At 38.1% G+C, this 130,740-nt stretch overlaps 1 protein-coding gene across 3 annotated transcripts; it reads right to left on the reverse strand.

The window, feature by feature from the left end:
- Nucleotides 1-35,154: 35,154 nt before the first annotated feature.
- On the reverse strand, nt 35,155-116,139 carry SHPRH (SNF2 histone linker PHD RING helicase). Of its 3 annotated transcripts, none has more exons than XM_061130380.1 (30): nt 115,930-116,139; nt 108,717-109,383; nt 106,296-106,425; nt 104,234-104,452; nt 101,440-101,518; nt 100,638-100,788; nt 97,548-97,656; nt 96,816-97,072; nt 94,429-95,088; nt 92,959-93,210; nt 92,105-92,183; nt 87,549-87,712; nt 87,178-87,434; nt 85,565-85,686; nt 81,621-81,709; nt 79,857-79,949; nt 73,858-73,965; nt 71,070-71,212; nt 64,092-64,265; nt 63,717-63,779; nt 62,533-62,758; nt 60,216-60,359; nt 59,032-59,133; nt 55,959-56,030; nt 54,363-54,551; nt 41,785-41,877; nt 41,027-41,113; nt 40,077-40,255; nt 36,696-36,776; nt 35,155-35,329 (listed from the first exon to the last, which is right to left on the reverse strand). In XM_061130380.1, exons 2-30 carry the CDS (start codon nt 109,353-109,355, stop codon nt 35,233-35,235), a joined length of 5,058 nt encoding a protein of 1,685 aa, XP_060986363.1. In that variant the 5' UTR covers nt 109,356-109,383; nt 115,930-116,139; the 3' UTR covers nt 35,155-35,232. The 3 variants fall into 3 exon arrangements, with proteins under 3 accessions (XP_060986363.1, XP_060986364.1, XP_060986365.1); XM_061130381.1 differs by lacking the exon at nt 115,930-116,139 and adding an exon at nt 115,523-115,885; XM_061130382.1 differs by lacking the exons at nt 108,717-109,383; nt 115,930-116,139 and having other exon boundaries at nt 104,234-104,369; nt 106,296-106,423.
- Between the last annotated feature and the right edge of the window lie 14,601 nt (nt 116,140-130,740).

Raw genomic sequence — 130,740 nt, forward strand, 5'->3', positions numbered from 1 at the left:
TGTTCTTTGATACCATTTTCCCATAGTGGAATTTCTTTCATAATTACTCAATCGCCTCCAAGAACCTGCCTGCTAGTGCAGGAGACATAAGAGATGCAGCTTGGATCCCTTGGTTGGGAAGCTCCCCTGGAGAAGGGAATGGCTACCCTCTCTAGTATTGTTGCCTGGAGAATCCCGTGGACAGAGGAGCCTGGTAGGGCTACAGTCCATAGGGTCACAAAGAATCAGACACAACTGAAGCAACTTAGCACACACACACTCAAACCCCATGCTTCTTTATCAACTGATTTCATGTAATATTTTAAGTCCTTGTTGTCATTTCAACAATCTTCTCAGCATCTTCACCAGGAGTAGTTTCCTCCTCGAGTCCACTTTGCCCGCAGAGCAGCACCCTCATTATTTCTTTGGAATGCATCACCACAAAGTTTCAGTTTATAAAAAAAATGCAGTATCTATAAAAGGACAATAAAGTGAATGCCTGTGATATGTTTTCAGACTTCTAATTATTGCAATTACCCTAATCACTTATTGTCAAGGAGCTCTTGTATGTGTCACAGTATATATCCATGTCCACAGACTGCAAGGGTATCTTTAAAAGTATGTTGTTTGCAGAGTGATCTTACAATTTTTCATCCACACTGGAACTTTTTCGAGAGTTAAAGGAGGCACTATTAATAACTATTTGAAACAAACCAGCTTGTGGTTTGTAACAGCTGGTTACATCTGGTTACCAGGCACTAAGTTTTCTTGCTTTCTCCACCACTGGGCAAATTTCTCTTAATAAAGCCATAATCTGCTCCACAAGAAGGAGGTGTGTATGTGTGTATGTTAGTCCCTCAGTCATGTCTGACTCTTTGAGACCCCATGGACTGTAGCCTGCCAGGCTCCTCTGTCCATGGAATTCTCCAGGCAAGAATACTGGAGTGGGTAGCCATTCCCTTCTCCAGGGGATCTTCCTGACCCAGGGATTGAACCCAAATCCCCTGCATTGCAGGTGGACTCTTTACTATTTGAGCTACCAGGGAAGCCGGACAAGAAGGTACTGTGGTTCTTTTATATCTAAGCATCTACCTATCTTTTGCTCAGAACTGTTCAAATAAAAGATAAATTGTGATTATCAAAGCCTGTATGTGCAAAACATCCTGCACGGACCTTAGGAGTATTCACAGAGCAGGGTTTTGGCCCAGAAAAGCAGTCTTTACCTAGAAAAAGCTCAGGCAGGGTGAAATTATACTTAAATATAGTTAGGTGCCTGGTGGAGAAAGGAAGGGTGGATGGAAAAGCCCATCATGCACCACGCCTGTAAAGGTCAGCTCCTTCCCAGGCAGCTCTCATCTGCTAACTGTTCGGCCCCACTTTCCATTTGGGAAGAGCTCACAGTGCAGCCCAAGCAAATTAAAAGGTGGAATAAAATGTGTTTAAAATAAAATTAGCTTTAATTTCATGAGGAATAGATAGTATCTCACTTCTAGAAGAAATGAGGGATTGGAGAGCATGTCAGGGAATCAAACTCAAGATGAGATTGAGATTCAGCCTCAAAGACACTGGGAATTTCCATCTTAACCAATAGAGAGAGAGGAGAGACTGCTTCCTTTTTTAGTTTCTGGTCTCTTTCACAACCTTGATGGTTAGGGGATTGTTTAACTTGTGAAATGCCTTTTGTATAATCTGCTCTGGAAGGCGTTTTGTTTATGGTCTGATACTGTACCAGCTTTTTCACAAGTCAGTCTTTCTTCTTTTATTTTTTTCTGGTTTTGTTTTTTCTTCTCTTCTTCTTTCTCTCTCTGTCTGTCTTTCTTTCGGTCTGTCTAACATAAAATACTGGCTGTTTTCTCTCTGTAGCCTTTTGTCTCTCCCTACTCCACCCCTCCGTCTCCCCTGTCTCCACTCTCAAAATTGGCTTCAATAGCAATAGATTAAGAGTAGGCATCTATTTTGGGCTTCTTGGGTGGCACTAGTGGTAAAGAACCTGTCTGCCAACCCAGGAGAGGTAAGAGACACAGGTTCGATCCCAGGGTTGAGAAGATCTCCGGGAGAAGGAAATGGCAACCCACTCCAGGGCTTCTCTCATAGCTCAGTTGATAAAGATTCTGCCTGCAATGTAGGAGACCCCGGTTCAGTTCCTGGGTTGGGAAGATCCCCTGGAGAAGGGAAAGGCTATCCATTCCAGTATTCTTACCTAGAGAATCCCATGGACAGAGGAACTTGGTAGGCTACAGTCCATAGGGTCACAGAGTCAGTTACAAATGAAGCAACTTAGCATGTACGCAAGCATCTATTTAGGGCTTCCCTGGTGGCTCAGTGGTGAAGAATAATCTGCCTGCCATTGTGGAAGGCACAGGTTCAATCCCTGGGTCAGGAAGATGGCAATGGCAACCCACTCCAGTGGCTCAGTGGTGAAGAATAATCCTCCTGCCCATGTGGGAGGCACAGGTTCAATCCCCAGGTCAGGAAGATGGCAATGGCAACCCACTCCAGTGTACTTGCTGGGAGAATCCCATGGGCAGAGGAGCCTGGTGAGCTACAGTCCATGGGGTCGCAAAAATGTCAGACATGACTTAGTGACTAAACAGCAACAAAGCATCCTTTTATTTAACAGTAATGGAATAAAGATCAACCCCTCTAAGTCATGTATAAAGATATGTTTGTCAATATTTTATTTAAAGTATCTTATCCAAAGAAAGTTTTGAAGGACCCTAAGAAGTTTCATCAATAAGCTAATGGGTTTTGGTTGTATAGCACAATGAATAAGTTTTAGAAGTAGACCAACCTTTTAGTCAGTTCCCAAAATGTCATTCTGATTCTTTTTCTTTGCCTGATATGTGAGCCAATTAACTTCCATTAAGACATATTCTGAGCAAAGTGTTTTTGTTTCCACTGCAAATAATATGTCTATTGATAGTCATTTGAATTTAAATACACTATTTTAAAATATGTTTTAATATAGTGTCCTGGGAAATTTTTTGTGATCTTAAACAATCCTTTTTGGTAGAAGAGAAAAATAATTTTTCCTTCTAAACAGTATTATAACATAATCTTGTGAAGTATGGACAGAACTGTGGAAAATTATTTTCTAAAGATGCTTATATATTTTAGCTATTGATAAAGAAGCTTTTTCTTTATTTGATTGCCTGTCTAGAAGGTGATGGACAGGGAAGCCTGGCGTACTGTCCATGGACTGGTGTCCATGGGGTGGCAAAGAGTCAGACATGACTAAGCGACTGAACTGAACTGAACTAGAAGATATCTGCAACCTATTTTTTGTATTTGTTTTCTTTTTGTTGTTCACTCTGTACTTTTTATTTCTGGAGGCCCAACCCATTATCCACTCCTCATTCATCCAAGGTCAAGGTAGCAGCTACCTAGGCCAGATCAGTCAAGACTCCTTCACTCCCTTGTACATAGCAAACAGTTCAAGGGTGGGCAAGGAATTCTAATTGTCAAGAGGAGAGGTGCTCTCTGTCACTGGGACCTATAGCCATAAAGATAATGGAGTCTAGAGTGGCTAGGTGCCATCTTTGCCAGCTCTTGGAAAGAGGCTGAGAATGAGGACAACAGGCTGGGGTGGAGAAAAAAGCCTGATGACAGTGTATGTTTTCCTGAAGCTGTTCACAGCCAACCCATAATGGCCTGTCTGCTTACTTAGGGCAATAAATTCTGCCCCCTCCCCCACAAAGCTTAAAGTGGTTTACGATAGATTTCTCTAATTTTGAGAGAGTTCCAATATACCCATTAATTTTTAATTGGAATGCAAAGTCACACAGTCATATTTGTTTTAAGAGAGAACATACTTTTTATTTCTTTTTGCATCCCTAACCCCAGTGGAAAGCTTGCCAGTTTGCTAGGAGCAGAACTGTGATATAGATGAACTGTGATATGGAGCACAGATAACTATAACAAACCTCAACAGACCTAAATATCTGGATTTATTTCCTAGATAATTTTATTTATTATTTTTAAGTTTTATTCTTCCCACCTTGAGGGCATTGAGAAGACCTAAAGTCAAAGATTATACTTGCTCAAAGAACAGGAATCCAGCTGTTTCCGCATATTAATTTACTACATGTTATGTATTAACACATATTACATATTAACTTAGTAATACAATGTTTTAGGCATTGTTTTACAAGGCTGAGGCAAGGACCCTTGAAAAATGAGCAATAAGTGCAATGTAAAATAATACTAACTTTATATTACATAAAACTCTCTTTTATCTGGATTTAGCTTGCAACCTGGTGACCAGTCACTTTTATGGAGAGGACAGTCAGGTCACCACATTACTCAACTATTGTACAAGCTTTGTTCTTAACCTTGCCAAGTATGTGTGACTATGCAATTTACACTCCAGGGAAGTTTTGGTTTGTCATTCTTACTCAGTTAAATTACCCATGAAGTTTGTCATTATAACTTGGATTCTCTGGATCTAATACCTTTAAAAATAGAAGCAAGAATCTCAGGGTCCTAATTTTGTCGAATGAGTCACTTTTTATTTCTGCCAACGACCCCCCTTGGGAATCAGTCTAGGGTCTAAATCCTACAAGAGTCATGGATGAATTTCCTAATGGATTGTGCAGAAGGGTGTGGAAATCTGTGGCTTGGGAACAACTTGTGGGCTGCAGAAAGAAAGGCAACATTCCTTCTGGCTCTCAACATTCCTTCCTCAACCACCTGTCACTTTCATATCAAGGGGATTGTCTCATGCCCAGAATACAGAGTACCTTTATGAAATAAATCTAGCAAATCACCTTCTGCTGAGTCAATTTAATTTTTCTTTTATAAAAAAATGACAATACACTTTCTAAGTGTGTTTATCATGGGGAATAAATGAGGAGTCAGCATACATGTGATTTAGAAATTAAGTTTAAAAGGTGAAGCCTCCATGAATTCGTCCTTTCTTCCCGATCTGGTCCCATTTGCATTTCCAGTCTTACCTTTCAGCATCACCTGCCCTCATCCTTCCAAACACTATGAAAAGCGTAAGTGTTAGGCACTTAGTCGTGTCCAACCCTGTGATTCCATGGACTGTAGCCCACCTCTGTCCATGGGATTCTCTAGGCAAGAATACTGGGGTGGGTGCAATTCCCTTCTCCAGGGGATCTTCCTGACCAAGGGATCAAACAAAGGTCTCCTGCATTGCAGGCAGATTCTTTACCATCTAAGCAACCAGGGAAGCCCTCCAAAATCTATGCTTAACCTTAAACACTATCCAGTCTCTTTTGCTTCAGGGAATTTTGCAAATACTATTCTTTCTAACTCAGCATTTTCCCTTTTCCCTACTCTTGCTGAAATCTTGCCAATCCTTGCTCATTTTTCAGGTTCCAGTTTGTGTCTTACTTTCTTACTCTCCCCAATCTGGATTTAGCTATTTCTTCTCTTACAGAGCTTCCTATAGGATGTGGTACGTATCTGTTTTCTTATTTGTTCTCATTACTAGTAGGGTTTTGCCTATCAAACCTGGCATTATGTGAAGGTTAACTCAGCAGTTTTCAAAATGGATCATTACAGACCTAAAATGTGACTAAAAGAAGTAAATGAATATGATATGAAAAGTTTGATGTTGAATTCTTCATAAATAATAATCCACATCCTCAACTTTTTCTTATATAACACGCTGAACCCAGCTGAACAATTGAACTTGAAAATAAGGAACATAACTGAATAGAGGTCACAACTACCACATTAGCAATGTTCCTTCCTGATTAGAAAGGGAATCACCTCTCAGCCTTTTGGCTAAGATCTAGTTTCTGATTAAAAGGAAATATTATTGCATACGGCCTTGAAAACTCAAAAATTTCCACCTTATCTTTTCGAAACAATGTCTGAGAAGATAACAGTTGTTTCTAGTCAAATAAACTAAATTTATTTGATTAACATGTGCATGAAAGTGTGCTTGGGTGGGGGAAGCCAAGATGATTTCTTTTGTAATCTGTAAGGGCTTTAATGACCCCTGTTGGGGAGGCTGTGTACCCAGCATGTTAAAGAATAGATCAAAAATTGACAAAAACCCAAAGAATTTTTTTTTTTTTTTTGGCTTTTGCTTCCACAGGATCCAACAGTTAACTGCACATTCAGATTTTATGCCTTTTTGGTTGCAACTCGACTGTTAATTTTCTCTAAATCAACCTTCTGTGTGGTTATGAAAAAAAAACTGATGAGGTTTGTTTTTCAGGTGTACCACGTGGTGATTTGACATTTGCATACATTATGAAATGATCACCACAGTAATTCTAGTAACCATCTGTCCTCATCCGAAGTTATTCAAATATTATTGACCATATTCCTTATGCTATATATTCCATCCTGGTGGCTTATTCATTTTCTAACTGAAGGTTTGTGCCTCTTAATCCCTTGCATCTATTTTGCCCTCTCCCCCCTTCCCCTCCCCTTTGTTTTTTTTTCCTCATCTATGAGTCTGTTTTCATTTTATTTTGGGCCAACCCAAAAGGGAGCTGTGGTGGAAAGATTGACTAAAGAGGAGCGCTGCATTGGAGAGAGATGGCGGGGCTCCTGTGAGCCGAGCCGAAGCAGAGCCTGGGAGCTGTCTAGGCTCCTGAAGGTACCGAAGCTGGAGGGTGTCAGCTCACTGCATCCACTTGACGGGCAGGTTCTTTACCACTCAGATGAGTGGCACATCTCCGCTGTCCTTTAGTAATCAGAAGTATCTTAAATTTTATGTTTAGATTCTTTCCAGAGTGCCCTGAAAGATTTCTTTTGTAGTCTGCACTATTCTTACCAACTCTAGGGACACCGTGAGCATATTGAATAGTAACGGAGTAAAGACTCCTGAGCTCTACCCTTCATGAGCGTCATATCCAAGTGTCCTGGGGGGCCATCGCTTTCTACTGGAAAGCCCCAAACTGGCAATTCTCTGCTCCATATGAGATGACAGGGTACATGTATGACACAAACTCGTATTTCTCAACTGAAGGAACTATAGCGACCCTGTTCAAAATGGCAATATGCACTAAACCATCTTACAGATAACTGAGGCAGAGCTGAGGTTTATCACAAAGAGATGCTTGACGTGGTACCAGGGGCCCCTCTGCAGTTCTGGGATATTGATTTGGATTTGCGTATTCTTGCCTCCTGTCTCTTTTCCTGCTACTCCATCCATCCGTTCTCTGTGTATGACGTGATAGATTCTCCATTTTATATCATCTTTACCTATCTACACTGGAACAAGGGACCCTGTCCACGGGAACCCAGGGAGCAAGAAAGAGAAGATGACTTTTCGAGAAGGAAAGAGACATTTGCAAGGTAAAGGGGGAGGGGCATGCCAAGCAGGTAAAGCCACAGCTGTAAAGTCTGGGCAACATGGAAGTCCAAGATATATTCAGGAAATAGCTATCCATCTAGTGTGATAGCGAGAGAGAAAGAGACAGAGAGTGTGTGTGTGTGTATGTACTGTCGGGAGGGGAAGGGGAAAAGGAAGAGTGACTAAAATGAAATCCTAGAGAGATGCTGGAGCCTTCATTTGGTTGTCATAGATTTGAATTAATATCTTACAAATGCTTTTTTATGCTACCCCATGGGTGAGAAATGGAAACTTCTTTGTGATAGATCTGCACTGCTCAATACAGTAACCTCTAGCCCATGTGGAGGTTTATTTTAAATTTAAATTAATCCATCCTAAAATAAATGAAAAATATTGTTCCCAAGTCACATTAGCCACACTTCAAGCATTCAGTAGTCACATGTGGCAGGTAGATAGTCCATTGGCTGGTGCAGATATAAAACATTTAGATCATCGCAGAACTTTCTGTTGCACAGCCCTGAGTGGACAACTTACAACTCGGCTTTCTGCAGTATTACTTCTGCCCTGAAAAAGACAAAGAACTTTGCCAAGGGAACTTAATGAGGAAGTAACAGGGCTATGCCCAGTAACTGGACTTGAGCACTGCTGCAAAAGACTGAAAGATTTGCTTTTCATCTTCTAAATAAAAGCAAATTTCTGCCATGCAGAAAGCTGTGATAATCCATGGCTTTAATTTTGAAAATAAAATCAAAGGATAATTGGGAGAAAGTATTACAAGAAAAAGACTCCAGAGTCTCATTGTTGGGCTCAAAGCTGATTTTGCCTCTTACTGCTATGGAGATCAGTGGAGAAATAACTTTGGAAAGAATGAAGAGACGGAACCAAAGCAAAAACAATACCCAGTTGTGGATGTGACTGGTGATGGAAGTAAAGTCTGATGCTGTAAAGAGCAATATTGCATAGGAACCTGGAATGTTAGGTCCACAAATTAAGGCAAATTGGAAGTGGTCAAACAGGAGATGACAAGAGTGAGTATTGACATTTTAGAAATCAGCTAACTAAAATGGACTGGAATGGGTGAATTTAACTCAGATAACCATTATATCTACTACTGTGGCCAAGAATCTTTAAGAAGAAATAGAGTAGACATCATAGTCAACAAGAGTGAAATGCAGTACTTGGATGCAATCTCAAAAACAACAGAATGATCTCTGTTTGTTTCCAAGGCAAATCATTCAATATCACAGTAATCCAAGTCTATGCCCTGACCAGTTATTCTGAAGAAGCTGAAGTTGAGCAGTTCTATGAAGACCTACAAGACCTTCTAAAACTAACACGCAAAAAAGATGTCCTTTTCAAGTTATAAGGGACTGGAATGCAAGTAGGAAGTCAAGAAATACTGAAGAAATAGGCAAATTTTACCTTGGTGTATAGAATGATGCAGGGCAAAGGTTAATAGAGCTTTGCCAAAAGAAGGCACTGGTCATAGCAAACACCCTCTTCTAACAACACAAGAGAAGACTCTACATATGGACATCACCAGATGGTCAATATCAAAATCAGATTTATTATATTCTTTGCAGCCAAAGATGGAGAAGCGCTATACAGTCAGCAAAAAAAAAAGACTGGGAGCTGACTGTGGCTCAGATCATGAACTCCTTATTGTCAAATTGAGACTTAAATTGAAGAAAGTAGGGGAAACCACTAGACCATTCAGGCATGACCTAAATCAAATTCCTTACGATTATACATTGGAAGTGACAAATATATTCAAGGGATTAGATCTGATAGACAGAATGCCTGAAAAACTGTGGACAGAGGTTCATGATATTGTACAGGAGGCAGTGATCAAGACCATCCCCAAGAAAAAGAAATGCAAAAAGGAAAAATGATTGTCTGAGGAGGCCTTACTAATAGCTATGAAAACAAGACAAGCAAAACGCAAAGGAGAAAAAGATATACCCATTTGATGCAGAGTTCCAAAGAATAACAGGGAGAGACAAGAAAGCCTTCCTCAGTGATCAATGCAAAGAAATAGAGGAAAACTTTAGAATGAGAAAGACTAGAGATCTCTTAATGAAAATTAGAGATACCGAGGGAAATTTTCATGCAAAGATGGGCACAATAAAGGACAGAAATGGTATGGACCTAATAAAAGCAGAAGATATTAAGAAGAGGTGGCAAGAATACACAGAAGAACTATACAAAAAAGACCATCATGACCCAGATAACCATGATGGTGTGATCACTCACCTAGAGCCAGACATCCTGGAATGCAAAGTCAAGTGGGCCTTAGGAAGCATCACTGTGAACAAAGCTAGTGGAGGTGATGGAATTCCAGTTAAGCTATTTTAAATCCTAAAAGATGATGCTGTGAAAGTGCTGCACTCAATATGCCAGCAAATTTTGAAAACTCAGCAGTGGTCACAGGTCTAGAAAAGGTCAGTTTTCATTCCAATCACAAAGAAAGGCAATGCCAAAGAATGCTCAAACTACTGCACAATTGCACTCATCTCATACACTAGCAAAGTAATGTTCAAAATTCTCCAAGTCAGGCTTGAACTGTGAACTTCCAGATGTTCAAGCTGGATTTGGAAAAGGCTGAGGAGCCAGAGATCAAATTGCCAACATCCGCTGGATCATTGAAAAAGAAAGAGTCCCAGAAAAACATCTACTTCTGCTTTATTGACTATGCCAAAGCCTTTGCCTGTGTGGATCACAACGAACTGTGGAACATTCTTCAAGAGATGGGAATACCAGACCACTGGACCTGCCTCTTGGGAAATCTGTATGCAGGTCAGGAAGCAACAGTTAGAACAGGACATGGAACAACAGACTGGTTCCAAATAGGGAAAGGAGTACGTCAAGGCTGTATATTGTCACCCTGCTTATTTAACTTCTATGCAGAGAACATCATGAGAAACGCTGGGCTGGATGAAGCACAAGCTGGAATCAAGATTGCCAGGAGAAATATCAATAACCTCAGATATGCAGATGACACCACCCTATGGCAGAAAGTGAAGGAAAACTAAAAAGCCTCTTGATGAAAGTGAAAGAGGAAAGTGAAAAAGTTGGATTAAAGCTCAACATTCAAAAAACAAAGATCATGGCATCCAGTCCCATCACTTCATGGCAAATAGATGGGGAAACAGTGGAAACAGTGGCTGACTTTATTTTGGGGGGCTCCAAAATCACTGCAGTTGGTGACTGCTGCCATGAAATTAAAAGATGCTTGCTCCTTGGAAGAAAAGTTATGACCAACCTAGACTGCATATTAAAAAGCAGAGGCATTACTTTGCCAACAAAGGTCCATCTAGTCAAGGCTATGGTTTTTCCAGTGGTCATGTATGGATGTGAGAGTTGGACTGTGAAGAAAGCTGAGCGCCAAAGAACTGATGCTTTTGAACTGTGGTGTTGGAGAAGAATCTTGAGAGTCCCTTGGACTGCAAGGAGATGCAACCAGTCCATCCTAGAGGAGATTAATCCTGGGTGTTCATTGGAAGGACTGATGTTGAAGCTGAAACTCCAATACTTTGGCCACCTGATTTAGAACTGACTCCTTAGAAAAGACCGTGATGCTGGGAAAGATTGAAGGCAGGAGCAAAAGGGGATGAAAGAGGATGGAATGGTTGGATGGCATCACCGACTCAATGGACATGAGTTTGAGTAAACTCCGGGAGTTGCCAATGGACAGGGAGGCCTGCGTGCTGCAGTCCACAAGGTCACAGAGAGTTGGACACAACTGAATGACTGAACTGGACTAATGTTTCGTCAAGGAGATACTCTTTGTCAGTATAACAACAATACCTTCCCATAGGACTGTTATGAAAGTGATATAATTCCTGGTCCTGAGAAATGCTGAAGGCAAAATAAGAGGGTGGCTGAGGATGAGATTGTTAGATAGCCTCACCGACTCAATGGGACACGAATTTGAGCAAACTCAGGGAGCTGGTGAAGGACAGGGAAGCCTGGCGTGCTGTAGTCCACGTGTTGCAAAGAATTGGATATAGCTTAGTGAATGAACAAGAAAAAAAATTGCAATATTGCTTTGTGGATAATAGAAGTTTTTAGTGCTAATTAATATTATTAATCAGCTTGTCTTTTTGTCAAATTAACATGAGACTGTACTGGCTTTGAAAGGAGACCCTAGACAGAGCTGGCTTTATATGTGTGAACATGTCCTATTAGATAATAAGCATTCAATATCCATTTATTACTGTTGTTGTTACCTTTCAAATGGCTTTCAGAGACAGTTGTGTTTGCAAAAGGTGGGAAAGTCAGTTTATGGAATGCAATTTTTTAAATACAGAAACTAACGGTACTGGAAACATATAATCCCATGAATTGCCTTATTCTTCAATATACACAGCACTGAACTGTATTGTGGCCTTTGATTTTTTCCCCCCCTCTTTTCAGGACTTCAAATGCTTACATTCTAGAAAGAAAGTCAACTCTATACTAGCATCCCTCTTAAGGACAAGTTTGGCGAAGCAGAGGTCATGTGTTGCTACTTTCTGGTGTCCCCTGAGAGTGGATTGAGGCTGTCTGATGTCATTCACTCTTTTGGTCACAGGAGAACATACGCTAAGTACAAGAATACTATGTTAGGTAGAAATGTTTTAAAACCTAAAAAGGGATAAACAAGCCTCAACAACAATCCTTTTTTCCTGCAAAACTCTATGACAGGGACTCCTGCTCTTTAGCAAGACGAAAGGACAAGGGCAGGATTTATGGTCGTGTATGAAACAAACAAATGATAAAATTGAATATATAAAACAATGGTTTTCTAGACCTCAGGCAATGCAGGAGAGAGATCCTTTTGAGACAAAAATGGATAGGGTGAGAACTATGATTGCCTCTGTCAGTGATACATGTAGTAATATGGATAAATCTTCAAAAAATTATGCTTAGGGGAAGAAGCCTGGCAAAAAAAATGTGCACTCTATTTGATTTCATTCATTCAGAAGTCTAGAAAATGTGATGAATCTCTAGTGACAGAAAGTAGATCTATTGAGGGGATTTGGTGGGGTGGGGGATAGATGACAAAGATAAATGAAGAAACTTTTTGTGATGACAGAGATGCTCATGGTTTTGACTGTAGTGATGGTTTCAGGAGGATATCTTGATGTTAAGATTTATAAAGCTGAAAATTTTAAAGGTGTGCTGTTTATAATGTGAATGTACAGCTCAATAAAAAACTGTTAAAGAACAGAGAAACTATCTTCTGTTCTTTCTTCCCTCGACAATACTCAACAAATGCATCACAGAAGTACAGAAAATCTAAAGGTTCGAAACACTAATGCTGGAAGACAGAGTGTCCTGCCCATCTGCTGCTGGCTTTGAGAACTGCAGTGGTTTGGATATCATGGCTCCTCATGATGGGGCTGACAGACATGACCTTATGTGTGGCCTGCGCTGACTTTGCTCTTCTCATTTGCCTATCAGTTCAGTTCAGTTCAGTTCAGTCGCTCAGTCGTGTCCGACTCTTTGCGACCCCATGGACTGCAGTACGCCAGGCCTCCCTGTCCATCAAGAACTCCCGGAGTGTCTCATGTCCATTGAGTCGGTGATGCCATCCAACCATCTCATCCTCTGTCACCCCCTTCTCCCTCCTTCAATCATTCCCAGCATCAGGGTCTTTTCAGATGAGTCATTTGCCTCTATGTCTATATAATTCACTGCTCTCTGGTGGCTCAGTGGTAAAGAATCTGCCTGTCAATGCAGGAGACTCGAGTTCAGTCCCTGATCCAGGAAATTCCTGGGGAGAAGGAAATGGCAACCTGCTTCAGTATTCTTGCCTGGGAAATCCCATGGACAGAAACCTGGGCGGTTTTTAGTCTATGGGGTCATAAGGAGTCGGACATCACTTAGTGACTCACTAACCAATTATAAATTCATAGCAGAATAGCAAGCAAATCTAATATTAACCATTGTGTTTGTGATTGTTATGGATCTTATATTTTGGTGGTATAAAATATACAGCATGGGCATCTTCAGAAACATGAAAAGCAAGCCACAACTTCTGTTTAGGCAGCTTTTGTATGTGTATGTACTTATAGATGGGCTTCCCAGGTGGCGCTAGTGGTAAAGAACCCATCTGCCAATGGAGGAGATGTAAGAGATGCGGGTTTGATCCCTGGGTCAGGAAGATCCCTGGAGAAGGGAATGACTACCCACTCCAGTATTCTTGCCTGGAGAATCCCATGGACAGAGGAGCCTGACAGGCTTCAGTCCTTGGGGTCTCAAAGAATCGGGCATAACTGAAGTCACTTAGCATGCACTCATGTCCTTATAGATAAGATCAGACATAAGCAAAATGTAGGTCCAATCGCTTTTGAAGAAGTGGATCCTAACTTGGAATTCACCAAAAGACCAACAAGTTCATCTCACCTTGCCTGTCATATGAAATGCAATTTTCTCTTGATGGTTCGTTTTTGCATTTTTCTAATTGATCTATATGGACTTCAGAAAAATGACACTCTTCAAATGATGTACTACTTATTTTTATTTAGTATGACATTTGACATAATTTATAGAATTTGGGCATGGGGCTTCTGGTTGGGAACTCTATTGTAACATTGTTTCTATGGGAAAATCAAAATAAATTTTTAACTTTTCAACTTAATGTACTCTTTTCAGGGCAGGTTCTTTTTATGGGTACAGTATTTACTTGTACTATAAAGTATACATCATTATTATTCAGAATAACTTACCCATCTGGTCAAATCAATGCCTGGAGATAATAATACCAATTTGGGTACAAAATTGTCTGTGTTGCAAAAGGCAATATGGGAGTGCCTTTTCAAATGACAAATGAAAGAAACTTGTAACACAAGTACGAAAACAAAGAAACAAAAAGTCAACATAGCAAGGGTCACCAACTAAGCACTAACAGGACATATTAGTGGACATTACAGAATTGGTTTGTAATTGATGTTTCTGATTCCAAACTAATATAAAAAACTGTGGAAGTTTTGCTGACAATGGCCAGTCAGCTTTGCAGGCTGTGAACACCATAATTAGAAGAACAGAAAAAAAGAAAGACAAGGCATGTGTTGGAATGGCAGGAAGAGAATAAACTGCTTCTGAATCTTAAGTTGAATTCTATCTCCATTCCTTCTGAATGCTAAAACATATTTTGCAGTCTCATTAATGTTGTTGAAAGTAGACTCTTGTTGAATCATTGTTAATCTCTAAACACAATTTAGCCTTTTGCAACCTAAATTTAAATTGTATGCTAATAGAAATCTCTACACTGCTAAAATTATTTTCAACACAGGTGTTTATCATTGATGAATGCAATGTATACTTAAGGACAGGTATTGTGTCTGATGTTCGTACTCACAGTATCTAAAATACAGTTTACCAGTCACATAGACAGTGTTAAACAACTAGTTTCATGTTTTGAGTGTCAAACTCTACCTTCAGAATGTATGAGATGTGGCATTTCTCTCTGAAACAGAGATTTTATGCCTGTATAAGAGTACTGAAGAAATACAAAAAATTTTGCCTTTGTTTTCTATCAAGCTATTTCCATGAGTGTCTTAGAAAACCCTCTCACATGCAACCAAAGTTTCCTGGATTATAGAGCTAGAAGGGACCAAGTCTTATTAGTCTCAATATTTTCAGCTTCTGGCACAAATAGGTACCTGGCATATATGGTAAGTGCTCAGTTAATTTTGGTTGGATGCATGAATGAGTGAATAAGATCAAACTCTGCCTAGTGTTAAATCTCATTAGACTGGAGCTTGGCTCTCAGGATGTCAGGCATTGAACAAAAACTGTGTCTGACTCTGTAATAATAAATAGGATATAAAGGTGCACATGGCAGCCACCCAGCCTGAAGGAGGCGGCTGGGTAAGCTGATCAAATACCACAGTGCATCACTAATACACTGTGCTATCGGTAATGTGCAAAAGAAAACTCAAGGGAGCACAGGTGAAGGGGTGAAGGATTTTTAGATGAAGCACTACTTATGTTGGGGCTTGAAAATAAGAAAAATGAATGCAGACATTTTGATTAAAGGTTAACCAAAGGATAAATCTTCAGAATAACATGTTTACATTAACTGAGACTGGTCATAAAAAGCAGACACATACAATACCAGGTTTCCAAAGAAATGAATGGATAAATGCTCATATGTTGTAATATATTGCTCAAGTTTAAGTGGTATAGCCCCTCCAGTAAGCAACAAATATTTTAAGTCATCTGGATGAAATGACATTGGTGAGCTTCCATTTTGCAATGTGCATGTATGGAAAGCTGCTTCAGTTGTGTCCGATTCTTTGCAACCCTATGGACCGTAGCCCATCACACTCCTCTGTCCATGGGATTCTCCAGGCAAGAATACTGGAGGGTATTGCCATGCCCTCCTCCAGGGGATCTTCCCTACCCAGGGATGGAAACTGAGTGTCCTGCATTGCTGGCAGTCTCCTGCATTGCAGGTAAAATCTTTACCAACTGAGCCACCAGGGAATACTCCATCACACAGGGGCTTCATCGCATGAACTTGGGGAGTAGGGGACAATACAGTTCATAGCAGTGGCTGAGATGGGAACAGACATGTAGTGCTGGGCCAGCTAATAAAGGACAGTCGTGCCCTATTCGGAGTTTAGGACATTTCCATTGTCAACAAGGAGCTGGAATAGGTATTAAGTAGGGAAATGACGTGATCTAAGTATTTTTAGAAAGGTAACTTTGACAAGCAGCATCTTCTGGCTGCTGCTTCCTGCTGCTTTTAGTGACTCATTAAGTGGCTAGTTGTCAGGCAGCAGGACCTATGCTCAGTAGGATCCAGGGGGTTGAAGACTTTCTCGTGATGTATTATTGAGTTTGTTGCTGTGTTGGGCTCAGTTGCTCAGTCGTGTCTGACTCTTTCTCATCCCATGGATTGTAGCCTGCCAGGCTCCTCTGTCCATGGAATTTTCCAGGCAAGAGTACTGGAGTGGGTTGCCATTTCCTCCTCCAGGGGATTATTGGGATATTGTTGCTAGGTAGATTGTGTTAAAATCTTACACAATAATCTTTTTTTTACTTATTATTTATCCACATGAGTAATTTGAATCATAAGGATGGCAGTGGTTTCATGAAGCCTCAAAGCATTTCTCAGTATGAGTGGTTTATTCTCATATCTTATTGACAAATGAGTTCACCTCTTCTCTTGTCTGTGACTCTAATTTAAGGCAAAACCCTCAGGGCTGTAGCCTGGAGCATCATCTCCTTGCTTCATTATTCTTAATCTTTTTACCTTTTCTTGCTTTGGACCTTTAATTCGGGGGTCTTCACATTTATTCCTTAAAGACATTTAGTACTGAATAACCCTCACTATTTTTATTTACCTCAAATATAGTTAATTGAGAAAGATGCTTGAAAAATAAATGGAATATTTTTTGAAAAGTAAAAATAGCAATTACAGTAAAACAAAACAAGAAACAGAAAAAATAATAAAGCCTCTTGTAACAAGGCAACACTTTGCTATCTGGTTCAAAGATAAAGTCATTTTAAAAGTCATTTAGCTTATGAATGAGTTTTTAAAAGGCTTGGAGCATAAAGACAACTTTAAGAAAAGGCACATCATTCTTTCCAAGTGAAAAGCCCAAAGGGACCAAGCCTTGATGTCCCAGATTTCTGAGACAGTTTACGCTGAAATGATTATTTGTTTCTTTTCCAGTTGCCACATATCTAGGTCTCTAGCAGTAGGCAAAATTGTTACTGGCACTATCTTTTTCTGTTAACGTCCTTTTTTTTTTTTCCTTTTTTTAAAGTCCAGTAAATCTAAAGCATGAAATAAATAAAATTCAAAACAGAAACAGATAATTTGAGATATGGTGCTTTTCTATTTATTTCTAGCATGGGATGTTCAGAACCACAAACTGCCACATTTTCATAAACTGCTGTAGTTTCATTATTCTGGACTATTTTCTTCCCTATAGTTGTGATCATCCCTGACTTCAGCCCCTTTTGGAATTCACATTTTGGCAGCTTTGACCCCTCTAATGCTCTCCCCATCTGTATTTGGAAGGAAATAAGTGGTTACTTTTCATTCCAGTTCAAGCTGCCACCCCAACCACAGTGAGAGGCAATGGGTGTCAGAGTAAATTCCAGAACTGGCTTCTCTCAGGGAGCTGCGTGCTGAAGGAGAAGAGTCTGGGCAGTATCTCCAGGAGTTGGGTTCAGCTGCATCTTGCTTTATCTGCTTCAGTGATCTTTTCAAGACAAAGTAGGAGTGATTGTATAAAGCAGCGGGGGGGTCTCTAAATTTGGTTCTAGGGAGTTTAAGACTCACATGCAGACCCCATTTGGGAAACCCTGTGTACTGTCTACACGTGCTCTGTCTGTGAGCCGTGTCCGACTCTTTGCAGCCCCATGGACTGTAGCCCGCTAGGCTCTTCTGTCCATGGGGTTCTCCAGGAAAGAATACTGGAGGTGGTTACCATTCCCTTCTCCGGGGATCTTCCTGACCCAGGGATTGAACCCTCATCTCCTGTGTCTTCTGCATTAGCAGGCGGATTCTTTACCACTGAGCCAACCAGGGAAGCCAGGAGGCATTATTATTATCATGTTATCGGCAGCCCCAGGAGTTAGCAACTTCTGACCTCATTTTGAAAGTGGCAGAGGCTTCATCTCAGGTAGCACTCAAGGAACCAAAGGTGCAGAGCTCATGTGCTGGGAAAATGGGGACACAGATGCACCTCATATTTTCCATGAAAGGAAGAGGCTGCCAGTGGCCTAAAAGGGTTAAAGGAGACTTTGAGTTGCCACTTCCTATCTGAGCCCTTGGCCACCAAGGATTCAGAGGTCAGAAGTGCTCTTCCCACACAAACATCAGCTGCTATAACACACAGTCACCTGTCATTTCTATGAGGCGGAAGGATGGACAGAGGGCAGAAAGCAGGATTCTGGTACATGAAGTTCTACAGTGAATGGCAAAATTGGGCACAACACTTAAAGACTGCCAACACTTATTGGCTTGGCTGGATCCATATCCTTCTTTCACATCCAAATTACTTATTTCAGCTCCAAAATATAAACCCTGAAACTTTAAAATAGGACGCTAAAGCTCAAAACGGGAGTCACTATAGAAATGTTCTGTGATGGATTTTCAGGCTCAATCTTGTCTTTTCCACTCCTCTTCTCTCCCTGATCTCAACATGAGCAGGTACACTGAACATCTTGTTCATTCAGCATTGCTAACACCAGCATCACAGGAAGGGAGCGCGTGTTCTCTCTGTGCGGATCTGAATGCGTCCCCCAATCAGGCTGAATCACGGCTCCCGACAAGGTCAGGTGCTAATCCCTGGAATCCGTAACTGGTAGCGTATATGGAAAAGGGTCTTTATAAAAGTGACTAAGGGAAGGGTCTCAACAAGGAAGATGATCTGGATTAACCTGGTGGGCCCTGGACGCAATCACAAATGTCAATCTAAATGAGAGGCAGAGGGAAGACATAGAAGAGAGAGGTAGAGGGACACATCATGGAGGCAGAGCTTGGAGAGACTCAGCCCTCAGCCAAGGAACATCAGAGCCCCAGACGCTGGAGGAGACAGGAAGGCACATCCCCCCAGAGCTTCCCGCGGGAGTGCAGCCCTACCACCGTCTTGGTTCTACTCCAGTGAGCCCGATTTCAAACTTCTGGCTTCCAGGCCTGTAAAGAACCTGTTTCTATCATTTTAAGCCACCGAATTTGTGGTCAGACTGGTAACTTAAACAATGCGATTTTATTTTCTCACTGTTTTGTAGGCTAGAAGTTCAAGATAAACATGTCAGCGAGGTTGACTTCTTCTGAGGCCTTTCTCCTTAGCTTAGAGATACATCTCCCCCATGTCTTCTCCTCGCCTTCCTTCTGGGCAAGCTTGTGTCTGTGTCCCAATCCCTCTTCTTTTAAGGATGCTGCATACTGAATTATGACCAACACATATGACCTCAGTTCAGTTTCAATTTCAGTTCAGTTGCTCAGTCGTGTCTATTTGCGACATTATACCTAAATTACCTCTCTAAGGACCCTGTCTGCAAATACAGTCACATTCTGAGATACTGGGGGTTAGGACTCTCAACATACGAATTATGATGTGGACACAATTCTGAGCATAAAATCAAGTAACGTCATTATCTTTATTTCTATTTATGAGGAAAGACTAAAGTCCAAAACTTTGTTTAATATCACACAGCTGAGGAATCCTGGAGCTTGGATTTCTTGCTCTGACTCCATTACTCAGTTCTAAACAATAACAACAAAAGTAAAGACTCAAAGGGAGATAATGTAGTTGTCTTAGAAGAGTCTTGTTTTTAACATCTCACTGCTCTAGTGTCTGGTTTAGTAAGTTCAGTTTGAAGCTGAAGAAGAACCTATAGCCTAGACATATATATAATATATATAACACATATTACTATAAATATATATAAGTATGTATAGTATATATAAAATTATATATATATACACACACACACACACAAACACACACATATATATATAGGGGAAAGGGAAAGGGAAGTCGTTCAGTCGTGTCCAACTCTTTGCAACCCATGGGCTGCAGCCTACCAGGGTCCTTTGTCCATGGGATTCCACAGGCAAGACTACTGGAGTAGATTGCCATTTCCCTCTCCAGGGGATCCTCCCAACCCAGAGATTGAACCCGGGTCTCCTGCATTGCGGGCAGACGCCTCACCATGAGCCACCAAACTGGACGAGAACAAATCAAATTAAATCATATATATATATTTAAGTCTACTCTAAAACAATTACCCTTACAGCTGATTTCTTGAAATATCACTTTGGAAACAAACAGGCCTCTACAATGAATTATCAAAGTTATCTTTAGGAGAAAGTTAGAAATCTTGCATCATAATAGTTTATTTTCACTCTTCTTCAGTAATAATCCCTCTCCTATGTGTTTCATGAGACACCATCCTTTTTCTTAACAAAAAATTTGATCAAGTACTAAAAATGTTGTTTGTTAACGGGGAAGAATTTCCAAACACAACATCATTCGTCGAACAAATATTGTTCGAAGATGTTCTGCCAAGTATTTTTCTAAATATTGGGAATAAAGTACAAAAAATGCCCCACAGAAAAATCCTGAATGAAACCTACAGTTTAGTAGGATAAAGCAGAGAGCAAACAATTACATGCCAGAGATTAAATCCAGGGTACATATCAGCCGTGCCTTAAAGCGACTGCGTCCACAGCCTGTAGAACACAAGCTCATGAGGGTGGCTTCCAAACTCATGATCCACAGAAATCATGAGAGCTATAAATTAATTATAATTTTTAAAGTCATTAAATCTTGAAGTGATTTGTTATTCACCATTAGACAGCTAATCAGTTGCTTGCAACACTAATTCAGTTCAAGCATCTGCTCAGTACCTACTTTGCAATGTGTGTGTTGTGCTCATTCATGTCCGACTCTGTGGCCTCATGGACTGTAACCCACCAGGCTCCTCTGTCCATGGGATTCTCCAGGCAAGAATACTGGAGTGGGTTGCCATTCCCTTCTCCAGGGGGGTCTTCCTGACCCAGGGATCGAACCCTCATCACCTATGTCTTCTGCATTGCAGACAGATACTTTTATCGCTGAGCCATCAGGTAATAGCTTTGTGTTTTAAATTGTTTGCATGATTATTTTATGCTAAGCATTATGGAGCAGCTCGAAATATATTTTTTTCCTCCAGGCTGTGTTTGGAAAGCAGTTGTTAATATCAGTTGTCATCTGATATTTTTGAGATGCTACTGAGATCACTAAATGGTTAGGCTCTTTCAAAAGAATGTGGATTCCTATCCAGAGAACCGAATTTTCTATGCTGCTTGTTGAAAAGAGGTCCTCTAGGTAACTATAACACCTGAAAGGTGCTTGAAATGTCCCAATAGATATTCAAAAAAGAGGATTTATCTGTTCCTCTCACTTTATTTTTCATAGGTTAATTCTAACTTTCAACCAATGAAACTAATGTGACTGTAGTATATTTTCATGTAGACAATAAATGTATCTGTTCCCTGTCTTCCAAGTCATTAACTGACTTGAAGGAAGTTTAAAAATGCATAGTATATGTACTTGGTTGACCATAAAATGATTGGACTTCTGCAGATGGCAGTGGTTCCACCTGTTAAAGTGGAAGCCTCCACCACCTGAGGAGAGAATGGGGCATATTGCCCTTTCAGTCCAGGATATCTATACAAGGAGGAACCCCCCTCCCCACTTTTATGAATTTCAAATAAATCCATAATAATAAAGCTGGAAATCCTTTGTAAAAACAACAACAGAAACATCTTGGAATTGCCACCTGAATCAAATCTTTGGAAGAGGTGATGATTTCATTGATTTCTGCATAAAACAATGTTGCAGGTCAAAACATAATCTACTGTAGTGTGTGTTACTTAGCTGCTGATCTTAAGAGAAATCTTTATACAAATTACTACAGCATAGCTAATTTGCAAGTATGTTCGAAGATTCAGTGCCATCCTTTCTCTTTTTACTGGGCTATGAAGGCATTTGTATTACGGCTTTTTGACACAACTAGATAACATTCACTCAGGGGTTCTCCAGGGAAACCCGCATTTAAATGGTAAATGTATTTGCCCTGAGGCTTATGACAGTTCCTTACTTCTTACACTGTATTTAAAGTTGGTTCCTCAGACACTTTGAAGTGGTACTTGTTTCATTCAGTGGCGATGTATTGATCCTTTTAAGTGGATGGCAGACAAATGCAGCTTTTCTTCTATTTCAATTTATCATGTAACATCATAGAACACTGGAAGGTTGCCACATCATAATTCTGACCAAACTAAGGTCTTTATAATTAAAAAGGAGACACAACATTGAGGAGTTTCTGTAGGCATTGAACACACGCAGTAGCCGTTTTCAGAGAGGGAGACCATGGCCCATGTGAGTACTATGCCGAGCTAAGTTGCTCAGTCTTGTCCAACTCTTTTGCTCCTTCATGGACCATAGCCCGCCAGGCTCCTCTGTCCATGGGATTCTCCTAGCAAGAATACTGGAGTGGGTTGCCATGCCCTCCTCCAAGTGGATCTTCTCAACCCAGAGATCGAACCCAGGTCTCCCACACTGTACGTGGATTCTTTACTGTCTGAGCCACCAGGGAAGCTAGGGCCATGTGAGTACCTGGAGGAAAAGCACTGCAGGCAGAGGGAACAGCCATGTCAAAGACCCTGAGCAAGAACACTTGGCATGTTCCAGGTACAGAAGGCACTCTGAGATGAAACAGACTGATAGAGAGGGTGTGTGGGAGATGAGGACAGGGAGGTGGCAGGGACTCAGATCGGACAGGGCCTGCCAGCCTTCATGAAGATTAGGCTTCTCTCTGAGTGAGTTGAATAACCAACAGAATTTTGCAAGAGCTGGGACATTATCTATCATTTATCTTCAAAGGATCACTTTGGTGGCAATGTGGGGAAAAGGTCCTCAGAACCTGTCAATAACTCAGTTAAGAGCAAGTATGGTGGGGCTGGTGGCAGCTTTGGAGGTGTTGAAAAGTGGTTGGAGTGCAGGTGTATGTTGAGGGTGGACTGATGGATTAGATGTGAAGGATGAGCAGAGAAAGGGATTAGGATGACTCTGAGATTTTTGGCTTGAGTAAGGGAAAGAACGTATGCCATTTACTGAGATACAGAAAATAGCCAGTAGCTTTATTTTACACCATAAGTTAACAAAACTTCCCATTGACTACTTCATTTAGTTTTTTGAAAGTTTGGGGAGAACACTTGCCTTCTATAAGTTTCTCTTCCTTCGCATGCTCAGTCACTCAGTTGAGTCTGACTTTCTAGGGATGCTGGGACTGTAGCCTGCCAGGCTCCTCTGTCCACGGGATTTTCCAGGGAAGGATACTGGAGCGGGTTGCCATTTCCTACTCTGGTGGATCTTCCCGGCCCAGGGGTCAAACCCTCATCTGCATCTCTTACCTTGGCAGGTGGAATTTTTTTTTTTTTTTTTTTAAATCACTGAGCCACCTGGAAACATCTGGAGCCAATAGTTTGGACTTGAACTCTGGGGAAGTTTCCTGGTAAAGCCTCTCATTCTACTTATAAGAGAGGCTAGCTTGTCCATGGTTTTCTGTAGAATAATTGCAAGAGTGGGTGAGGATGTTAGCTTTAGTGTTTCAGTGATGCTCATAAAAGGAAGAAGAGAGGGAGGAAGGAAGGAAAGAAGGAAGAATGGAAGGAGGGAAGGAAGGGAGAAGAAAAGGAGGAAGGAAAGAAAGGAATCATTTAACCCTAGCTTTTTAAATGATTAACCCTAGGGTTAACCATTTAACCCTAGAGACATCAGATATACTTACAGTCCTCTTGAGGTAGGTGAAGACTTTTTAGTGGGAAAACTAACATCACAAAGTGATATTACATTGATATGATATATTTAAATGTGTGGGCAGATGTCATCCACACTATAGTTTCAGAATGCAGTAAATTCACATTTAAATCTCTTGAAGTACAATGTATCAGAACTTACATGACTATATCCTTCTTTCTTAGATGATTTATTGACACGCTAGAAGGACAATGCAGGTGATTTCTGCCATGCCGAGTTGGTGCCTATAATGATAAAGACATCGAGTGCATTTTCAAATTCTCTGTCAGTGGACAGCAAATCTTTTACTACACAGCAAAGTAGATTATACAATTAAATGTCAATTGCTTTGAAATGTTTCCATTTATAAGTGTTCAAAGGTGTCCAAGGGCAGTCTTTTACTATAATACAAATATAATTTCTTTTCCCTGTGGCTCCATGCTGGCATTTCAGCATCAGATTCAGATTTTTAGAGCAAACTATGACAATCTTCCAAATAAACTTGGCAAAGAATATGGTCACTTACATACACAATATTCTGAATATTTCAAACCAACTGAGCTTATACTAGTGAAGTAAAAGTCCAATATATGGAATTTTCCTTTTAATATATGGTCTGTGTTATTACCATGGAAAATGATTAAGTCTTTCTTGACTTGCCAGCGGTTCTAAATTTTGCACCCCCAGGAGATACTTGGTTATGTCTGGAAACATTTTTGGTTGTCATCATTTTGGGGGTGGGGTGGGCTAATAGCATCTAGTGAGGAGAGACTAGGGATACGGCTAAACCGCTTATGGTGCACAGGACAGTCTGCCCAGGAGAGAATCATTCAGTCTGAAATGTCAGTAATGCTGAGGTGGAGAATCCCTGGCTTAGGCCGTTGCTCACAGCTCATTCCATAGCTCACAACACAATTGCAGTCCTTTAGCTGAGCCTTACATTTCTATTGTTCAGCTCAATATTTGAGTGCCAAAGGAAGATTGGCACTATGTTGCATTTCTCGGATGGGAAGAACACACTACTTTGTGGTTACATGGTTTACAGTCATCAGCTGAGTTGAAAGACCATTTGATTTTTCTTTAGAAACTGGCAAGTGTACCAGATTAGGGCTTTACCAAGAAATCATGGGGTTTCCCAGGTGGCTCAGTGGTAAAGAATCTGCCTGCAATGCAGGAGACGAGACGTGGGTTTGATTCTTGGGTTGGGAGGATTCCCTTGGAGAAGGACATGGCAACCCACTCCAGTAATCTTGCCTGGGAAATCCCATGGACAGAGGGGCCTGGTGGACTATAGTCCATGGGGTCACAAAAAGAGCAGGACATGACTTAGGGACTAAAACAAAGACAGAAGAATATCATGAGGGTTAAAGAGATTTTGAAAGATAATAGTCACCTTTATTTTACTTCTAAGAACTTTATCTATGCCTTCGTTAGCCATTCCAGTCCCAAGGCTATCTCTTCACTTGAGTGTCAGTTACAGCTAACAACTCGAGATGCTACACACACACACACACACACACACACACACACACACACACGATTTTAACTGTGGCTGCCAGATATCAATGAGATTCACAGGCCCCTGGTACAATATTCTTGACAATGTGTGCCTGATATTTTGAAGACCATCTGTCTCATTTTAATCTAGAATACACTCTGCCAAAGGTTTTGCATGCCAAATGACTTTTTAAAAAATCTTCTGCTGTGTTAAAAAATGTTTTAAAATATTTTTATTGAGGTAAAATTCACACACCATAAAACCCAGCCATTTAAAGTGTTCAGTTCAATTCAGTTCAGTCACTCAGTCGTGTCCGACTAAAGTGTACTATTCAATTTTTAAAGTACACTCACAGAATTGCGCAATTATTGCTACAATCTAAGTTTAAAACTTAGAATATTCATTATCCCATAAAGAAACCTCATAACTATTAGCAATCACTCCACATACCCCAGCACCCTCAGACCTAGGCAACCAGTCATGAATTTTTTAATTCTATATTTGGACTATTCTAGACATTTCATATAAATAGAAGCACATGGTATTTTACTACTGGTTTCTTTCACTCAGAATGTTTTCAAGATTCATCCTTTAATAGTATGTATCAGGGATTTTTTCCTTTTGTCTAAATACTATTCCGTCGTATATTTACAATATTTTGTTTATCCATTTGTCATTTGATGGCATGAATGAGGTTTAGGGTGGGACCCTGATTCAATATGACTTGTGTCCTTGTAAAAAGAGACACCAAGGGTATATGAGTGAGTTTCCCAGTTGGCTCAGTGGTAAAGAATCTGCCTACCAATTCAGGAGCTGTGGGAGACGCGGGTTCAATCCCTGGGTGGGGAAGAACCCCTGGAGAAGCTAATAACAACCCACTCCAGTATTCTTGGCTGGAGAATCCCATGGACAGAGAAGCCTGGTGGGCTACAATCCTTGGGGTTGCAAAGAGGCGGCCATGACTGAATGACATGTATGCACATGTATGCGCACATGTATGCACACACGTATGCACACAGAGGAGAGACCATGGGAAGGCACCTTGATCTTCAACTTCTAGCCTCCAGAACAGTGAGAAATAAATTTATGTGTTTTAAGGGACCCAGTCTGTGGTGTTTTGTTATGGAAGCCCTAGGTGACTAATATGCTTAGGAGTGGAATTGCTGGGTCATGTGGTAACTCTATGTTTAACAATGTGCAGAACTGCCAAATTATCCACAAGCAGGTCTTCGTATGAATATATGTTTTCTTTTTAGTAAACACATAGGAGTGGCAGAGCTGAAAGTACTATGTTTAACTTTTTAAGAGATGGACAAATGGTTTTCCAAAGAGACTGTGCCGTTTTACATTCCCACCAGCAGTGTCTGCAAGTTCCAACTTTCCATTTCCTTGTCTAAACTTGTCATTGTCTGTGTTGATTATAGTCATCCCAGTGGGTGTGAAATGGTACTTCATTATGTGTTTCTTTTTTTTCCCCTACAAGGTTTATTTATTTGTGTGTGTCTTCCCCCCCCCCACCACCGGGGTTTATTTATTTTTTTGAGCCCTTTTAGGTTCATAGCAAAATTGAGCAGAAAGTAGTGTTCCCAGAAAACTCACATCCATGTCTACCCCACCTCAACTCTCCCACTATCAATATCACATGTCAGAGTGGTGAACTTGTAATTTATTACAACTGATGAAACCTACTTTGTCACATCTTTATCACCCAGGGTCCATAGTTTATACTAGGTTTTCCCTCTTGGTGTTGTAGACAATGAAAAATAACACGGATCCACTGTTGTAGTTGTCTTGTGGAATTGTTTCACCACTCGGAAGTCCTCTGGGCTCTGCTTACTCATTCCTCTCCCCTCCTGCAACCTCTTCATTAGGGTTTTGATGGCTTTTGTATCTTCCTAGTGACTAATGCTGTTCATCATCTTTCCATGTGCTTATGGCCACTTGTCTTTCTCAGAGGGGAGACACAGGTCAAGTTGTACAAACTGTTAGTTATGGGTATGTACAGTACGATGGCCGTGGTTCGTGTCTCTTCCATTTGCCTGTGTTCACAGGTGGGTTCTTTACCCCTAGCATCAGCTGGGAAGCCCCATTAGTGATATAATATTGTGTCAATATGAAATATATGTAGTATTTTTTAAAGTAATTTTTTAGAACTTTTAGATTTATTAAGCTTTCGGCATCTTCATTTTTAAATAAAACATGTCTATTAAAAATTCCTTTGCCCATTTAAAAATCGGATTGTCTTATTACTGAATAGCAGTGCTTTTTAAAGGTCCAGTTTGCCTCTAGCATGAGAAAACACTATAGTGTATAATACTGAATGGTGGTCTTCTGAGCAGGTTTAACTGTTCCTTCATGTCTGGGATCCAGTGACTGTCAAAGTAGTTGACTTCTAATTTCAGGGCAGAGGCACCACTTTTCTTGGCAGCTGGACTCATAGGATCCAAAAGAAACAAACAGCTTTAGGCAATTTTCAATAAATCTTATGTAACAGTGTAACAGCTTCTGATATCACAATCAGAATAGAATCAAACAGTACATCTTACTATTTAATGTGAAACACACAGGAATAGCACAGCTAGAGGAAAAGTGTTAAATGATTTTAATGTTCGTTAGCTCCTTCTCTTTATCAGACAGGATGTCTGCCAATTTTAGTAACCCACTTAACTCTTCTCTAGGGTCAACAGTGTTTGTCAGTTATTCCAACCAATTAAATTCAGCAACTATTAACTGTACCATTGGAAAAGACCCTGATGCTGGGAAAGGTTGAGGGCAGGAAGAGAAGGGGGCAACAGAGGATGAGATGGTTGGATGGCATCATCGACTCAATGGACATGAGTGTGAGCAAACTCTGGGAGGCAGGGATGGACAGGGAGGCTTGTCGTGCTGCAGTCCATGGGGCTGCAAAGAGTTGGACATGGCTGAGCAACTAAAAAAACAATAGGGAAAGTTTATTGCACACCCAACAACAAACATTTAATGCCTTTTCTACTGAATTCATTGAGTTACTTGATGTTTTAGAAAGAAATAGATGCATTCTATGTTTACTCACTTTTTAGAAAAGGAAATAGCAGCCTCCCTTTTTTAGTATTTATTATTCATTTGGCTAAAGAGATTCTGGAACTTAGCACTGAATATTTTGGCAGAAAGAAAATCTAAAATGGAAAATGCCATGGTGATTTAACTACCAGATTTAAAAGAGCCTTAAAGTTCACTTGTACTTAAAAACTTTCAGAAATTTTTTCACTAACTCCTTTTGAGAACTCATGTTGTGTTCAAAATTTCTTTTCTCCATGGAGAATCAATGTCATAAGGGATGCTTCAGGCCTGTTCTCTGACTTTAGTAAACCAGCTCCTTCCTGCTGGTATCTTATAAGGATGAAATTCTTCACCACAACTATTTACCTGATAGTATGAGTAGCCCTCATGTTCACTTAAATAGGCGACATGTGACTGCCATATAAATGGATGGGAATAAAGGTGTTGGTCTGCATATTAAATATGCATATTAAAAAACAAGAGGAAGCTTGTTTTTTATAAATAACACTCCACTCTGAATGAGTTCCAATATCTTCTTTCCACATCTTAATGGACCTCCATGCCGATCCCTGGAATGTGTACATGGGAGTCCACTTACTGGGCCAATGATACTCATGAACTATCCTTCCTTTGGGGTGCAATCTTTATTCTTTAGATGTTTAAATCACAGTTAAACAGTTTTGAGTATATTTTTGAAGAAACATTACAATGCTATTTAAAAGTGGTAGCATAAACCGTATCACCCATTTGTTTCTCCAAGGATAGCCTGGATCAAGAGTTCAACCAGAGAAACAAAACCTGTTAGAGATACATATTCAAGGATTTATTGCAAGGCATTGGCTGATGTGATTATGGAGGCTGACTAGGCAAGTCTGCAGTCCAGGGGGCAGGCCATCAGGAAGAACAAGCTGGAACTCTAAGGCATGAGTTGAAGTTGCTGTCCACGGGTGGAATTTCTCCTGGGAAGTCTCACGTCTGCTTGGAAAGACTCTCAACTGATTAATCAAGCCTACCCAGCTCATCTAGAATAATCTCCTTTAAAGCCAGCCGATTATGGACACTAGTCGTATCTACAAAAACATTTCATAGCCACACAGTATCTGATCAGTTGAGACTACAGCCTGGACAAAATGACTCGTAAATCTGACCATCACAGGTGACAATAATTTCTGTGTTCCTGGGGCAGTCACAGAATATCACTTGTTTACATTCATGTGGACACAGCTTTTATTAGCTGCTACATGCAACCTCAACCATTTCAGTTTTTTTTTTTTTTTTTAATAAAGTATAAGGTGTAAAATTAAATGGAACTCTTTGTTTTATAGTCTACCAGACTTGCAAACACAGCTACCGCTGTGTGGACAGACTTTCTCCTACAATAGGCCTTTGCCCATGATCAACAAAATTGTGCATACAGCAACTTACAACGTGGCCAGAAAAATTTGCCCATTCCCTGCCTTGCTCCTGCTGAGGAGACACTGAAGTTAATTTAAAAATAGGCTATTATAGTTTTCAAATTTTTTGGTCTCAGGATCTTTAGGTGCATCAGAATTATTGAGGACTCTGAAGAGCTTTTGTTTACATGGGTTGTGCTTGCCAGTTTGCTTTGCTTTGCTTGCCTGCTCAGTCATGTCTGACTCTGCAACTCCACGGACTATAGGCCACCAGGCTTCTCTCTTCATGGGATTATGCTGGGAAGAATACTGGAGTGGGTTCCTCCTCCAGGGGATCTTCCTAACCCAGGCCTACGATCCTAATCTCCTATGGCTTCTGCATTGGCAGGTGGATTCTTTACCACCTGAGCCGCCTGGGAAGCCGGTTTGGGCTGCTACAAAACTCTCTCCTGGGACCTGCCGACTGTACACAGGGGTACTTCCCCTCTGAAGCTCATCTGGGGAACCTCTTCCTCTTTCTAAGGAAATCTGGGCACAAATGTCTGCTCCCCAAGGTACCAGAAGGATCAGTCATCAGAACCGCGAGGCATACAAATCACACATGTGAAAAGATCCCACATGCTGAAAATAGGTCCTTGCTCAAAATTGTTTTTTGAATAGGCTCTATTGAGGGCTTGGAACATAAGAGCAGGTTTGCTAGGAGACAAAGATACCACAGGGGTTTGGAGATTAAACTCTTGAAGAAAAGGCTGAAGGGATGGAATATCTGAATGGCAGAAAGAAAAATTTACTGAATAATTTAGTCATCCATACAAAGAATTGTTACACAGGTAATGGAGCTTAAATTTTATTTCTATTTTGCAAGGAAAAAGCATAAGCTGTAGCACGAAGGATTTGCTTCCAATATAACACAGTTTTAATAAACAAAATTGGTCTTGAGAGTCACTGGTATTAAATAATGAAATAGGTTCAAGGGATGGTACAGGACCTTCAAAGACAAAGTATGCAGGGCTCTGAAAGGCTGACTGAAGGCAAAGGAAAGTTGCGGATGTCAACTTTGGTCCCGGCCAAGTTCTCCTGCTATTTTCTGTATGTGGTAGTCTGTTAACTCAGAGGCAACACCACATACCCACTATGAGAACTGAGTTCCCTTTGCGGTTTATCCATTACTCCTTCCTTTAAAGGAAGGCTCACAAGTGGTTCATATTCAAGTCTTATGTGTGATAGCATTTATGTGAAATTCACAACACAATGAAGGTACACAGAAATTCTTGTACATTATATAAAATGTAGAGCTGACTGATCCCACTTTGAAGAAGCATTATGGAAGTTTAGATTTTCTTTACCAGAGTAGACAGGTTTAAAACATTGCTTGCACTGTTTCATTTTAGTAGCATGTCATTTTTATATTGCTATGCCAGTAAGAAATTAAGAAATAGCATATAATTGTGGGATTTTGTTTAAATTCTAGAAAAATTGAAAGATACTTTTTACTCAGCTTAACAAGGCCTGAGCTCTTTTAGCATAGGTGATTTTTGCATTTCTCAAAGATTATCCTATAGTTTAATATACATAAAAAAACTCAAGCACAACTAAATATTGGGAGAACTTGCAAAGGAGAGCACAAGATTTAAAAGACATCACTTGTTTCTTTGTCTACTTAACAGGGTAACTTGGGTTGATGATTAATCTTGCATTGTTAAATTCAAATCCTAAATATTTTGACAAATACTGTCAAGTTTGATAACTATTTGTAAAGAATTTGTGGTTGTTTGTTGAATTATCATGTCGAGAGTTTTAAGTTTGTTATTAATACAGTATAAAAGGGAACAATCCCTAACAAGCTATCTCTAAAACATGGGCCATTCTGAGATCACAAAGAGAAAAGCTGAAGCTGCAATAAATACAGTAAAGCTACCTGAGTTTGAAGCAAGAGACTAAGGAAGTAGGTGTGTGTATTTCACAGTATATATAAATAAATCTTTTCAGTCCTAGTAAGCTTACTTGGATTCTTTTAAGAGAGATGCAGGGCTTTCCTGGTGGCTCATTGGGTAAAGAATCCGCCTGCCAATGCAGGAGACTGGGGTTTGATCCCTGACCTGGGAAGATCCCACATGCTGTGACGCAACTAAGCCCATGTGCCACAACTACGGAGCCTCTGCTCTAGAGCAGAGAGTGAGCCCATGTGCCGCAGCCACTGAAGCTGGTGTGCCCTAGAGCCCATGCTCCACAATAAGAGAAGCCACTGCAATTAGCCCGTGCACCGCAACCAAAGAGTAGCTCCCAGCTCACTGCAACTAGAGAAAAAGCCCACGTAGCAACAAAGATCCAGCACAAGCAAAAATAATTAAATAAAAAATGGAAAAAAAAAAAAAGAGAGATACAGTCCCGGTTCCAAACACACTTCAGCTCACTAAGGACTTGAATTACATTATTATTTTCCCTCTGTGGTTCATTAATAAAGTACTCATTTAAGATTAACTATTTTTAAGTACTGTGATATTTCAGAAAATATAAAAAGACAGGGGGGTAAAAAAAAAAGCCCTTTGTTTGCAGCCAAGATGTGGAGACTAGATTGGAATTTATTTTGAACAATTATTTAGGAGAACAGTCACAACTATGAGAAGTGCTGGATTGGATGAAGCACAAGCTGGAATCAAGATTGCTGGGAGAACTATCAATAACCTCAGATATGCAGATGACACCACCCTTATAGCAGAAACTGAAGAACTAAAGAGCCTCTTGATGAAAGTGAAAGAGGAGAGTGAAAAAGTTAGCTTAAAGCTCAACATTCAGAAAACTAAGATCATGGCATTCAGTCCCATGAATCATGGGATCTACCTCCTATCTATCTAGATCATGGCATCTATTCCCTTATGGCAAATAGATGAGGAAACAGTGAGACTTCTTTTTTTGGGCTCCAAAATCACTGCAGATGGTGACTGCTGCCATGAAATTAAAAGATGCTTGCTCCTTGAAAGAAAAGCTATGACCAATCTAGACAGCTTATTAAAAAGCAGAGACATTACTTTGCCAACAAAGGTCTGTCTAGTCAAAGCTATGGTATTTCTAGTAGTCACATATGGATGTAAGAGTTGGACTATGAAGAAAGCTGAGTGCCGAAGAATTGATGCTGTTGAACTGTGGTGTTGGAGAAGACTCTTGAGAGTCCGTTGGACTGCAAGGAGATCCAACCAGTCCATCCTAAAGGAAATCAGTCCTGAATATTCATTGGAAGAACTGATGCTGAAGCTGAAACTCCAATACTTTGGCTACCTGATGCGAAGAACTGACTCATGTGAAAAGACCCCAATGCTGGGAAAGATCGAAGGCGGGAGGAGAAGGGGACGACAGAGGATGAGATGGTTGGATGGCATCACCGACTCAATGGACATGAGTTTGAGTAAACTCTGGGAGTTGGTTATAGACAGGGAGGCCTGGAGTGCTGCAGTCCATGGGGTTGCAAAGAGTCAGATACGACTGAGCGCATGAACTATCACAACTATTTTGAAGAAAGAATAAATGTCTATAAAATATAGGGTTCTGTGGTTTAAACAATTTTGACACCTTTTGTTTAAAGACCAAACCAAACAAAAAATGAAAACAATGCAGTATGTTCTATGGATCAGAAATTTAATAAATGCCCGAATTTCAATTTACACTAAAATATTTATTTAATTGATGACGTACAGAAATAAATAAGAGCAGTTTTTCTCTAATACAGATAGGTATATTTAACTATTTATATTTTTATATTTCTCTTTATACAAAATTGAAGCATTATCAAATTACTTTCCCTAAAACTGTAGCGCAAAAAGGAATACTAGGAAACAGAAAGAAATACTGAAACTTGTTCATCATTAAATTAGAACCAAGGGCCTTCTGAATTGCAGCAAGGTATGATTTAGAGAAAGAACATGAGATTTGGAGCCAAGGGACCTGGGCTCCGCTGTTTACTTGCTATGTGTCATAGGCATATTTCTCAGTATTTCTGAATCTCAGTTCTCCACTTTTAAAACAGGAATGTTATAAATTTCATCAACTTCACAGGACTGATGGGCAAATTAAACACATAAATGTATAGGAAAGCTCTTTATACACATAAAGAGCTACAAAAATAATAGTTTTGTCTAATTTCATATAAAAGAATCAATGCATATCTTCCTTCAACTGAAGAATAAGCACCAAAAATGTGTGTGTGTTTTCTTCAGTTGGATTATGTCATTCTATAAACCAGAATAAGAAAATGCACCTTAACTAAGCACCAAAGCCTCTTGGACAAATATGATCCAGGGTATATTTCTGTTAGTTTTCTGGACAACTAAGTAGGAGTTAATGAGTCCTGAGGGTCATTTGAAACTCTGAAGGCTCAAAGAAAATAAATCAAGAACATTTGTATTACATCAAATGGCTAGGATACAACAAGCTACTCCTTATTTAACAATTTCAAAGTCCATTAATTCTTCACAGAAGAAGAAACACTGGGTTATTATCACTTGCAATTATTTGCTTCTATGAATGTGACATTCTCTTGTTACAAAGATCAAATGCTAGTTCTTGAGGGAAGTACTAGTGGAATGAAATAACAAACACTATCATAAATTTAGATATTAGTGGTTAAAAAGTCTAGTTACACAAGAACATGGGAAAGAAAAAGAATCCAAGACATTAGTATGTAATAATGGTAAAAAAAAAAAACAAAACAAAACCCTGCCATATTGCTATAATCATAAGAACTGAAATTATAGACACTGCAATATTTATAGATCAATCTTAAAACGTAAACATTTAGTAACACAAATTAAAAGTAGAGAAAATAGACAATTTTAATTAAACATTAATACACTTAATAAAGCTACGTTAACTGCTTACACTGATAATATTTAACATATAATAGAAATACTTAAAGTGTTCAGTGTTTTGATTTATAGTAGCAAGATACAGAGAAAAGAAATAATTGTCTAATATTAACTTACTGTTGGAGCTGCATTACTCTGAAGTTACTATTTATGGAGTTACAGTCTATAACTACTCAAAGAACTGGGAGCTAATATAATTCACCATCTTTTAAAAATATTACTAATAATATATTGGTGAATCCTGTGCTAAAGATACTGAAGGCTCTTCCAAAAATGAGATCTATGTTGGTTGAGTATACTGAGTCATATAAAACTAGAATAGTTGAGTTACTCTCTTATTCTAACTTCTTTTTAAGACTGATCTTATCAAAAGAAAAGTACACATTACCTCTCTTAATTCCCTCAGATAGAGATATTCTTTGGAATAAAAATTAAGTATTTTTTGTGTGTGCGTGTGTGCAATCGCTCAGTGGTGTAGAACTCTTTTGTGACCACCGTGGACTATAGCCAGCCAGGCTTCTTTGTCCCTGGGATTCTCCAGGCAAGAATACTAGAGTGGGTTGCCATTTCCTCCTCCAGGTGATCTTCCTGACCCAGGGATCAAACCCATGTTTCCTGCATTGGCAGGTGGACTCTTCACCACTGTGCCACCCAGGAAGCCCAAACATTTTATTAGGAGTGTAAAATTAAAGATCTTTATAGCTATTATGGAAACAGTATATTGAAAAGGACTCGAAAACTACTGGACTGTACAACCAAAAAAGCGATAAATTCATTCAACTAAGAACAGTGTTTACTGACATCTACTGGATTGTTTTACTTATAACTTTATTCTATAAACTATGAAAAATTTAAAATACACTAAAGTCTGGACTGAATCACATGTACTTCATTCAAGGTCTTCGGTGTCTTTGGTAAATAGGTCTGCCAGGTCAGCCACGGTCAAGACGGAGGCTTCGGAATGCTTTGCGGAAGGGTTCGTGTGACTGCACGATTTTCCAAGTGAGCAGGATCAGAAAGAAACCCCAAGAAATAAATTATTATGTTTGTCTTTATATACTGTTCTGGTCTCATAATAATGTAAGACATAAAAATATATTAATATTATATTCTTAATATAAGAGTATGTTCCTAAGTTTTTATAACTGAGTTGTAAGAAACTCCTAGAAGATGATGGGATCATTATTACAACTTGTTAAAATTAGGAAAGATTTCTATATAGCATTTTCAAACTTTGACATAAAATGTTTTCCTCTGTAGACTTAATAAACAAAACTCCTTGCCAACTACTACTAAGGCTTTCACCTTACAACTTACCTTCTTAGTATCCAAAGTTAATTTATTTCAAGAAACATTCAAGCTGCTGCTTTTATTGAGGCAGCTTAAATATAACCACTGACTTCTGTTATATTCGTGTTTGAGGCAAACAGCTTCTGTGGCAGCCTCTCTCCTGCCCACAGACACCAGTGAGAGGAGCTCTGGTTCCCACTGGCTGCTCTACTGTGCCAAGCACTAACACCTCTGCAGAGACCATCCCTTCCAAGGCAATCATCTCTTTTGAGTGTATCTTCCAATCACACCTGTCTCACCAGAATTCAGTTAGGCATCAGTTTATGTTTCAAAATGACTTGAAAGAAAATATATTCGGAAGTAAATGTTAGCAAGTTTTATGATTCCAAACTTAAGTTTTTAAAATTAAGGCTGCTTTTAGTCTCCCTGCTTCCGCTCTGCCTGTTAAGAGTAATAATATAATTACCAGCCTAGTTTTAAGTTCACACCTTTTCACTTGCATATGACCAACAAGTGTGCTGTAAGTTTCATGTTACAGATTTCAGGCCAAGACTTTTAGGTTGGGTGTAAAGATAGATTTCATTTAAAAAGTAATCCAGCATGGCAAGGAAATGTAGGATAGTTCTCCCAAAGCCCTCTGCTGGCAAAATATATATGGGTGATTGAAAGTATAATAGCTCTGAAATAAAGTTTCTTTAACAGTAGAACCATTTAAATATTTTTTAATGTATTTGCTGTTGTTGTTCAGTCTCTAAGTCACGTCCAACTCTTTGGGACCCCAAGGACTGCAGCACTCCAGGCTTCCCTGTCCTTCACTATCGCCCGGAGTTTGCTCAAACTTGTAATCCCTATTAATAAATTAAGTCAAGTATAGAATGCCTGGAGTGTTACCTGGGAAGTTTTGGATAGGTAAAATGTCATACCTTGCTCTATAAAAAGTATTTGCACTTACATCTTTTGGTTGACTAAGTGATCATCTAGGTGAAGAAGTTCTACATCCTTACACAACCTTATATGAACAGGAAAACTTCTGTCATCCACTTGAAGTAAACTGTTACTTACCTCCTTTCAGCAGTTTTCAGCATTGCTTGCATTCTTTCTTCTATTGTCGCTTTTATTAAGAATCTGTGTACAATAGTTGGTCTAGAAGGTACATAACAATGATAAATTTAAAAACACCCGTAGAACAGTTTAGAACGAATAAACTTCACATATTACATGCTATATTTATCAGTCAGTATCTGCTGTGGCAGGCACTAAGCCAGGTGCTGGGGTGAGGGGTTTGGTCAACAGTGAATACAACAAACTAATCTCAATGAACCAATATCTACAGTATCTACTGAGGGCAGACGTAGTAAAAACACCACGTAAGACATTTTCAGGTATAGGCAAGGTCATGAGGAGGCTGACACATGACCTGAAACAGGACTGTTGAGAATAGGTGGCTATAAGCAGAGGAGGAGAGCGAGGAGCAATCTGCCAGAGGCAGCAGTAAATCAATGCCAAGTCCGAGCACAAGCTTCTAAAGTCTGAGGGGCAGAAGGAGGCTAGCAGGGAGGAAGCATCTGGTGAGGCGGAGGGAGGGTGGATTCCCTTCCTGCCCAGCCACCTGCAGGGTGGCTTAATCCTCCTTACCCTGCCCCTAACATAGTATATGTATTTACTTATTATGTTTATTGTTTACCATCTGTCTCTACCAACCCCCTACAACTAGTATTTAAGCTCGGTGAGAGCATCTCAAGTACTCAGAACAGTGCTTGGCACACAGAAGGAGCTCGATAAAAATTTACTGAATGGACTCTGTGGATACTGTTGGAGGCAGACAGTTCAAGTTGGTGATGGAAAGATGAGTTACTTCTACTCTGACTGTAGCTGTTTTCCCTTTTCTCCCTCAACAAGGAGGAGGAACAGAGAGACTGCAGATCCTCTCCTCAGAAAGCAGAAAAATCTATACACTAGGGAAGGAAAGTAGGATTGTTAAGCAGTGTTGAGTGGCCTTTATAGACTTGTGGTCTTACATCTGAGATAAGCCCACTGTATGCTTTAGAAAACAGTAATATAAGAAGCCAGCGTTTAAAAATATAAGATAAGGTGAAAACAAACAGGGACCTCTCTGGTGGTCTGCAATTCCATTTCTGGGGCTGTGGGTTTGCTCCTGGTCAGGGTACTAAGATAACTACATGCAGTGTGGTATGGCCCCAAACCAAACAAAACCGTCCCTATCCCCCACAAAAATCCAAACCAAACAAAGAAAAACCCCGGTAAGACATAACTACATTTTAAATGATACTTGGTAGTACTTTAGAACAGTATTGCATTTATTACAATGATATTACTTTGTCATATTTTGCTTGATGAATGTCTCTTTCCTGCTTAAAATTAAAGTCATCATTTGCTCTCCAGGCCACTGCTTACAGAGCAGGCCGTTTCTGAGTGTGGCATACAAGACCACCAGTCCTCTCCACTCACTTTATACTCCAGCAACTTCAAACCCCTGAAGGTCCTGAGAAACATCATGTTGATTTTCTCCTCTGTGTTTCTGCACAAGCAACTCTCTGCTGTGTGAGCACCCTTCTCTAGCCCAGCTCTGGAGTAACTCTTCCTTCAGGACTCCATCTAATGAAGCCTCTCCTGACTCTCTAGGGCACAAGAAATCATGCTCTTCTTTGTTACCACAGAATTTCTATTTTTGCACACTCTACTGTAATATGTTAAATCATCTGTTTCCTGTATTACATAGTGATCTCCTTGGGGAAACAAGATTATATCTTATTCAATTTGAATCTTCAGGGTATAGTATATTTGTCATCATTGTTTAGTCACTGAATCACAGTGAACTCTTGTGACTCCACAGACTGTAGTCTGCCAGGCTCTTCTGTCCATTGGATTTCCCAGGGAACAATACTGGAGTGGGTTGCCATTTCCTCCTCCACAGGATCTTCTGGGCCCAGGGATTGAACCCACATCTCCTGTACTGCAGGCAGATTCTTTACTGCTGAGCCTACCAGGGAAGCCTCCAGTGTCTAGAATAATACCTGATATACAGCAAGTGTTCAATCAATATTTATTTAACTAGTGCTTAGTATGGGTGCCACTACCCTTATGGCAGAAAGTTAAAGAGGAACTAAAGAGCCTCTTGATGAAAGTGCAAGAGGACAGTGAAAAAGCTGGCTTAAAATTCAACATTAAAAAAATGAAGATCATCGCATCCGGTTCCCTCACTTCAAATAGATGGGGAAACAATGGAAACAGTGACAGATTTTATTTTCTTGGGCTCCAAAATCACTGCAGATGGTGACTGCAGCCATGAAATTAAAAGATGTTTGCTCCTTGGAAGAAAAGCTATGACCAACATAGACAGCATATTAAAAAGCAGAGGCATTACTTTGCCAACAAAGGTCCATCTAGTCAAAGGTATGGTTTTTCCAGTAGTCATGTGTGGATGTGAGAGTTGAACCACTAAGAAAGCTGAGTGCTGAACTGATACTTTTAAACTGTGGTGCTGGAGAAGACACTTAAGAGTTCCTTGGACAGCAAGGAGATCCAACCAGTCCATCCTAAAGGAGATCAGTCCTGAATATTCATTGGAAGGACTGATGCTGAAGCTCCAATACTTTGGCCACCTGATGTGAAGAACTGAGTCACTGGAAAAGACCCTGATGTTGGGAAAGATTGAAGGCAGGAGGAGAAGGGGATGGCAGAGGATGAGATGGTTGGATGGCATCACCAACTTGATGGACATGAGTTTGAGCAAGCTCTGGGAGTTGGTGATGGACAGGGAAGCCTGGCATGCTGCAGTCCATGTGGCCACAAAGAGTTGGACATGACTAAAGGACTGATCTGAACTGAGTATGGATGCATTAGAACAAATTGAAGGTAGTACATCCAGGAGGTAGTACATCTGAGAGGCTGTATAAAGGATAATTATCCATTCTGATATTTGAATAAATGTAGTACATACTACATAATATTTACTATTAGGTTTACTTTAACTAATTATCTCTTATATTGGATGAGGAAGCTTTCCTAAGGGGAAGCATTTATAAAAGAGCTTTTTGTTTACAGTTATGCATGAGATATGGCTTCTTTTAAATATTGGCTACTTCAGCCAATCAAAAATCAGTTCTTCTCAAAGTTATGACTGATGCCTTCAGCTTAATAGTTGTCTTAGGTATTTTAAGAAACTATCTTGATGAAGTGACCAGGGTAGCTTCTGAAGAAGGAAAGACAAAAATATGAGAGCATTTGGGGATTTGCTGTTTGGAGGAGAGTCATTGGAAATCTCAAAATATCTTGTGGTCATATACTAAGAATTGAAAATTTAATATATAAGTAAGTCACTAAAAATGAATAGGTTAAGACGAACATAAATGAAGAGTTTAAATGCTGATCTGTATCTTAGACGCAGGAGCAAATGTGACTGAGGTTAACTTCAGTCCTTACTTTGTTTGTCCAATCCGGTGCACCCTTCCGATGGCCTGAAGCTCATGGGCAGGGTTCAATATGGGCTCCACCAAGAGAACATGCGTTGCTTCAATGATAGTTAATCCATTAGAACCTGTGTGCAGGGGCAGCAGCAAAATATTGATTTGGGGATCATACTTAAATGCTGACAGGTTCTCCTAAAAAAAGAAAGGTACATTTAAATTTTAGCTGGATAGTTAACAATAAAAGCAGGATACTATAGCTCATGCTAAAATGCTTAACGAGATCCAGGTCATTGTGAAAGGCAATAATTAAGATAATTAAATGTAAGATGACAAATTTTAGCAAACAAAATCATGTGGCTTGACTTTAAGGAAAAAAAAAAGTGTCACACAACCTCTTGTGTTCTTTATAATACATAGAAGAATCACAAGATACATGTATGTGATGTATGCAAATGAAACTATATGAGCTTAGAGGAAAGAAGGAGTGAGAGAAAGTGCTAGAGTGAGTATAAGAGACATGAATCTGCTAAATTTTCACTTGGTCTTTTTTGGGTGTTTTTCTCTTAGGTTTGTATCTGTCACTGTGCTGAGTGTGAGGTAAGCACAATTTGACCATACGCAGTTCTGCCTAATGCAGTGTTTTTAGAACTTAATTTTAGGGGCACGAGGCCTCTGTCCATTCAAAAGGTATACTATAGGCCATCTTTTCCTATGTTAAAGAAACAGACCTCAGTCATAAGATCTTTAAATATGGTTTGTTATGGGTATAACTGAATAGATGGAAAGCAAATGCAGTTTGTTTACTTTGCCTTTAAATGTTAATCTTATAGTCAATCAAGAACTCAAACTGTTTTTGTGGTTTATATGACACACGAAAATAAATGCAAGTAAGCTAGTTAAGAGCAGTTTCAGTTTGTAACTGAATTCACTCCAAAAAACACGAGTAAAATCTTCTTGACATACCTGAAATGTCTTAACACGACTGATCTGTGCAAATTCCATGTTGTTGTCAGTGAGAGCTTTTGAAATAATGTCTAATACATCTTGCCACTAAGAACACAGAAAACAGAAAACCAAATATTTACACATAGCTTTCATGTAAAAAGGATTTGAAAAGGGACTAAACCAAAATAAGCTTTAAACCTCAGAATTAAGTAAACAAAAACAAAAACTTCAAGTATAATACCATTAATATTATTTTCTATCCTGAAAGATATTTTAAATCAAATGCTGGTTAAAGATAGGGTAAAAAAATGAGCATCTTTAATAAATGAATTAAGATAAACATAAATAATAGAAAATAAATTATGCAATATATAAATAGATGTGGCTATTTATCTTTCAAAAATGAAAACTAGAAGTTCTACTCAATACCTTTTATTCAATAGGTTAATTTTCTTTTCCTTAACCAAGTACATTTGTGAAATGACTTTCAAGTTTATAGACTTCAATTTTAAAAAGTAATATAAGAAAACCCCTAAGTAAAATTAATATAAAATCATAAAATACAGCTATGGGAATTGCTTTATGAAGCATCATCAAATTTCTCTAAAAATACTTCTATTCAGTGGATATAGAAAAAAAAAATTTAACAAGGAAAAGTCAATCAGTAATTCTAAATCTCAATTATATCACAGCAAACATTAACAGTTAGTTCTCAGATATAAACTGATTAGAAACAGAAAGCCAGTTCGAGTTAACACTGAGGGTGTTGACTGTACCGTTGAGAAAACAAGTGCCTTAGCCCCTGGGTCTCTAAGCTGGATTCTCATCAGAGTTCTGACCACAGCTTCCACTTTTGTAGAATGGCTGCCCTTTGAACACAAAGAAGAACACCCATTATTATAAAAAAAAAATCCAGTTAACAATAGAATGGAAAGTCAATGTAAAACACTATCAAAACTGTATGATAGGTACATATGTGTTTATTCTTTTTCATTTCATATTTGCTGGAAATTTTCTTTAGCCTCAAACTGCAGAAGTTACAGATTTATACCCCAAGAAAATCAAATATAAAAAAGCACTCCAGAAATTCATAAGACCCTAAGATAAGCTTTTTTAGTTAAGTGGCTACATTTTGCAATTACAAAACTTTGTTATTTTAGACAAGAAGAATATATATTAAAAAACACTCATCACTTTAGATAGTATGGCACTGAAATTGTTCAGAATATAATGAGTCAAAACTCTAACGTAAGCAAATAGTAAAAGACCTAGCCCACAAAAAATCCTTTCTTATAAGGGCATTACAAAGGACAATGACAGAGGTACAAATGATGTCCACTTGGACAGAGGCAGATTTATACAAAGGTAGATAAACACTTAAAAACTGCTTTCTGTACTCTGTATAACCGTTTCTAAGATAAAGGAATAAGAAAATGAAGAAATAAAGCAAGTGTTTTTGAAGCCTTCATTGAAAAAGTTTTCCTCCTAGAATGCTGTGGGAGACTGTATGACATGGAGCTTAAGGGCATGAGATTTTGAGTGAGATAAACTGAAATTCAACTGCCAGTTCTGCAGCTCCTTAGTTATAAAGATTCTAACCTTTCTAAGTCTTACTTTGTCAAGCAGGGATGATAATTATATCTATTTCCAAAGGCTGCTATGATGGTTAAAGGAGAAAATGTGTACAAAGGGTTTAGCCCAATACTCCAAATAGTAGACACTTGGTAACCTTTCAGAGATATCGGATCACCCTACAAGTGTAACCAAAAAGTAAAAATATTTCCATACTACTATTACCCTCACATCACACCCCCTTACTACTTTTACACTGAGATACTTAAAGGTAAAAAGAGAAACAAATAAGGAAGAAAGCTTTACTAAGTTTAAAGTCACCAACAAAGAATTAAGGAATATTTTTAAATTCTCATATTAAAGTCCTATATCTACATTTATTTCTCTGGATGTGTAGACTTTCAATTATACTTGAAAGGTTAAAAAGTATAAGGGACCTATTTCAATCTAAAAATTATCTTAAATAAGAGCAAAACTATCTCAAATAAAAGAAAACAGGAAATTAGCATAAAGTGATCATTTTAGCAGTTAAGAAAGAAACTTCCATGTTCCCTGCAAGGTCTCATTTTCAAAGATATTTTCAAGTGAAACACCAGGATAACTATGAACCCTTCTAAAATTAAGCTGCTTCTTACAAAAATTTCAAAAGAAAACAGAATAACCTTTTATAAGCAAAATTCCAACCTGGAGTGCTAACTCTGTGAAGGAAAAGACTAGAGTTCAGTTCAGTTCAGCTGCTCAGTCGTGTCTGACTCTTTGCGACCCCATGGACTGCAGCACGCCAGGCCTCCCTGTCTATAACCAACTCCCAGAGTTTACTCAAACTCATGTCCATTGAGTCGGTGATGCTATCCAACCATCTCATCCTTTGTCCTCCCCTTCTCCTCCTGCCTTCAATCTTTCCCAGCATCAGGGTCTTTTCACATGAGTCAGTTCTTTGCATCAGGTGGCCAAAATATTGGAATTTCAGTCTCAGCATCAGTCCTTCCAATGAATATTCAGGAATGATTTCCTTTAGGATGAACTGATTGGATCTCCTTGCAGTCCAAAGGACTCTCAAGAGTCTTCTCCAACACCACAGTTCAAAAGCACCAATTCTTTGGTGCTCAGCTTTCTTTATAGTCCAACTCTCACATTTGCTTATTAATATACATTTACATTAATTTCATTCTTTTTTGTTCTTATAAACAATACTTCAGTGACTATACTTAGAGGATTGGGTATGTGTGCACAAATTTTTTGTTGGATAGGCACATCAAAGTGGAACTGTTGGTCAAAAGTTAAAAAAAAGTTTTTTAGATTATTTGGATTGTGGTAGATTCCCTATCACACTGACCCTAGAAATGCTAGAACTTTAAACTATTAGCAGTTAGATGTGCCTGCTTCTTAGTACACTTGTTAAAGTTCCATTTTTTTGCCAATATCATAGGTAAAATGAGGAACCAAACTTTCATTTATCTGCATTTTCCTGAGAATGAGTTTGAACATCACTTGCTGGCCATTCAGAATTTCTCTTCTGTGAGCTGTCTGTTCATATTCCTTACCAATAAAAATAAACCAGTTTGTAGGACCACTTAAATACTGCACATGTTAAATTCATGTTGTAAATATTTTCCTATCTTTCTATATGTAGTTCACATTTAATTGTATTAAATGCAATAATGTTAGCAAAAGTGCTATATTAATACATTATATTAGTTTCAGTAACTAATAAATGCTTGATGAATGGTATGTGGATTTATAAACTAGATGTTTTTTGACTTTATTAGGCTTTTCTGTGTTTGACATTTAAATCTGTCTTTCATAAGGGAAAGACGAGAGATTTTATTTGGAAAGGGACAGCTTTTTCCTTAATTAATTGCCCTGTGATGGTTCTATGTAGTATCATTTGATATGATTTCATACCTGAGTATAGAATACTTCTGTCATTTATCAGTTGATATACTGCTTGAAAACAAGGACTAAATGGCATTTACTTTTATATCTCTTAGAGCTTTGCATGGTCTTCCATAAATAGTATACACTTAACCAATTTACTTAATGTAAAAGAAAATTTAATATGTACTTTTAAAGTTCTCAATCCCAAACCCGAGTAAAACAATATAGATAAAATGAAAATAAAAGAGGTTAGAATATAATTTAAAACTCTCAACATATTTTTTTATTCATTCAGAATGATCAACAAAAGGCAAATCAAATCTTGCGATTGATCTCTATCGCTTTCCCAGACAGACTCAGATAAGAACATTCATGAAAGACAAGCAGATTTAATCTAACACAAAGCAAGCTTTGAGGAGGATTTTGGGTTAGTAATATGTAGTGAAATCTGGGGAACTGGTCTTAAAGAGAAGTCACTGATTGGAGGGTGGTACCATTTCATTCAGGTTTATCAACTCTCCTTTTTTTCACCTACCTACGAGCAGCGATAGGAGAGGTTAATAAAGTCAGCAAACCCTGTGGACTTTTAGTTCAAATCCTTAGGATCAGATATCCTTATTCTTAACTTTCTTTTCTCTTTTCTGCTTGTGCTTTTTTTCCCCTTCCAAGTGAAAAGCAAAAGTCTCAACATAATACTGAAAAGACCATGGTTGGTCTAAGAGCAGAGTCAATAAAAGTGATCAAAGAGATAGGGCAGACTTTCTTCTGTGTCATCCTTCTATCATTCAATCCCTCCAACAATTCATGTAAGTTCATGTTTGATTATTTAAATCATTCAACAAAAATTTTCTATGCACATAAGTGACAAGAACTACAGTAGGCACTGGATGTACAAAAATGAAGATACTCCCTTATTCCCAAGTGCATACAGTCTAACGTATGTTACAGAGTATGGAGAAAAGCAAAGTCTTATACTGCTGGGCTGGCTTGGAAGTGACTTAAGTGAACGCTTTATTATACCAGCTTTAATAAGCATTATCCTCATTCTACTGTTCTTCTTAATGTTTCTTTTTATCTCATATTCATAAACGAACTTTGGCTCAAATCTGCCAGTTTCTGAAGAGACTACACAATGTGGTCACTGCTACAGAAAAGAAACATTCAGTTTGTTGAATAGATTGAAACAGGAAGAAGGTGATAGACTATATACAGGTTATATCTGCATAGGAGGCGATCACAGAAAAGGCAAAAAAGATATGGGAGAGGAAAAAGGGATGTCAATCTATCCCTGTGCAAGCTGTTAAGAGAGTATGAATATTCTCAAGACATGTAAACTGGAAGCCTTAATTCAACCCAGCTGATGTTTTAGCTATGTCGGTCAACACACAGATGCAAAGTTAGGCTGGAATTAGGAGAGCGCATAGGAATAGAAACCTCCCCAAGCTGCTAGATTATTCCTTAATATCTGAGATTGATAAAGTTGCATTTAATTATAGCACCTCTGTCCTCTTCTATTGTTCTCGTCCCTTTCCTCATTCCTATCCTTTCTTGACAGTCTCCAGTTTTTCCAGATATACATCTGCCAACCCTGACTCTATGATTAATGCTCGGTTTTCCTTTGTTTCTGAAACATCAGTGACCAAGGCCGAGCTTTGGAATAAAGACCCTTCATTTGTCCTCTGCCTCTCTTCACTGTATCTTTGTGGCCATTCTCTCTGAGACACAAGTTCTCTCTAAGGTCAACTAGGAACTATAAAAGGAGACATATGAAGTGCAACCATGCAGACCAAGCCAGTGCCTCTCCTGGTTTTTCTCTCATGAGGTAAGCATCCAAGAGCATTATAATAGTTAATACCGAAGAAAAAGAATTTGGAATTTTCCTTCTTTACAACAGAAGGATCTTATAAAATATTCTTTATGAAGATTTTTGCTCACCTGCTTATAATTTAATGAGCAAAACTAGACTAGATCTCAAAGCTACATACACAGGTCTTTCACTTTTCGGACAATTAAATACAAAGTGAAAAGCTCCAGGTCACTGGGTCAAGGCAATGAGAAAACGTAGAGCTCCATTAGCAATAAAGGTTAACAAAAAATTTCTCATGAAATCTGGCCTAGAAATTGTCTACTAGCATAACTAAAATCAGAAAGGTCATGTAGCTTCTTATCTAAGTAGGTATAATTAATTTTTAAAATCAGAGTTAAATTTGATTGGAGTGTGCAGTTCTATACTCTCAGGCTCTTGTAAAATTCTGAAATCACAGACTCTATGTTAAAAGTTGTTAAATGTGTTAGAAGGATAGAAAACTCAGTTTTGTTTTATCATATATGTAGGAGACTAAAAGAATTCTAACAACAAAGCAATCAAGTAATATTTAATTTAGACCTTGATCAACCACTCTCCTCCAGAATGGGTCTAAATATTTTACCAATGCCACTTAAGAGAGAGGTACTGCTTTTTATTCCCTGAGGTCTTACTACTGGGGAAAGACGGTGCACCTTAGGGAAAATCCATGAGTATGGTAGAGAAGACAGCGTGCAGATGGCTTCACACTATCCCCTCCACATCTATGTCCTATCTGTTGAGACTCCTGACTTAGAGAAGGGAGAACAGACATGGTACCTCCCAACTGGAGCAGCAAAATGCCACTTATACTTGATTCATATAAACAAAAGAAAAATAGTGCTTTAAGACTAGGAAGTTAGTACTGCTTTGTATTTTTTCTTCAGTGACTTATACAATAAAAGTGGAAACTGTGGATTCTGAAGCAGGGCTTGGCAATCCATGACTGAACCCACAGTTCGTTGCCTGTTATATCCCTTCTTCACTGGTCTTAGTCCTCCTTCCTTCGGCTCCTTTTATTTCCTCTGTTAAATCTGTCCCGATGCCTCTCCCACACCTTTTCCTTCCTAGTATCTATGGATTCTCATGGTCAGGCTCAGCTCCACTGGCAGAATTAAAGGCTATAGGGTCTGCTGTGTTCTGAAGAGCATCAGAAAAAAGTCAACACAATGGAGATGATGAATGTATTCAGTTTTCATCAAACATCACAGAAAATATTCATGCCTATAGATTCTACAGGCAGACCATACCTTTAGAGATTTTATAGACACTATGAATCTGTATATTATCTTTAACATATCTTCACACTATATTGTGTGCTTAGTCGCTCAGTCATGTCTGACTCTTTGCGACCCCACAGACTGTAGCCCACCAGGCTCCTCTGTCCATGGGATTTCCCAGGCAAGGATACTGGAGAAGGATCCTTCTCCAGAGGATCCTTCCGACCCAGGGACTGAACCCAGGTTTCCTGCATGGCAGGTGGGTTCTTTACTGTCTGAGCCACCACATTAGTATATATATTCTATACATGTGAAATACACACAAACTAATATATACAAGACATGTCAAATGACGTCTCATAGTAAGGAGGCCAATCACTTATGACTCTAAAGTGAAGGCAGAATGAAGTCATTTTCAGACGTGCAAAAACTGATTTGTCATTCACATGCTCATCATGTTAAAATTTCTTGATGCAGTTATAGCACAGTGGAAAAAAGAATCAAAGAATGAGGGTTACATGAATAATGATATCAGGTAAGGCTGACACAGAAGTGCAGGAAGCTAGCTAAAAAAATGAGAACTTCTATTAGACTGGGGTACTTAAAAAGATTCTTCACTGAAAAGTGAAATTTAAATGAAACAGGATCAGGATTCCGCTCCTTTCTGCATGACTTCAATCACTCTGCTTGGTTCTGTAATGAAAAGTATTTATATAACAAAATGTGGATGTATAAATATTATAATATAAAAATGATACTATCACAAAAATAGAAAGGAAAGGAATGAAGGAGGAATAGATGCATTAATTTCCTCCTATTTTAAAGTGAGGTGTCAGTGTATACTGTCTAAAGCTAGTACTTTAAGAAACAAAATTGATGTATATTACTGAGAATCACAGAGGTGATCTTTGTAACTAAAAATAGAAATTGTTCACAATGGCAAGTCAAAGTAGGATGGATGAAGGAGAACATTAGTTTTCACTGTGTGCCATTCATTTTATTCTGAATTTATTTTAATCTTTTGTGTAACCTACTTCCACTAAAAAATAACATTATACTGATTTTTGACAGATGAATAAGGGTTTTTAGGGGAATGGGTGGGAGACTTGTAATTCTGGGAACTTTTAAACTTATTTTATCAGTGATACAATTGGGATTGTGTTTATCAACAGTGATAAACACTTCCCTGGTGGCTAAGATGGCAAAGAATCTGTCTGTAATGTAGGACAACCAGGTTTGATCCTAGGTTGGGAAGACCCCCCTAGAGAAGGAAAAGGCTACCTACTCCAATATTTTTGCCTGGTGAATTCCATGGACAGAGGAGCCTACAGTCAATGGGGTTGCAAAGAGTCAGACATGACTGAGCAACTAACACACATTTTATTACAAATGAACTGTTCTTCTGAATTATGTCATTACTCTAGTGTTGTGTAATACTGTACCTACAGTACCTCTCACTGCTCTGATGTCAAATGGGTGCCTCGCCTGTTAGCGGCCACAGGAAAGGAGTGTCAGGCTTGTTATAAATGGACAATCACAGCTGAAATGGAGCAGAGTTAGTATTTAAATCTTCCAGTTATTACTTGGATTAAGTTTTTGCAATCTTTTAAACTTACTATAAGCGTCAAAGATCCTGAGATTAGAGCTTTTTTGAAGATTCATTTAACTGAAGAACATTACTTTTAAAAAGACAAATTTATACAATTTAGCTCCCTCACACCCCCAAAAGAACTATAATCTCTAATCAGTTATAACTAGGGCTATAATTTGGTAATAGGTCACAGATTTTTCTTTAGGTTTCCTTACTGGTTTGTAACTTCCAAATAACCTGAATGTTTCCTATTTTTAGGAAAACAGTATGGAGGAAGTCATTTCCTGTCTTGGGACTTTCTGACACTACTTTTATTCTGGACTTCTCCTTTTAAAGTAGAGCTGAGTCTTCCAATTTGCCTGTGCTGTCCATAGTAGTTCTAGTTGAGTAAGATCAGTTAACGTCGTTTTACTTCTGTCTGCACCTGTTCACCATGCTAAAAACCCAAGTTGATAGTGACAGATACAATTTAGTGCAGTTACACAGTTTATATATGATTGATCTCACAAATCAGGAATATTTTTCAAGTACATGCCTGGGAAAATGGTTGGGCTTTACACATGTTTCTTCAATAGTTCAGTGGAAACTCCACCCAGGCAGCCTAGGTGGGAAATTTTACAAGTGCACTTAGCCACAAAAATATCCTGTTCTTTAAAGTATTTTGAATAATTATTTCAAAGAGATAAAAAGTTAGCAATTGCAAAAAAGTTAAGGTTATAGGGGATATTATATGTAAATATAATAGATGGGGAAAACAATGGAAACAGAGACAGACTATATTCTTGGCTTCCAAAATCACTGCAGATGGTGACTGCAGCCATGAAATTAAATGACGCTTGTTTCTTGGAAGAAAAGCTATGACAAACCTAGACAGCACATTAAAATGAAGAGACATTACTTTGCCAACAAAGGTCCATCTAGTCAAAGCTATGGTTTTTCCAGTAGTCATGTAGGATGTTAGAGTTGTACTATAAAGAAAGCTGAGCACCAAAGAATTGATGCTTTTTAACTGTAGTGTTAGAGAAGACTCTTGAGAGTCCACTGGACTGCAAGGAGATCCAACCAGTCAATTGTAAAGGAAATCAGTCCTGAATATTCATTGGAAGGACTGATGCTGAAGCTGAAGCTCCAATATTTTGGCCACCTAAAACAAAGAGCTGACTCATTGGAAAAGACCCTGATGCCAGGAAAGACTGAAGGCAGGAGGAGAAGGGGACAGCAGAGGATGAGATGGTTGAATGGCATCACTGACTCAATGTACATGAGTTTGAGCAAGCTCATGAGAAGCCTGGGGTGCTGGAGTCCATGGGATCACAAAGAATCAGACATGACTGAGCGACTGACCACCAACAACAAGATAATATCAAGTATCTTATATAAGAATACTTAGAGGAGCATATTTAAATATAATCACTTGTGGATTATATTTACCAAATTATTTTATGTCAACTTTAAACTCAGAATTTTACAATCATTTTTATTCCACCTAGATATTTTAATTATAGTTAGAAACTACAAGACAGACTTTACGAGTCACCTTCAAGTCAACTGAATAAAACTGAAAAAAAAAAAAAGAAAAGAAACAACATGATCCTACACATAGTATAGTTTGACAAATGGTATTGCTAGGTTTCTCTGAGTTTTAATGTAGAAATACAATATTTTTCTTTTTCTCTACAAAAAGGTTGTATAAAACATCTTTTCTAGCTATAGATTTGCTTGTTAAAACTGCAGATTCCTGGACCAGATCCAAGATCTAACAAGTTAGAAGTTACAGGAATGCACCTGAAAATAAACTTTAATTTAAAAAACAGAGCACTTGATCACGAGGCACTCAAGTTTCAGAAACTGAAGTGCTGTGTGTGTAGCGGGTGCTGTTTTGCTGTGGCTATATCCATGTATTCTCTCTTGGACAGAAACTTCTTATGACATAAGAATCTTGTTCATTACAGGGTCAGGGTTTCCAATGACAAAAATGCTTTGTATGAAAGGGAGCCAAACTGAGGACACAGGGCACAGGTCACGTGGGGCCTATGTTCTGCCAGGAGGCCTACTTCACCCTCTAAAATGCCTGGCAGTTGTCAGAACTCGCAGGGGGAATTTTGTTTACTTTGCGAAATACCCAGGAGGTTCCAAGGGTCATTTAGGAATACTGTGACACTGCTGTTAGGGTAGAGACAGTCTTTACCTTAAATGCATACCCTAATTCACAATGAATACTTTATTCATTTTATTTAAGTGGTCAATCAATAGGATTCCTTACATTGGGAAATACCAGTAGAAAAAAAAAAAAGTCTTATATTATTTAACTCTATTTTTATGTTCTCCAAATATCCTTTACCAGAGATCAGCTAGATGATTAAGCATCATGTATGAAGTTACACTGTTTGCTGTGTCTGAGTGTCTTGACATGAATGCTTAGAGTGAAGTGAAAGTTTCAGATGAAAACTTTAATGAAATAAATGTCAAAACAATGCCTTCAGTATTTACATACAGCCATCTTTATATCCCTCAACTCTAAGACAGATGACATGATCAATTAAATGGGACAGTCTCAGACAGTCAGAGTGCAGTGAGAGTCTGAGAAAACAAGCAGATGCTTCAAGAACGTGGCAGAAATGTGACAGAGAAGGACACAGGCGGCAGAAATGGCAGACAGAAATAGTGACAGAAAACAAAAAGTAAATGCAGAGACAAGCAACGTGAGAATGTGGAAAAGTGATAAAACTTGCTTGCATAGTCAAGTATAATATTCAGTCATGTATTTAGTAAAAAGGAAACATAAGTATATGTACATCTAAAAGGTAAGAGAATTGAACTTTGATAAATTCTGTGTTCTTTTTGGAAAAAAAATATTTATTTTAATTGGAGGATATTTACTTTACAATATTGTGATGGTTTTTGCCATACATCAACATGAATTAGCCACAGGTATACATGTGTCCCCCCCATTCTGAACCCCTCTCCCACCTCCCTCTCTACCCTATCCCCATGGGTGGGTCCAGAGCACCCGCTTTGGGTGTCCTGCTTCATGCACTGAACTTACACTGGTTATCTATATTATATATGGTAATGTAAACATGTTCCAATGCTATAAAATTTTTTTTTGGTAGATCCTTCAATTAATTCATGTGTTCATCAATACCCACGAAAGACAGGAAAAAGAGCATAATAAACAGTATTTGTACACTGATATTCCTGTCCCAACAAGACAGCATATGTAAGTGTCCTGATCTTTCTCCTAGGTGTCTAGGAAAGCTGCCATAAAATGAACAGGTGTTTGGGTTTGATGGACTCAGTTTCAGAGATGGTGCTGTTTACTGGTAGCTAGGGCAATCACTTCCTAAACCTTCCTGCATGAAGTCTGACACAGCAGTTCCTTCTTATGCTTGTTCCCTGTGCTGTCATGAATGTGTTCACTGAAGGGTCAGCAGCCCTTCTTAGCCACACATGCCATCTGTGGACCCTGGGATGCCTGAGGCCAGAGAAGAATAGAGAGGGAAAGAAAAAAGACTTTTTATGTCAAGGAAAGGAAAGAAAAAACTGTAAGAGTAGGAAGAAAGGAGCGGGGGGAACTGAAAAAGAAAGCAGTTCTCTGTGTGGTCAACAGGCTAAAGTATAATCAACTCTGGATATTATATACCATCCCCTTGGACCACTTATTCAACAATCAAATCTCATTGCTTCAGTTTCTACCACCTCACATGAGTTACCCATTTTTATAGTCACATCTGGAGTACTGAATACCTATCTTCTTTGAAAAGGACGAACACAAGTATCACATGATATTGCTCATATGTGGGATCTAAAAAATTGGTATAAATGAACTTATTTACAAAACAGAAACTGAGTCACAATAGTAGGAAATAAACTTATGGTTGCCGGGGGGAGTGATAAATTGGGAGATTGGTATTGTCATATATACACTACTCTATATGAAATAGAGAACTAATAAGGACCTACTGCATCGCTCAGGGGACTCCACTCAATACTCTTAATGACACATATGGGAAAAGAATCTTAAAAAAAAAAAAAGTGGACACATGTATGTTTAACTGATTTACTTTGTTGTACACCTGAAACTAATACTGTAAATCAACTATATTTCAGTAACAGTAATAATAATAAAAAGGTCTCCTATTCTCTGATAAGGACCTGTGGTTAAGTCTACTCACAAAATACAACCCTGGACAGTAAGTGAGTATAGAGCAGCAGGGACCCAGAAGGAGGAGGAAATAATGAAAAATATTCCACTACTTCTAGCTTATGAGCCATCTCCATCAGTCTTCCAACTTCTTCTGGCCTGTATTCTCTACCATACTCATATGCTGAATTGTCCTCTAAGTTTGGTTAGGAAAACAAACAAAAAAAGCCTGTTTACATAAAACAAAGAGCAAAAAAACCTAGTAAAGGCTTTTCATTAAATAAATACCCTCTCAGGCAGAAAGTCCAATTACAGATCCTACTTGGATTTTGGGCTTCCCTGGTGGCTCAGTGGTAAATGCAGGAGACGTGGGTTTGATCCCTGGGTCGGGAAGAGCTCCTGGAGAAGAAAATGGCAACCCACTCCAGTATTCTTGCCTGGGAAATCCCATGGACAGAGGAGCCTGGTGGGCCACAGTCCATGGGGGTCACGAAAGAGTTGGACACAACTTAGCGACTAAACAACAAATCTGCAATTTATTTTATTTGGATTTTAAATTATAGTCTTCTATCTGAAAGTTCTGAATGAAGCATGGGGAAAAAAAATTAGGAAAATAAAGCAAAATTTTGGCTATAGTCTGAAATATCAATCCATGCCATCTAAAAATGCACTATCTCCTTGTGACAGTCTTCACTAATAACTTCAGGAATCAATTAATTTTATCCCTCAATTTGGTGCGGCATATCTTCTTTTTCCTGATACACTGGGCTGAATCGAAAAATGAAGAAAAAGAAACCTGGAATTAAACCAGAGCTCTATCTAGTATCTGTAGTGCTCAGAAACACTATTAAAGAAAAAAAGACTGGAATTCTAAGATGCCACTTTTTTTTTGCTATAGTGGGCATAATTATTACTATGTTTGAAAAAGCATTCCTGTGTTCCTACCGTGAGGAATGAGTAGATGTACTGAGGCTTGCAGGCAGTGTATCTACAGTCAACAGTAGCTGATTCACTGAGCCAGCCTCACTCTGATTTTGATGCTCTCACTGCCAGATACTGACTCCCATTACACTGCTCTGACTATGCATGTTCTTAGCCGACTTTACCTTCACAGGGATGTCTTCTTCCTGGCTGGCTTTCTCTGAGGTGAAGACATAGGAGATTTCCTTGTGAGACGTGGTCTGGCGGCAGATAGCACACTTAATGGAGCTCCTCTGAGACCCCACGCTGTACTGTTCGATAATAATTGAAATGCACTCGTTACAGAAACAGTGCCCACAGGTCAGGACTGCCCACTGAAGAAGAAAACACACACAGTATGCCTCAGCGAGATGCTATCAAAGATGCCGTCCAACCTACAAATCTACTAAAAGGAGAGGGAGAGAGCCATCATTTTGTTTCCTAAATATTTCATGATATATAATAAAAAACCTTTAAGTCATAAAAACTAAATTATACTTTTAAACTATTTTTTAGTGAACAATAGTTTTTAGTTCTGCTCACACTAATAGGAGGACTAATAGTCATCAATATTTTGTAAGATGTTGGTGTTCTCATTTCAGTATTTAGGAAAAGTGCAAATTACTCTAATAGAGTAACAGATTGACTACATATTAATTCTGAGCTATCATATCCAATACATTCTATACAACTTATTAAACAGATTTAATTTTTATATATTAAAGTATTTATTATACAGAAAATGAGATGCAAATGGTCAGGACAATAAAATTTCTGAGACAAATTAATTGCATGAATCTCATCAAAACTAAAAGTAAAGAAACTACTTACACTATGATCCTTTCCATTTTCATAGTAGCTTTTGTCAAAATGTTTTTATCACTTATTTATCAGTAACCTCCAGTATTAATGAGATTAATATTCTTTTGCTCAGTTTCCAATCTATCCTTTTACGATTTATTATCAATAAAATATCCTTTAAAATCTTCTCCATAAATCATGGAGACCAAAGGTATGTGCTTTCTGATCACTGCTGGTCAGAGCGCAGAATTCATGTATTTAAACTTTTCCTCTCAGTTTCATAGGAAAAAAGTGCCAGAGATACTTTCACCCATTTAAAAAAAAAAAAAGACTTTTTCAAATTAAAAAAAAAAAAATGAATATTCTGCTATTACGTATTTATTTATCAAAGTAGGAACTTACAGTATCACAAATCACATTTCATAAAATAAAAATAAGAATCTTTTTAAGGAGAACTAATATAGTACCATTTATTTTAGACATTTGTACACTAATATTCAAACACATATAAATTCCTTTAGGATTGCTGTTATTTGTGCTTTAAATTCTGGTACTATTAGATATTAATAATATTAAGTAAGAACTATGTTATTATACATTTGTAATACCGTAAGTAAATCTGTGTATGCTGCACTGTATTTCTGTACAATTCCCAAATATCCATGATAAACTGACAGACAAGTGCTTAAAATTATTCATCTTTAATGAAAAAGATGGGGTTATTCTAGAAACATGTTTGACCTATCACTTAAGGGAAAAAACATTGCTCAAACATATTTGACATTAAGCATGTTAGTTAACCTTTGGCCCTACCTTTAAGGCAGAGATAACATTTGCCTTGCATGCAAGGTTTGAGGGTAGAGTGGGGGAATTTGTATGTAGAAGCCTTTGAAAACTGTAAAGTATTTTATAAATGCATGTAGTATTTATTATAATTTCACCTGTTTTCCCAGTTGCCGAGCACAGATTGGACAAGGTTCTGGATTAATACCTCCTGATGTTTTGTCCTGAGACTGTCCAAAAAAGAAGAAATAAAACATGTATTAGTTATATTTTAAAAGCTGATACATGTTTTACAACTCATTTATAAAACAAACATTGGCAATTGAAATGAAAATAATCTAATAATTGAGATGACCTAATAATTCATATATTACCTAATACTATCAATCCTGAGATGTACAAATAACATTTATTAAGGAGTGAACAAAAAATTGGACACAATTTTTAATACCACTTGTGAAAGCTGTCATATTACTACACTTACGATTATTTGTGATTATTATAGAAGGCAAAATAAAAAGCAAAATATTGATACAATTTAGTTAAATTCTCAAATTTTACTTTCATGCTAGATTTTTTTTTTAATAAAGAAATAGGTATTCTGCGTATCCAGTTGGCATGGGATCACAGACAAGGGAAGAGGTGGCATTTATTCACGTAATTCTTTATTAATGCTGATTTCTTCTCAGGACCTTTTCTCTAACTTCACTAAGCAGAAATACTATTGATTTGAGAGCTATCTATGCCCAGAAATCATGTCAAAATATAATAGCTTTTCAAAAATCTCCTTAAAAACTGGAACATTTCCAAAACAAAGTCATCAAAATGAACAAATTTTAAAACTGAGGACAACAACATAAAGGAAAGTAAATTAGACTCATAGATTACTAACTGTTCTTGATTACCCTTTGACTTTTATAAGCAGGAAAAAAAAAAGTAAATTGTGCATGGATTCAGCAGTTCTAATGGTTAAAACAACTCCATTAACTGTAATGTAAGTATGCAGGCATTTATAACAGTTGAACTGAATTATCCTTTCCCTCTTTAATTAATGATTTATTTCAGGTAACATGTAACAAACCACTTAAAACCTTGGTGGCTAAAAAAACATTTATTTCTCCTAATTCTACCAGTCACCTGGGTAATTTTGGGATGGGCTGATTTGCCTCGGGCTGGCCCCACACTCACGTCTAGCAGTTGGTAAGAGCTGGTCTGGGGAGAGAGCTAAGTTGAGGTATTTGCTCCTCAAGAATGGAACCTGGGCTTCTTCACTTAGTCTGAGAGTCCAAAAACACAACACAACTGGAGGAATGTCACAGTGCATTACTGTTGCTTAGTCCCTAGGTGGTGTTTCTTTTGCAACGCCATGGGCTGTAGCCCTCCAGGCTCCTCTGCCCATGGGATTTGGAGTGGGTTGCCATTTCCTTCTCTAGGGGATCTTCCTGACCCAGGGAATGAACCTGTCTCGCCAGCACTGGTAGGTGGATCCTGTACCACTGAGCTACCTGGGAAGTCCCCAAAGTGCGTAGACTTTTCAAATCTCTGCTCTGACACAAGACCAAAAGCAAGTCATCTGGCTGAGCCCAGAGTCAGCATGGGAGTGGAGTAACTAAGAGCATGCACACAGAAGAAGGCATTACTATCTTAATCTTATAAACAATCTACCCGTTTGTCTTCTCTTCTAATTTGGTTAACATAAGAATTAGCATTGTTTCCATAAAGGGCCTGGTAGTAAATATTTTAGGCTTTGTGGGCCATGTGATCTCTACCCCAACAACTCAACTCTGCTATTACATAGCGCAAAAGCAGCTGCATGCAATACTTAATGAATGACAATAGCTGTGTTTCAGTAAATCTTTAAAATTTACAAAAACTGGTGATGGGTTGGATTTGTCCTATGTGCAGTAATTTATGGATTCCTTATTTTCCTTCATTTATAAACTAAATATTTTTCTCTATTTTTAGTCAAATGGGTTTTCCCACATAGATTGTATCTTTGGGATTTTAACCTTTTAAAAAAATAATTCAACATATAGAGGATATCTACTTATTCTATAACTAAAAAATGATCAACTGTCTCTTAATTTTGACTCTCATATTAAGTACAGAAATCTTATATTTTAAAAACTCATGTCCAGAAATATTAATATTTTTTTCCCCCATGTTACTTTAATATATCTGGCATTTTTGCATGAGATTGACTTATTAATTCATTTAATCCTCAAGAGGGTCCTACAAGAGTATTACTATTCTCATTTTACAGATGGGACAAAGAGAAGAAAGTAACTTGAAAAACAGTCCTATATCTAGAAAATAGTGGCTTCATGATCAAGCTTGCTCTGTCTAGGTCAAAAGTCTACCTTCTGCATGACCATGCTATTTTACCGATAATGAATGTTTTTCATTTTGTCATTACTGACATTTAATGATATTCACTCAAATGTTATTTTGCACCAGTTTCTCAGGACCAATTGCAGTCCATTCTTTGCTTCATTTTTCCTATCCAAAAATCTACTACTACATGTTTCTCTGATAAGTTACTGTGTTGACTCTCACATTTATGTTTGCCAGAAAGCTGAATTACCTTCATCAATGTCTGATATAGTACTTTGCTTACTACTCAGAAAATATGCTGTGAATTACATTAAATAATTCATTGCCATGTCCTCTGATTTAGTAGGTTTCCAAGCACACTTCGCAATTCCAATAACAAATTTAAAAAACATCTGTGTATGCATTAGTAGAGGCAGGTGTATGTATTATACAGTGCAATCTTCGCCCAGAGGTATGCTGTAATACGATCACTATTCAAGGTTTCAAACTAGTCTATTTACATTGTGCTATGCTATATACTTGGAGAAGGAAACGGCAACCCACTCCAGTATTCTTGCCTGGAGAATCCCATGGACAGAGGAGCCTGGTGGGCTACAGTCCACGGGGTCGCAAAGAGTCGGACACGACTGAGTGACTTCACTTTCTATGCTATACACTGCATACCTTTTACATTATCTGTATAACATATTTTCTATAGACATCATCTTCTTTTCTGATCTGCACAGGTACTGCAGATATAGCTACTGTTCTGACATAAAACTAACACAAACAAAAGAATGATTAAAAAAACACCTATAAGCATTAATTATGGGACTAAGAGATTAAATAAAAGGAGTCAATAAAATGGTTTATTGATAGTGCGATATCAGAAAAAGTAACATCTTTTAAAAACAATACCTTTTCCAAGTTAGTTAGGTAAAGAAGCTGCCCAAGCTTTTTCTGCAGCTGGGACGTAGCAACAGCTTTATCATTTAGCAGTTTTATACGATTCTGTTCTACCTAAAAAGCAAAATAAAACATCTTTATGCTAAGATGGTAACATTATACTAAACATATCCAATTTTTCTATTTTAATTCTTCTTTAAAATGTTTAAGAAACATATTTACGTGTGAAAACTCAAATGTGCAAAATGGATACTAGATAATATATTTTTAAAATTACATATATTTTGCTGTATAGAAGAAAAATTCAATGTAGAATGGTTTTAGATAAAAACTTCCCTATATACCTGATGTAGGATAAGTCAACCAAAGACTTTTTGTATGATTTTTCAGTAATAGTACATTCATGGAGCAAGGAAAAATAAAATGATATTCTACTTTGGTCATACAAATAAAGTGATTTTAAGAAATCCAGAGAAGAATCTGCTTTCCTCCTCTCTGTGGTGCTCCCTCAGTAGAATACAATAAACAGAAAAAAAGTATAAAAACAAGAGGAATCTGTTTTGGAAAAGGTTATTGAGAATTTTGTTTTAAAAATGAAGTGAAATTGTATACAATGAACATTTCTAAGTTTTTCTATATTACAGTTCCTAAGCTTTACAGAAAAAAAGATTTAAAAGATTTAAGGAACAAAAACAAATAATAAAGAAAGTTATATTTTTAACAGGAAGAAAGGTTGGTGGAATTATTTTTTAAATTCTGAGATACAAAGAGGGATTTAACAGGTCAATATCTGTTCATCATTTAGCAAGGGAAAACAGGGCAAGGTAGGTTCTTGGCCACTCTTTGGGGAAGACTTTTCTAGTTCTGGAAAAGCTGGGGTAACAGGACACATGTCTAAAGACTGATCAAGAATATCTTTTGGTTTTTGCACACAGAAAATGCTCAAGAACAGATGAATGTGCAATATGAAGAGAAACACATAAATGTGCAAATGTATCAAATCAGTGATCAGCACATGATAGATATGAAATTGCTCATCTTTGACCTACAGAAACAAAACACCATAGGGCTCAAACTAAGAGTAGTCAGGAAACAGTTATTGAAAACATCACCGTCCTGATCCCTTCTGTGCATCTCAGATCTTTGTGACTATCTATCTGCTGTGTGCTCTTTTCTGTGATTCACGTGCCGACTACCTCATGTGGTTCAATGATGTGAAGAACTGGCGGGCTGGGCTTTGGCTCCCGAGGATCACGGACCCTTAGTCGTTCTGTAGCCATTGCAAGTTCATCAACAGCAGACACACGATTCCTCAGAGCCATCCAATATTCATGAAGCAACTGACGGAACAGAAAAGACAGACAGTCATAAAGCACATAATTAAAATTGGGTAAAATCACTTAGAATCTTCAGTGAGGTCTTAAGACATAAATAGTTTTTTCATTAGGGTCTAAGGTGCAAGCCATCTTGGGCCATTTTTGGAATGAAGTGTGACTGGATAATCTTCACAGGACACTAGAGTACATCGCTTCTTCAGAATCTGAGGAACAGCACACCCCAAGATTTCTTGGTAGGATCAAAGATTTTTAGAGCTCAATACTAGACTGGTGGAATCTCTGCTTTATTTTCTAAAAGAAATACTTTTTATTATAAAACATTTCACATTCTCCATTTTAATATATATATAGGATAATGAAAATATTAAAATACACAACTGAGTCCACATCATCCAAATTAGGAAAGAGAATTATGTCAGTTCCTTAGAAAGCCTGTGTTCTTTCTCAACTGCCTTGCTCTCTTGCCTCACACCTTCTTCCTTCAACATCCACCAATGGGGTAACCACTATTCTGAACTGGACTTATTATTCTGTACTTGTCACTGGAGTTATATTAATCTACACATACTTAATAATCTGGCTACATAAGTTTCTGAACTTTGTAAAAATGATTACCAATCATTACAAATTTTTGACATGCTGTCTCCAGTAACACTGCGCTTTAAGTTAGATCCGGATGTGTGTAGCAGTAGCTCATTCATTTACACGGGTCTAAAACGGTGGAGTCTGCAATGTCACAGAGAAAAAAATGCACAAAGATCTAGGTGAAACGCGTGATAAGCATTCCTCTGACACAGAATATGTGGCTAAAGTGAGCTCAAGGGAAGACTGTAGGGGCAAGTGAACACTGTATATAGTACTGTCTTCTTCCATGACCTGCTATGATTAACGGTGTTAATATGCTTTTGCTTTTAGAAGAGTAATGTGAAGAGAAAAAAATTACCACAACACTTTGGCCTCTACAGAAGTATCATTCCCTAAACTATCAAATGCATGAACTGATAGACAACTTAGCTTCTATTTCTTGAGAGAAATTTTTATCCTGCTTTAAAAGGAAGAACTTTAGATTAAATAAATAAAAGATATCAAGCGGAATTATAACAGCATAAATAAAAAAACCTATTCCTTTTATTTCCTCCCCCATCTCACTTGCAAAGTAGGACAAGGGATTAACAAATCTACAATAAAAAGAATTCCAGTAGTCATGTATGGATTTGAGACTTGGACCATAAAGATAAAGAAAGCTGAGTGCTAAACAATCGATGCTTTTGAACTGTGGTGTTGGAGAAGACTCTTGAGAGTCCCTTGGACTCCAAGGAGATCCAACCAGTCCATCCTAAAGGAGATCAGTCCTGAACATTCATTGGAAGGACTGACGCTAAAGCTGAAACTCCAATACTTTGGCCACCTGATGCGAAGAACTGACTCATTAGAAAACACCCTGATGCTGGGAAAGATTGAAGGCAGGAGGAGACAGGCACGACAGAGGATGAGACAGTTCGATGGCATCACTGACTCAATGGACATGAGTTTGAGCAAGCTCTGGGAGTTGGAGATGGACAGGGAAGCCTGGCATAGGGCAGTCCATAGGGTTACAAAGAGTCAGACACAATTGGGTGACTGAACTGAATTGATATAAAGGAAAATTCAAAATTAATAAATTCTGGAATCTCAAGTACAGAATTTGATGAAATTATTAAAGTATGAATATGAAGGGTCCCTTTGTGCATTATTAATTGCAATGGTTTCTGGTCTTGTATGTTGAGAACTATTTACTAAGTTCAGTCTTCAAGGTTGCTGTTTGGTTGTTATTTACAGAACAAAAGCAAAACAAAACAAAAAAGGAAACAAGTCCTACTCTGATTTCAAAGAATAGCAGTGTAAGGTCAAGCTAAAACAAGAATAACATACTTTCAAGGCTAAATAGAAGGTTTCATATAAATTTCATTTTAGTTATTATTTTTCATAATTTAATAAATAGAAATTGCTTATTTCTTCAGTATATTTATTATTAATTAATACAATCATTACATTTCATGGAAAGATAAATTATGACACTTCAACTTGCTAAAGCAGATTTTTAAAAATTGAAGAGAGAAAAAGGAAAATGGCAATTAAAATTAATGTAAAAGTGGAGAATTTTTAATATAGGAAGGAAGATTTAAATTACTGTTACCTTATATTCCTTCTTCCAAGCTTCAAAGAGATCCATTGAATAACTTCCCTCATCAATGAATTCCACATCAAATCTATGTGATTTTGCAAATGACAGTAGAGCTTTCATAGATCGCTCTGTCTCACTTATTGCCCATAGACCACGATTGGTGGTAGTTATTCGGTCATCCACCAGTCCCTCTTCATCTTCTATCATCTCCTCAAATATTGCAGTCTGGCCTTTGACTCTGAAGGTGTTTGAGAAGAAAACCACAATAACTACTGTCAGTGGGTAACAAGTACCATAAAAATGGTATTGGCAGAATCAACAGGAAAGCAAGGTCAAAAACAAATACTTCATCAACAACTTTCAATGTCATATCTATAAGATCATGCTAGCAAGCCTTTGGAAAACCACAGCAGCCTTGAGGCATCATTCATTTGACCAGAGTTCTTTTAAGAGCAATCTGGCATAGTAAAAAATGGTTATAAATTCCAGGCTAAAATCTTACTCTGAGAATTCAAATACAAAACACAAAGTACCACCACTATCAACCACAATGAAAAAGGCCACAGGTTGACCGGAAAGTGCACTGGTTTCTTTTTTTCTTATTTTTGAGGCAATCAGAACTTAGCCTTTTTTCAATTTCCATGTTTGTAAAATCAAGATAATTTTGCTAATGTCATATTTCTACGTGTCTTCAGTTTACAAATGAGGATCCTCAGGCTGAGAGAAGGCCCCTATGCACATTAGTGAGCAGGGATCTGAGTTCAAATCTGTTGGACTGGACAGTCTGTGTCCTCCTTTCAAGAACACATACGATTATTAGCACAGACATAAACATTTAGAGGGTAAACTTCAGCAGAGGAAACTGAGCATGATACATGGTCAAAAGCTAATTATAAATTGATTGAAAAAGAGAGAAAAAAAATTACTTTGAGGAAAATATAACCCTATACATTAAAGTACCAAGTCTTAGGGCATCCCTAGTGGTGCGGCGGCTAAGACTAAGCTCCCAATGCAGAGGGCCCAGGTTCGATCCCTGGTCAGGGAACTAAGTCCCACATGCCATAGTAAAAAGATCCTGTCTGTTACAATTAAGACCCAGTGCAGCCAAGTAAGTAAATAAATAAAAATAAATATTAAAAAAAAAAAAAAAACCAAGTCTTGTAAAATGTTTCATTTTAATCTATCAGAGAACTTACGTGTGAGAAAATAGTTTCGACTCATACTCTGTGAACAATTCATCAGCCTTACAAAAGACACAGCTGGAAAAGAAGAAATTATGAGAGAAAGAGTCACAGACACATCCGGCAATCAGGTAATCTCTAAAAGAGGCTGAGTATTTTATACTTCACATTTTCGTTACAACAAATATGCCATTTTAGAAAAAAAAAATAGTCCTTTGCTATGTGGTCTTAGAGAGGTTTTTATTTTTTAAGCTAGATTAACAACACGTCTCTATTTCTATCTGAATGCAAATGAAAACAAGTCTTATGTGAGCCGCTGTTTCTTCTCTCAGAAGGAATCTAGCTCAAAGGAATGACGTCATCTGCCAGGTGATTTCTGCTATTACCCACCAGTTGAGAGGAAGTCTGACTGGTCGGAGATGGCAGATTGTTGCAGACTCAATAACATGCCGAGATGGAGGTCCCTCCAGGTTTTTTACAGCCTCTCTCACTTGCTTCTGGAACTTACTGAGCTCTTCCATATGTGTTGTCAGTAAGAACTGAAGTCCTCGGCAGTCATGGAACCTGATTCCCACCACCAGCACCACACACAACAAAGAAAAGAACAGTAGGTTAATTTCTTGAAAATTCAAAAAGTGGCTGGCAGTGTGTTAAAGAAATTGCAACGTTTACCAAGTCACACCTGGGTGAGTTTATCTTAGGCCTGTACGCAACTGATATCTGCTAGTAAACAAAGAATAACAACACTGGGTAGTCCACTATAAAACATAACAAAACATCTGATAGTTGCTGGCCTCTGAACCAAAAAACAGTAAGCAAAACCTATGTCTCTGTCTCTGATGTCTTTGAAAGATCAGAATTGTCACATTTTTTTCTTTTTAACTCTGACTGATGCCCCCTGGCATTGATGCTCTTCGTGGAGTGGTGGTGACTGCAGGATGAGAAGACAAGACAGAAAAGTGAGAAGAAAGAATAAAAGTGGCCAACAGTTATTTTCCATATTACCAGGAACTTGTACATATACACATGTATTTTTATTAACCATTAACTAAATGCAAGCCACTTTGCCGAGCACTTCTCCTGTTAACCTCAATAGACATCACAGTCCCCGCAATGTAGATAAAACTTAATGAATTAAAGCAATTTAAAGTTAGAAAGCTATGTGGCAGAACTAAGAGTTAAATTTAAAAGCTCTTAACCACTCTGATAAACTACAAATGAAACAGGTTAAGACAAAAAATTTATGGATGTGTGTGTATGCATTTCTGAAAGGAAAAACAAAGCCTAGAATAATAAGAAATTTAAAAGTAAAAAAATATAAATGGGAATTGTTTGCTTTTTAGGTTAAGACTATACCTGATCTGCCTCTTTTTTTTTTCATTTATTTTTATTAGTTGGAGGCTAATTACTTTACAATATTGTAGTGATTTTTGCCATACATTGACATGAATCAGCCATGGATTTACATGTGTTCCCCATCCCGAGACCTGCCTCTTGAGAAACCTGTATGCAGCTCGGGAAGCAACAGTTAGAACTGGACATGGAACAACAGACTGGTTCCAAATAGGAAAAGGAGTACGTCAAGGCTGTATATTGTCACCCTGCTTATTTAACTTATATGCAGAGAACATCATGAGAAACCCTGGGCTGGAAGAGCACAAGATGGAATCAAGATTGCTGGGAGAAATATCAATCACCTCAGATATGCAGATGACACCACTCTTACGGCAGAAAGTGAAGAAGAACTAAAGAGCCTCTTGATGAAAGTGAAAGAGGAGAGTGAAAATGTTGGCTTAAAGCTCAACATTCAGAAAACAAAGATCATGGCATCCGGTCCCATCACATCATGGCAAATAGATGGGGAAACAGTGGAAACAGTGGCTGACTTTATATTTTTGGGCTCCAAAATCACTGCAGATGGTGACTGCAGCCATGAAATTAAAAGATGCTTACTCCTTGGAAGAAAAGTTATGACCAACCTAGATAGTATATTAAAAAGCAGAGACATTACTTGTCAACAAAGGTCTGTCTAGTCAAAGGTATGGTATTTCCAGTAGTCATGTATGGATGTGAGAGTTGGACTATAAAGAAAGCTGAGCGCCCAAGAATTGATGCTTTTGAACTGTGGTGTTGGAGAAGATTCTTGAGAGTCCCCTGGACTGCAAGGAGATCCAACCAGTCCATCCTAAAGGAGATCAGTCCTGGGTGTTCATTGGAGGGACTGATGTTGAAGCAAAACTCCAATACTTTGGCCACCTGATGCGAAGAGCTGACTCATTTGAAAAGACCCTGATGCTGGGAAAGATTAAGGGCAGGAGGAGAAGGGGACAACAGAGGATGAGGTGGTTGGATGGCATCACCGACTCAATGGACATGGGTTTGGGTGGACTCCGGGAGTTGGTGATGGTCAGGGAGGCTTGGCGTGCTGCGGTTCATGGGGTCGCAAAGAGTCGGACACGACTGAGACAATGAACCGACTGATATCCTTCTTCCTAAAATCCATATACCATTCTCCAAATTGTTCATAAGAGACTACTCTCCTTCCTAAAAGGCTTTCCCAATATTTCACATTAGTCTGTTTCTTTCTGTTCATGGAGTTTATTAACAACATTATTCATTTTTGCAGTTTGTTGCTGTTAGCTGCTAAGTCATATAGGACTCTTCCGTGACCCCATGGACGGTAGCCCACTAGGATCCTCTGTCCGTGGGATGTCCCGGTCAAGAATACTGGAGTGGGCTGCTGTTTCCTCCTCCGGAGATCTTCCTGACCCGGGGTCAAACCCCGACCTCCGGCACGCATGCTGTGCTTAGTTGCTCAGTCATGTCAGACTCTGTGACCCCATGAACCACAGCCCACCAGGCCGCTCTGTCCCTGGGAGTCTCCAGGCAAGAGCACTGGAGTGAGTTGCCATGCCCTCCTCCAGGGGATCTTCCCAACCCAGGGATCGAACCCAGGTCTCCTGCACTGCAGGCGGATTCTTTACCATCTGAGCCACCTGGAAAGTCCCAGTACTTTGTTTACACATGCTCATATTTCTCAAATTACTTATAACTCTTGTCTTCTCATTAAACTAACTTTTAGAAGGTAAGAATTAGGTTATATCCCCTTTTAAAAAACATGTATAATAGACAGAATAACTGCTCAGTATTTCTAAAAAAAATTACATAGAGATACTTAAAATTAGGTTAGTTATCAATACTATTCACAAAAAGAAAACAAAGTTTTTTTATTTGTAACTTATTAAAAATTTAAATTGCTCTTCAAAAACTAACTTTTGAACCAACAGGAAGAAGTGGCTTTGGAAAAATTCTCTTAACTGACTCAGATCTGAGCATGTAAGTAAGGACTGAAAAATATCCTTACAGATTAGCATTTACAAGTCTTAGTGACGCCCTATCTTGCAGGTCTTCAATGAAGAGCAAAGATAATAATAGATGGTAACTCTTAAACACTGTACTAATGGTAGGTAGCATTGTAAGTAAGCACTTTTTTCTAATCTTAACAACAATGCTTTGTGGGTTTATAGATGAAGAAACCAAGGCAGAGAGAGCTTATATAACTCTCCCAAGAACACAGAGATAATAACGGGTGGAGTTGAGGTATGAACATAGGCAGTCTGACTCAAGAACCTACTTGTACTCTTAATCACCAAGCTAAACAGCCTTCCTTAAGGATTACTAACAAGCAAACAGGAGTACTTTGGTTTCTGAGATAAAAATTTCATTAAAAAACAGAGCAACTGTGTTAAGATGATGTCTGAATACATATAATCTAAAACAATGTTAACTTTAAAAATGCATTTTCTTACTTTTTATTTATGTCTAGTGCTTTTAAAATTCATGTTTGATGATAAATTATACATTTAATGTTTCCTATTGGTCCTTTTATAGCCATGAGACCTCAAAATATTTAATAGAGGATATATTCTAGTATGGAGATTTACAACTTCTAAAAGTAGTTTCTGCGTGATTTGAGAAAAACAAATTCAAGACATATAAAAATATCTTTATCAGCTGATTCCACAATGCTGGCAGAACACATTAGGACATAGCTTTAACACGAGATAAAACATTGTGACATAAAGAACAACTAATTGGGAACGGTGATTCTGGGCTTAACAGGAAAAAAGGAGTGCACTCAAAAGCAGTTAGTATTTGCCAAGAGAATATGCTGATCATAGCAGACACCCTCTTCCAACAACACAAGAGAAGACTCTACACATGGACATGACCAGATGGTCAACAGCAAAATCAGATTGCTTATATTCTTTGTAGCCAAACATGGAGAAGCTCTATACAGTCAGCAAAAACAAGACGGGGAGTGGACTGTGGCTCAGATCATAAACTCCTTATTGCCAAATTCAGACTTAAATTCAAGAAAGTAGGGAAAACACTAGATCATTCAGGTATAACCTAAATCAAATTCCTTATGATTATACAGTGGAAGTGAGAAATAGATTTAAGGGATTAGATCTGATAGACAGTGCCTGATGAACTATGGACGGAGATTCACGACACTGTACAGGAGACAGGAATCAAGACCATCCACAAGAAAAAGAAATGCAAAAAAGCAAAATGGCTGTCTGAGGAGGCCTTACAAATAGCTGTGAAAAGAAGCGAAGCCAAAAGCAAAGGAGAAAAGGAAAGATATATCCATTTGAATGCAGAGTTCCAAAGAATAGCAAGGAGAGATAAGAAAGCCTTCCTCGGTGACCAAGGGAAAGAAATAGAGGAAAACAATATAATGGGAAAGACTAGAGATCTCGTCAAGAAAATCAGAGATACCAAGGGAACATTTCATGCAAAGATGGGCTCAATAAAGGATAGAAATGGTATGGACCCAACAGAAGCAAAAGATAGTAAGAAGAGGTGGCAAGAATACACAGAACTGTACAAAAAAAGATCTTCAGAACCCACATAATCACGATGGTGTGATCACTCACCTCGAGCCATACATCCTGGAATGTGAAGTCAAGTGGGCCTTAGGAAGCATTGCTATGAACAAAGCTAGTGGAGGTGATGGAATTCCAGTTGACCTATTTCAAATCCTGAAAGATGATGCTGTGAAAGTGTTGCACATAATATGCCAGCAAATTTGGAAAACTCAGTAGTGGCCACAGGACTGGAAAAGGCCAGCTTTCATTCCAATCCCAAAGAAAGGCAATGCCAAAGAATGTTCAAACTACCTCACAATTGTACTCATCTCACATGCTAGGAAAGTAATGCTCAAAATTCTCCAAGCCAAGCTTCAACAGTATGTGAACTTCCAAACGTTCAAGCTGGATTTAGAAAAGGCAGAGGAACCAGAGATCAAACTGCCAACATCTGTAGCATCATCGAAAAAGCAAGAGAGTTCCAGAAGGACATCTATTTCTGCTTTATTGACTATGCCAAAGCCTTTGACTATGTGGATCACAGCAAACTCGAAAATTCTGAAAAAGATGGGCATACCAGACCACCTGACCTGCCTCTTGAGAAATCTGTATGCAGGTCAGGAAACAATAGTTAGAACTGGACATGGAACAACAGACTGGTTCCAAATAGGAGAAGGAGTACGTCAAGGCTGTATATTGTCACCCTGCTTACTTAACTTATACACAGAGTACATCATGAGACATGCTGGACTGGATGAAGCACAGGCTGGAATCAAGGTTGCCGGGAGAAATAATAACGTCAGATATGCAGATGACACCACCCTTTTGGCAGAAAGGGAAGAAGAACTAAAGAGCCTCTTGATGAAAGAGGAGAGTGAAAAAGTTGGCTTAAAGCTCAACATTCAGAAAACTAAGATCATGGCATCTGGTCCCATCAATTCATGGCAAACAGATGGGGAAACAGTGGAAACAGTGTCAGACTTTATTTTTTGGGCTCCAAAATCATTGCAGATGGTGACTGCATCCACAAAATTAAAAGATGCTTGCTCTTTGGAAAAAAAGCTATGACCAACCTAGACAGCATACTAAAAAGCAGAGACATTACTTTGCCAACAAAGGTCCATCTAGTCAAGGCTATGGTTTCTCCAGTAGTCATGTATGGATGTGAGAGGTGGACTATAAAGAAAGTTGAGCGTCAAAGAATTGATGCTTTTGAACTGTGGTGTTGGAGAAGACTCTTGAGAGTCACTTGGGCTCCAAGGAGATCCAACCAGTCCATCCTAAAGGAGATCAGTCCTGGGTGTTCATTGGAAGGACTGATGTTGAAGCTGAAATCCAATACTTTGGCCACGTGATACAAAGAGCTGACTCATTTGAAAAGACCCTGATGCTGGGAAAGATTGAAGGTGGGAGGAGAAGGGGATGACATAGGATGAGATGGTTGGATGGCACCACCCACTCAATGGTCTTGAGTTCGGGTAAACTCCGGGAGTTGGTGATGGACAGGAGGCCAGGTGTGCTGCAGTCCATGGGGTTGCAGAGTCGGACACGATTGAGTGAATGAACTGAACTGAATACTGCATATACTTTAGAAATGAGAAGTCTATCAGGTTCTGTATGATGAAAAAAATGATTATACTAAGGTACATCCAAGTTAATAATGACACATGGAAAATGGAGCATATCTTTTTAGGGTGTTAGCAGACATTTGGCAAAGTTTTTAGAGGAGCAAATGAAAATGCTTTAAATATTTAAAAGACATTCTTACACTGAATTTTTCACTGAAAACCAGCTTTAATGCCAAGGCTGACCTCCTACTGGGGTGTGATCTGAGAGGCTGAGGTCCTACCACCCAGAATCCAGTTCTGCCACAACACCTAAGTTCCCCACACTAGGCAAACTCCCTTTGGGTTAAACCACTGGAGGTACTTTTGACAGAGTATATCTGTTCTTTGGAAAGAATTATTCACCATTCATACATCAAGAGCAATAATCCAATATCTTTATCTTAAAGAATGGTAAGCGTTGATGAGAAGAAAGACGGGAAGACAAAGACTCTACAATATAAAACTGCTCACTGTGGCACTATGAACTTAGCTCTTAGGGAATGAATCACATAGGGAAATGGGAATGGCTTACCCCAAGGGCAAAAATCTCCAAAACAGAGCCTATTTCAAAATTCTGCTTCAACTTGGTTTTAAGCAACTTTATCCAACCAAGATACAAAAGAATACTTCAAGTGGATTAAAAAAAAAGAAAAAAAATGCACTAAAAACCAAGACATTAAAAAATGACTAATATACAGGAAAAAAGGTTTATCTTTTAGATTTATACCTCATATTTTGATTTGAAATATACACTTAACAAAATATAAAATTCAGATGTTCATAACCACAGTGTGTTATGATCTTTAACTGTAACTCTTAATACCAAATGATTTGAATATTTGGGATGACTACTAATATAATTGTCCTGTTTTGTGCTACTTTCTTACTTCTCTGACATAGAGAGCTTGCCAGTTTGTTGCTTGTAGTTGCTGGTTATTTCATTTCGCACTCTTTGAGCAAGTTCCTCTTCAATACCAAATTCTATTGCTCTGTGTATCACATTCAGCCACCAAGGAGAATTAGAATGAATCTGTAACCAAGATAATAAATGTCTTTTCAGTAATCACTATATTCTATCACTGGAAAGGGTTCTGTGAAGAGTTAAAAGGAACAATAAATGCCACTCTCAGGAAAATTACAACAGTAGTAGGCAGACAAATAGACATGTTGGCTATACAATGAATGAATGAATATATAATTAAATAGAACACCTATTTCATGATTACTCTAAATGAATGAGAATTTATTGTACATACACGTATAACAAAGCTGTGCTAAAAAAAAAAAATTTAAAATTCAGTATTCACTCTATATATCTGAAAAGGTTTCTTGCTCAGCATAATAAAGACTTCATGCTTATCCTCAACAGAATGAGATTCTACTCAATGAATAATCTATGGTAATTAATGAAATTATATGCCTAATACTAAATAATTAATGAATTAGGAAGAATAACATGTGGTGTAACTGATTAAAATCAAAGACAAAAAGTGTACTTTGTGTAGCCTCCCCTTTAAACTATGCTATTGACTTCATGAAAGAGAAATTTTAGAAATGACAAATGGCACATATTTCATAAGAAAAATAGTTATAGTTCTAATATTCCAAACCTTGAAAGATTTTGGAAGCATACACATCTAAGATCAAAAGAAGGTTGTAGAAGTCTACTTTCTTCAAAAGACAATTTGGGTTATATACTAAGGGTAGAAGAAACCACATTATACCTTAAAAGAAACCAAAGAGAATAACCTCAAAATAGGTGATTTATCTCTGTATCTGTTCATTCAATCAATAAACACCGCTAACAGCAAATAAACTTTTATTGTGGCCCAAGTACTATATGGGCTTCCATTGTGGCTCAGCTGGTAAAGAATCTGCCTGCAATGCGGGAGACGTGGGTTCGATCCCTGGGTTAGGAAGATCCCTTGGAGAAGGGAAAGGCTACCTACTCCAGTATTCTGGCCTGGAGAATTCCATGGACTATATAGTCCATGGGGTCGCAAAGAGTCGGACACGACTGAGCAACTTTCACTTCACTATACTAGGTGCTAAGAATTCCAAGATGATACGAAAGTTCAAGTTTCTCCCCAGATCAGAACACAAACCAAAATGATGTTGCTGTTCAGTGTCCCAGTTGTGTCCGACTCTTTGAGACCATATGGACTGCAGCAGGCCAGGCCTCCCTATCCCTCACCATCTCCTGGAGTTTGCCCAAGTTCACGTTCATTGCATCGGTGATGCCGTCCAGCCACCTCATCCTCTGACACCCTCTTCTCCTTCTGCCCTCAATCTTTCCCAGAAGCAGGGACTTTTCCAATGAGTTGTCTGTTCACATCAGATGACCAAAATACTGGAGCTTCAGCTTCAGCATCAGTCCTTCCAGTGAATATTCAGGGTTGATCTCACTTAAGATTGGTTTATCTCCTTGCTGTCCAAGGGACTTTGAGAAGTCTTCTCCAGGACCACAGCTGGAAGGCTTCAATCTTTGGTGTTCTGCTTTCTTTGCGGTCCAGCTCTCACAACCGTATGTGACCACGGGGAAGACCAGAGCCTTGACTACATGGGCCTTTGTTGGCAGGGTAATGTCTCTGCTTTTCAACACACTGTCTACATTTGTCATCCCTTTCCTGCCAAGAGGCATTCATCTTTGATTTCATGGCTGTAGTTACCAGCCACAGTGATTCTGAAGCCCAAGAAGAGAAAATCTGTCACTGCTTCCACCTTCTCCCCCTCTATTTGCCATGAAGTAATGGGGCTGGATGCCATGACCTTAGTTTTTTACTATTTAGTCTTAAGCTGACTCTTTCACTCTCCTCCTTCACCCTCATCAAGATGCTCTTTAGTTCATTGCTTTCTGCCATTAGAGTGGTATCATCTGCATATCTGAGGTTGTTGAGGTTTCTCCTGCCTATCTTGATTCCAGCTTGTAACTCATCCGGCCTGGCATTTCTCATGATGTGCTCAGCATACAGATTAAAGAAACAGGTGACAGCAGACAGCCCTGTCATCCTCCTTTCTCAATCTTGAACCAATCAGTTCTTCCACACAAGGTTCTAACTGTTGCTTCTTGATCTGCACACAGGTTTCTCAGGACAGGTAAGGTGGTCTGGTATGCCCATTTCTCTAAGAGCTTTCCACAGTCTGTCATGATCCACACAATTAAAGGCTTTAGTGTAGTTGATGAAACAGAGATAGATGTTTTTCTGAAATTCCCTCGCTTTCTATAAAGTCCAGCGAATGTTGGCAATTTGATCTCTAGTTTCTCTTCCTTTTTGAAACCCAGCTGGACATCTGGAAGTTCTTGGTTCGCTTAACGCTGAAGCCTAGTATGCAAGATTTTAAGCATGACCATACTAGCTTGAGAGATGAATGCAACTGTTTAATGGTTAGCACATTCTTTGGTAGTACCCTTCTTGGGAATTGGGATGAGGACTGACCTTTTCCAGTCCTGTGGCCACTGCTGGGTCTTCCAGATTTTCCGGCATAATGAATGCAAATCCTTGATGGCATCATCCTTTAGGGATCTGAATAGTTCTGTGGGAATTTCATTGCATCCACTAAATTTATTAATAGCAGTGCTTCTTAAGTCCCACTTGACTTCGCACTCCCAAAAGTCTTCGCACCACCAAAATGTTATGTGAAGACAAATGTAAGTAAGGAAAATTATATACATACCTTTCTCTGGAGATCACGGATAGTCTGCTGCACAGGCAACAAAGCCTGCTGGGCTTCTGCAACCTCTGTGTTACACTTGCTCATATAATGCTCTCGGAGTTGTTTGGCCTGTGTTGAAACAGGAAACAAGTATAAACTTTCACTCCAGGTCAAGAAAATAATCTAGTATGATGTTTCAAGAACCGTGTGCTTGTTTTATTTGTTTAAATCTATTTAATTTAAGCACTGAAGTCAAGTATACTGTAGAGAACATAAAAGCTATGCTAGAAGTTCCTAATATGTATATTGAAGAGAATAACCTGGAGGACACCCTGACTTACATTTACATGCAAATCAAATAATATAAGAAATTCCAAGGATTAGCTCTCCAAATTTTTTTATTGTAGTTGGTACTTTATGACATTAGTGAAATCGCTCAGTCATGTCTGACTCTTTGCGACCCCGTTGACTGTAGCCCACCAGGCTCCTCTGTCTATAGGATTCTCCAGGCAAGAATACTGGAGTGGGTTGCCATTTCCTTCTCCAGGGGATCTTCCTAACCCAGGGATCGAACCCAGGTCTCCTGCATTGCAGGCAGACGCTTTAACCTCTGAGCCACCAGGGAAGCCCTGCTCTCCAAATTTTTATCTAATTTTTTAATTAAAAAAAAAAAGGGGAGGAGGAAGAGCGGTAACATTTTAAACTATAAGGCAAAGCAGGAATACATTTTAGAATTTCTTGTCTCATTCAGTTATTATAATTCCTTGGAATTACTTCAGTTTAGAACTAATACTTGAGAATATACACTAACATAGGTTTTGTGAACTGAACTGTGTTCCCTCAAAAGCTGTAGGATGAAGCTCTAACCCCCAATGTGACTATATTTACAGACAGGGTCTTTAAGAAAGTGATTGAGTAAATGCACATACATGAGATGATAAGGGTGGAGCCCTAATCCAATATGACTAGTGTCCTTAAAAGAAAAGGGAGAGATACCAGGCATGCAAGTGCACAGAGAAAACGCCATATGAGGACCCAGTGAGAAGGCAGCCATCTGCCAGCCAAAGGGAGAGTCTTTAGGAGCAACCAACCGTCATGACAACTTGCTATCAGACTTCTAGCCTTCCCTGATGATTAACGACGTTGAGCATCTTTTCATGTGCATGTTGGCCATCCGTATGTCTCTTTGAAATAATGTCTATTCCTATCCTCTGCCTGTTTTTTAATTGCCTGATAACAGGGTAATATCTAAATCCCTGATAAGACGTCAGCATCTGAAGTATATAGACAACACATAAAACTCAATATCAAAAAAACAACCTAATTAAAAAATGGGCAGAAGACCTGAATAAACATTTTCCCAAAGAAGACATAGAGATGGCTAATAAGGCACATGAAAAGATGCTCAAAACCACTAATTATTAAAGAAATATAAATTACAACAGCAATGAGGTATCACCTCACACATGTCGTGACTATATCAAAAAGTTTACAAATAACAAGTGTTGGGGATAACATGGAGAAAAAAGAACCCTTGCATACTGTTGGTAGGAATGTAAATTGGTATAGCTACTAAGGAAAACAGTATGGAGATTCCTCAAAAAACTAAATATAGCACATATGACTCAGCAATTCCACTCCTGAGTATACAGATGGAAAAACAATGAAAACACTAGTTCAAAAAGATACGTATACTCTGATGTTCAGAGCAGCACTAATTACAATTAACCAAGACATGATAAAACCCAAGTGCCCATCAACAGAGATGAATGGATAAAGAAGCTGTTGTAAATATTTATAATGGAATATTATTCAGTTATAATCAAAGAAAGAAATTCTGCCATTTGCAGAAACATGGATGGATGCAGAATATCATGCTCAGTGAACAAGGCAGAAAAGAGAAACACAAATATTTTATCATATTACTTACACATGGAATTTAAAAAATAAAATGAATATATATGCAAAACAAACACAGACTCATTGATATAGAAAACAAACTACTACTGGTTACCACTGTGGAGATGAAAGGGGACAGGGCAAATTAGGGGGATGAGACACAAACTACTGCGACATATAAAACAGATGAGCAACAAGCATAGATTGTATAGTAAAGGGGATTATAGCCATTATCTTGCAATAACTTATAATGAAGCATAATCTATAAAAATACTGAATCATTATGCTCTATACTGTGTCATAAATTAACTATAGTAGTAGTAGTGTTAGTTGTTCAGTTGTGTCCAACTCTTTGTAGCCCCATGGACTGTAGCCTCCCAGGTTCCTTAGCCCATGGAATTCTTCAGGCAAGAATAGTGGAGTGGGTAGCTGTTCCCTTCTCCAGGGGATCTTCCCGACCCAGGACTGAATCCGGATGTCCTGCACTGTAGGCATACTCATTACCATCTGAGCCACCAAGGAAGCCCCATATCAAATCAACCGTACTTCAATTAAAAAAAAGGAGAGACTGTCCTTTCCCTACTGAATAAGAATGATATAAAAAAGATCTTCATGACCTAGATAATCACTATGGTGTGCTCACTCACCTAGAGCCAAACATCCTGGAATGTGAAGTCAAGTGGGCCTTAGGAAGCATCACTATGAACAAAGCTAGTGGAGGTGATGGAATTCCAGTTGACCTATTTCAAATCCTGAAAGATGATGCTGTCAAAGTGCTGCACTCAATATGCCAGCAAATTTGGAAAACTCAGCAGTGGCCACAGGACTGGAAAAGGTCAGTTTTCATTCCAGTCCCAAAGAAAGGCAATGCCAAAGAATTCTCAAACTACCGCACAATTGCACTCATCTCACACACTAGTAAAGTAATGCTCAAAATTTTTTAAGCCAAGCTTCAGCAATATGTGAACCATGAAATTCCAGATGTTCAAGCTGGATTTAGAAAAGGCAGAGGAATCAGAGATCAAATTGCCAACATCCACTGGATCACTGAAAAAGCAAGAGAGCTCCAGAAAAATATCTGCTCTATTGACTATACCAAAGCCTTTGACTGTGTGGATCACAATAAACTGTGGAAAATTCTGAAAGAGATGGGAATACCAGACCACCTGACCTGCCTCTTGAGAAACCTGTATGCAGGTCAAGAAGCAACAGTTAGAACTGGACATGGAACAATAGACTGGTTCCAAATAGGAAAAGGAGTACGTCAAGGCTGTATATTGTCACCCTGCTCATTTAACTTAAATGCAGAGTACATCATGAGACATGCTGGACTGGATGAAGCACAAGCTGGAATCAAGACTGCAGGGAGAAATATCAATAACCTCAGATATGCAGATGACACCACCCTTATGGCAGAGAGTGAAGAGGAACTAAAAAGCCTCTTGATGAAAGTGAAAGAGGAGAGTGAAAAAGTTGGCTTAAAACTCAACATTCAGAAAACTAAGATCATGGCATACGGTCCCATCACTTCATGGCAAATAGATGGGTAAATAGTGGAAACAGTGGCTGACTTTATTTTTGCAGGCTCCAAAATCACTGTGGATGGTGACCGCAGCCATGAAATTAAAAGACACTTACTCCTTGGAAGGAAAGTTATGACCAACCTAGACAGCATATTAAAAAGCAGAGACATTACTTTGCCAACAAAGGTCGTCTAGTCAAAGGTATGGTTTTTCCAGTAGTCATGTATAGGTATGAAAGTTAGACTATAAAGAAAGCTGAGTGCCGAAGAATTGATGCTTTTGAACTGTGGTGTTGGAGAAGACTCTTGAGAGTCCCTTGGACAGCAAGGAGATCCAACCAGTCCATCCTAAAGGAAATCCGTCCCGCTTATTCATTGGAAGGACTGATGCTGAAGCTGAAACTCCAGTACTTTGGCCACCTGATGCGAAGAACTGACTCATTGGAAAATCTTTCCCAATGCTGGGAAAGATTGAAGGCGGGAGGAGAAGGGGTCGACAGAGGATGAGATGTTGGATGGTATCAGCGACTCGATGGACATGAGTTTGAGTAAACTCCGGGAGCTGGTGATGGACAGGGAGGCCTGGTGTGCTGAAGTCCATGGGGTTGCAAAGAGTTGGACATGACTGAGCGACTGAACTGAACTGAATCTTGGTTCTTTTTTATAAATTAACTGACCATATGTGGGTAGGTTTATTTCTGGGTTCTCTCTGTTCTTTCCCATTGATCTATGTGTCTGCTTTTATATCAACACCGTATTCTTTTAAATACTATAGTTTTATAATATAGCTTAAAATCAGGGTGCATAATGCCTGCAGCTTTGTTCTTCTTTTTCAAGATGACTTTGGCTATTCAGGATCTTTTCTAGCTCCACACAGATTTTTGGATTGTTTATTCTATTTCTGTGAAAAATACCACTAGAATTTTAATAGGAATTAAACTGAAACTGTATAGTGCCTTGGGCAGCATAAACATTTTAACAACAGTAATTCCTCCAGTCCATGAGTGTGAGAAATGAAACTTCTAATGTTTAAGTCACCTAGTCTGTATTTTGTTATGGGAGTCTTAGAAGATTAATACAAAAATGATTCAAAAATTGGGCCCCTTTCACCTTCTCAAAACAAAAAGGATCACATTATTTGCAAGCAACAGAAACACTGAAAAATTTTATTCTTATAAGTTTCCACTAGGAAACTTAGGGAAACTCACATTTGTCCATTTAACTGAAAGACTTAACTGACTCTGGAAACTATTTCATGAATGAAGAAAGGGGATGATCAGAGGCTATGTGGACAGTGGGAGAAAAACTGGAAAGACTACTGAACTGGAAATCCCAATGCTCCACTTAGCAGTGGGATGAGCCATAAGAAATTGCCAATACTAGACCACCTCTGACTTACAACAACAGCAATTTCATGAAGTCAACTGAATAGAAACATCTCTTTTGACTAGCCATTTCATTTTCCTAGGCTTTAGTTACTCATCTACAAAAACAGGTGGTGGAAGTGGATGATTTCTAGAATTTCGTCCAGCTTTGAAATACCAAGGCTTCATATCATGTGAGAGTTAGGCAAAAGTGATAAAGTGATGTACGTGGAAATACATCTACATAGTATGAACCCTCCACCTCATGATGCAATTTTCCTCTTCCTGTCACGACCTTCCAATTAATATCCATTACAATTCCTTGGTTGTAATTAGCTGGTCATTAGAGCTATCTACTAATAGATAGGACTGTCTCCCAGAGAACTTCCTGTCACTGAAAGCATTTAACAGAGTGACTGATTACATATAAAGATGAGACGCCCGCACTGGGAATAAAATTTCACTTGAAATTTTTCATACACATTTTCATTTGAAAATTTCATACACTTGATGCTAGATTACTATCTAGCATCTAGCTAGATACATACTTACAAAATACTTACATACTTACTTACAATTACAAGTAAGTACATACTTACAAAATCTCATTTTTTATCCTCTTAATTTACATAAAGGCTCCATTTACAGGTTCAGTAGTTTTCAAACACATCTACTATCCTTTTGCTTTTAGGTTTGCCATCCTTCTGATCTTTAACAAGGCAAAAATTCACTGGGGAATTGGCATAATAAGTGTATTAAAATTATCTTATGTCACTGTTTCTAACAAGAGGCAATATTCATTGCAGAAGGAATTTCTTTGAGAGGACATAAGTTACAGTGAAAATTTGAGTTTATTTATTGCTTTAAATAATACATCAAAGGGTGCAAAAAGTACAAAACTTCATTTTTACTAAACTACACCTTTGGCAGGTCTGTCATGAAATCAACAAGATTCCCTGTAATTTGTTGTTTGCTCACATCCTGTGCTGTTGGCTACCAGCAGCCACGTCTACAACAAGCAATTGCCACACAGCTGCAAGAAGATTCTCAGAGAAACAACACAATAGGGAGAGTTGCTATTCTGTGCCACCCAAAATCACCACAGCAAAGTTTGGAACATCAAAGCGGCAAGGAAACGTGATTACCTTTTGATTTCCTAGGATGTATCAATTAGCCGGAACACGAAGTCTGAGAAAAAATTCTTTTATAGGCAGAATGAAAAGAAAAAAAATTACCTCTTCCTCAAGTCTGCCATCTCTGAGGGTAGGAGGTATCCCTGGGTGCTTGGCTGTCAACAATTCCATCAAGTTATGGGTAGCATGAAGTCTCTACAAACACACAAAAGGCAGCAATTACGACAGCCAATGCAGTGGACTCTAAGGGGGAGAATCTACTATCACTAAGGCATACAGAACACTAACAATGCATTTAAGACCAAATCACCAAATTCTTTTCCTTTAAAAATAACTTGAATACCAACTTTCTTCAGAGTCAGTTTTACTATACTTATCTTAATTCATAATGATGTAAATTTTCAGTTAAAATATATGGTCTTATGAAACATGCATATGTATTTAACAGAGTATGTAATATAGGTAACTTCTTCTCTTATACAAGCACTTGTCTATATGGGGAAATATGAATATGTTCAGTAAGTCCAGTAAAGCAGAAAGGTTGACTACACAGACTTGATTCTTCTTCTGGAAAATGAGTCTGGATAAGCCTAGCAATTTATGATATTATAAAACCAGATAATGAAATACATAAGAAAACAGGGCTGTGACCTGGATCTGTTGAATTTAAGGGCTGAAAAGAGGAGGGCTGGAGGTGAAGATGGTGTAGAATAAAGGAGAAAACTCCATCTTCAATCTCTGTATTAAATATTAATATAAGCCAGCCACCTCACTGCGATATTGGGTCTGTGATTTATTGAGGTCTCTGCTGCTGTCTGCACAAGTTGGTGGAATGGACTGGGAGGAATACGTATCTCTCTCTGTTACATTTTATCCCAACAGAGCAGAGTGGCTCACTTGACTGGACAGAGTTAGACATTTGGCGGGTTATGTTTGGTCAGCAGGCTAGGTTACTCTGACTCAAAGCAAGAACCAGGCTGACTGATGGTTTACTCTTCCCTCTCGAACTCAGGCACACTGGACATACCTTTCACTTTTGTTTCCTTTACTCAGGAGCACAGTATCTTTGCACTTTCTCCTTCTCTCATAAGGTAAACACATTTGCTTAAGGTCCAAAACTTTCTGTAATCCTCATCCATGCATACATAATATAAGGATACTAGTATTTAATTTTCTCTGCTCTTCCCCCTCCCCCATACACTCCTCCTAACACCTGCTCAGACACAGGTGAACATGAGGTTCCGAGGTCTAGGTTCTGAACAGTAAAAAAGAAGCCTTACCTGGGACTCAAGACTAAATTTACCAGTATTCATAAAAGGGACCTTATTTATCATTTAGATAGAGAGTCTTGTTTATATGATCCACTGATAGAATCAAGAAGAGGATATTTCACACTTAAGTGTTACAATTCAAATATCCAAATCTCCCTAAAAGACCTCCAAAAACTAAATTAAAAGACCATTGGATAAGTATTATTATTACTTAGTTCCACTGCTGAGTGTAACTCAATTTCTTTTTTTGCTGAATATCATGTAAATAAATATGCTGATGTAAATATGCAAAAGTGATAAAACTGATGCCATTCTTTTGAAATACAAATGTTTTGAGCTGCTTTTCTAATGTAGGTTAGGCTTATCTAGTCAGCCTTGTGGTCAACACTGGCCTAAGTAGACAGCATATTAGTGATTCTCAAACTTTTGGGTCTTTACAAAAAGACATCCTGGGTGCTTGTTAAGAGAACATGAATTCTAAGCTTTATCCCCAGTGACTGTGACTCACTCCACTTGTTACCGTTCATCCTCTTAAATATTCAGAAAATTTATTTTACAAAGATCAGACAGTTTGAAACTGTTTAGTTTTACTTACTTGCAGTGAATCCGTTTTGAGTTTTTCCTTGTGTTCCTCAGATGAACGCAACACTTCTCTGTATAGTTCTGCTGCCAAAGCATACTCGCCTGGACAATCAAAATATGTTTAAAGAATAAGAAAATCATGTATTTAGCTCTCAAAGTCATCTAAAAACACCTACTGTAAAAACACAGCATTGATTAGAACTTCCTAATTTATTTTTTATGAAAAGGAATTTGAGTTGGTATTAATATGACTGCCCCAGTAAAAAAAGTTTATAGCACTCTTTCTTGGGGTTAAAATTCCACAGAAATAGAACACCAATCAAATACAGTGTTTTAAAATTATGCTAAAAATCAAACTCTAACTTTTAAACTAATGTTTTCTTCTTGTTGAAGTTAATGACTTCCAAGCAGTAGTCATTAGGATGTTTGAAATTAAGGACAAATTTAGGGTACTTACATGTGTTTATAGACAAATATTCAAAGCACTACGACCAATGTACATGTACTTCTCAGAAAAATAATGCACTCTTCTTGATAGGTATTGTTTCTGTTGGCATTAGGCCAGAATGATTTACAGTTTATAACTACATTTCAAAAATTTAGAATTCTTTCTATTTCTGGTTATATAATTCACAGTTATTCTAAGAGATTTATGCTTTTTTTTGTTATACCTAAAAAGTAGCTCATACAAATAAAGTCATTAAAAAAGTATAAAAGCACAAGCTGACAAACTATGGCCCACGGGTCTTATCTGACTGCATTTCTGTAGGGTCTACACAGTAAGAACTTTTTTTTTTACATTTTTAATAGTTGAAATAAAAACTAAGATAGTACTATTTTGTGACATGTGAAAATTACATGATATTAAATCTAAGGGCCCATGAATAAAGTTTTAGTGGAACTCAGTCATGCGGACTTTACATACTGTCTGTGGCTGCTTTTGTATTAAAATAGCTGTAATTGTGACAACAATAGTTGTCACAAATCTTACGGCTCACAAAGCCTAAAATATTTACTACCTGATTCTTTCAGAAAGTTTCATTAGACTTCAGTGAAGGAGAGGTGAAACATTTTTAATGGCTCTGAATAATGGAACCTATCTTATCTGCTGCCTGGGGAAAACTCAAAACCAGTAATTTATACATACAATTAAAATGAAAATCTTACAGTGGCAAAATCATGAAACACAAGGGAGAAAAAGATAAAGAGATGTTCTAGTTTCAGTTTGCTGAGGAAAAAGCTTTTATCCTGATCATTGCATACACTTGCTTATTTTAAACTTTAAACCAGTTTCATTAATATCATGGATTTAAAATTTTGCTCAAAGCCATAATGAATATTCCACATATATATGTGTGCCTGATGATTCAGACTGTAAAGAATCTGCCTGTAATGCGGAAGACCTAGGTTTGATCCCTGAGTCAGGAAGATCCCCTGGAGAAGGGAATGGCAACCCATTCTAGTATTCTTGTCTGGAGAATTCCATGGACAGAATAGTCCACGGGGTTGCAAAGAGTCGGACATGACTGAGTGACTAACACACACACTCTCTCTCTGTTAAAGCTGATTCCATATACGTATATTTTATTGCGGTAAAGTATACATAAAATAAAATTTACCATTACAACCATTTTTAAAAGAGTGTAGTCCAACAGCATTAAGTACATTCATATTGTTGCACAAAACACTTGCTTTTATACCACTGCTTTATATCTAGTTCTACCAGTTATTTAATATAAAGCTTTCTAAAGCACACATTTTCACAGTTTCTGACAAGTCATCTAATCTCTATTCATTTTTATAAAGCAGATTACTTTCACAATAATAAAGTTGCATTATAATGTAGGAGTAACACAATTATCTTCACACAATGAGCTCTCTTTAGCTTTTCAAAAGACATATGGATTCTATTAATATTTATACTGTCATTTATAAAGAATAATTCATTTAACAATTTTCTCTTCATAATTATTATACTTTTTAAAGAAGGTTCAATGACTAGACTATAATAAAAGCAGATGAAACTGAGCTATTCATTACAATATCTGTTTTCTTTTCACTGCTTAGTAAAAAAAAAAAAAAATGGTTTTTTATAGTGAAAAAAATATATATTTTTACATCTGGGAAAGACATAAAAATATCCATATTCAATAAGCTATGCAAATATAAGCCAAATATGGAAATACCCCTTCTTTGCCACTTGATGGCACTAAATATATTAACAACTACACAAATTGTACTGGTTTGATACTGCCAAACTAATTTTTTCCAAAAAAACACATGTAGAAATGAAAAATGTATGTCATGATCAGGAAAAAAGCTTTCTCTCTCAGAAAACTGAACCTAAAACTTCTATATTATATATAAGAGTGCGTGTGTGTGTAGATACACATACACATATATATTTTATGTATATAGTACACAAAATCGAAATAACATCATGTTTTTAACACCATCATCAGTGAGGACCTTAAAATATACACTGTATATTATATATATGTATATTTGCATGTAATATGTGAATCCCTTTAGAGTCTGATATTAATTTTAGATTTCATTTAGAAGTCATCTCTTTACCATCTGGTCTCTAATATTAGAAGAGTTTAAATTATATAAGTCAAATATGTGATGTTACTTTTAAAAATGTATATTGTTTAATATATACTATGAATTAAACTAGAAACTAAAAGTAGTTAATCCCCCACAGTTAAGTTTATAATTACAATTAAATGAGAACAGACATACCATTTATTAACGGACTTTCTAATAGGAATTCTTCTTAACAATCAGCAATAGTTTCCAGCCACAGACAAATATCTACGGTGAGAATGCAGTGGAAACTCCCTGAAAAGAGCAGCGATGCGCCTCCTGCTACATCATAGCGTGGTATTTTGCCACACAGGAGCCAGTCACACACTGATCCTGTCAGAGTGCTGCAGTGTTTGGACAATGATAAGACGAACAACCCTCCCCCTAATTCCCATATTGTGCATAATTTCACAGCAGGGGTAAAGAGACAAGTCTGACAAGGAGACTAGAAAAAAGGCCAAGTGAAGAAATTCATTTATTGTCTAAGCTTCTGAGTCATAACAACACAGAATAAAGTGAGAAATGCAGTTCATAATCAAGTTGGGAAATCTGAAATTTATTACTGTGACTATTTACAAGTGACATATCACTCAACATCAGAAATTTTTGATGGTGAATTGCAACCTACTATATAGTTAATAATATTGAGGTTTACAAATGCCTATTTGATAAAGAAGAGGACATAGTATAATAAAAAAATTAAATATCTGATGTGATATCAAGAGATCCAGGGCAAATTCTTTGTCACTTTCTAACTGTAATCTTGAGAAAGCAACTAAGCCTTCTGAACCCATTTTCTCAAAAAAAAATAGGGATGGTAATGACTAAACTATTGGGCAATCATGAGGATAAAACAGAATATATATATATAATAGTATTATATATACTATAAAATGCTTATAGAAAAATGATAATTTTTCAGATATGAGGCTAGATTGACACTTATTTTACTGCATTATTTTTAGTACCTAAATCATAACCAGCACACAGCAAATACTCGAATATTTGCTGGGAGATTGAACTTACAAGTGATGCTACTTTGTAAGTCAATGACCAACATTCACTTGAACGTGTCAATTTAACCATTCTATTTCTAGGCATTTTGGTTGTTTCAGTTTTCACTATTTTGGTTGTTTCGATTGTTCACACAAAAAAACTTCTAAAAGTGGAAATGTTTGGTGAAAGCATATTGAAACTTCTGTTTTTGCAAATGTTCTGTATAATTGCTCTCCATTAAGTTGGACCTATTTAAATTATGATTAATACTGTGTGAAAGTGTCTTTCTGGGGAGACTCTGATTTACATTATAACTAATCTTCCTCATTAAGCATTGAAAAGAATCGAAGATAACAAAGCATCACCTTCTACCTTTAATGATGTGGATGCCTGCTAAGCCATTGAGGGCACAGACTAGCTGCCGATGGGCCTCTTCACATTCAGTGCCACACTTCTTCTGCAGGGATGTCAGCAGCTCCTCCATTGTCATGGTGCTAAAAGAAAAGGCAGGTCGTTCAGAACCAGAAAGAAGATTCCAAGTGAGAGAATAATATTACATAAGATCAAGAGTACCAGTCTCTTACAGAGTCTTTGTGATCCTTGATATCTGTTTACCTCCATTTTCATCACTATCATTATTAGTTTCCTATTCTAGCAAGCTTTCTTTTGATCCTCTCCTTCTTTAACTTTTTCTCATTTCAGTCAATGAAGAGCAGAACTAGAAAAATCTTCCTAAAGTGCAAAGTGGTGGTTGTGGTGGTGAAGTTGCTCAGTCGCTCTGACTCTTGCAACCCCAAGGACTGTAGCCCACCAGGCTCCTCTGTCCATGGGCTTCTCCAGGCAAGAATACTGAGTGGGCAGTCATTCCCTTCTTCAGGGTATCTTCCCAACCCAGGGATTGAAGGCAGATCTCCTGCACTGCAGGCAAATTCTTTACTGTCTGAGCTACCGGGGAAGCCCCACAGCAATTTATATACCTCTTGTGAAATATATCATGTTTTCTTTACCTTATAGAGAACTATAAACTTTGTCTGATGGCTCAGATGGTAAAGAATCTGCCTACAGTGCAGAAGACCTTGTTTGATCCCTGTGAAAGGAAGATCCCCTGGAGAAGAGAATGGCAACCCACTCCAGTATTCTTGCCTGGAGGATCCCATGGAGAGAGGAGCCTATCAGGCTACAGTCCATGGGTTGCAGAGTCAGACTTCACTTTGTGACTAACACTTTCACTTTACACTTTCACTAATCTTTATCATTGCCTTTAGTTACATAAAAACTGCTCAAAGGCAAGGATAAGAGTCAAATTCCTCTTTATATTTCTTATAACACCTGAAAGGATATCTTTTTAATATCAAGGGCTTTAAAAAAAAAAAAAAAAAGAGGCTAGTTCCTATCACAGTTTGATGAACAAACAAATTTTCTGGGACAACAGAGTACTGAAAGGAATAATCAAGGAATATAGCTAGTATAATTATAAAGAAAATATTTAATAGGAATATAATTCACCTCATTCCCTGAAGTCAGAAGCAAAAAATATAACGCAAAATGAACAATTTCATATCTGGAGTGCAGCAGAAGACAAATAAACAAACAAAAGCCCAAAAAACAACAAAACCCTTCAACAGTCCTAAAAAAATGTTCAAAACCATGAAAATAATTTTGATGTGATTCTCTTTCACAAATGGGGTTCCATATTGAAGAAAAATCACCACACTGCTAAAAACAGATGACAACTCAGTTCTAAGACCCTGAATGAAACTGTGTGCTAGGAAGCTAATTGCTTTAATACTGTCCATGCATGCATGCAAGCTAAGTCACTTCAGTCATGTCCGACTGTGCGACCCTATGGACAGCAGCCCACCAGGCTCTTCTGTCCATGGGATTCTCTAGGCAAGAATACTGGAGTGGGTTGCCATCTCCTTCCCCCAGTAATGTCTATTACTACTCTATTATCTCTTACAGTATAAGAAAACTGATAATAAAACCTTTTCTGGAGTGGCAAGAACTCGCCACGAACTGCCTGTGGGTGGCAGCAGGCCTGCCGGAGCCTCAGCAACGGATACAGGATGGAGGTGACGGTCCTTCTGTCCAGGCTGCTGAGCCTCAGAGCCCAGTCGGAAATCTTCCTGAGTTTTACCACTGCATCCTGGCAGCACACCTCATGCTGACGGTGATAGAAGTGTCTTTCCACTGGAGAGAAGTGAAGCCAGTGGGTTTCTTCTGTCTGTGGGGGTATCTGGATCTAAACAGAGGAGGAAAAAAAAAGTCACCTGGAAATTTAACTTTTCACCCCAACTCTGCTTTATCTTAAATTTTTTCCTAATACCCTTAATCAATAAATACTTATCCTACTGACTTGGTCAATCACATCTTTCTTTGCAGACCTCCACATTATCTTGGCAATAAAGCTGTAGAGGAAATGAGGATTCTTCTTGCAATAAGGACGATAGAGAAGTCGAACCCACCAGTGTTTGAGACAGTAAGGTTCAACACCGAGAAATACCACTAACCCAAAAAGATCTGAAAAGAAAGAAAAAAAGCACGTTGAGAATACAGATAGTCTCTGACTTATGATGGTTCGACTTAAAATTTTTGACTTTACCATGGAGCAAAAACAAATGTTGTTAATAAATAAATCATCAAATCTGATTTATCTCTATCAGTCTAGCAGAGTGACTGTTAACTGGGGTGGAAGTGTGTGATTTTGCCCACTGGGGACATTTGGCAATGACTGGAGACAATTGTGGGTGTCATAACTGCAAGAACACTACCAGCATCAGGCGTGTAAAAGCTCAATATCCAAAATACCCAGAACAGCTCCTAATAAAAATGAATTATCTGACTCAAAATGTTAATGGGGCTAAGGTGGAGAAACCATGGTCTAACACAAAAAGAAAACAAATGAGACTTCTACTTCCAAATACAACATAATAAGTCAGCTGAAGAAGCTGAAGTTGAACGGTTCTATGAAGACCTACAAGACCTTTTAGAACTAACACCCAAAAAAGATGTCTGACTGGAATGCAAAAGTAGGAAGTCAAAAAGCATCTGGAATAACAGGCAAATTTGGCCTTAGGGTACTGAATGAGGCAAGGCAAAGGCTAACAGAGTTTTGCCAAGGGAACGCACTGGTCATAGCAAACACCCTCTTCCAACAACACAAGAGAAGACTCTACACACCAGATGGCCAACACCGAAATCAGACTGATTATATTCTTTGCAGCCACAGATGAAGAAGCTCTATACACTCAGCAAAAACAAGACTGGGAGCTGACTGTGGCTCAGATCATGAACTCCTTATTGCCAAATTCAGACTTAAATTGAAGAAAGTGGGGAAAACCACTAGACCATTCAGGTATGACCTAAATTAAATCCCTTATGATTATACAGTGGCAGTGAGAAATAGATTTAAGGGACTAGATGTGATAGACAGAGAGCCTGATGAACTATGCACCAAGATTTGTGACACTGTACAGGAGACCGGGAGCAAGACCATTCCCAAGAAAAAGAAATGCAAGAAAGCAAAATGACTGTCTGAGAAGGCCTTACAAACAGCTGTGAAAAGAAGTGAAAAGTAAAGGAGAAAAGGAAAGATATGTCCATTTGAATGCAGAGTTCCAAAGAATAACAAGGAGAGATAAGAAAGCGTTCCTCAGTGATCAGTGCAAAGAAATAGAAGAAAATAATAGAATGGGAAAGACTAGAGATCTATTCAAGAAAATTAGAGATACCATGGGAACATTTCATGCAAAGATGGGCTCAATAAAAGACAGAAATGGAATGGACCTAACAGAAGCAGAAGATATTAAGAAGAGTTGGCAAGAATACACAGAAGAACTGTACAAAAAAGATCTTCATGACCCAGATGATCACGATGGTGTGATCACTCACCTAGAACCAGACATCCTGGGATATGAAGTCAAGGGGGCCTTAGGAAGCATCACTATGAACAAAGCTAGTGGAGGTGATGGAATTCCAGTTGAGTTATTTCAAATCTTAAAAGATGACGCTGTGAAAGAGCTGCACTCAATATGCCAGCAAATTTGGAAAACTCAGCAGTGGCCACAGGACTGGAAAAGGTCAGTTTTCATTCCAGTCCCAAAGAAAGGCAATGCCGAAGCATGCTCAAACTACCGCACAACTGTACTCATCTCACACGCTAGCAAAATAATGCTCAAAATTCTCCAAGCCAGGCTTCAGCAATACATGAACCGTGAACTTCCAGATGTTCAAGCTAGATTTAGAAAAGGCTGAGGAATCAAAGATCAAATTGCCAACATCCGCTGGCTCATCAAAAAAGCAAGAGAGTCCCAGAAAAACATCTATTTCTGCTTTATCGACTATGCCAAAGCCTTTGACTGTGTGGATCACAATAAACTGTGGAAAATTCTGAAAGAGATGGGAATACCAGACCACCTGACCTGCCTCTTGAGAAACCTGTATGCAGGTCAGGAAGCAACAGTTAGAACTGGACATGGAACAACAGACTGGTTCCAAATAGGAAAAGGAGTACGTCAAGGCTGTATATTGTCACCCTGCTTATTTAACTTATATGCAGAGTACATCATGAGAAACACTGGGGTGGAGGAAGCACAAGCTGGAATCAAGACTGCCGGGAGAAATATCAATAACCTCAGATATGCAGATGACACCACTCTTATGGCAGAAAGGGAAGAAGAACTAAAGAGCCTCTTGATGAAAGTGAAACAGAAGAGTGAAAAAGTTGGCTTAAAGCTCAATATTCAGAAAACTAAGATCAAGGCATCCAGTCCCATCACTTCATGGTAAACAGATAGGGAACAATGAAAACAGTGGCTGACTTTATTTTTCCGGGCTCCAAAATCACTGCAGATGGTGATTGCAGCCATGAAAGTAAAAGACACTTACTCCTTGGAAGCAAAGTTATGACCAAACTAGACAGCATATTAAAAAGCAGAGACATTACTTTGCCAAGAAAGGTCCATCTACTCAAAGCTGTGGTTTTTCCACTAGTCATGTATGGATGTGAGAGTTGGACTATAAAGAAAGCTGAGCGCCCAAGAATTGATGCTTTTGAACTGTGGTGTTGGAGAAGACTCTTTGAGAGTCCCTTGGACTGCAAGGAGATCCAACCAGTCCATCCTAAAGGAGATCAGTCCTGGGTGTTCACTGGAAGGACTGATGTTGAAGCTGAAACTCCAATACTTTTGGCCACCTGCTGTGAAGAACTGACTCATTTGAAAAGACCCTGATGCTGGGAAAGATTGAGGGCAGGATTGAAGGGGATGACACAGGATGAGATGGTTGGATGGCATCATCAACTCAATGGTCATGAGTTTGGGTAAACTTCGGGAGATGGTAATAGACTTGGAGGCCTGGCATGCTGTAGTTCCTGGTGTTGCAAAGAGTTGGATATGACTGAGGCACTGAAGTGAACTGAACTGAATTGACATCAGGCTAACATTCCCACTGCAGTTAAACACACAAAAAAAACAAAAAACCAGATACATTATAAGAGTGATAGCATTAAAAATATCAGAGAATCATGGAAGCAAAGATGAAAAATAAACTAAATTTCCAGACATTCAGGAAAGGCTATATTTTAAGGTAACTTGGACATGAGAAAATTTTGGGCGTCATTATGTTGATCGTGGAAATAAACTCACTGGTAAATATATATGTCAAAAGTTTACAAATTTTACGTTTTAAATATTTATAGTTTCATTATATGTCATTCATACCTCAATAAAGCTGTTTAAAAAATTAATCAAAAATTTGTTAAAGGGTGCCAGATGCTCAAAACATCTGCCAACATCTTATTCATCCCAAATTAAGTACCCAGGGAACTGCAGAATTACTGCTCATATTCTTTTAAGATTAAAATGAGAATAAAGTAACTGTGATAGGCATTTTCTCTATACTTTCTTAGCTAACTTGTGAGTTCAATGAGATCTTATTAACACCTAAATATCAACATATTGGACAGTTTCCAATGTAACAGGAGACCACTTAATTTGGCCTTTTAATTAGCCTCATATTATTCTACAAATATGTATCTTAATGTAACTTACTAAAATTACACAGGTATTTAAATACATACTTAAACATCTTCATAAAAATCTCTTTTTCCCCTAAAAAATAATCATCAAAAAAATAGTGTTTCTCAGGTCACTATAATAGATGTTGATATTTTTACTTTAGCAGAATGGTAAGTTACCCTGCTAAGAACAAATGATACATGAAAATCTGAATTTTCAATAATGATAGGTTTTGAAGATGAATATCTGCCATAGGACTAAGGATATTTATATTTTTATAGTTAAACCACATTTCAGTGACAGTTTTTCAAGAAATTTATTATGTAAACCAACATCACTTATTTAAACTTTTAGTCTGAAATATTTGCAAGTTGGACAAAAGTTTTAAAAATGTTGCCTATGTTCTATGGAAAAAATTAGTTATATGAATGAGACTGATGCAGAAGCATCAGTTAAAATGTGTGAGTGGGAAGTCCTTATCTTTATAGACACAGGCAAGTGAAACTAATTCCTTCTTCTTCTCGCTTTCCCTCTTTCTTTCTTGTCAGGCTCTCCCTGTTTTCTACTCCCCATTTTGGAACTTTGAGTTCAATTCAGACCTGTGTCTACAGTGTTCAGGCAGTAACTGCTCAAATCAGGACAGTAGGACAACTCACTATATATCTGTTTTCATATCTATATATAAACAAAAAGCACTTGATTCCATTTAAAAAGGTAGATGTCAAAAAAAAAAAAAAAAAAAAGGTAGATGTCTGAAACTATTCGGATCAAATATAAATATATTTTAATATATGCATAATCACTTAAGGATTTCAGCAAAAGTTAAGCAATACTTTTTGCTAAAGAAATTTAAGTTTTTCAAATAAATGCAATATGTGAGGAAACCACCCATTACCTTCCAATCCTCTCTGTACCGGAGTGCCACTGATGCACCAGCGGTTAATCCCACTCAAGCGCTGAGCCATTTCTGCAGCCTGATGGGAGAGAATGAAAAGAGAGACACAAGAAGAATGCAGAAGGATTGTGTTTACTTATGAAAACAGCTCTCCAGCCCAGGCTTCAGGTCAGATGCATTTGCCCTTACAGAATAGTTATCAAACTCAATACTAAACATCATATTCAATGGGCTATCTTCTAGTCTGGGACTCTTATTAGCAGGAGGCTGCCATGTGTCCTTTCAAAGAGGAAAGGAAGTTCATGTATGCATAGAATGAAAATGCCCCAACTGATTGACACATTCCCTAGACCACCCCATCCTCCAGATGAGAAGAACCACTGTGCTAATAGGCATGACTCAAAATTCAGTTCAGGTCACAGACTGGGCAAAGAAGACAGAATAAAGACATACAATGAAGTCTGAATAAAAGTTTTTCCTCTAGCATTTTTCCATTACCATTTGGTCTCTGATAAAAAGTTGTCAGTTACCAGAGCCTGTATGGTGAGCACTCCATGTAGCAGAAATGCTGATAAAAGTCCCTAAGTAGAGTTTACTTAGATCTATATCACATAAAAACTACCATCTTGTTCAAATATAAATGAACTTTTCATACAGAGCAATGATTCCGAGTACCAAATAATTCCTAAGGATTATACAGCCCATGCACAAGAGAAAGCAAATGCAGAGTGTCCAAAGGCAAATGGCAAATGTCAATACTGTGAGTTAAACTACACGTAAACTATTAAATTTCCTATGAACAGTTGCCTCCAGTCTCTTCCCCAGCCCTCAAGCGATTCTGCAGAAATTCTCACTTTTACAGCAGGACATTCGACCATCTGAGCTTCATCAAGGCAGATTCTCCACCACTCCACAGCTACAAGAGGACTGGGAATAGCCATGTAGCGCTTCTGGTTCCTTAAGCGACGCCCATCCTCACTGTTGCTGTGTGGGATGTCTACATAGTTCAGTTCTGAACGGAGGACATCGTAAGTAATGATGACTATATCCTGTTCTGCCAAAAAATGAGGCTGTAAAAAACCATCTTTCTTCACTCCTTGATATACCTAGGATATAATCACAGACATTCATTTATACCCTTACCAAGCCCTTTCTGTTTATAACCAAACATCCTATAAGACACATCCCAGACCTATTTAGAGAAAGATGCATTTTAGTGTGGAAGACTAAAAACATAAGCAATGGAAAAGGAACTGTAACAGAAGTAAATGCGATAGCATCACAGTGGAGACCAATTTTATGACTAAGAAGGTAAATTCAGAGAGGAATTCAAATTTGCAGTAGATCTTGAAGTACACTCAGGAATTTTCATGGGTGGAAGAAAGGGGAAAAGGTAGGTGGGTAGATGGAATCAACAGTCTGTGCAAAAGCACAATGCTGTGAGAAAGTAGAACAATAAGAGCTATTATTTACTGAATGCCTTTTAAGTTTTAGCACTGCAAAGTTTTATCTCCCACCTTTAACAACAACTCTGTTAGTTGTTATAATTCCTATTTCACACATAGCAAACATGAAGTGACTTACTCAAAACTAGTAGAGTCAAGATACAAACCAAGGTTTGACTTCTTTATAGAACAGAGATCCTCCGTGGCAAAGATGGTGTTTTATAAACTACTGTATTATACATGCCTATCACAGTGGCTGAACTATAGAAAATCTCCAGTAACATTTGTGTGGAAAGAAGAAAAGAAGAATACAAAGTGTAAAAAATACTAACAGTAGTGAACAATAACATTAAATGAACACTCACTATGTGCCAGTACTTTATCAAATCATTTAATCTTCACAAAAAGTGTGTGGGGTACAACTTTTAGAACTTAGCACAATTTCTGGCACACAATAGGTGTTCACTAACTATTTGTTGAATGAGTAAATTCTTATTTTACAGAAGGGGTAACTGAGGCTTCAGAGGAAGATTCTGGAGCTAAAAGATGTAGGATCATATAAGCAGATAACTATTAAACAATGCTGCCTTTGAACTGCATTTCTTTCTGAATACAAAGATGTTTTCCCTTACATGATTAAGGACTTTTTCAAAAACTTTCATAACTTTCCACTCAAAGTGCTTTAACTTTTAATGTCAGAAAAGAATAAACAGTCTACTGTATTTTTTCTTATTCTTAATTTCCTCTTCGAGTTCTGACTTAATATTATTATCTCATTAAGTTAATTTTGGGGATAAAAACAAGGTGACAAAGATTATAAAAACTATCATAAGCAAACATTTACATTTTCCTATCCCTTTAGAGTCCAAACTGTCTTACCAAGACTCGAAGAGATGATGACCTCACATGCCTGTTGATTTCATCCACCCACTGATGACAGATGGAACTGGGGGAGATGATCAGAGTTGCTCTCGTAGATACTGGCTCCATTGCAACAAGGCAGTGGGGGCAGTAGAAAGGTTTAACCTTCAGATTCTTCTCCTCATAATTCACACATTTTGCATGTTGCCACAAGCGGCATTTCAGGCACTGAACACGAGGCTTACAGTCTGCCTGGTCAAGTTCACCACATATGCACTCAAAGCGGTAATCGGGAGAATTACAGGGACCCATGATATTAGAGTGTGGCATGTCATCACCAACAGGATTTAGAGATTCAGCTTGGTCCTTGGCTGAATGTTCTTGACTGACTTCAAAGACACATGTACCTTCAGACGTGGTAACATCAGTAATTTCAGAGTTACCGGTAGGTGGGCAGTGATCTTGTGGGCTGAGACCAATGCTCAGCTGGCTTTTTTCCCTTTTTGTGGACAGAGCAGGTTTCTTCCTCCACTTACTACGGTTTCTCCTGGGCTTACAGTAATAATAGTAAGGATCATCATCATCATCAGAGGTATTTGATGGCAAATATTCAGAGTCTGTGTCCTTGTTTCCTGATTTTCTGGATTCTTTCTGAGTTTTCCTTGGACTCCCGACTGCCTATGAAAAACATTATTTATTTAATTTATTTCAATGGAGTGACATAGCTAAAATTAAACACCCAGCTTCATGTGCTTTACATAAAAATCTCATAGGCAGTCTTTGTCACTCTTTCCCTGAGGAGAATCACTCCTGATCAGTGGTTTTCAAATTGCTCTATGAACTCCTCTCCCTGCAGGCCCAAAAGGAAAAGAAAACTCTACCGTTGTTTAATTAAGATTTGGAAGGAACAAAACTTAGAAATAAAGGGAGCTACTAATTTTGCTATCAATCTCTTAGAATTTACAGTCTGTCTAAATCAATAAAAGACTGGTAGTTTATAATACATAAAGATACAAACTAGGGTAATTATGGGCTTCCCTGGTGGCTCAGCGGTAAAGAATCCACCAGTAGTGAAGGTGATGTGGGTTCAATCCCTGGGCTGTAAAGATCCCCTGGAGAAAGAAATGGAAACCCACTCCAGTATTCTTGCCTGGGAAATCCCATGGACACAGGGGCCTGTCCATGGGCTGCAGTCTACAGGGTCACAAAAGAGTTGGACATGACTTAGTGACTAAACAACAACAGGGGCAATTATAAAAATATCAAGTATTAAAACATAGCTTTTAACCAAAGTAAAAATGAATCTACCAGTTACTGCAATAAACAAATACATTCCTTCTTTCTTTCTCCTTTCTACTGGTGTGCCCTCTTGCAATTACTTATTGAATGCCAATTCTGAGCCAGGCAACATGTTAGATGGTGGGGATGTAAGTATGAGGTATATTTAGCTCCTGGTCTCAAAGGAGTCTGTTGGAAAAGAGAGAACAGTAAAAGGCAACCCTCTCCAGTATTCTTGCGTGGGGAATCCTATGGACAGAGGAGCCTGGTGGGCTACAATTCATGGTGTTGCAAAAGAGGAGGACACTACTGAGCAAGACCCTTTAAAATGATGCTACAGGATTGCATGAGGGGGTTATGTAACAGATAGGGTCTGTGCTGGGGAGGCAGATGCCAGCTGCACCTTCCTAGAAGTGATGTCACAGTCAAGGGTGAACAGAGGAATGAATGACATTAACATGGAATGATTGGCATTAACTGAAGGAGATTTTCCTTTTTTGGTAGCAGAAGGATTATTAAAAGCACAGAAGTTCATTGCAGTCTTCTAACCTGGCTGGGGAAAAAATGCTGAAGACACTACTCTTGGAAGAGAACTTCTTGGTCTGCCATTTCTTTCACAGTAGCTAAGCTAGTAACTCTACATTTTGAATTGTTGTCATCAGTCTTTTCTTGATTTATATTCACAAATTTTTAACTATTTTCTTAAAAGTAAATTGTAGTACTGGCCCAGAAGTTTTATAACAAAATATAAATATTTTAGAAGGTGATGACAAGGGAAAATGAGAACTTATAAAAGATTCAAATCATATGTAAAGAGTTATGCAGATGTAATGTATTAACATTTTTAAAGTATGGAACATGCTTTTTGAGTGTGGACAATAGCATGAGGGTGAAGATAAGTTATTTTAACCTATGTTATGCGTTACTAACTAACTGCATAATCCACTCAATTAATACTTATTTTTAGTTTCTACTCCGATGGAACTTTTATTCAGAAAGTAGAAAACAGAAGTCATAGCCATTAGTGTTTTTCCTAATGTTTCTTTTTTATCATCTGGCTTTAGACAGGTGGGATCTGTCAACTTACTTTGTAAAGCATCACATACACACTTGATAAATGGTATTACCTGCTTTCTCGTTTTATCATGTATGTCCTCTTCTTTGTAATTCTTCCCCAGTGTAAAAGTACCAGAAAAACCATGACCTTTGATCTGTTTCACAAGGCCTTCAAAAATTAAACATTTGAGCATCCGTTTCAGAAGACTCCTGTTCCGCTGAACATCATATCTATATATAGAACTGACATATTTATAGATGGAAAGAATAGAAACTCCTTTTTTTCCATTCATTTCTTTAACAGCTGTCAGGATCATCACACGTGTAGCTAAATGCAAAAGGATATGCTAACTCAGTCAAAACAATTAAAGTGAAAAGAAAATAAAACTCAGTTAATCTTAATGTGCATTAAGAACCATGTTAAGTAAAGAAAAAAGATTTATTAAAGACATGCTGTCTGTATATCATCATTTTGAAGAATATGTAATAAACTTATCTCAATTAAGAAACAAATTACAGTAATGAAAATAATTTAAGAAGCAAATTACATTACATTAATTTGCTAAACTACGAATTAAGCAACAAACTATCTGGATCAAGTCAAACCAAAGAATAAATCTTTACTTTTGTTACCTAACCCTTTTGTTAAGATAATATGCCTTGTAACCAAACTTTTATGCAAAGTATAAACAACTGTAAAAACAATTATTTATAACAATTATAAGATATTGCTATTAAAGATTATAAGAATTAGAACACATATCACTGCAAAAGGTGTTATCTTTAAGAGATTTCATACTTACGGGGGCACTGAACTTTTTCTTTTGGTTCAAATTCCATATTCTGGGTTTCTGTCTTTTTTACATTTCCGCCAGAATAACGTGATGGAATGAAATAGTTTACCACTTCTCCCTGATATAAACAATGTTAAGCAGTTACACAGTGTTTTGCTTTCAGTATTCTGAGTGGCTTCACAAAATTAACCCTCCTTCTATTAAGGAGATGCAAAAGAGTTGTAACAAATTATGAAAGAAAGGGCTAAATATGTTATTCACACATACAAATCTTATGTTTTATTTCAGAGTTAACAGCTAGCCATCATTTAAAAAAATTACACATATTAAATTACTTAAAGTGTGAAATTTCTGAAATTAACATGTTAAGCCTTGTTTAAAATTGTATTAACCAACTGAATTTGTAATAGCAATCAAATTAAGTTAAAATTAACACAGCTAATGAGCAGAAAACCCTCAAAAGGAAGTTACTGATAGTTAAAACTGTACACGCCAACTCATTTCTCTACAAGGGAAACAGACATTCCCTACTCTATCCCTTACTCAAATCTGAAAGGATAATTTTGCAAACTTTACCCTATCAAAAGACCACATAACTGCTAAGGTTGTGAGCATGGTGGACCCTGGCCTCATTTCGGCAGGATTTAATGTGCTAATTGACGATTTCAAAATCTGAAAATATAAACTATAAACTATGAATCTCAGTGAAGCTTTTTTTTCTTATAAGCTCTAAAATTTATATTTTTAAACACAACTATACATTTTAGAGGGTTTCCCTAGGGGCTCAAATGGTAAAGAAATCCACCTGCAATGCAGGAGACCCAGGTTTAATCCCTGGGTTGGGAAGATCCTCTGGAGAAGAGAGTGGCTACCCACTCCACTATTCTTGCCTGGAGAATCCCATGGACAGATAATCCTGGGGAGCTACAATCCCTGGGGTTGCAAAGAGTTAGACATGACTGAGAGACTAACAAGAATACACAGAAGAATACACGAAAGAACTGTACAAAAAAGATCTTCATGACCCAGATAATCATGATGGTGTCATCACTCATCCAGAGCCAGACATCCTGGAATGTGAAGTCAAGTGGGCCTTAGGAAGCATCACTACGAACAAAGCTAGTGGAGGTGGCAGAATTTCAGTGGAGCTATTTCAAATCACGAAAGACGATGCTGTGAATGTGCTGCATTCAATATGTCAGCAAATTTGGAAAACTCAGCAGTGGCCACAGGACTGGAAAAGGTCAGTTTTCATTCCAATCCCAAAGAAAGGCAATGCCAGAGAATGCTCAAACTACCACACAATTGCACTCATCTCACACGCTAGTAAAGCAATGCTTAAAATTTTCCAAGCCAGGCTTCAGCAATACGTGAACCATGAACTTCCAGATGATCAAGCTGGTTTTAGAAAAGGCAGAGGAGCCAGAGATCAAATTGCCAACATCCGCTGGATCATTGAAAAAGCAAGAGAGTTCCAGAAAAACATCTATTTCTGCTTTATTGACTATGCCAAAGCCTTTGACTGTGTGGATCACAATAAACTGTGGAAAATTCTGAAAGAGATGGGAATACCAGACCACCTAACCTGCTTCTTGAGAAACCTGTATGCAGGTCAGGAAGCAACAGTTAGAACTGGACATGGAACAACAGACTGGTTCCAAATAGGAAAAGGAGTACGTCAAGGCTGTATATTGTCACCCTGCTCATTTAACTTATATGCAGAGTACATCATGAGAAACACTGGGCTAGAGGAAGCACAAGCTGGAATCAAGACTGCCGGGAGAAATATCAATAACCTCAGATATGCAGATGACACCACTCTTATGGCAGAAAGTGAAGAGGAACTGAAAAGCCTCTTGATAAAAGTGAAAGAGGAGAGTGAAAAAGCTGGCTTAAAGCTCAGCATTCAGAAAACTAAGATCATGGCATCTGGTTCCATCACTTCATGGCAAATGGATGGGAAAACAGTGGAAACAGTGGCTGACTTCATTTTTCTGGGCTCCACAATCACTGCAGATGGTGATAGCAGCCATGAAATTAAAAGACGCTTACTCCTTGGAAGGAAAGTTATGACCAAACTAGACAGCATATTAAAAAGCAGAGATATTACTTTGCCAACAAAGGTCCATCTAGTCAAGGTTATGGTTTTTCCTGTGGCATGTATGGATATGAGAGTTGGACTATAAAGAAAGCTGAGCACCCAAGAATTGATGTTTTTGAACTGTGGTGTTGGAGAAGACTCTTGAGAGTCCCTTGGATTGCAAGGAGATCCAAGCAGTCCATCCTAAAGGAGATCAGTCCTGGGTGTTCACTGGAAGGACTGGTGTTGAAGCTGAAAGTTCAATACTTTGGCCACTTGATGCGAAGAATTGATTCATTTTAAAATACCCTGATGCTGGGAAAGATTGAGGGCAGGAGAAGAGGACGACAGAGGATGAGATGGTTGGATGGAATCACCAACTCGATGGACATGCGTTTGGGTGGCCTCCGGGAGTTGGTGGTGGACAGGGAGGCCTGGCATGCTGCAGTTCATGGGGTTGCAAAGAGTCGGACATGACTGAGCAACTGAACTAAACTGAGCAACTAACACACACACATTTTAGAGTAAAGACTTTGTTTACTGAGAAATTTTGTTTGTTTCACTTGTTCATTTCATTGAGAAATCTACTTACTTAGCTATTTACCCTTTAACAAAGTTCTAATTATTTGACCCCAAGATTTATATATCTGAGATTTGCGCAATTTTTGAAAAATAGCTCTCAAAAATATGTAGCAGTAGTATGGAGATCTGAAGAAGTGACAAAACATTTGAGGAAGTAATCAAGCTTTCCTAAGAGAATTTCTCTGCCAACTAGAAGGAAGCTTCATAAATAACAGCATATCTATCCCCTTCGTGATTGGCCAATATCACTTTAAAAAACTTTGCCAGTTCACAAATATCCCATTTTCTGTGCCTATGTGAAGTTAACAACTAATACAAGTCATAAGCCACAGAATAAACTGAAAGTGTTGACTTAAGTGCCAACCAAATGTTCAACATACGATGCTTTCTGGAGAACATATGCTCTGCTTTCCCAAGCCCTGTAGTACTCCTCCTACCTCAGGAAGAGTGAGAGCATCTTGTTTGACATCTTGTCGAGTATGTGTCAGAATCAGAGCCAAAACCTCCACTGTCTTTCCAAGACCCATCTCGTCTGCTAAGATCCCACCAAGCAACTGTGGTCCAGCATTTGGGTACTCACGAATGATGCTAAAGGAAAATACAAGAAAAACACATCATAGGAATGCAAATATAAATCACACTGTTCCTAAAGAGAACTGGGAGAAATGCATAAAAGTCTTAAGCTTTTTAAAACTATACTTTCAGTTGCAACAATTATAATCCCTAGATCATGAATATAAGAACAGTGAGAATAAAAAAGCTGCCTGAGTTGACAACTTAAGTGTGCAGAAACAGAATTGGTACTATCATCCTTTTTTCCCCCCATAAATAAAGGGAAGCATGTCTACCTTCTGTGACCTTTATGAATCTGTGAATAAAAATGGCAATAACTACTGATTCACTAATCATATTTATTGATTCCTAAAAACTCTTTTATAATAAAATTAATAAATTTAATGAACTGGCCCATAATAAGGTGATATTTTTACTTAAAATTATAATCTCTTTAAATATCAATAACTACACATCTTATGTCTATCCTACTGCATTTATCTACCAAAAAATTACAAGTGCTATTAATTCCATGTCTATCCTATCTATAAAACTGCCTAATGAGACTTTAATTTAGTATGCCTTTTTGAGGTACTGCCAAGGCTTAAGACATATGCCATCAATCTCATATAGGTTTTCGTAATATTTGTTTTCAATATCAAGCACACAAGCAGAGTTTTGCCTTACCAGCCTGTGTATGGATTGTAGTAGAGTTTCACACCCTCAGATGTAACAATTTCTCTCCATAGAAAGTGTAGGGCATTTTCTACAAGAAAAATAAACCATTTTCTGTTTATTTTCCATTCTGCCAGATAATTACATCAAAATAAAAGTAAGTCAACAGCCAGGATACCCCGGGAAGGCACATACATGTGGGTAAAAGGCCAGGACACCGCTCTTATTCTTCAGATATTATTCTTTTGCTTCCTTTGTTTAGCACACAAATATTTTCCATAGAAGCAAGTGATAAGACAGAAAAACTAAAGCAAATTATACCTGCAATTATATTTTATTGGATACTTTATAATTTATTAGTTGTATTTTAATTATGCAAAGTATAGCAAAATATACAAATTATACTAGTATAGAGGATTAACAGGCAAAGAAAACCAATACATTTCATCAAGGCTTAGACAATAAATGAAAGCAGCTTGTCTTTTACACATGCTTTAAGAAGTTACCTTATATTGTTAAATAATTTCACAGATAAATGATACTGGGCTAATACACTAAATTATATCAGATCTAACCTTTCACATGGGTCTGAGTAGAGGAAAGGCTTAACTGAGGAAAAAAAAATATCTCAAACTACAGCAATGAAGTACTGAGTCTGTGTCAACCAGCATCTTCCACTATCCCTTCTCAATTTAAGTTGTTTAAACCAACTGCTAAGTTGTAGGTATGGCTCTACTTCCAGTGAAATGGTTAGTCATTTTTTGTTACCTTCTTCAGTGATTATTAGGTGAAGCAGGAATACAGACATATAGGTTTTATAAAATGAAAAAAATTAAAAGATAAAAAGTTTTAATTTATGGGAACCACAGAGAACCAAAAAAACACTAAATGACGCATGTGATTTAATCAACAAAATCTAGCCTGGGGACAAAAAGCAATGAATTACTGATACATGCTGCGTGGATGAACCTCAAAAACATTATGTTGAAAGAGGGCAACTCCCTCCACCTGAGTGGACATATTTTATCATTGTCTGTTTCAAAAATGGGCAAAACTAATTTATGATGACAGTGGTTGCCTCCTGAAGGGGTTGAAGTAGGAGAACTGACTAGGCAATGATGGAAAGTGCTGGGTGATGGAAATATTTTATGTCAGCATTGTATGATACAAATATTAAAAGAAACAGGTAAAATTAATTTTAATATTTTTATCTAATGTAATCAAAATACAATATTATCATTTCAATACATAATCAATATAAAAAGTAGTAGTGAGATATTTCACATTCTTTTCTTTTTGTACTATCGGAAATCTAGTGTGTATTTTAAACTTAAACCACATAATTTGGACAGTCACATTTCAAGTCTCAAGAGGCATGGGTGGCCAGTGTCTACTTTTGGGAAAGTCTGGTTCTATGTCTTAAGTGAATTGCTAGTTACACAGACACAGAGATTTATCAAAACTTATCAAACTGTGCCCTTAAGATCTACACATTTACTGTTTCTGTTACACCTTAATCAAATTCCTTAGTTAAAAAAAATTATTTTATTTTAGAGAAAAAAATAACCTGTAGGAAATTCTATAGAGCTATAAAATTTCTTCAACAAATATAAGAAAAAAATAGGAGATGAAATAAAACCTATGGACTAAAAGAAACTTAAGAGACAGCAAGTAATTCCAATACTATATGGATGCTATTTGGTTTCAGATTTGAACAAACTAAAAGAGAGAGAAATAGAAAGGGGGTTAGGAAGGAAGAGAGACAGTGATACTAAGAAATTTTTTGGTTTCAAAATTCATTATATATATATATATTTGTTTAAAAAACCTTTATCTTTTAATGAAATAAACTGAAACATTACCAGATGAAATGATATAATATGTGGGGTTATTGCTGCTGTTTAGTCACTCAGTTGTGTTCGACTCTTTGCAACCCCATGGACTGTACCTACCAGGCTCCTATGTCCATGGGGTTTTCCAGGCAAGAATACTGGAGTAGGTTGCCATTTCCTTCTCCATGTGGGGTTACTACTTCAAAATAATTCAGAATACGGGAGAAGCAAGAGTAAGAAATAATATCGGCTATGAACTGATATTTCCAAAATAAAAAGTTAAAAAAAGTTTGTTGGATAAAAAAGTGGGAGAAATACGGAAGAGATATTCATCACTAATTAAATCTATATAGGAAAAAGGAGAAATGGTTGGCACTTCACTTCCTAGGGTCATGTAAAAATCTCATCTAGTGCCCATCCCTTTAAAGACAATGATAAAGCAGTGACACAAATGATTCCCATAAATTGACTACTTTTATGAAAACACTTACTAGATGACATTTCGTTTTATTATTTATTTTGTGGAGTAGAGAAAATAAGTATAACTAGGAAGCTCAGATTTGTCACATGTTAAGTCTCCCACTTTTATAAACTTGCTTTCTGTCCCTAACATTCACGATTAAATTGTACAGTTTCTTTCATATATTAGCAAGATTCCCATCTGATCAGGTCACAAAAGCAATTCTTAGTTGGAAAGGCATGTTAAAAAATCTCTTGGTTTTTAAAAATTCCATCAAGGCAGCCTTTACTCTGGTTGGAAAAATCAGTTCAAACTTTTACGGATGAGGGAAGTCATAAATGAATTTCTCTAGGTGTCAATTTTGAAGGATGTCTTAGAAAATAATTTTGTTCACAGTAACACACCCATTCTATCCCAGGCTTTCAATATGGTTTACTGACCGATTTCCTCCATCCAAACTCTCTCATTTAATCCCTCTGATCAATTTGCCTTTCTTTAAGTATCTTATACTTGCCACCAGCAGGGGTGCTTTTGAAACGCTCCTGTTGTAGCATCCAGTTGACAGCCTCTCTTTGGTACGGTCTCAACACAGGGGTCAGCGCAGGATGCTGGACATCCACTTGGATGGACAGAGTTTCTTGCTGATGTGTCTGCCTCACAAAGTGATAGAGTTCATCAATGTCCTGTCCCTCTGGCTCACTATCGGAACCTTCCTCATCCTCTTCCAACACATCTGTACATCCAAGAACAAGTGTACTCAGAACAACAAGATCTATATTTGTAACTATAAGCAGTTCTTATTCCCAGAACACACCATATACTCTCCCGACTCTGGGGCTTTGCTTTGTGTGCCTTTTGACTGATCAAAAATCTATGCTTCCACCTTCAAGATAATATAACTGATACTTTTTTCATGACATTTTGTTTTCCCTGATCAGAACACTCTCCTCTGTGTTCATGCAACACTCTCATACATTGGATATAACAATACACTGCAGTCTTTCTCGTGGTATAATCATTTGTGTTCATTCATCCCTTCCGCACTGAACTGTTAATGCTCTCTGAGAGCAAAGGCTGTCTTTTGTTTTTATAGCTCCTCAGAGCAGCCAGCATGTGCTATGCCCATTGTAGATGTTTCATAAACCTCTGAGGAACTGAATGTGAATATCTATTGCAGTTTGTAAAAGAATAATTTATTTTACTTTTACAACATTAAAAAAATCCACAGGCAGACAATTTTTCTACATCTAATAAGACAAAGTTTCCCATTCTATTTCTTATGCTAAAAAAGGACAGGTATTTGGTAACAGCAGCAGCAGCTGCCAATTAGGACATTAAGGGCCTATGCCACCAATACAAATTCATAAGAATTTCAGATTCATTTGTTGGGCACAATTGACCTGTGGAAAAAGATTCATGCTTACAATGTGAAAAAAAAAAACAAATCCCTCAAACTCTTGAAAAATTTGCAAGGCCCTGTAGCTAATGATTTATTACTGAATGGTTTCAAACAGGCCCACACACATTTGTAGGACACACCTCATATGCCTTAAAACAAAGACTGTACCACAAAATACACAATTAACTTTTCTCAATAAAGATTATGTTCTTTTAAGATTTTCAAAAGTTTACAATAAATGTGTAGTTACATGCTTGGCTATTTCTGTTTTAGTGTAGGTGCATATTATTAGTAATTATATTTGAAGTTTTCCTTTGAAACGTTCCAATTTTATTATTTTTAAAAGGCAGAATAATGGATTCTTATCATAACTTTGAAAAAGTTCTAGGTGTACTTCAAAGCATTCCTTCCAATTCTGAAACCAGTGATTTTCTTTTTGTTATGTCTTTAGCATGCAAATGATTTACTATTATTAGCATTATAAAACTTCACAAAGAATGTACTGCAGAAAAACAACTCAATAACCAAGCTTAGAAACTGATTTCCCAGATATCCCAGTATAAAACTGTTCTGATGTGCACCAGAAATAAGGCTGACCCACCATGAGCAGGACTTGGAGAATCTGAGCCGTTTTTCCAGTCGTGCTGATGGGCTGCAGCAAGCCATCCACACTCTCCCTTGGGAACCAATGGCAGACAACTCTGAAACTGCAGTCCTGACCAAGGATGCAACTTCTTGCCAAGAAACAGTAGCAAAGTTAACTGGTCTTTATGGGAAGCAGGCTCTTGAGATTATTTGTCAGACTGCAAAGGAGAGGTGGAGTAAAGGCCGGCCAAGAATCTCTGGCCATGACAAAATAAAAAAATAAACACAGGAATAATGCAAAAATTCCAATCAGCTCAGATCCCTTTATATTCTGCCTATTGATGCCATCAACATTTCTTGAGTACACACTATAAGCTAAGCATATTATTAAGCAAAAAAAAAAAAAAAAGACAAAAAGTATAGTAGTGGGGGCATTTAAGATAAGCATAATTTTGTCATATAGCAATTTTATGTTGGTTGTTCAATTTTATTATGGTTTTATTAGCTGTTTTTCTGGTTGTTATATACAGGATTTGGGAGAAATCCACAGCTCTTCAGGAGCAACAATTTTAAAGTTTATTTTAAAAATTACCTGGAATAATAAAATTGTATAGCTTTTCCATCACTCTCTTCATGAGTTGATTGAACTTTTTCATTCTTGAACTTGCATCACTCAGATAATCTGGTTTTGCTAGGCCAGCTTCCAAAAGATAAATTCCAACCTACAAATAATTAATCAACATTAAAAAGTTTTGACTGTACTACATCATTTTTTATGACCATATAAGAAACACATTTTTAACGCCATCAGTTTTAAAGGTATTCAGAGTATGTACCCCACAGATTCTAAATATATACCTACCAAATCTCAGATATTCCCACTTTCAATAACAAATTTATTCTGCAAATGCAGGGCTTACTATGTGTGATGCACCATTTAAGTAGCTAGAAAAAATATTTCCCTAACTGGAGCTAAGCCTGTGAGACTGTGATGAGAACACCAATTCTACCTACCAAGTCAATGATTTCCCAGCTAGACAATCATCAGAATAATCAGTGAAGCTGGTTAAAAACATAGATTCCCCAAGAAGATTCTTAAGCACAGAGATTTTACTAATCCCTATTCCTAGATCAAACACTAAAATGTTCAGGAAAATAGCCCTGATTAAGGTTATACAGCTTAACTTTGGTGAAACAATGTAGTATGAAGCTTTCCAGTCAAAATTCTTGAATTTTAATACTGGCATTGATATTTAAGAGCTAAAAGAACAAACAAAATGATTGATTTTAACCCAAACGTTGTCATTTACAAAATGGAGAGACGACTATATGAATAGCCCACTTAGTATAATTTTAAAAATTCCTAATGGTAGATAATCAACAAACACAGTTTCTTTCATTTCCCTGTATTATGCTGGCCCTGATTCCATGATCACTGAGAGTCTCATATTCTTTCAGCAAAGAACAAAATTCAATCAGCATTACACTGGAATATGTGGCAAAGAGTACTTTTCATTATTATTTATATTCTGCTCTGTGTTTGCTTAGAGATGCCTAGCTATTGCAGCAGTAAGTGTTTAAATATTTATAAAAGTAGGGATTAGGGAAGACAGGAGAGATCAAGACTCGATGTGGGGGAAAATGGATAGAACACAGGCATACAAACCACAAATTCTTAAATCTGTTTTTTACTTGAGCCACAATTTGTGGCACTCACAATCACCAGAGAGGGGATGCTAGGTTGCAGAGTTTGACTGTACAGGGAAGAATTAATTATAATCTAATGCTTCTAAATTTTCTCCTTTCCTTCAGTCAATTCTGAAGCTATGAATAGGGCTATTGATATAACTGCTTTTTGGTGTGACAAATGTATAACACACATGTATGATGTTCTCAACTGAACAAAAGTGAATTTAACATTTTAGAATTTCAAGTATTGAATCAAGTATATTTCAAGTATTAGAATGAAGACATATTAACTTGCTTTGTAGTTTTCGAAGTACATTTACTTACATTACCTCCCCTGATTTTCAGCACAATTGTATGAGGTAAAAGGAATGAGTATTATTTACATTTCATATGGAAAGAAGCTGAAATTAGAGTCTAAACGATTCACAAAAAGTTACTTGGCTAGTGAACAGCAGAGCCTGAAATGAATCATAAATTTATTCATCCATTTGCTGAAAATCTGTTTAGTATTTGGTATTCTACTGGGCTGTGAAGATTAAAAAAACTTCATAGTCGAGTGCGGGGGGGGAAGATCTAAAATGGAAGTACACTACAAGCGATAAAGGCAAAAATAAGCATGTGCGTCAGGTATTATGGGGGAAGAGCACGTAACACCATCCATGGAGTTTAAGAAAAGATCTCCTCAGATGAAGGAGCTGCACATTGAGGAATGACCAGGAGTTTTGAGGGATGAGGAAGCAACAGCCCAGGCAGAGGGAAGTATGAGAGCAAAAGCACAGATGCAGAAAGACATCAGGGTGTATGCAGGAAAGAAATCAATTTGTAGTTTCTGGGACAGAATAAAGAGCAGAGTGATAAAGAGTTGAGAAGGAGACAGATAAAGCTGGAGGAGACAAAGGCCTATCAAAGGAGAGACTTATATGCCCGATTATAGTTAATTCTGTAGGCATAAATAGACTAGAATTCCATTTGCATTCATATCATACCAGCCCAGAGACAAAGGAGATGAAAGAACTGAAAAGGCAATGATGAAAGGATTGCTACTGGAAGAGAAAGAGATAATGAAGGTCAGAACAAGTCACTGAGAATATAGCTGGAAAGGGTGAATCAGGAAGATCCCCAAAAGTACAGCCTGGAAATGATTGGCTATGATATATAAAATATATATGTACATATATTTTTATAGTTATTGAATGTTCCCAATGAAGTGTACTTTGACAATAATGAAGCTTATCGCTGGCTTTATAGAGCTTCCTTCTAAGTTAATTTCAAAATAGGGTATCCAATGCAGAAGAACCTTAAGGGACACCATATAAATTGATACCTTGATAATGTTATTTTCTTCTGGTTTTTGGTAAAGTTTTATTCTTTTCTTCTTTTGCAGCCATCCCAAATCTTCTAACATTTCACTGCTGAAGGACGACTCCACCTGAATTCCCTTGTCACAGATACTGACTGGCTCATTGAGTCCTCTTTCTTTTTTCTCTACATTTTCACATCCTGAATGAACATAGATCAGGAACTGACTGCTCAACTCGGAACTCGTCAGTGTAAAACTCTTTTCAGAAAAATTTTCAATTAAACACTGTTCAGGAAGAAGCTGAAGAGTGAATTCTCCTAGAAATGCTTTCCAAGAATTATCAAAGTGATAGGGAGAAATTACAATATTCAGCTTTACAGACAAAGGGGAAAAAGTGCCACCAGTCTCTTCTTTATCAATTGATTTTGAGATGCTCACGGCTTCGGAACACCTCCTCTTTTCTCTGTGAGCCACTTCTTCCTTTAGACTGTCATCTAGGATGATGCGGTGAGCAGGAGAGGGGTCCAAACCTGGGCAGGACTGCTCGTCATCAGTTAAGGTGAGAGGTTCATTCCTTCTGTCCTCATGCATATTCCAGCAAAGCTGCTGTTGCTTTTCCTCATCTACCCTCACTGGGGGAGCACGTTTCCGTCGGCTGCTCATTCTCAAGTTCTCTTGGTAAATGTGAACCCTAGAAGATAAACACAACAGCAGACATTCCAAGAGAGGATTTTTGTATTAAAATATTCCAGGATGAACAATTCAACATAGAATAATAATCCCACACAAAACATGAAATCTTTACAGAGATACATAAAGCAATGGATAATTTTTTTTTAATGTCAGATACATTTATGGAACACATTGACTATAATCTCTTGTATTACACAAATCCTAATGATCTTAATGGTCTTTTTAGAGAAATTTAATATAGACAAATTTTTGTTTAAAATAAACTCTAAAAATACATTTAATGATTTTTAAATTTATGATAGTAAGGTAACTGTGGTGTTGGAGAAGACTCTTGAGAGTCCCTTGGACTGCAAGGAGATCCAACTAGTCCATCCTAAAGGAGATCTGTCCTGGGTGTCCATTGGAAGGACTGATGTTGAAGCTGAAATGAAACTCCAATACTTTGGCCACCTGACGTGAAGAGCTGACTCATTTGAAAAGACCCTAATGCTGGGAAAGATTGAGGGCAGGAGAAGAAGGGGACGACAGAGGATGAGATGGTTGGATGACATCACCAACACAACAGACATGGGTTTGGGTGGACTCTGGGAGTTGGTGGTGGACAAGGAGGCCTGGCGTGCTGCAGTTCATGGGGTCGCAAAGAGTTGGACACGACTGAGCAACTGAACTAAACTGAACTGAGTAAGGTAAATCTCTCAAATATTCTGGAAATGCTTATGTGAAAACTTTTAGTAACACTTAAACCCATATAATCACTACAGGATTTCATTTTATTTTATAATTCCAAAGCGTTAACAAAACTTCACTTGACCCTGACAGAGCTTAAAAATCTCTAAAAATATATTCTTTTTCAAAAGAGGAAGATGAAAATATGGAAATGTATTTCTTTTTGTGAATTAGCCTATAAAAAGAATAAGAGGATAGCTGGACAGAGATCTGATGAAAGATTTATATGTGAAATATATAAATAACTCTTGCAAACCAATATTTAAGAAAAACCTTATTTAATAATGGACAAAAATGCTGAATGGTCATTTCACAAAAGATGATCTCTAAGTGCCAAATAAGCACATGAAAATATCCTTACCATCCTCAGTCATTAAGGCATTGCAAATTCAACTCATAAACCACAATGAGAAACTACATATCTAGTAGAATGGTTAAAATGTTAAAGACTGAGGACACAGAACAGCTAGAACTGAATTCTCAAACATTCCAACAGGAAAAGTGTGTCAACTTCTTACAAATTAAATATATACTTTCTGCACAGCCTATTAATTCCCACTCACAGGTGTTTACCTAAGAGAAATAAAAAAACACAGAAACATAAAAACCTTAAACTTGAATTTGTTAATACCAATTTTGTTAATAAATGCCTAAACCTGGAAACAACCCAAATGTTCACCACCTGATGAATGGATAAACAAACGGAATGCTACTCATAATAAACTATTGATACATATAACATGGATGAATTTTTAACACATTATACTAAGTGAAAGAAGCCGAAAGACTATATAGTGCATGATTCCATTCATATGAAATTCTAGAGAAAGTAAAGAATCTAGTGTTAGAGACCAGACTATGGTTTCCAGGGGTCAGGAAGTGCTAAGAGCTGTGACTGACAGCAAAGAAGCAGAAGGGAAAGCTTTGGGGTCACAGAAATGTTCCACAGGTGATCACGTGATTTTATGCATTTGTCAAAATTCATCAAATTGTATACATAAAATTGTTGAATTTTATTGTACGTAATTTATCTTAATAAAACTGATTTAAAAGGCAAAACCAAAAAGCAGGTACAGAAGGGAATTAAAAACTCTTAATAGCTTTATTCCAATAAACTTGAAATGTATCGATAAAATGCTTAATTTACTAAAAAATGTAATGAGTTAAGTTGGCCCAATAAATAGAAAAATCTGAATAGGACAGTAACCATGAAACAAGAAGTAATATTTATCTACCTAAGATCTACCTCATTTCCTTGTTGACAGAACCTTTCTCTTACTGAGGAACATGTTAGCTTTGTGACTTAAAAGCAGAGTGGTTTCCTCAGCAGCCGCAAAGAAGTTGTTTGTGTAGTCCCATAAGGGTGCCGACAGCTGCGTCTAACTTTAAGAGGCAGTATTTAAGTTAAAAACAAAAAGATTTAAACTCAGCTCTTCATTCTCCCGAGCCATAGTTCAAGTGCTCAAAAGCTCTATGTGACCAGAAGCTACCGTATTGGACTGACAATAATCAAACATTTTCATAATAGCAAAATGTCTATCAAAAACTGCTGTTCTAAGTCAATCACGAGAATTCCATTCCCTTAATCAGTGCTTGGTTTATGAATATGGAGGTGGCGGTCTACAATCAACCTCTGACTATAGTTAACTACTTTTCAAGCATCTTGTCTCCTCTATTACTTTGAATAAGAGATCAGAATAATACAGAAAGTCCCTAATACCCTAAGTGCTTGTCTGTGTCCAGTTCTCCTCAGAGCACAGGTTGGAATACTGGAATCAAGTCAGTCTTCTACACCAGTTTATCAGTTAGCCACCATCATAAATATGCCGTATAACATATCACCCAAAGCTCTGCCTGGAGACAGCAATCATTTATTCTCACCGATCTGCAGATTAGTTTAGGATTGGCTGATATAGTCTAGGTTCCGGGAAAAGCCGCTTGGCTCTCCTAAATATAGTCATCTTTCTCCTCGTACCAGCAAAAAAAGCCAAGAATGTTATTATGACAGTGACTGAGGAATGAGTGCAAATCCAATCACACAAGTACTTTTTGGCTTTTGGTTAGGGTAAAAACATTAAGGTTCCATGGGCAAAGCAAGGTCTCACAGATAGACTCAAAGTCAAATGGTGGGGACATATGGGGAGGGAACTGGGCCAGTTACACAATCTATCTCACTAACCACCATAATATTAGTAACATGGTGATGATGGAATCATTAACTCAAATGGCCCCCAAAGCAATTGGCTACAGAATCTCACATCTGGCAAAGCAATGTGGCTTATATGACAGAATGTGAGTTCTGGGGTCCTAAATTCTAATTCTAGCTTTGGCACTTGGAAATTATCTAGCTTCTGTGTGTATGTACAATAGCACAGCAACTGAAGTTTAGCATATCTTCAGTAAGTAGTAGTTGCTATTGTCATCACCCTGAGAACACTATAAACTACACTTTACAATAACCAAACTTTAAAAGTGCAGGATGGGGAACTACAGATCAGTGTGTTTCAAACTTGACTGAACGCTAGAACCATCTGGGGGAAATTTTCAAAATCCTGATGCCCTGGTACTAGCCCAGCCAATTAAACTATCATCTCTGGGGCGGGGCCCAGCCACCACCTCCATTATTTTTTCAGGTTCCCTTGGTGATTCTTCCCTGCTGGCTCAGACAATAGAGTCTACCTGCAATGCAGGAGACCTGGGTTGAATCCCTGAGCTGGGAAGATCCCCTGGAGAAGGGGATGGCAACCCACTCCAGTAGTCTTGCCTGGAGAATTCCACGGACAGAGGAGCCTGGCAGGCTACAGTCCACAGGGTCACAAAGATTTGGACACAACTGAGCAACTAACACTTTCACTCTCACTTGGTGATTCTAGCAGGCAGCCAAGCTTGAGAAACCTTGTTATGGATAGCTAGCTGCCTACAGAAATCCATTTCCTTCCTGGCAAAGTACAGCATAGACAGGAAATGTCTGCTCAACTGGTGGGCCATCAATAGTAGTCCCATGACCAGTCTGAGGCCATCAATTGTGAACAGAGGTTAATACGTGCCCTTCTATTACAACAGTCTTGTAATAGACATATTACTGAACCAGAACACTTCCCTTTCACTCCTTGATCTTTTCTCTGGTAACACTCATCTTCATGCAGTATCTTCTAAACTATAATCTGCACATTCACTCAGATGTTTGCTTTCAACTTGATTCTTCCAATGTCATAGTATTATCAAAGTATTTATCAATTGCAATGATAAGTTCAAGAAAAATAAATACCAGGGTTTCTACCAGGCTCTCCTTTCATTCTCTACTGAGCAAACATTCATGATCTGCCTTCCCTCTGCCCCACCACCCTGTTTTGGTTAACTCTTTTTTGTTTAAAGGAGATTTTTATCTAGGGATAATTCTTGAACCAAAGAAGATTAAATTATTTGATCAAAGCTACTCAAAACCATAATGTTAACTGGGAGCTAATAGGTCCTAGTAAAATTCCATATATCTCTAATCACATTCCAATTCTAAATCCTTCTCCTTACTTTGCTCATACCAGATGAATCTTCTTCCCTTCTTCCCCCACTTAAATACCAGTGTTTGGGTGTAACATGATTATATAACACAGTTTCCTACACGGATCACATTTTGACTCTCATTCCTCTAAATGCCTTTTGCTTGAAATGCCCTTTCATGCTTTTCCACCTAACGATATCCTGATCTCCCACAAAACGTTCCACAACCAGGTATGCTGAATTAAAGGCCTCTCCTTCTTGATTCCAACTGTTACAGTGTTCTCAGCTGTTTGACTTTGAACTACTTGAAAGCCAGGCAGGAACAGAACCCTATTCAGCACTGTACTCCCAATGCCGGGTCAGGGCCAGGATGGAAATGATATTCAAAGTAATGTGAAACAAAGATCTCTAACTGTGAATATTCTCTCTCTTCTCAAGGACCCAGAAGTACTTTTACTCAAATTTCTTTTTGGACCAATCTCACTCAACCATGTTCAAAAAGACTACAGGTAGTGTGAAACTGCTCCTTACAATTTCCAGCCCATAGTGAAACAGAAAACTGATTGTGTCTTTAACAGAAAACAAAGATAGACCGCTAGAAAAATAAATATAAAATGTTGTTACTAAGACAACAGATGGATATCAATTAAACTTATTCAGATTTTTCCCCCTCCAAATTACTATCTCTTCATTAAAAGATAATTGCCAATACTGAATGATGTAGCACAAACCCATGGTAGGTCCTGATTTAGGCTATCCAGGAAAACGGAGAGTATATACATTTGAGATATCGTGCTGCAAGGTAAGCCTTATGCAAGTGAAATTCAATCATTACTGATGACTGAGAAGTTCTCAATGACCTAGCATTACCACAGCTTTTTTCTTAGTGATAACCCCTGCAGGTTGAGAGTATTTTCCTCTGCAGAACTCTAAAACCAGTCACAGATACTTATAAAAGGCCTTGATTTTTCACCAGCAGATTCTATTACCCCAAATCTTTCTAGCCTGAACTCTTAGTAACAGATTCAATAATCCTGTAAGTACAGTTCTTTAGGCCGGACAAGAGGAGGATATATATATAAATAGCATCCTTCAAAATCATTTTATTCTCAACTGCCAGCGTATTGGCTAAGTGGATTTTGTAAACTCTACAAGTGCCATGTTTTGCAATACAGAACATTTATCCCACTACTGCTCACTACTATCTTGCTTCCAGCATGATTTCTCATCATAAACCAACTAGCCTTTCTGGTGACGGTACAGGTATCATGGATCATTTCGATTCATGGGAGTTTCATCATTCTTGCTATCACCCAACAGAATAATTGAAAATAGCTGTAATAACTCTAAAAGTATTTTTTGTTTATTAAAGTCACAAGTTAATTCAAACAGAAGTAGTGAAACTCGTTCAGTCGTGTCCCACTCTTTGAGACCGCATGGACTATATACAATCCATGGAATCCTCCAAGCCAGAATACTGGAGTGGGTAGCCGTTCCCTTCTCCAGGGGATCTTCCCAACCCAGGGATCGAATCCAGGTCTTCCACATTGCAGGCGGAAAAAGGAAAACACCAAACATCTAGGGTTTTTACTTCATGGCTAAGATCAAGTCCGTTAGAAAAAAGGCTCAAAGTCACTATTTACTAATCCTGTTTATCTGACAGGGACCGTCAACCATCAGAAAACATATCCTGGTTCAGAAAAGTATAAACTATCACGGAGTCAAAAGGCACAAAATGCAAGGCTGGTTTTGAGTGCGAATGTAATTAACCTGATTCCTGGGGTACCTGAGAACTTTAACTCAGAGGCCCCGGCCTCCCCTTTACTACATTTACAATCCCGCACACCAAGAAGCTAGGCAGCTGCCCAGTTCCAGTCTCCAGGGGCATATCTGCGGAAAATGGTGATACCCACTCAGTTTTCTTCCGAAAGACTCAAAAGTGGTTTGAGGAGTCTGAGCAAGGCTGTCAGCGCCGATCGCTCCCAGCAGGCCGGGCAAACAAGCTGCCCGGAGGCAGAGGAGCGAGATCAAGGGCCCTAGGACGCTCGAACGAGACACCGTAGGCCCCAGTCCGCGGCGGAGAAAGCAAGCCTCCCTCCCGCGGCTCCTCTTCGTTCCGGGCAAGCCGCGGCGGACCCCCGGCCCGCACGTCTGGGATGGGGAAGGGTCGCGGAAACTCGCGCTGCTGCTCCCCGTCAGTCTTTTAGTTTCCCAGGCTCCAAAACAACGGAGTCGTCCCTCCCTGAGACTTCTGTCTGCGTCCAAAACGCCTTCCGCCCCCGACCTCTGACCCCTGACCCTCTATCACCCAAGCGCCTACCTAGACTGTTTCTCCAAGCCCCTAGAGCCTCTGCACCAAGGCCCAGGGCCCTCTGATGCCCCTGCAGGTCCCGGGCACGCATTCGCTATCCACCGAACATCGGCCTGAGGTGGGCACGCGCGCTTTATGCTGGTTTGTGTTGGGGTTCCCAGGGGGCCCAGAAACCACAGCGCCTAAATGCTGGGCGCGCGCTGGAGCGTGGGGTCAAGGTGAACGCGCACGTCGGGACGCCCCGCCCCCTTTCTCCGACCCTAGCTTCATGAATCTCTTCTGCGCAAGTCCACACGGTTAGAGACTCTCGAAGGATACCGTTGGAGTCTCGCGATAGCTACACTGAGCCATTAGAGAATACGTGATAGGCTGAACGTGAAAGGAGGAGGTGGCGCTTTAAGCGGATTTAGAAGTGGGCGGGGCTGCTGGCTGAAGGTTACGGGTCACTCTTGAAACAGATGTTAAGAGCTGTGGGTTTAGTAAAAAGACGAGAATTCTGCAGGTACACCTTGTAAATTGTTTCTAGAAAGCAGCCACTAATTAGTTATGGTTGAAGTTTATCTCACTCAGAAGTTATTTTAAAAGACTCTCCAGGGAGATGTGAGTAAATATTTTAAGATGAGGAAAAAACTACAGTATTGTGACGAAGCTGGGCTTCCAATATCTTAAGCTTTTTTTTTTTTTTTTTTCCTTTTCTTCACTGAGCGGTAGCCTTTTCTCTTGGAGGTAGTCTTATGCCTAGGTAACTCCGAAATCGCTGAGCGGATTCAGAACCAAGAGCCTGGAAAATAACAGCTTAGAGAGTAAAGAATCTGAGTGCAATGCGGGAGACCCCAGTTCGATCCCTGGGTCGGGAAGATCCCCAGGAGAAGGAAATGGCAACCCACTCCAGTATTCTTGCCTGGAGAATCCCATGGACGGAGGAGCCTGGTGGGCTACAGTCCATGGAGTCCCAAAGAGTCGGACTCTGTTAAGCAACTAACACTTTCAGACCTGGGGCCCTCCATGACTGAGTACCTAATGAGGGCTTAGAATTATGCTGCGGAAGGGCGTCTTGGCCTGTGTGATCACAGAAGCACAAAAATAAGTTCTTGCCTATAGGAGGATCCGTTAGCTGTGGAGACAGTCCAGAGTGGTCGATATTCTTAGTACCGAACTTCATGACAAACCTCTAAGAGAAGCTATTTCCGTAAACAAAACCACTTAGAATTCAGTGGAAATTAGTGACCTTATCCAGAGTTTCCGGAGGCCAGCTAAAAAAGTAGCTCTAGTGCTGGAAGAGTAGGCAAGCAGAATCCCACTTCATTGGAGAACTGATCTTTTTATTAAGTGCAGGATAAAATGCAGCCTTTCTTTTGGAACTGTGATTTGAAACTCCATACTTAAATATATATGATGCTGTGACAGGTGATCTTTGATAGTTTTATGTCACATTTCACCAGTGGAGCAGAAAATCAAGCTCATAATTTTACCAAGTCCTGCTGGTGCCAGGTAGAGATATTTTAAAATAAACCCAGCCTCATTTTATTTTTGTTCAATGTTATCGAGTAATTAATCTCTACAGACATTATTGTTAACCTGTACAAAAATAGTAAACTAGGAATCCAGTTATATATCTAGAGATGTAATTTCACCCTCTGATGTAATACAGAGAGAGAATTCTATATTCTATATACAGTAGCATATGCTTACAATAAAGATTTTAACAGTTTTTACAATAATATATATGTTCAGTCCTGTATTTTCAAAGTATAGCCTTTGAATAGTTCTCTATAGAGTAATGTGTTTTTCAATACAGAATCACCAGAGCTAATTTCAGAAAACGTGGCTCATTTTTGCACCTAGCATTCTGGAAGCTCCCAGCTGTGAAGCAGCTGTTCACACCTAAGTTCAGTTGAGTTCAATTGCTCAGTCATGTCTGGTTCATTGCGACCACATGGACTGTAGCATGCCAGGCTTCCCTGTCCATCATCACCAACTCCTGGAGCTTACTCGAACTTAATTCCATCAAGTCAGTGATGCCACCCAACCATCTCATCTTGTCTCATCCCCTTCTCAGGCCTTCAATCTTTCCCAGCATCAGGATCTTTTCCAGTGAGTCAGTTCTTGACATCAGTTCAGTTCAGTTCAGTCACTCAGTCATGGCCAACTCTTTGCCACCCATGGACTGCAGCACGCTAGGCCTTCCTGTCCATCACCAACTCCAGTAATTTACCCAAACTCATGTCCATTGAGTCAGTGATGCCATCCAAGCATTTCATTATCTGCCGTCCCCTTTTCCTGCCTTCAATCTTTCCCAGCATCAGGTATTTTCAAATGAGTCATTTCTTCACATCAGGTGGCCAAAGTATTGGAGTTTCACCTTCAACAACAGTCCTTCCAATGAACACTCAGGACTCATCTCTTTTAGGATGGACTGGTTGGATCTCCTTGCAGTCCAAGGGACTCTCAAAAGTCTTCTCCAACACCACAGTTAAAAAGCATCAATTCTTCTGTGCTCAGCTTTCTTTATAGTCCAACTCTCATGTCCATACATGACTACTGGAAAGACCATAGTCTTGGCTAGATGGACCTTTGTTGGAAAAATAATGTGTCTGCTTTGTAATATGCTGTCTAGGTTGATCATAGCTTTTCTTCCAAGGAGCAAGTGTTTTTTAATTTCATGGCTGCAGTCACCATCTGCAGTGATTTTGGAGCCCCCCAAAAAACGTCTTCCACTGTTTCCCCATCTGTTTGCCATGATGTGATGGGACCAGATGCCATGATCTTAGTTTTCTGAATGTTGAGCTTTAAGCCAACTTTTTCACTCTCCTGTTTCACTTTCATCAAGAGGCTCTTTAGTTCTTCTTCACTTTCTGCCATAGGGTGGTGTTATCTGCATATCTGAGGTTATTGATATTTCTCCCTGCAGTGTTGATTCCAGCTTTTGCTTCATCCAGCCCAGCATTTTGCATGATGTACTCTGCATATAAGTTAAATAAGCAGAGTGACAATATACAGCCTTGATGTACTCCTTTCCCAATTTGGAACCAGTCTGTTTTTCCATGTCCAGTTCTAACTGTTGCTTCTTGACCTGCATACAGATTTCTCAGGAGGCAGGTCAGGTGGTCTGGTATGCCCATCTCTTTCAGAATTTTCCAGTTTTGTGTGATCCACACAGTCAAAGGCTTTGGCGTAGACAATAAAGCAGAAGTTGATGATATTTTGGAACTTTCTTGCTTTTACAATGATCCAGTGGATGTTGGCATTTTGATCTCTGGTTCCTCTGCCTTTTCTAAATCCAGCTTGACCATCTGGAAATTCATGGTTCACATACTGTTGAAGCCTGGCTTGGAGAATTTTGAGCATTGCTTTACTAGCGTGTGAGATGAGTGCAATTGTGTGGTTCACTCCTGCCAGAGTTCAATTCATCCACCCATTTAGATGCTAAAGATGTAGTAGCATTCTCAAGTGGAAATCAACTGACTGGCCATCAGCCAATCAGTGTATCACTCAGTGTTCATAGAGTTCAACTGCCTCTTCTTGAAACTGTCATTCAGTTAGTTCAGTCACTCAGCTGTGTCCGACTCTTTGCGACCCCATGAATCGCAGCACACCAGGCCTCCATGTCCATCACCAACTCCTGGCGTTTACTCAAACTCATGTCCATCGAGTCAGTGATGCCATCCAGCCATCTTATCCTCTCTCGTCCCCTTCTCCTCCTGCCCTCAACCCCTCCCAGCATCAGGGTCTTTTCCAATGAGTCAACTCTTCGCATGAGGTGGCCAGAGTATTTGAGTTTCAGCTTCAGCATTAGTCCTTGCAATGAACACCCAGGACTGATCTCCTTTAAACGTGGTCAAAGTCAGACTACTTGCTTCCTTGTGTGGTCTCACTAGGCCAAATTTATAGTTCCAATTCCTTTTGGGGATTAGATTTATTTAAATCTTGCCAATAACTCTGGTCTTCTATTTTAAAAAGATTGTTACAAGTTTTTCTCAAGGAGGACTGATTGAGAGGGAGTAAATGAGTAAAGCAAATTTAAATCCCTTGCAGGCATAAACAGCATAACTGATGCTTTATGAGTAGAACCTTATTTTTGCAAATCCCATTCATGTACATTTTTCCATTTGATTCTTATAATGATAATATGAGATATTTAAAATTTTCATTTTACAGAAGAGGAACCTGAGACTCAGAGAAGTGACTTGCCATAGGTTAGCTCTAAGAGAACAAGAGGATCTAGCACTCCTCTTGACTCCTTTGTCTAGGCTATTTCCTCTTTATTACTACGGCATGTCGTCTATCAAATAAAAAGAAATAATTTTTCACCAAACTTTATAGATTCTTATGGAAAAAAAAAAAAGAAGACAGGAGGTGTGATGACAGTGTATCAACAGTAAGGATCATTCAGACCCAGCTCTCCTTTATAGAAAGATGATTAATAAAATTCCTTAAGAAGCTTATTCCGTATTCTACTTAGATTTGCCTACTCTGTGGAAGTGAAGCCAATGGTCATTCAGCATTATTGAGGCTAGGCAAAGAGGACTTTTTCTTTCCGTGTTCTTGCCTACCTATCTGGCTTAGGATGGTTTTTCCTCTTTCTGACAAAGTGAAAATATCTGGGTCAAAATCACTATTTCAGAATGAGTTACAGTGTCCAAAACCATTTTTAAAATGTGTCTAGTATCAACAGACAGTGGAAAGAAGAAACATTGTTTTGGGAAACTGGTGCTGGTAGAGGTGATCAGCTATGTTGAAGTGAGTGTGTGCCAGGTTAAACAAATAAGAAACAGTATCAGATTGGGCATGCTTTGCTGTAGCATGACTGATACATTAGGAGACAGGAAGTATGTGACTTGAACACAAATCTTCCTATTTAGAACTTCAAAGATTTTATTTGGCTAACCATGGATAGGTTTAACTGTTAACTTTCAATTTGTTTTTTTCCTTGCTAAATTGCAGGTCAAATTTATTTCAAAGGTCAAGGTTTGTTCTGTCTCCACTGCTGCAAGCTCACCCTGTAATCTGAAAACTCTTCCTCTCATAATTTATAAAGTAAAATGTGTAATCTATACCCAAAATGCTGCACAGGACATGGATTTATGACATAAGGAGAACGGAATTCACCATTTCTTTGTAAGTACTTATTTTGGATGTTAATAAAGCAATGTTTGTAAATTAGGTAAACTCAGTTCAGCTCAGTTCAGTCACTCAGTCGTGTCCGAGTCTTTGCAACCCCATGAACCACAGCACACCAGGCCTCCCTGTCCATCACCAGTTCCTAGAGTCCACCCAAACCCGTGTCCATTGTGTAGGTGATGCCATCCAACCAACTCATCCTCTGTCGTCCCCTTCTCCTCCTGCCCTCAATCTTTTCCAGCATCAGGGTCTTTTCAGATGAGTCAGCTCTTCGCATCAGGTGGCCAAAGTATTGGAGTTTCAACTTCAAAATCAGTCCTACCAATGAACATCCAGGACTGATCTCCTTTAGGATGGACTGGTTGGATCTCCTTGCAGTCCAAGAGACTCTCAAGAGTCTTCTCCAACACCACACTTCAAAAGCATCAATTCTTCTGTGCTCAGCTTTCTTTATAGTCTGACTCTCACATCCTTACATGACCACTGGAAAAACCATAGCCTTGACTAGACAAACCTTTGTTGACAAAGTAATGTCTCTGCTTTTTAATACGCTATCTAGGTTGGTCATAACTTTCCTTCCAAGGAGTAAGTGTCTTTTAATTTCATGGCTGCAGTCACCATCTGCAGTGATTTTGGAGCCCAGAAAAATAAATTCAGCCACTGTTTCCACTGTTTCCCCATCTATTTGCCATGAAGTGATGGGACCGGATGCCATGATCTTAGTTTTCTGAATGTTGAGCTTTAAGCCAACTTTTCCACACTCCTCTTTCACTTTCATCAAGGAGAAAGCTAAAGTTGGGTCTGATGGATAAGGGAAGATGTGAGATTATATACAGTTTTTATCAATGAAGATAACATAGCCTGTATCCTTGATACCTTTCTCAGTCACTCCTCACCTCCATTCCCTGTTGTTACTTTTTCCAATGGCATATATTTTTTCCCAACTGGTTTTGTCAATATGGCCTCTAAGCATTAAAGAATAGGGACATTGTAGATAAATCTCTTGATGCTTAGACCTAAGTAATATTTACTATGCAATTTTGAGAAATACAGAACTGAAATATTTTTGAATATTTCAAGGGCCACTATCATGTGTCATTTAAAAATATACATATGATGTAGCACTTTCAGAAAGAGTCTACAGTCTCATGGAAACTTAGTCATAGTAGTGTTAGCATAAAATGATGCTTGTCAAGGGAGAAAGCACCTTTCTAAAGCTTTCATCCACTAAAAGGTCAGCACTATGCTCAGATGTGATCACTGGTGTATTGTTTAGGTGAATCTTGGTGACAACGGTAAAATTAGGTATGAGTTTCCACTTTCTTTAAATTGTATTAAATTCCCCTTTTGCTTTTGGTGTTGTTGTTGTTTAGTCACTAAGTCATGTCTGACCGGTTGTGACTCCATGGACTGCTATGACGTCTTTTCCAGCATGCCAGGCTTTTTTGTCCTCACTATCACCTGTAACTTCCTCAGACTCACCTCCATTGAGTCAGTGATGCTATTCAACCATCTAATCCTCTGTTGTCCTCTTCTCCTCCTCCCTTCAATCTTTCCAAGCTTCAGTGTCTTCTCCAGTGGGTCAATTTTTCACATCAGGTGGCCAAAGGATTAGAGCTTCAGCATCAGTCCTTCCAATGAATATTCAGGTTGATTTCCTTTAGGATTGACTGATTTTGATTTTCTTGCAGTCCAAGGAACCCTCAAGAGTCTTCTTCAGCACTGTAATTCAAAAGCATCAGTTCTTTGGCACTCAGCCTTCTTTATGGTCCAACTCTCACATCTGTACAAGGCTACTGGAAAAACCATAGCTTTGAATCTATGAACCTTTGTCAGCAAAGTTTCTGCCTTTTAATATGCTGTCTAGGTTTGTCATAGCTTTTTCAAGGAGCAAATGTCTTTTAATTTCATGGCTGCAGTCACCATCTGCAGTGATTTTGGAACCCAAGAAAATAAAATCTTTCACTGTCTCCACTTTTTCCCCCTTCTATTTTCCATGAAGTGGTAGGACCTTAGTTGTTTGAATATTGAGTTTTAAGCCAGCTTTTTTACTTTCCTCTTTCACATTCATCAAGAGCCTCTTTAGTTCCTCTTCACTTTCTGCCATTAGGGTGGTATCATCTGAGGTTGTTGATATTTCTCCCAGCAATCTTGATTCTAGCTTGTGATCCATCCAGCCCAGTATTTTGCATGAGGTATTCTGCATATGAATTAAATAAGCAGGGTGACAATGTACTCTGGGACCTCTGCCTTTTCTTAACCCAGCTTGTACATCTGAAGGTTCTCAGTTCAGGTGCTGCTGAAGCCTAGTTTGAAGGATTTGGAGCATTACTTTGCCAGCATGTGAAATGAGTGCACTTATACAGTAGTTTGAACATTCTTTGGCCCTTCGAGCCCTTGAGAAGTGAAAGTCAGTCAGTCATGTCCGACTCTTTGTTACCCCATGGACTATATGGTCCATGGAATTCTCCAGGCCAGAATACTGAAATGCTTAGCCATTTCCTTCTCCAGGGGATCTTCCCAACCCAGGGACTGAAACCAGATCTCCCACATTGCAGGTGAATTCTTTACCAGCTGAGCCATCCCCCTTAAATAAACTTAAACACCTTACCTACTGCACAGTAGTAGCATATAATCGTCAATTATGTTCATGTGCCATAAAGTCCCTTCTTGATTATTAGATCCTAAGAATTAACTTTTAGAAAATAAACCAAATCCGCCCAACCATCTAGGTAACTCTAGTGAAACTAATGGAAAGACAGATATTTAGAAACCACTTGAGCAAATGATTTCCAACTTAAAAACTAATTGATTCTTTGATGGCTAAAAAACAAGCTCATGTAAACCAAATCCTTATTTTCCATAGCTATAATGTTATAAACTGGGGTAGCAATCCTGGAAATCATTTCGTACTTTAAAAATTCCAAAATTACCTTCACAAGAATTAACTAAAAATAGATCACAGATCTATTGGGCTAGCCAAAAAGTTTGTTTGGGTCTTTCCATAACATCTTATGGAAAGACCAGAACAAACTGTTTGGTCAACCCTATAAATATAAAATATAAAAGTATAAAACTCTTAAAAGATAGCATAGAAGAAAACCTAGAAGACTTTGGATATGATGATGATGGAGGTACTTTTAGATAGTGTACCAAAAGCATAATCTGTGGAAAAAATAACTGATAAGCTGAACAGTTATTATTTTATTACATTTCAATAAAACAATCAATTATTAAATTTATTAGATTTCATTTCATTAAAATTGAAATAATCTGCTCTACAGAAGACAATCTCACGAGAATTAGAAGATGAGATACAGAGCAGGAGAGAATAATTGCAGAAGAATCATATGATAAAGGACTATAACTGCAATCATTAGTTAGGGGATACACAAGGCATCCCTGGTGGCTCAGATGGTGAAGAGTCTGCCTGCAATGTGGGAGACCCACATTCAATCACTGGGCTGGGAAGATCCTGTGGATAATGGAATGGCCACCCACTCTAGTATTCTTGCCTGGAGAATTCCATGGACAGAGGCTATGGTCCATGAGATCACAGAGAGCTGGACACGACTGAAAGACTAATACTTTCATACAAGATAAAAAGATATAAGATGTGGCTTCTAAAATATAAAACCTGGTGGAGGTAGAGAGCAGAAATATAGAGCCTTAGAATGTTATCAAACTTAAGTTCTTATAAATTGTTATATGTAAGCCTAATAGTAACCACAAAGCAAAAAGCAGATGTACAAAAGTTAAAGAGAAAGGAATTAAAAAATACCAATAAGCAAAGCTAGCAAATTACAAAGGAGGAGAGAAAGAGAAGAAAGAAACAGAGAGGAACTATGAAACAACTAGAAAATAATTAAAAACATAGCTGTAAATAAATACATATCAATAATTACTTTAAGTGTAAATGTACTAAATTCCTCTATCGAAAGACATAAAGTGGCTTAATGGGTAAAAAATAAGACTCATCTTTACACTTCTATGAGAGACTCACTTCAGAAATGCACAGACTGAAAATGAAAGGATGAAAAAAGCTGTTCTATGCAAATGGAAACCAAAAGAAAGACGGGGTAGCTATACTTATATCAGACAGAAAAGACTTTAAAACAAAGACTATAATAAGAGACCAAAAAGGGCATTCTATAATCATAAAGGGGTCAATCCAACATCAGGGATCTAACATTTGTAAATTTTTATATACCCAACATAGGGGCACCTAAATATATAAAACATGTCAACAGACTAAAGTGAGAGATAGAAATGTAATAATTTATATCAATGGATAGATCATCTAGACAGAATATCATTAAGGAAACATCAGATTGTATGAACTTAACAAATATACACAAAACATTCCTTCCAAAAGCAACAGAATACATTCTTCCAAAGTTCACAACAAAGGCCATTTATGAAAAGCTCACAGCTAACATCATATTCAGTGAGGAAAGAATGAAAACTTTCCCTTCAATAACTGGTGCAAGGCAATAATGCTCACCCTTACCACTTCTATTCAATATAGTACTAGAAGTCCTAGTCAAGGCAATGAGTTAAGAAAAGAGAAATAACATCCAAATTGGAAAGGGAGAAGTAAATTTTTCTCTATTTGCAGATGACATAATTATATATGTGGAAAACTCAAAAGACTCGAGTAACAAAAGCTGTTAGAATTAATAAATGAATTCTGTAAAGTTGAAGGGTACAAAATCAACATACAAAAATCAATCATGTTTCTGTACACAAACAACACAAAATACCCAAACTGGCTGAAAAGGAAATTAAGGAAACAATTTAATTCATAGTAGCAACAAAAAGAGTAAAATATTAGATGTAACTTGACATAATACACGAAAGACTTATACACTGAAAATTATAAAACCTTGGTAAAAGAAATCATGAGACACAGATGAGTGGAAAGACACTTTTTGTTTGTGGATTGGAAGAATTCATAAAATATCTGTATTATGCAAAGATTCAATGGAAGATTGCACAGATTCAGTGCATAGGTTCAATGTAAGGCCCTATCAAAGTCCCAATGACATTCTTTACAGAAGTAGTATAACAATTCTAGTATTCATAGGGAGCCCCAAAAGAATCTTGAGAAAGGAAAACAAAGTTGGAGGTATCATACTTCCTGATTTCAAATTATCTTACAAAGCTATATCAAAACAGTATACTTGCAAAAAAAAAAAAAAAAAAAGACATATAGGCCAGTGTAACAGAATAGAGAGCCCAGAAATAAATCCACGCAATTGCAGTCAACTGATCTTTGACAAGAATGCTAATTACCCATAATAAGGAAAAGTTAATCTCTTCCCAATATTGGGAAAACTGGATATCCCCATGGAGAAGAATGAAATTTGACACTTCTCTCCCATTATCTACAAAAATCAGCTCAAAGCAGATTAAAGAAATAAACATAATTCCTGAAACTGTAAAACTACTAAACTAAAACATAGGGGAAAAGCTTCTTGACATTAATCTGGGCAATAATTTGTTGGATATGATGCCAAAATCACAGGAGCAAAAGCAAAGACAGACAAAGAATTTTGTCTATTTTTTGATGAGATTGCAAGGAGAAGCAACTTACAGAATGGGATAAAATATTTGCAAACCATATAATTGGTAAGTGGTTTAATATGAAATATATAAATAATTCAGCCAGTCAAACAGCAAAAACAAACAACAAAAAACAAAAACAAACCTGAATAAAAAATGGACTAAGGGCCTGAATACATACTTGTCAAAAGAGCACATTCAAATGGCCAACAGGTATATGAATGTAAGGGTGCACAACATCCCTAATCATCAGAGAAGTGGAAATCAAACCTACAATGAGCTATTACCTTAAACTTGTTACAACAGCTATTACAAAAAGGCAAAAGAGATATTGACAAGGATATGGGGAAAAATGAACTCCGTACACTGTTGATGGGAGTGTAAATTAGTACAACCATTATGGAAAACGGCATAGATTTTCCTCAAAAAATGAAAAATACAGCTGCCATATGATTTAGCAATCTCATATCTGGGTATGTAAACAAAGGAAATAAAATCAGTGTCTTGAAGAAATCTGCACCCCTGTGTTCATTGAAGCATTATGTACAATATTCAATGTATAGAAACAACTGAAAGTGTTTATCAGTGGATTAATGGATAAAGATAATGTGACTACATATATTTTATTGTTGTCCAGTCACTATGTCATGTTTGACACTTTTTGACTCCACTCCATGGACTGAAGCCTGCCAGGCTTTCCTGTCTTTCACTGTCTCCTGGAGTTTGCTCAGACTCATGTCCATTGAGTTGGTGATGCTATCTAACCATCCTTTGCTTTCCCCATTTTCTTTTGCCTTCAGTCTTTTCCAGCATCAAGATCTTTTCCAATGAGCCAGCTCTTCACATCAGGTGGCCAAAATATTGGAGCTTCAACTTCAGCATCAGTACTTCCAAATGAATGTTAAGACTTGATTTTGTTTAGGATTGACTGGTTTGATCTCCTGGCTGTCCAAGGGACTCTCAAGAGTCTTTGCCAGCACCACAATTTGAAAGCATCAATGGACAAACCTGGAGGACAAGTGAAATAAGCCAGACATAGAAAAACAAATTACTCCATGATGTCATTTATATATGGAATCTAAAACATTTGAACTCATAAAAGCAGAAAATAGAAAGATGTTTGCCAGGGACTCGGGGATGGGAGAAATGGGGAGATACTATTCAAAGAGTATACACATTCAGTTAGGTAGGATGAATCATTCTGGAGATCTAACGAACAGCATGTTACTATGGTGGTTTAGTCACTAAGTCATGTCTGGCTCTTGTGACTCCATGGACTGTAGCCTACCAGGCACCTCTGTCCATGGAATTTTCCAGGCAAAAATACTGGAGTGGGTTGCTGTTTCCTTCTCCAGGGGATCTTCCAAACCCAGGGATTGAACCTAGGTTTCCTACATCACAGGCAGATTCTTTACTGACTGAGCTACAACAGTTCTCTGTGACTACGGTTAATAATATTGTATGGTATACCTGCAATTTGCTACAAGAGTTGATCGTGAGTGGTCTCACTACAAAAGCTGTAATAGCAACCTGTGGTTATGGATATGCTGATTAACTTGATTGTAGCAATTGTCTCACAGTGTACATATGTATTAAACCATCAAGTTGTATGCTTTAAATATATACAAGTTATATTTGTCAATACCTCAGTGAAGCTGAAAAAATGGTAACTGAGAAATTCCAACAGTTTGAATGGCCCTCATCATAAAATGATTCATTTGTAATCAAATAGGTATTATATATCTCATTGTATTTTGATCCTTTGAAAGGTAATTATCCATGTGTCAAATGAATATTACAATAGCTAGAATGCTTTGCCTGTACCAAATATTTTTAACAAATGTGGGTTTTCTATGTTTTGTTTGATAAGAGGTGGGAGGAATTTCACCTGTTCTACCAGAAACCAGGAAAGGAGTCCTGTTGCTTTAATGACTATTTCTCCTCTGCAGAATATTTGTTCAATTTTTTTCCAGTTAAATGTAGAATATGAAAATCAATTTGAAATGCATAAATTTGTGTCATTAAGGAGGGTAATTCATAGTGGATATACTGGCAGAAATGAAATGTTTAATCAAACATTAAAAAAAATCCAAATTATTAGTGATTATTACCCTGATTACAAAAAAAGCACCTTCTTATGTAAAATAGAATATTTATGATTGGGTATTTTCAGTCATCTGGAATACAGGTATGTGTTTGAAAAGCTCTTCAGATTTATTAAAGTTCCTCTGCCCTAAATTAGAAGCAGTTTTAGTTAAATTTTCCATCATCCTTGTCCACTTTACAGCGCAAGCTTAAAAGAGGTGTACTATTTCTATAGTGACTGCTGGCTGTATAGTCTTTAGAAATTTCAAAATAGTGAAATGAATGATGGAAAAATGTGTTTGTAGATGTAAATAAATTTAGGTTCCTTATATCATATGCTTTATTTTTTAATTAGAGATAAATATGATTATGTGGAAGTCACAAAAAATGTTTCATTAATGTTCTGTCATACGGGTCTCTTTGCTATTTCAGAGAAGTTTTCATTTTTTTTTTTTAACCTGATGTGTTAAACTCATTTGTGGCAAGCATCAAAATATCAATTTAGGCAGATTTTCTAACTTAGTCTGAATTCCTCTTTATAATTTAATATCTTTTCATTTCTTGGGGAAACATGAGAGCTTTTCTACTGTAGGACCAAATTTTAGGAAAATGATCATCACCCACCTTTTGAAGGAAAATGCTGTGACTTGGTAGGGAAACCGCCTGAAAATCATAGGAAGCTTTATTAGTTTGAATGAGGTTTCAAATAGTGCACAGACAAGGTAAAAACACAGGCTCAATTCTGTACAGAGCTGAACTTCTCTGCTACATTATTACTATATGATACAAAGGAAAATTTATGAAGCCCATGAGGCAGATGTACCCTAGGCAGACATAATAGAAGCACCAGCAATATGAATATAAGTTAAAAGAGAGCTTTCTTGGCTCGGGCGGTCCGGAAGACCTAGGTTCTATCCCTGGGTTGGAAAGATCCCCTGGAGAAGGGAATGGCAACCCACTCCAGCATTCTCACCTGGAGAATCCCATAGACAGAGGAGCCTGATGGGCAAAGAGTCAGACATGACTGAGTGACTAACACTAAAGGATATAAAAACCAACTCCCCACTCCTCTATCAGTAAAATATTCCCCTCACAGCTGCTTTGGTACTTGATAATATATAAGTGAAAGAAAGTGAAGTCACTCAGCCATGTCCGACTCTTTGCAACCCCATGGACCAAAGCCTACCAGGCTTCTCCATCCATAGGATTTTCCAGGCAAGAGTACTGGAGTGGATTGCCATTTTCTTGTCCAGGGGATCTTCCTGACCTGGGGATCGAACCCAGGTCTCCCGCCTTGAAGGCAGATGCTTTACCCTCTGAACCACCAGATATTTATTTCTTTGGATAAAGATAGCACATGCAGCAATTATTTTTTTACTTTACATGTGATACATTCTGTTCAGTAAATATTTTGCGGAATTAGATGCCAAATGCTTTACAAGTTGTGGGAATATAAAGTTGAATGAGATAGAATCCTTGTCAATTCTTGTCACTGTCTATTAAGAAAAGATAGCTGTGTTAAAATTAGTGTAATGAACTTTTGTATGTGCTATGGTAGAGTGCTGATTATTATGAGGGCATAAATGAACAAATGACAAACTACTGGGATGATTAGAATTTTCTAAGGATAATTGAGTGTTTAAGGATTCATAGGTATGTGCCAAGTAGACAAAGAGATAAGGTATTCTCAGTAAAAAGAGCCTCTTGAATGGGAAAGCCAAGAGGTATAAAACAGACTGGATTATTTGAAGAAATTGCAGGATGTTGGATAGGTGGCTATTATGGTCTAAATGTTTATGTTGCTGTTTTGGTGGCAAAGTCATGTCCGACCCATTTGCGACCCCAAGAACTGTAGCCCACCAGGCTTCTCTGTCCGTGTGATTTCCCAAGCAAAAATACAGGAGTGGGTTGCCGTTTCCTTCTCCAGCGGGTCTTCCTGCCCAGGGATCAAATCCACATCTCTTGCATTGGCAGGTGGGTTCTTTACCACTGAGCCACCAGGGAAGTCCAAATGTTCATGTGTCCCCCACAAATTTATATGCTGAAACC

This window comes from Dama dama, chromosome 26 (genome assembly GCF_033118175.1).
Source record: "Dama dama isolate Ldn47 chromosome 26, ASM3311817v1, whole genome shotgun sequence".
Classification (NCBI taxonomy): Eukaryota; Metazoa; Chordata; class Mammalia; order Artiodactyla; family Cervidae; genus Dama; species Dama dama.

Excerpts from the sequence above, each read along its gene's own strand:
- SHPRH (XM_061130380.1), bottom strand. The coding sequence starts at position 109,355 with ATGAGCAGCCGACGGAAACGTGCTCCCCCAGTGAGGGTAGATGAGGAA. Across the intron at positions 59,134-60,215 it reads ACATCATTGAACCACATGAG|GTAGAACAGAATCGTATAAA; the intron begins GTAGTCGGCACG and ends TTTGCTTTTTAG. Across the intron at positions 56,031-59,031 it reads ACCTAACTAACTTGGAAAAG|TCTCAGGACAAAACATCAGG; the intron begins GTATTGTTTTTA and ends TTTTTTGGACAG.